The sequence below is a fragment of the Gopherus evgoodei genome, chromosome 5, assembly GCF_007399415.2.
Source record: "Gopherus evgoodei ecotype Sinaloan lineage chromosome 5, rGopEvg1_v1.p, whole genome shotgun sequence".
In the NCBI taxonomy this organism is placed as follows: domain Eukaryota; kingdom Metazoa; phylum Chordata; order Testudines; family Testudinidae; genus Gopherus; species Gopherus evgoodei.
The window spans coordinates 45,483,477-45,627,655 of record NC_044326.1 but is presented as its reverse complement, the minus strand read 5'-3'; the positions used below and the strand labels follow the sequence as shown (position 1 = coordinate 45,627,655).

Genomic DNA, 144,179 nt, shown 5'->3' with positions numbered 1-144,179 from the left:
ATTCCTAGGGAACAACTTTTCAAATGAATAGCACATTCTACTAGATAAGCACAATAACTGGTTGTGGCTGTTGAAATTACAAGCAGGGAACTAAACTAAATTTAAATTTAAATTTTCATTATAAGCTGTTCAAGTTACAATCCTACTGAGATGAATGAAGGCAGTTCACACTTCTTAGAGTTTTTGTTTCAATTGGTCAGTAATCTACCTCTAATTACACTTCAAAGGTATTTTTTGCAACATTCCACACTAGAAACCTAACTCTTATGAAGAACTCTGTGACAGATCAGCATTAATGTATGAAGTCTGTTTTTAATATAGAGTAAAATAAAATTGAGGAAATTATAAGATAAATATATAGCAATATAAGAAATAAGTTATCAGATGATATTATTATATATCCTGTCACTTTCTGCAAACGGTGTCTGGATTCAGATTGATATCTCTGGTGAAATAACATGCAAAAGGTGGTCATGAGGCAAGGAAAAAAAAGCAGGGCATTTGAAGTGAGGGTGCTTATTTAAGAAATAAGATATTGATAAGATTAGATGGGCTAAGAGACAACTATTATGTGAGGCACTTTTAAAGAGACTTTAGTTGACATGCACAAAAAGAAATAACAGGAATCACGAACAGTTTGTCCAAAGCAGTGAATAAAATTATGCATGGATTTGGGACACATAAAATGGATATTTCATAACAGACTGTCATAGCATTCTCAGAGTGTATATCTGTATAAATATTTTTGTGGATGAGGATATAGGGGTGCAGATCAAGTAACCTGAGGTGTAAAACTGTCCCACAGGAGAACAAGAGGAGGAAGAAAGGAATGACTTGAGAGACACCTGAAACTAAGTTGTACCAGTTTAATTTAAGGTGTGATTTTAAACTGATTTAGTGAGGGATTGTCTACACAAGTAGTTATTGTGATATAGCTATTCCTCTCTAAATTCACACCTTATTTTATTCTGATTTAACTTTCATACGTAGACAAGCTCTTAAACTGCTGCAACTCCTGTATGGATGCTGATTTCATGTAAACGTGTCTTAATTTGGTTTAAAGTCAATAACTGATTTTAGTTAAACTGGTGCAATGTCTATTTCTAGACAAGACCTAAATCCTCTCTCTAGACTGGCGATTTCAGCCAATATAGCTCCAATAAAGGACGTCTCTAGTATGGAATATAAACCCAATTGCTATAAACCATGACTGCACCTATGTATCTTAACTCAGTTCAAAATCAGAATAAATAGCAACTCCAAGTATATGGTAACCAGTGCAAGCCACAGTTGATATCTTCAAAAGGAATAAGGCGTGTTTTTTAACCGGTGGTACATGTTAAATTACATATGTTAAAATCTTAGTGTAGACAAGGCGAGCTGTGTGGTTGAATTAAAACCTCCAAACAAGTGTTAAAACTACAATTGGCCTTATCTAGACTGGGATTTTAATGCGTTAGTTGACAAATGTTAAAAACTCACCTTTTTCCTAGTTTAGACATGGTCTAAGAAGCTTAAGTATTAAAACAATTCAAATTAAACATTTCAATACATTGCAATGATTTAGGAACTTAAAATGTACAGCAAATTTGCTGGAGATTACTTATTAGGTCACAGAGTATACTTCATATACAGTAAATATGGCAATCTCTCTGTCAGAGAATGGAAATTATTAATCTATACACAATCCTAATGAGCTGTTGCGTGGAAATTCAGAACTGTTCTGACTCATATACTCTGCAAACAACTTCATGAGACTGCAGTTTCACTTTTTCATGTGGCTTCATTATAAAGGTTGGAGCTGATTGACTTACTATGGTGAAATAATATTCCTTCCACTTGGCTAAATGCTTTCTAATTTTACTACAGCTCATGGAGGGTAGAAAGACCAAACTGCTAAATTGGTTTTTGCACCCACACTTCAAGGAAGAACTCAGTCCTTAGCATGAACAGGAAGGAAACAAATATCTCAGTGCTCTTCACTATTTTTGAAGGGGGAGCCAGTTGGGCAAAAAATCTTCAGTGTGAGAGCCACATCAACTACTAAATTAACACACTGCTTACTACGCCTTAATGAGGTAATGTTACAGAGCCACTCGTGTAACTAAAACAAAGTTTACCTGTACAATAAAACAATATTCCTTTTATAAAATAATAACCAGGAAAACATATGGAATTAAAAAAAGCACCTATGCAAGTAAACTTTCTAAGAGCAGAATAATGCAAACCTTACTTTAAAAACTGGATGAGTGAAAGTGTGCCTGTTCCTCCTTGACTTTGTTCATGCAGTATTTGTAATCTGTCATTGCAATCCTAGTAAGGCAGTCCAAATGTTGATTGGTCAATTTGTTCCTCTGTTTTCTCTTCATCCCTCTTGGGTGGAGCCGGGGATGTGTGTGGCCTCACAGCTTAGAGGGAACTTAGTGAGCCACACGTAGGGTCGATGGGAGCCACCACTGGCTCGCGGGCCTTGCATTGAAGAACACTGAAATATCTGCTTATCACCTAAGAGAGAAGGAAATAATTTTATCTTGGCTTTGAGATGCATATACAAGAGGGATGACATCAGTGATGCTCAGACTGAGGCACTGGAGCTGCAAATGGCTCTTTAATGCATCTCCTGCAGCTCTTTACAGCGTTTTATATTAAAACACTATGTGATTTAATTATTAACCAATATAACTTATTAACCAATCAGAATGCTTTTACTATGTTATTAACCAATTAAGTTATCAACTTGCACTAAGTTTTTCTCTTATTTGGCTCTTTGGGGTAATGCTGATCGCTAATTTGGCTCTTGAACCAATGAGGTCTGAGTATCACCGGATTAGGTAACTGAATGAAATTGTGGTGGGATAAGAACATAAGAACGACCAAACTGCATCAGACCAAAGGATATGGGAACCTTTTGCCTCTAGGTTCAACTCCAGCCCATTGCTATTTGGTGGCCTGTACTATGACAAATGCCTTTGATAAGAAAGTGATGGTTACTATAAAAATGCTTGTAATAATAAATAGAGTTAGTGGTCTCAGTTTCCAGTAAACAGATGTCCAGATGGCAAAAAAACAAACAAACAAACAAAAAAACCCCACAACACATTACAACACATTACAAATGATGCTAATTGGCATCCCTATGTAGCATTCTCATTGGAGGTGTCAAAGATTGAATAGTCATGGCAACTGAACTTCTCCAAAGGGCAGCATGGAAAAGTATGCACTACCCATGCTCTTCCTGATCTTTGGGTAAATATGGTACCACAGTGTCCAGGGCTATCAGTGTAGCAGACAGCATAACCTCACACAAACATAAGAAAACTATTTCTTCCTTTTCTGCAGTCCTCAGACTTTACTAGGGAGTTATTTAGGCTTGGTCTACACTACAAAGCTTGGTCAATGTAAACTGCCTTGCATCAACCTAGTTGTTCATGTATGCACACTTAAATTTGTCTTCCACTGACATAAGTGTCCAGTTACGCTGACATAGTAACACGACCTCCCCGAGTGGCATTGTCAAAGTCAATGTATGGAGGTCAACAAAGTGCACATGTAGACACTGTGTTACCTAGGCGTACCCTAACAGTCCTCCAGTAGCTGTCCCACAATGACCACTCTGGTGACCATTATGAACTCCACAATGCCCCGCCCTAGGAATGAGATAGACTCCCTTTAATGACTCACAAATTTTTGAAATTCCTTTTCCTGATTGGCTGGCTTGACGAGCATACCTAGCAGCACTCCATTGTTGAATGCAATGCCCAGCTGACCATGCTGGTTGCATGCTTCAGACGTGCTCAGGCCTGAAGTAGACAAGAGTTATTGGTAAAAGCAGCAAAGAATCCTGTTGCACCTTATAGACTAACAGACGTTTTGGAGCATGAGCTTTCGTGGGTGAATACCCACTTCATCAGATGCATGTAGTGGAAATTTCCAGGGGCAGGTATATATATGCAAGCAAGCTAGAGATAATGAGGTTAGTTCAATCAGGGAGGATGAGGAGGAGGAACTGGTTTTGTAGTTGGCAAGCCATTCACAGTCTTTGTTTAATCCTGAGCTGATGATGTCAAATTTGCAGATGAACTGAAGCTCAGCCGTTTCTCTTTGAAGTCTGGTCCTGAAGTTTTTTTGCTGGAGGATGGCCACCTTAAGGTCTGCTATAGTGTGGCCAGGGAGGTTGAAGTGTTCTCCTATAGGTTTTTGTATATTGCCATTCCTAATATCTGATTTGTGTCCATTTATCCTTTTCCGTAGAGACTGTCCAGTTTGGCTGATGTACATAGCAGAGGGTCATTGCTGGCATATGATGGCGTATATTACGTTGGTGGACATGCAGGTGAATGAACCGGTGATGGTGTGGCTGATCTGGTTAGGTCGCTGTGATGGTGTCGCTGGTGTAGATATGTGGGCAGAATTGGCATCAAGGTTTGTTGCATGGATTGGTTCCTGAGCTAGAGTTACTATGGTGCGGTGTGCAGTTACTGGTGAGAATATGTTTCAGGTTGGCAGGTTGTCTGTGAGCAAGGACTGGCCTGCCACCCAAGGCCTGTGAAACTGTGGGATCATTGTCCAGGATGGGTTGTAGATCCCTGATGATGCGCTGGAGGGGTTTTAGCTGGGGACTGTATGTGATGGCCAGTGGAGTCCTGTTGGTTTCTTTCTTGGGTTTGTCTTGCAGTAGGAGGCTTCTGGGTACACATCTGGCTCTGTTGATCTGTTTCCTTATTTCCTCGTGCGGGTATTGTAGTTTTGAGAATGCTTGGTGGAGATTTTGTAGGTGTTGGTCTCTGTCTGAGGGGTTAGAGCAGATGCAGTTGTACCTCAGTGCTTGGCTGTAGACAATGGATCGTGTGATGTGCCCAGGATGGAAGCTGGAGGCATGAAGGTAGGCATAGTGGTCGGTAGGTTTTCGGTATAGGGTGGTGTTAATGTGACCATCACTTATTTGCACCGTGGTGTCTAGGAAGTGGACCTCCTGTGTAGATTGGTCCAGGCTGAGATTGATGGTGGGGTGGAAGCTGTTGAAATCGTGGTGGAATTTTTCCAAAGTCTCCTTCCCATGGGTCCAGATGATGAAGATGTCATCAATGTAGCGTAGGTAGAGAAGGGGCGTGAGTGGACAGGAGCTGACAAAGCGTTGTTCCAGGTCAGCCATGAAAATATTGGCATATCGTGGGGCCATGCGGGTGCCCATAGCGGTGCCACTGATCTGGAGATATATATTGTCATCAAATTTGAAATAGTTGTGTGTAAGGATAAAGGCACAGAGCTCAGCAGCCAGTTGTGCTGTGGCATCATCAGGGATACAGTTCCTGACAGCTTGTATTCCATCTGTGTGTGGGATGTTCTTGTAGAGAGCCTCTACATCCATGGTAGCTAGGATGGTGTTTTCTGGAAGGTCACCAATGCATTGTAGTTTCCTCCAGGAAATCAGTGGTGGAGTTATTGGATCTTCTGGGCCTGTGGAGTGCAGAGGTTGTGCAGGCACAGCTCCAAACCAGCCATAGAAGCGTTGACATCCACAAGTAGATTGTTTGGGGAATGCAGGAGAAGGGCTTTGTCAAGGACGAGCAGCAATGCCATATGAAAGCCCATTCTCAGTCAATTCCCCCAGGCCAGGAGCATAATGCCTGTGAAAGTTGTAAGAACCCTACATTGCCAGAATGATGTAAAGGAGCCTTATTAAGGGCTTGGCTACACTCGAAAGTGCAAAGCGCTGCCGTGGGAGTGCTGCAGCGGCAGTGCTTTGAAGTGCGAGTGTGGTAGTGGCGCTAGCGCTGGGAGAGAGCTCTCCCAGCGCTGCACGTACTCCACCTCCTCATGGGGATTAGCTTGCAGCACTGGGAGCCGCGCTCTCAGAGCTGGGGCACTGTTTACACTGGCACTTTGCAGCGCTGTAACTTGCTTCGCTCAGGGGTGTGTTTTTTCACACCCCTGAGCGAGAAAGTTGCAGCGCTGTAAAGCGCCAGCGTAGCCAAGGCCTAAAAGGGAATCCTCAGCTTGGAAGATCTATGTGCTTTCTCACTTTTTTTCATGTGCCAAGATGGCACAATGGGGTTAGATTGCAGCTCAGGATTTATTTTACTTACCCATTAAAAAAAAAAAAGACTGAGGGCAAATAAAACATTTACCAAGCAGTCAATAAAATGTTAGGACAATCAGAACCAAGCACTTCCCAAAGTACCCAGCCAAACGCAGGACAACAATTAGCAAAACTGTATGATTTTCATGTGTGAAAGTCTGAGCAATTTAAAATGACACTCTTTTTTGTTTGTTTGTTTCCCTTTTCTTATATTTTCTTCCCTGTTTGGTTTTCTGTAACGTAATTTAAATGAAAATCTAGGATTAGCACTCGAATGCAGGGAATTAGTTACCAAGTGTTTGTAACTTAACTTTCATGTGTTTAGGAAATGCTGAATTGTGACTTTTTTCTGTATTGTAGTTTAAATAAATTATCAAAACACTTGAAGTTGATGTGATTATATTGCATTATTTTGACAAATAAAGTATGCGGAATTGTGAATTTTTTGGCATTGAATCCCCCGAGAAGTAAAACACAGATGCAGGTGTGAAAGTTATGGGATACAGATAACGTTAAGGGATGGAGACAGTTTCACACTGGGAAGTTGATCCCATGCTCCCAATAAACCCTGTGCAATTTGTTTCAGCCCCATCATGCATTGCCAAAATTTCCCAAAAAACAGGGCAGTGGATGGTAAGAGGTTGGACACTGGGATACCTACCCATGGTGCACCACACTGTGCATCAGTACAAGCACTCCTTGTGAGTATGGGCACGGCCAACACAAGGAGCCAAGCGACCACATGCACAAGCAATATACTAACTATGGCAGCTTTATGCTGACATATCTTGCATCAACATAAATTTGTAGTGTAGACGTGGCCTTAGTCCTTACCCAGGCAAAACTCTCATTTACTTCATCAGGAATTTTCCTTGAATGAAGGCTTTAGGGACTAGTCCAATTACTTTATTAATTATAGGTGGTCCCTCTGGGACTCTTGATAGTGTACAGTTGGTATTAGTTTAGCTATGCTTGCTATTCAATTTCCATAATAACCAACATTGTTCACACCCTCTGAAAACTGCAGATAAAGGCCCATGGGACTGGAAATTGGTAAGGTGCCATTCAGGTCAAGCTAACATTTTCTACCAAAGTTACACACAAACGGAACACAGGTTCTGAACAGATGACCTTTCTTCCCTCCACCATATCCACCCCCCCCCCGCCAAAAAAAATTCACTGTTTGCATTGTGTGCATCTTCACAATCTCAGAGGACTGTCAAAAGTTGACTCACTGCTCAGACGATACAAATGTCTATACTAGAGTTTAATTACTCTTGATTCAATCAATAGCCAGTTAACATGAGATGATTATCACATTTTCAGAGTCTAGTCTGGATAGTCCCCAAATGTTCAGTATAAACAAGTTTGTGGTTTTCCTTAGGGCTCAAAGATCTATAGTGTAGGCAAATTCAAGCTCAGAGTCCAACTGAACTCCTGTGGTCCTTGTCTGCAGAGGGTTTGTGTCTCCAGCAAAGGGTGTTGCGAGGTGGAGTATTAATGAAGGGGCACCACTGATAGGGCATGATGGGCATGTTAGTAGGAATGGATGGCTTTTGAACCCAGGGTGAGCTGCACTAATAAAGATCATGGTTTACACCAATGCAGTGTGTATCTGTATTAGGGGGTTGCACCAGTGCATCTATTTGTAGTGGACAAGGCCTAATAGTAGGATGTCCTTGGGAGTGGGAATGGAAGCTCTGAAGTGTGCTATGCTTGAGCAATGGAGTATAATCTCTCCAAATTCTGCAGATCTCTGAACTAAGCATTTGAATTGTTCGGCTGTTTTTAATGCATATATGGAAAGACTGGACCTTACTGATAATCTTTCAGCAGCAAGGAAGCTTGTCCAAAAATATGTTTCACAGCATGCTACTTTAGGAAATGTCTGGTAAGAAGCTGAGAATTTGTATAACACCACTGAACATTTGCTGAATTTTTTTGCACTATTACTGCTTTGCATAAGTACTGTATCAATATAATGTATTGAAGTGCCAGCCTCAATGATTAGCTACACTGAAAATAAATGACATTATAATTTGCATTTGTTTTACAAACAATCAGCTCCACGTACACTTTGTAGACCTATACAGTCAAAGGTTTATCATTGATGTGCCAGACAATCACACTGGCAAACACACACAGAGTCAAATTTAAATACACATTCCCTGTTGGCTTGCTCAGATTGTTTTCTAAATCCCAAAAGATGGACCATTTAGTCCAATATCAGGCATAATGAAGGAACTGTTAGGTAATAAAGCAAGTCCTCACTTACCTCTCCAGCACCCGAGTTCGTGCGGAGTTGGTATGGGCACACAATTCTGTCAGAGACCAGACACAAATGCATTGATCAACGGGCTCACACTATCCCAAAAGCTTTAGAATAAGTGTGGCGCCTTTATTAGGGGTGAGCATCAATATTTATACACAGAAGTAAACAAAGTGATTAACAAAAGATAATGGTCATGCATAATCAATCAAGATTTTACAGGAAAAGCAAGTTTAACAAGTAAATGCATAGAGATAAAGGCTAATGGCTACTTGAGAAAGGGGGTGTCATGAGTAGTTTGCAGGTCAGTGCTTTGTTCGATAAAGGGTTCAGAAAGGATTATGCAGAGACGGCCAGTCTGGGTGTGTTTTGGCTCCCTAAAGTTCACCAAAAGTTTAGACCCAACAGAACTGAGCAGTTTTTAGAATGTCAACCTTTTTTTTTCTTTTTGCAGACAGTTTGAGGAGACTATTTTAACTACAGCTGAATACTTCTAGAAGTTCCCTCTACAAGTATTCATTAGAAGGAATCACAGCCATCTCTCTCTAGGATGAGGAGAGACAGAGGTGTTTCTCAGGGTTCTGATGACTCCCCTTGCTTCACCCAGTAATAGAAAAAATATATATATATATTTACCTTATATCTTTATATCTTTCATTGGGTAACAAAACAGCTCACTGATATTTCTACCCTGGTTGGGTCTTTATTAGAAAAATATACACAGCTGTATCTAAATCATAATGTTTTCTAAAATAGATTTGTCTACCCATGCTAGTTACCTCACTTTAAAAATGCATCTTTTTCAGAAGGGAAATGATTCTCTAAGATATCTCTATACTTTGCCTAGTGTAATTAACCAATTATTGCATTGATATTATGAGCTGGTCTGCCTAATTGATCATAAGTGTCAATCCCTTTGCCTGTGGGTGAAATGTGATCCAGCCCCCAAACCAGATCAAGATTCTGAATTTAAAAGTCAGTTCCTAGCTTTTATGGGAAGGAAGAAAGAAAGGAAAGAATGTTCTCTAAAGTGACTAGACACTGTGCTGAAATAGGGTTCAATGACAGTGTTGCTTTAAGCAGGATGGAAAATTGCCTCTACAAAGAGAAAATCACTCTGAGCCAATACCCACTGAGGTGAATAGAAAGAGTCTCATTGACTTTAAAGGATATTTGATCAGGCTCTAAGTGAGGTGTAAACTGCTCCATTCATCTCAATGGGTGTGAATTGTAAAACCTAATTATGACAATTTAGGCTGAAATTTTCAAAGGGGCCTAAGGAAGTTAAGTCCCCAGAGGCCTTTGCCTTACAATGGGACTTGTGTTTTTAGCTCCTTTAGGCCCCTTTGAAAATCTAAGGGCTTGTCTACATCAGAAAGTTGCAGCGCTGGTGAGGGAGTTACAGCGCTGCAACTTTGAAGGTGTACACATCTGCAGGGCACCACCAGCGCTGCAACTCCCTGTTTGCAGCGCTGGCCGTACTCCCGTTTTGTCTCGGGTGTAGAGGATCCAGCGCTGGTGATCCAGCGCTGGTAATCCAATGTAGACAGTTACCAGCGCTTTTCTTGACCTCCGTGGAAGGAGGAAGCCTCTGGTAATCAAGCTGGTTTCCTTTCCCGGTTTGCTCTCTCGGTCCCGGAGCCACCCAGCAAACCGCAGGGAAGGAGACCTGCTTGCTCGGGGTTCCGGGACCGAGAGAGCAAACCGGGAACGCCGCGGTTTGCTCTCTCGGTCCCGGAGCCACCCAGCAAACCGCAGGGAAGGAGACCTGCTTGCTCGGGGTTCCGGGACCGAGAGAGCAAACCGGGAACGCCGCGGTTTGCTCTCTCGGTCCCGGAGCCACCCAGCAAACCGCAGGGAAGGAGACCTGCTTGCTCGGGGTTCCGGGACCGAGAGAGCAAACCGGGAAAGGAAACCAGCTTCGCCGCGGTTTGCTCTCTCGGTCCCGGAACCCCGAGCAAGCAGGTCTCCTTCCCTGCGGTTTGCTGGGTGGCTCCGGGACCGAGAGAGCAAACCGCGGCGTTCCCGGTTTGCTCTCTCGGTCCCGGAACCCCGAGCAAGCAGGTCTCCTTCCCTGCGGTTTGCTGGCTGGCTCCGGGACCGAGAGAGCAAACCGCGGCGTTCCCGGTTTGCTCTCTCGGTCCCGGAACCCCGAGCAAGCAGGTCTCCTTCCCTGCGGTTTGCTGGCTGGCTCCGGGACCGAGAGAGCAAACCGCGGCGTTCCCGGTTTGCTCTCTCGGTCCCGGAACCCCGAGCAAGCAGGTCTCCTTCCCTGCGGTTTGCTGGCTGGCTCCGGGACCGAGAGAGCAAACCGCGGCGTTCCCGGTTTGCTCTCTCGGTCCTGGAACCCCGAGCAAGCAGGTCTCCTTCCCTGCGGTTTGCTGGCTGGCTCCGGGACCGAGAGAGCAAACCGCGGGGAAGCTGGTTTCCTTTCCCGGTTTGCTCTCTCCTCCCGGAACCCCCCTTGAAGCCGCCCAACAGCGCTGCAGTGTGGCCACATCTAACACCACTTGCAGCGCTGGTTGCTGTAAGTGTGGCCACTCTGCAGCGCTGGCCCTATACAGCTGTACTAATACAGCTGTAACAACCAGCGCTGCAAAATTTTAGATGTAGACATGGCCTTAGTCTTAACTATCAAAATTATGCTAACAGCTAATATTAACAGAAACAGCCAGTTGAGTCTCTTTCTACTCACACTAAAGGTCATTCCACTGAAGTCAAAATCCTTTGCATCTATCTTCACTACAGAGGATGTCAGATAGATTCACACACCTGAGCCATTCTTTTTAGGTGACAAGTCTGACGAAGTGTCCAAGACTGAGATGTCGGTAGAAGAGGTTTGGGAACAAATTGATAAATTAAACAGTGAAAGTGGATGAAGTGGGCTGTAGCCCATGAAAGTTTATCCTCAAATAAATTTGTTAGTCTCTAAGGTGCCACAAGTACTCCTGTTCTTTTTTCAGGACAAGATGGTATTAACCAAGAGTTCTGTAGGAACTCAACCATGAAACTGCAGAATTACTAACTGTGGTATGTTATGCATCACTTAAATCAGCTTCTGTATCAGATGAATGGAGGATCGCTAATGTAATGCTGATTTTTTTTAAAAGACTCCAGAGCCAATCCAGGCAATTACAGGCTGGTAAGCCTAACTTCAGGCTTAGGAAAAGTGGTTGAAACTATAGTAAATCACAGAATTATCAGACACATAGGTGAACATAAGATGTTGGGGATTAGTCAATACAGCTTTTGTAAAGGGAAATCATGCCTCAATAATCTATTTGAATTCTTTGAGGATGTGAACAAACATATGGATAAGGGTGATCCTGTGGACATAGTGTACTTGGACTTTCAGAAAGCCTTTGACAGGGTCACAGAATCATAGAATATCAGGGCTGGAAGGGACCTTAGGAGGTCATCTAGTCCAACCCCCTGCTCAAAGCAGGACTAATCCCCAAACAGATTTTTGCCCCAGATCCCTAAATGGCCCCCTCAAGGATTGAACCCTATGTTTAACATGCTAATACTCAAACCACTGAGCTATCCCTCCCCCCATCACCAAAGGCTCTTAAGTAAAGTAAGCAGTCATGGGATAAGAGGGAAAGTCTTCTCATAGATCAGTAACTGGTTAAAACACAGGAAACAAAGGGTAGGAATAAATATTCTGTTTTCACAATAGTATCAGAGGGGTAGCCGTGTTAGTCTGGATCTGTAAAAGCAGCAAATACGCTATCATATGCCAGCAATGCCCCTCTGCTATGTACATCAGCCAAACTGGACAGTCTCTACGGAAAAGGATAAATGGACACAAATCAGACATTAGGAATGGCAATATACAAAAACCTGTAGGAGAGCACTTCAACCTCCCTGGCCACACTATAGCAGACTTTAAGGTGGCCATCCTGCAGCAAAAAAACTTCAGGACCAGACTTCAAAGAGAAACTGCTGAGCTTCAGTTCATCTGCAAATTTGACACCATCAGCTCAGGATTGAACAAAGACTGTGAATGGCTTGCCAACTACAGAACCAGTTTCTCCTCTCTTGGTTTTCACACCTCAACTGCTAGAACAGGGCCTCATCCTCCCTGATTGAACTGACCTCGTTATCTCTAGCTTGCTTGCTAGCATATATATACCTGCCCCTGGAAATTTCCACTACATGCATCTGAGGAAGTGGGTATTCACTCACGAAAGCTCATGCTCCAAAATGTCTGTTAGTCTATAAAGTGCCACAGGATTCTTTGCTGCTGTTTTCACAATGGAGAGAGATAAAAAGCAGGGGCCCCAAGGGGTCTGTACTGGGACCAGTGCTGTTCAACATGTTCATAAATGATCTGAAAAAAGAGGTAAATACTGAGGTGATATGACAGGAGATGAAACACTCTATAAATTGCCCTGTTCTGTTCATTCCCTCTGACTAACCAGCTACTGTCGGAAAACAGGGTACTGGCCTAGATTGACCACTGGTCTGACCCTATATGACCATTCTTATGTTATGTTCTTTCTCTATATGTTGAAGTCAATGGAACTACGTTGTCTAAAACCACATAGAAGTAGAATCAGGCCATAAGTGTTGATCAGCTTTGTTGTGTGCAGCGGCAAATATAGCTTAGCGGTCAGGGAACTTGCTTCTCCACCACCTTAAAAAAAATGCACTACTATAAGTCTCCAGAAGTTAGAAACCCCTTTATGGTAGAGGCCCATTTGTGGATCTGGGTCAGGAAGCATTTTTTGAAGGGGAGAAAGAAATAGAGAGGCATGGATGAGTGGGGGGAGTTGGAGGGAGCAGAGCTAGTGGAACAGCCATAGGGAGAAATTGTAGGGAGAAGAATTTGAAGGGGAGGGAGAGAATAAATGTTTCCACTCCCTACCCCATGCTCAATATGTCATTGCAGGGAAAAGTGCACAACTTTCACCCTTTGTGCTTCTGGTCTCCCAGATCCCCCAGAGTGGAGCTCTCAGCCGCCCCTTTGATGACAAGCCTTTATTTCTCAAAGGATTCTAGGAAATCTGTATTTCTGGAAACCCAGCTCTTCTCAAAGATTTAGTCAATAAACTGGGTTTTCAAATGTTTGATGATCTGTGAGGATGTGACCTGCTCCAATCATTTCAATAGGCGTTCTAAAGCAGAACTCCCCATACTTGTTCTTAGTTCCACAACCCTGGTCTCGGCACTGTGTGCCTGTGCCAGGCACCAAACATGCCTAAACCCAGCCATTGTGCCTTGTGCTGCACAGCCTGAGTTCACTGAGCCTATTCCAGCAGTGAACTGATTCAAACCAGCTGGGACTCTTGCACTGATCTATCTTTGCAATTTTCAATGTGGCAACTAGTCCCTCCCATACAATCCCAGATCCATTCCACCATGCAGGATTCATACCCCCAACACAGTACTATCCATCACACTGTCCTAGGGTGGAACTCCTGTAGATGGTTGGATATAATGGGGAGGGCCAGGGCCAGTGCAAGGATGTTTCGCACCCTAGATGAAACTTCCACCTTGCGTCCCCTCCCCCACCCACACCCTGAGGCAGCTCCCCCCCTCTACCCTGAGGTGCCCCCCCTTGCAGCAGCTCCACCCTGAGGCACCCCCCCCACCCCAGCTCACCCCTGCTCTGCGCATGAGTACCCCGAGCACGCCATCGCTGCTTCACTTCTCCCACCTCCCAGGCTTGTGGTGCCTAAGCTGATTGGCACTGCAAGCCTGGGAGGCAGGAGAAGTGAAGCAGCTCACCCCTGCCCCCAGCATGCTCGGGGAGGAGGCGGGACAGGGGTGAGCTGGGGTGCGGGGTTCCCCTGCGTGCCACCCCCTCCTTACTTGCTGCAGGTGGCCCACCCCGCACTCCCCTGCCCCAGCCCCCTCCACCTAAATGCCGGCGGTGACTGGAGTGGCGGAAGATCCGATCACCACGGTCGCTGCCAAAGAAAATGACGCCTCCCATATCCCAGCGCCCTAGGCAACCGCCTAGGTCACCTAAATGATTGCACCAGCCCTGGGGAGGGCATTGTTTGTGGGGTTCTGAACTACCTCAAAAGTGAACAAAAGCAGCAGACCCTGGGCAGAAAGGCAGGTTGAGAATACTAATGTGCACAGTACACAAATCACCTGAATAGAGGACCGGAACTCCTTAGGGTCAAGAGATAGCACTTGTTCTCTTAAGCCACCCAGTGAACAAACTGCTCAGTGTGTGCCTCTCACAAAAGAGTTTCTGATGAAGCAATACCTTTTCTACAGTCTCACTCTATGTAAGCAGAGGTTCTAAAGTGTGTGTAATGGAATAACTTTTTAAGTATTTCTAATCTGGTACCATTCAATAGCTGAATTCAGGGACAGCCTACATTTAAGGAGAGTCAAGGCTCCAGTTGTTTTCCCTAGCTCTGCACCAAAAAAAAGTTATAAGAATCTGCAAATGATAATAAAAAGCCTATTTTCAGGTGGAAGGGGCTACATCTCATGAACACTTGACCAAACGATTCCACATATGCACCATAACGTCTACTGTATACTCTGTTGCAACATACAAGATTTTAAAGCAATCATCATGAGCATATGGATTTTAGTGCACTTTGAAAATTGTAAGCAGCATATTTTAGAGAGGGCTGTATCTCTGGAACTCCTAACCAAATGACTCTCAATTTCCACTACAAATTTGCACTACGCCAGTTCCTTTAGTGGTACACTACTTTTAAATATAATCTCCCTATGTATGTGAATTTTAGAGCACACTGATTATTAAGATCAGATCCTTATTGTGGGGGCTGTATCTGAGAACCCCTTACCAAATGACCTCAGCTTGTACCAATAACTCTGACCCTGATATTAATGGGCAGTAGCATTACAACAATTTAATTTTACATTCTAACTGGGGTGAAAAAGGATTACAAACATTGTCTTCTAGGTTAGATTTATCATTTTAAAATTTTCATTGTGGTTTGTGCACCACTTTTTTTTTGGTCTATAGCAGTACAAGGGATGACTCTTTGAGGTTTGCAATGACTGTTTTAGAAAACGCTATGTGATTACAATTTTTTCTAGTGTCTGACATTTCTTTGGAACCCCTTTGTCACAAAAAAACAGCACTTTGAGGTACAGTTATAACTGACTGTAATTGACCTGCTTGTAGTTGCAGCAGCAGAATCCAGCTGTTGTTACTTGATCAGTAGACTGTGCCTGTCATTTGGATTAAGGCTGAACATGAAAACATGGAATAGTTTTCTGGCTTAATATTCATTATTGAGCACTGACAGTCTGTTTGATGCTGTCCAAAACTTGAAGTTACAGATCTGTAATACCTAGACACTCTGCAAGAGGGTTAACTCCCTTCTAGGCTGAATAAATGATCATTCATTTTTAAGGCCTTATCTATACTGGAATCTCAGCCACACAATGTAAGCTGCACCAGTGCAAACCCCTAGCACAGATACACTTTACATATCTCAAAGCATCTGTGTAAGTTATGTCTGTGCAAGGGGTTTGCACTGGTGCAGCTACACCAGTAGCTGAAATCCCAGTGTAGACAAGGCATGTGATGGATTAATTAGTTCATTTTACTGTCTGGGGATCTGTAGATGAGACTGTAAAGGATCTATAACTCTTCTGATCATTTTTAATCACTTCAGTTATATCTACATAACTGTCACCACCAACCAGGATTTTTTAAACAACATTACCTGTTTATTTTTCAGATTGCAAATCAGGAAAAACAGTCTCCATCCATACTTTCTGATTTGAGGCAGGGGCTATGAGCACTGTGCTGATGATATCTGGGGCAGAACTCATCAGAGCAACATTAGAGAGCGTATGAGCAGGATCCCAACCAATGGGCTGAGACTCAATTTATGGTTAGACAGAACATTCCCATCCACTGCTTTCTCCCCTATGGAGCCAGAGGTGGGAGAGCAGGGGGACCACCATGTGTGTCAATCACAAGAGGGAGACATGAACTCATAGGTTACTGGAAAGCAATATGACATTCCACAGCTGGGTTGGCTGGCAAAGGCTAACATTGGTGACAGTTGCAGTTACTTGATTTTCTTTTGTCATACTCAATCCCATTGTTCAGGAAAAGGCTGAGGAGAATGGGGCATGTTTACATTATCCTAAAGATACTGCTTACTAGACCAGAGTTCTTACAACATTTTTGGTGGCCTCACCAACTCTTGCTGGTGGCCGCTCTGACAAATTTAAAAATAAAAATAAATAATAATTATAATAATAATTAACATTAGGGAAAACAAATAAATATGCACATATACATTTCAAAATTGTAATTTATGTAAGGGACTTTTGGAAGCCTCAATAATACAAATAATGTACAGTTGTTTTGGTGCTCCTGGCCCCCGCTGCCTCCCCCAACCCCTCACCAATTGCCTCTGGTCCCCGCTGCCTCCCCCTGAGCCCCCAGTAGATCTCTCTGTGTCCTGCATTGGCCCCTGGAACCCCATAACCCCCCTGGCTTCCGCCCAATTGCCTTGAGCTTCCTTCCTTGGCCTCGCACCCCAGGATCGCCCCGCTCCTTGCCTCTTAGCCATGGCATCTGGCAAGGCTGGCACTGCTGAAGCCATACTGTCCTGGGCTGAAGCACAGATCCAGAGCCTCTGGCTGAACCAGAGGGGGGCTAAAGCCCATCCCCAGAGCCTCACAGATGAAGCTGGGGAGAGGGGGCTGAAGCACAGAGTCACTGCTTTGCCCCCTCCCCCATCTCTGCCCAGGAGGCAGTTGTGGCCACAGGAAAAACCCCTGGTGGCCACATGCAGCCATGGTGGCCAGATATGAGATATGCTGTACTAGACCTAGTTCATCTCCCCTCTATTTAACTAATGCTGTTTTTCTGACAATACTTCTGAAGTAAAATCTGAGCCTGCATGTGGACTTTTTAAATCACTTGGAACTATCAATTCTTAAACCAGAATTTTTGTTCTCAGGGAAAAATTTCAAAGGGAATCCCTGTGGGAAAAAAACCAGAAAGCTGCCAAGTGCAAGACTCAAACTCATAGTACAGTTCAGTTCAACAGCATCAGCAAGTCAACTTGACTAGGGAAGTTGTGGAATCTCCGTCAATGGAGATTTTTAAGAGCCGGTTAGACAAATACTTGTCAGGGATGGTCTCTACTTAGTCCTGCCATGAGTGCAGGGGTCTGGACTAGATGACATCTCAAGGTACCTTCCAGTCCTATGAGTCTATGTTGATCTGTCCAGTTATTCTCGTGTCCGGCTGCCTGTAAATACAAGTTTACAACTGAGCACCAGTCCTGCTGCTCATTCACCAGTGACTCTCTGTGTCTCATCATCTTGAATTGAGCCACACTGTAGAGCCAAATTTTACCCTGAATAACTTTTAAAATATTTCTTCCCCAAAGGAGCAGTGAGTGCAGGACACTAGCTGAAATCAAGCCCAAGTGTGCGATAGCAGTTTAGAGGAGGACCTGAACCATAGTTGGAGTTCCAAGTGTATGGGGGAGGAAGAGGAAAGGAGGGAGAAGCAGCATACAAAATACAAAAATTTTGATGTCGTGATTTTTTTTAAGGGGGGGGATCTATGGCTCCATCTCAAGAACACTACCCTGCATCACCATAAGGTACATTACCTATTAAGACAGTCCAAGTAAGGTCTATTCCTGCCTCCAGTCGACCCATTATGCCAGCTTCCATCACCCACTTGTTACATTTTCAAACAAGCAGTTTTGTGCTGCTCCCCATGCCTGGGAGGAGATCCCTGTAAACAGAGTCAGCTCATTATCCACCTTCAGGTCCCTCCTCAAAACTCTCCTTTGCCATGATGCCTACAAAAATCTGAACAATGGTAAGGCTGTTGGCCTGCTGAGATCTATGCCTGTCACGCTGACTAATACTATCTTACTTAGGGTGACGGGATGTCCCGATTTTATAGGGACATTCCCGATTTTTGGGTCTTTTTCTTATATAGGCTCCTATTACCCCCCACCTCCATTCCGATTTTTCACACTTGCTGTCTGGTCACCCTAGTCTTACTGTTTACTTGTACTCACTCCTCAGATTCTCTTTATCCATTTGTTGTCTTTTGTCTTAGGCCATGTCTACACTTACAAGCTTACAGTGGCACAGCTGTACCAATACAGGTTGCTGCTGTAAGAGCACTTGTGTAGCTGCATTATGCTGATGGGACCGAGCTCTCCCTTCAACATAATAAAACCAGATCAACGAGTGGCGATAGCTATTGGGGACTGTCTCCTGCTGACATAGCACGGTGCACACGAGCGTTTATCTGGCAAAATTTATCTCGCTCGGGGGTTTTTGTTTGTTTGTTTTTTCCACATCCATGAGTGAGAAAAGTTTTGCTGATGTAAGTGCTTGTGTAGACAGGGCCTCAGGGTATGTCTACACTTAAAACACTACAGCAGCACAGTTTAGGTAAACCACCTCCCCAAGAGGTGGTAGCTAGGTCATTAGAAGAATTATTTCATCAACCTAGCATGATCTATACCAGGGGCAGGTCGGCATAGCTACGTCTCTTAGGGGCATGGATTTTTCACACCCCTGATAGAGATAGCTGTGCCAATGTAAATTCCCAGCGTAGACCAGCTTTTATACTTAGGTTGTAATTTGTTTGGGATAGGGACTAACTTTTTGTTCTGTTTGTACAGTGCCTAGTGAAGTGGTATCCTGGCCCATGACTGGGGCTCCTAGGTGCTATAGCAACACAAAGAAAGAAAGAAAGTCAATTTTAGAGCACTTAGAAAAATCCTATGTTAAAAAATAAATTAGTCTCAAATTTAAATCTAGTGGTGATACCACCCCACTATAACTGAAACAGAGGTATCCAAATCCTTTCCTCTTTCACCACAACTTTTTCTTTACCTCCACTTTCTGTAAAGGCTCTGGGGTGGGTGGGTGAGGGGTTCTGGAAAGTCACTGAAATAATAGCTTGATTGTTGTGGCATGAGCTTGAATCCATGCTACAAAAGAGCGGAGTAAGAGGGAAGCTCCCCTGAGGTGTGCCCTATAAACCCCCTAGCCCAACATACCTGTCAACTCATGTTATTGCCATCACCACGAATTAGTGACAGGTTTGTGTGTGCAGAAACGAATTAAGTTAACTGGAGCCCTTGAGACATAACTCGTGTTAACTCACTAGCGAAGACAAGACCTCAGACGGCCTTTTGGTTTTGGTCAAATAATCTGTTTCTAATTTGGTAGGAGACAAGGTGGGTGAGGTAATATTTACGGAACCAACTTTTGCTAGTGAAAGAAACAAGCCACACACAGCTGTTCTTCAGATGATGTGATTACTGCTCTGAGAACTGTGGGAGGTATCAGAATAAACTGTAACACCTTTAAAATGATTGCTTTCTCTCCCTCCATCTCTCTTGCTAAAAACCACAGAGAGCTTAACATCCTTAAAAACCAAGTACAATAAGCTCAACAGAAGTCTCTTCAGTCATATTGTTTCTTCTATATCTGTTTTCTCCAATTCTCAGTCTTTCTCCCTTGTTCAGGTCTCAGCCATTTCCTTTCAGCCAGCCTATTTTTCTGTCCACCCACCACTGTGTCCTTCTATAGAACAAACCACATCCTTTTCAGCTCACCGTTAGAGCCTCTGTTGCGCTTTGGTCTAGTGGTCTAGCATTGTTCTAAATCTTGCCAGCCTTTCAAACATTCATGCCTGTAGATGCTCAGAATATCCTCCTAAGGTATAGTGTACACAATTGTGTGGGACACGCAAATTGCACTTTACCTATGCTTGTATACACCTAATTTGGTTATAATGAATATGAAAGAGAGATTTCAGAGTAGCAGCCATGTTAGTCTGTATCCGCAAAAAGAACAAGAGTACTTGTGGCACCTTAGAGACTAACACATTTATTTCAGCATGAGCTTTCGTGAGCTACAGCTCACTTCTTCATATGCACAGAGCTGTAGCTCACGAAAGCTCATGCTGAAATAAATGTGTTAGGGTATGTCTACATCTAAAATTTTGCAGCGCTGGTTGTTACAGCTGTATTAGTACAGCTGTATAGGGCCAGCGCTGCAGAGTGGTCACACTTACAGCAACCAGCGCTGCAAGTGGTGTTAGATGTGGCCACACTGCAGCGCTGTTGGGCGGCTTCAAGGGGGGTTAGGGGAACGCGAGAGCAAACCGCGGAGAAGCAGGTCTCCTTCCCCGCGGTTTGCTCCAGTGTTCCCCGAACACCCCCCCCCAAGCAGGTCTCCTTCCCCGCGGTTTGTTCTCGCGTTCCCCGAACCCCCATGCAAGCAGATCTCCTTCCCCGCGGTGTGCTGTCGCGTTCCCCCAACCCCCGTGCAAGCAGGTCTCCTTCCCAGCGGTTTGCTCCGGTGTTTTTTGAACCCCTGTGCAAGCAGATCTCCTTCCCCATGGTGTGCTGTCGCATTCCCCAAACCCCCCTGCAAACCGCGGGGAAGGAGATCTGCTTGCACGGGGGTTAGGGGAACGCGAGAGCAAACCGCGGGGAAGGAGACCTGCTTCCCCGCGGTTTGCTCTCGCGTTCCCCGAACCCCCCTGCAAACCGCGAGGAAGGAGACCTGCTTGATTACCAGAGAGGCTTCCTCTGGTATGCTGGGATACCTGTTTATTCCACGGAGGTCAAGAAAAATGCTGGTGAGTGTTTACACCTGATGACCAGCGCTGGATCACCAGCGCTGGATCCTCTACACCCGAGTTTCAACGGGTGTACGGCCAGCGCTGCAAACAGGGAGTTGCAGCGCTGGTGATGCCCTGCAGATGTGTACACCTCCTAAGTTGCAGCGCTATAACTCCCTCACCAGCGCTGCAACTTTGTGGTGTAGACAAGGCCTTAGTCTCTAAGGTGCCACAAGTACTCTTGTTCTTTTTATGAAAGAGAGAAGTTATCTTGATGTTTGAATCCCAGGGTAAGCTGGTGATACTACAGAAAAAAATATTGTGCCAAACTAATGTGATATAGAAACTTCTAAGAGATGATAAAGAAGAGATCTGCATTATGCAATTTTTAAAGAATTCCTTTTCAGAGTTCCACCAGACTTTAAAGCTCAGATTACCCAGCTTTCTATATGTAGGGTTACTAGAGAAATAATTCCCAGCTAGAGCAGTTGAAAAACAGATTTATATTAGGAAACTTAATTATTTCTACCTATTTATTAATATTTCTTAAGTGTTATTTGTGTGCATGGCACCGTACATAGCAGAGAAAGGTATGGGCCCACTGCCAAAAGAGTTTACCATTACAAGGCTTGTATTCACTAGACTTTTTACCTAGTATTAATTGATTGCCAATTAACTCAAGTGTCTTAACACCATGTACTAGTATGGACATTCCCCACATGTGATCCAAATGTTTAATCTTTAACCTAGGCTAATTCTGAAGGTTTTTGGTGTGTTTTTTTTTTTTTAAGTTCAGTGTTGTATGATCCTACCTACTAACAGTTAAGTCTGCATATATCTTTATTCCTTCACATGGTTTCACCATAATTTAATTACTTTAATACATTTACACTCAGTATAAAAATCCATGCAGCAGTGACTCTTAGCAGGACCCTGCCCTGAATTAGTCAGAAGAGCTTTTCAGAGACATCTGAATGTGCATTTTCCTCCTGATATGTACTTCAGAATCATCTGACATCTCCCCGGAACATGATAATAGCCTAATGCTTCTGCCACAGTCATACATGTTTGGTATCCTGTCTTCTATATTTTATTAAAAAAAATAGCTTGTATAACCACAGTTTTTATTTTAATTATTTTTGGACATAGATTTCTGTTCATTTTGAGTTGAAACACATTATTTTAAAGGTAAGTGGTAAAGGCAGAAGGCTTGCTCTGTATGTGTGTTATGTAAAGGAATGATAAGTTCTGAATTTCACATCATTTGCTCACTGAAAGCTCGTGTAACATAAACACTAACATCCGGGATGTTCAACACTAAGAATTATGATCTTTGACATGTAGGGCTTACACATAACTCACATGCCATACAGAAAACACTAGAAATGGAGGGCACTTCTGTGAAAATCCTATATTTATTTAAAAAACAGGCAGTGTTACTCTCTGTCTTTCCTACACCACTTCCTTTCTACTATATTGTTTGCCCCTCATTACATCATATGTGATGTTACCCAGCTACTACAGTGATGAGGCAACATAAGAATTTATATAGAGTAAACTAGACTAGAATTGTGGAAGCTGGATCTTAATTTGTAAACTCCATAGGACAGGGATAATTTCTTATTTCTATTTTGGGAGGTGCCTAGCACCTGTTTAGGTGCCAGCAGAAGTAGTATAATTATTCATTTCCTTAATTGCTGTATTTAAGAGATGCAGAATCTTTCCTCAGCACACCCTACCCTCCACTAAAAAGATGGATATTAAAAAAAGTTTTAGACATTAACTAGAATAAAAATGAAATTTAAAAATGCCAATAATTAAAAAAAGTCCATCCCACTGAGTGTTATACCCTAAGGGGAATTACTGTTCTGTTCTATAAAAGCATGCTGTTTAAATATATATTTCTCTTAAAAAAGTGGAGGGAAAATAGGTGGGGAAAGGATGAATTACTATCCCTGCCCCTCTCCAACTTTTGAAAGGGTCAATAAAAACCAAAACTTACTGCATTAGAGCCCATTAGGCTCCAGATCCATGCATAGGTCTCCCCTAGTCTGTGCAGAAAGGTAGGTAGTTTGCACAGTTGTAGCCATGTCAGTCCCAGGATATCAGAGAGACAAGATAGGTGAAGTAATATCTTTTATTGGACCAACTTCTGTTGGTGAAAGAGACAAGCTTTTGAGGTACACAGAGCTGAAGAAGAGCTCTCATCAAACAGAAGTTGATCCAATAAAAGCTATTACTTCATCCACTTTGTCTCTCAGAAAGGAAGGGTAAGTCAGCCACCTCTTAGAATCATATAAATGTGAGACTGGAAGGGACCTTGATGGGTCTTCTAGTCTATGGTGGCAGGACTAAGAATTAGCAAGACCATTCTTGGCAGATATTTGTTTAACCTGTTCTTTAAAAACCTCCAGTAATGGAGATTCCACAGTCTCCCTAAGTAATTTGTTTCAGTGCTTAACTACCCATTAGGAACTTTTTCCAAACGTCTAGCCCAGGGGTGGCCAAACTGTGGCTTGTGAGCCACATGCGGCTCTTTTACACTTAAAGTGCAGGTTGTGGAGCCCCACACACTCACCCTGCATTCTCCAACTACCGGACTTGGGGGAAGGGGGAGCTCAGGACCTCTGCTTTGCAATGGAGTGGACGGGTAGGAGCTTCTGCCTAGTGGGGAGGGGGGCTCAGGGCTTCAGCTCCATGGAGCATGCCTGCCAGGGCTCAGAGCTTCAGCAGGAGCAAGGCTGAAGCCCTGAGCCCTAGCAGGTACCTCTCATGGGCAGAAGCCCCAGCAAGTGTGCTCCAGCTCTTGAACTTTGGAAGATTGTCATATGTGGCTCAGAGAATCAATAAGTTTGGCTACCCCTGATCTAACCTAAATCTTCCTTGCTGCAATTTAAGCCAGGGGCCGAGGTCTCCAATTTGTTCACATCTTTCCTGAAGTGTGGTGCCCAGAAGTGGCCACAATGTTCTAGTTGAAGTGTTATCAGTCCTGAGTAGAGTGGAAGAATTACTTCTCATATCTTGCTTACAACACTTCTGCTAATACATCCAAAAGACTTGTTGACTCATATTTAGTTTGTGATCTGCCAAAATCTCCCAATATTTTTCTGCAGTACTCCTTCCTAGGCAGTCACATCCCATTTTGTATTTGATTAGATTATTCCTTCCTAAATATAGTATTTTGTCTTTGTCCTTAATTAATTTCACCCTGTTTAATTCAGATCATTTCTCCAGTTTGTCAAGATCATTTTGAATTGTAATCCTATCCTCTAAAGCACTTGCCACCCCTCCTGGGTTGGTATCATCCACAAACTTCATACGTGTACTCTCTCTGCCATTATCTAAATTGTTTATGAAGATATTGAATAGAACCTGACACAGAAAAGATCACTTCAGGACCTCACTTCATAAACCCTTCCAGTTTGACTGTGAACCATTGATAACTACTGAATATGGATTTTCCAGCCAGTTTTGCACACACCATATAATATGTTTGTTTAGACCAGTGTTTTTCAACATTGTAGATACCAGAGACTGGCTTGCTACCTTCCTAAACTGTGTCAGGGAAATCAGGGACCAGCAAGGAGGCTGCCTTGGACCAGGACTGGTCCACAGACTAGTCATTGAGAAACACAGGTGTAGACTATATTTCTCTAGTTTATTTATGAGAAAGACATGTAAGAAAGTATCAAAAGCCTTACTACAGCCAAGAGGTATATCATCTACTGCTTCCTCCCTATCCACATGACTATTTTACAGACTATTCCTCCTTTAGCTTGGGAGCCTGCAGGCTAGATTCAAGATTGGCAGATGGAGAGGAGTCAGATGGGTCTGAGCAAGAAGCAGTAGGGCCAAATTTTAGTCATTCCAGGGCCACAGGCACATTCCTAAATGGAAGCTCCCTGTGGACCTGCCTCATGCCATAGCCCTGCCTCTGTTAGGAATGGCAATGACAATGAGCATCCACAAGCGCTCTTTGCTGAGTTAGTGAGGGCCCCCCCATCACTCCTCTTTAAGCAGGCTAGGACCTCTCAATTCCCCAGATGGCCTGTTTAAGCCTGTAAGCAGCAATGATCCACCCTGGAGGAGGGAGGAGTCAGCCCCCATGCATTTGAGTAGAGGACTGTGCATAATAGCTCTTGCCACCAACTGCTGCCAGGATGAGGTTGCAGTAGCAAGGCCACCTCCACCTCCAGTCCCTGCACAGTCTCTTCTTTCAGTCTTCTAACCTGTTAATATGAATGGCCAGTTCACACTGCTGCCTTGGATTCTTTGGCGCCATTGGAGAGCTGTGGAAGATGCAGAGGCTCAGGAACTGCTACATAAAAGTATTCCATAGCTCTGAGCATATCCATGGAGTTTGAGAGCAACTGCCCTGCTTCGTTCCCACTGGGCATAAACCCTATGCATCTGAATGGAACATTGGGAAAACCATGAGAAGAGAACCTCAGACCCAGAACTAAGAACCCTCTTCATAATTAAACCACAACTTTCCCTGAGGATTTGTCTTTTAATTGATTCCAAGGGAGGACAGACCACATTTCATCTACTTACAGCTATTCTCCCCTAGTCTGATAGTTTTTCAAGGGAGTCAACTTTAACTGAACCCTTTAAACTGGGTTTTAGGTCCTTTACCTGAAATTGATTTAGCCTGTTACCTACAATTTTTGTTTTACCTGTGTTTTGTATGATTAAAGTGTATTGTACATGTGCTGACTGACAAATGATAAACATGTTATGATGCTAGCAGACCAAGTACTAGCTCATGCCAAGGTTTCCATATCAGAATTGAACACAGACAAATATATAGCTCGAATAAATAACCTGTGTGTTACTATTGTTAATAGGTATTATGATAAGAATGTATTTAGATTTTATTGAATGTTGTGCAATTGCTGCATGCATTAATCTCACTTATAACATCGGTGTCCCTTATTTGTAAGGTAATATTTGAACATTCACATTGTAGGCCTCTGCAACCGTGGCCATATCTACACTAGCGAGCTTACAGCAGTACCGCTGTACCATTCTGCTGTGCTGCTATAAGATCTGCACCACTGGGAGAGCACTCTTGTTAACCTCATAAAACCACCTCCACTAGTGTAGCCATGGCTTGTGTAAATCACCAGACAGGAGGAAGAAATTAACTAGTGTGAAATGTTGATCTCCCACAGAAGGTATTCCTGAGGTACAAGGAAGGCCCACTGACACCAGACAGACTAGAGTAGAACATTAAAGATGACAAAATACTTTGTTGTTTACTACTCCTCCTCCCCCGAAGATGGGTCTTGCAAGTGAATTCCTCCCATCAGCTGAGTTTGCAATTCTAAGCAGAATGGGGGAAAAGAATGAAAAAAATCACTAACAAGAAGGAACTGCATCTTTGTGCTGCTTGGACTTTGGTGGGGCAAGTTTTTTAAGCACAAGCAAGGGATTCCTAGCTGTTTAACCTGGGTGAGTCCTAAAGAGCTTGCTTATTACAGAACTTTCTATTACCTTTTCAACCTTAAAGTTGTAACTCATTTGTACCCTGGTTCATAGCAGTTTGCCCTGAGGTTGGTACTCACTGCAGAACAGTTTGGCACATTGTATATTTTAATACATAAATAAAGTATAAATTCCTTCCTCTCTGCTTCAGTTGATCTTATTCAGATGGGAGATGAGGCTGTAGTTGACCCCACCTTCATCCCTACACTTTCTGAACCATTGGAATGGGGTAAGGAACCCCATTTCTGTAGAGTCACATGGCACCTTTTAAAAGCAAACACACTGGGCCTAATTCATCACCAGAATAACTCCATGAAAGCCAGTGGTGTTAAGCCAGGAATAAACAGGGCCCCTCTTATTTATATTAATATAAATAAAATATAAAATCATGAGTGGTGTGGAGAAAGTGAATAAGGAAAATTATTTACTTCTTCCCATAATATAAGAACTAGGGGCCACCAAATTAAGTTAATGGGTAGCAGGTTTAAAACAAATAAAAGGAAGTTCTTCATACAGTGCACAGTCAACCTGTGGAACTCCTTGCCTGAGGAGGTTGTGAAGGCTAGGACTATAAGAGTTTAAAAGAGAACTAGATAAATTCATGGAGGTTAAGCTCATTAATGGCTATTAGCCAGGATGGGTAAGGAATGGTGTCCCAAGCCTCTGTTTGTCAGAGGGTGGAGATGGATGGCAGGAGAGAGATCATTTGATCATTACCTGTTAGGTTAACTCCCTCTGGGGCACCTGACATTGGTCACTATCAGTATATAGGATACTGGGCTGGATGGACCTTTTGTCTGACCCAGTATGGCCGTTCTTATAAATGCATCTTTAGTCTGTCTCTGCCCTTACATTGCTTTAGAAATGCACACTTTAATGTATTTATTTAATTCGTTCATATTAAGGCAGGGCATATAATGTCTAGCTCCCGCATGGCTATTTTCATCAGTAGGTGTCAAAAGCATGTCAGTATCATTATCCTCATTTTTACAGTGGCAAAACTGAAGTACAGAAAGGAAACATGACCTGCCAAAGTCGCCGAGGAGGCCAGTGGCAGAGCAAGGGAAGAATCCAGGTCCCCTGAGTCCCAGTCCAATGCTCCATCCCATAGTGCCTCACATCTTCAGAGCATAGTACAATCATTAAGTAGTGAACCACAACACAGTTACAGGGCAAGTATGGTTACCTCCTTTTTGCAGGTGAGGAAGAATAACTAATCTGGGCCAAATTAATCCATGGTGTAACCCCACTGACTTCATTGGAATGACACCAGCAACATTTGCTCACAGTCACTCAAGGCCTGATCATAAGCCTATTGAAGTCAATGGAAAAAACTTCCATTGACTTCAATGGGCTTTGCGTGGGACCAAGAGCAAATCAGTGGCAGAAATGGAATCAGATCTCAGGAGTTCCTAATCTCAGTCCCATGCCCAGTTCACTAGACCATGCTAGTTCTGCTTGTGAGATTAACAAAGTTAACAGTTCAGCTACCTGGCAAAATCCTGACAGTACAGAATAATTTTAAATATTAAATATTTAAAAAGTTCCCATGCAATTTATTGGAAGCGTCTAGTTGAAAGAGCAGCACCCAGCTTCCTACTAGATTCCTGGGTGGAGTTGGAAAATACAGGGACCTGACTCAAAGGCATGCTGTGTTCATCACTGTGTCATTCATAGTGGGATGGGCTCTGATGTTAGGATGTGGGAGTACAAGCTGGTGTCATCATGTCAAAAGAACTAGTGTAGTTAGATGAAGCTGAGGCATTAACCCAAAATTCACCCAGATTTTCTAAAGAAAAACAAAGCGTTCTGAGAATGAGGAACTTAATAATAGCTCATTCATTGATGGAGGTTTGTGACTAAAACACTTAAATCTGCTTTCAATTACTTCCATCTGATTTATTCATATGAGAATTCAGAATCCATCTGTAAATAATGGGCTTGATTTTCTTTTACTTAGGTCAGTTTTACACCAGCCTAATTCCACTGACTGCAATAGAGTGACTCCCAATTACACTGGGGTAAGCGAGGCCAGAATCAAATCCAATATATTTACCAAATGCACATTGTTTTAAACTCACCAATACATTGTAAAAGATAATCTGTGAACTCCTTACCTGTCTCAGGCCAAATCCTTAGCCCAATGTGAACACACGTAATGGCCAATGGTGGGAAGGAGTTCCCCATTCAGATTGCGGAACAGCAACAGAATTGCCCCACAGCCAGTACTGCAACCACTAGGTTGCTGCAAACTCTTCTGCTGTTGTGTCTTCCTTCCACGGAGATAAATGGCTGGTGGGCATGCTGGGCTAGGTTTACTAGTGCTCAGCACCCACATTTGGAGCCAGATTTTCAAAAGTCTCCAACACCCACCATGCTCTTTTGAAAAATCTCACCATTTATTTTGGTGCCTAAATGGAGTGAAGTTCTTTTTAAAGCCAGCTGTGATTGCAAGTGGAATCTGGCCCTCAGCATCACAAATCCACTGGGTCCTTCTACACAATCACCCTTCATGGGAGCACATCCTCTCCATAATATTGTGCTACACAATGCTCAGGATGTGCAAGCCTGCAGATGGTCAACCCCCCCCCCCTGCTTACTGAATACACTGCAGCCAGGGCCTTCTGGAGCTGTGGAAGAGAGAGCAGGACTCACTGTCTGGGCTGCTCTTCCAGCATTTATGACTGGCAACTTGGAAATGCTGCAAGCCTGCACACCAGAGCAGCTCCTCACTGTAGACTTTTTTTGTGCAAAGATTTCATCCCTATTTCCTTCCCTCTTCCAAAATCAGAAACATCTACTGGCAAGAGTGTCCCCTTATGAATTACACTACTCCAGTGAGAAAAGTAAACAACTCATTTATCCCTAATATGGCTTATTAGTCATTAAAAGGAGTTTAGGTCTCATTCAGCAAATGTTTCTTAACTATAGATAGATAGCAACTATCAATAGCTGATTGAGAATAAGCAACCTGCAGCTCCTTAAACTGACTCAAACGAGCCAACAAATAAGACTAAGCTAATTTTCACAGAGAATAGTGTTTCACAGGGATTAAATGAGGTCAGAATTTGGCCCAATAGTTTGGGATGTTAGAGCAAGGGTTAACTATTTGCTATTATCCCAGCTGCTCCCCTCATGCTTTCCACGCCACATAGTCAGGCTATTCAGTAAAGGAAGTTAAACAAATGTTAAACAGATGCATCCTGAGTACCCCTAGAGAGAAATTCAAAAAATGCAGAGGCTAGCAGAATTTATGCACATTAAGCTGTTTGTCACCGGGTATAAAAAGGTTGCTCTGCGCTTGTACGGTGTGCTTCTCTCTCTGGCGTGAGCCGAGAAGAGCACCCGCTCAGCTGACTGACAAAATAAAGAACTTGGTAACCGTCTTATAGTCTTCCGTGTCCAGGGGGAAACGAGCCCATTTGGCTAACAGGGAAACCAACAGAAATGTAATATATGGAAATTATGATTAATCACAGACAAAACCAAGACTGACTCATCAGCAGATAGCTACCAGCGCTACAGTTTTCCCAGAAACCATGCTTGATTAGTTAATACCTAGTACCTGTATCAGTTTCTATATATTGTTCCAAATTACAGGTAACATTTTAAAAAGTGACTTGAGTAACATTGGAGTCTAGGGCGTGGCCTACACCTAAAATTTAGGTCTGACCTAGAAACATTGCTCAGGGCTATGAAAAAACTTCATACCCTGAGCATTTTAGTTAGGTCATCTTAACCCCTTGTGTAGACACAGCTAGGTTGATGGAAGGATTCTTCTGTCGACCTAGCTACCCTCTCCTGGAGAGGTGGATTGCCTATGCTGATGTAACAACCCCTTCTCTTGATGTAAGAAACATCTACACTACCCCCGTATAGCCCTGCCGTTGCTGTAACAGCTACTCTGGCTAAGGACTGGTCTACACAAGAAAGTGTCTCTACTTTGTATTATATTGGTATAGTTATACCTGCCTAACACCCCAGGTAGACAGTAGTCTGACTCTGGTGTAAGTGTGGCTTTCCCCTCAAGTTCATCTTAAACACTTCCCAATATAATAAGAAACTAGAATAAGAGTGGCCACATGGTGGGCTATACTAATATAATAATATTGGTTTAAATTTACATCTTGGCTTATCCTGAAAAATTTTCCTTTGTAGACAAGGCCCAAGTCTCATTGACTTTAGTTCAGGTCAGTCCTGCTTTGAGCAGGGAGTTGGACTAGATGACCAGTCCTAGTCTTCTATAATTCTATGACTTTTACCACAATTTAGGCCTGGTTTACACTTAAAAATTAGATTGACCTAGCTAAAATTTCACACCCTGGGCACAGTAGTTAGATTGACCTAATGCCCAAGGTAGATGCAGCTACGTCGATGGAAGAATTCTTCCATCAACCAAGCTACTGCTTCTCAAAGATGTGGAATAACTACATGTTTATCTGCACTTAAAATGCTGCAGCAGCACAATGAGGAGGGCTCCTCCTGTTGGCACAGGTAATCCACCTCCCTGAGAGGTGGTAGTTAGGTAAACAGAAGAAGAATTCTTCCATCAACCTAGTGCTGGTCTATAACAAGGATTAAGTCAACATAGGTATGTCTCCCAGGGGTGTGGATTTTTCATACCACGAAGAGACATAGCTATACTGAAATAAATTCCTATCATAGATGAGACCTACCTCAGAAATATCCCTTCTGAAGTTGTAGGAAGCATCTTGTCAGCTGACAGGGATGAGAGCAGTCTAGCCTAGTGGTCAGAGCAGGCATCAGGCCTAGTGGCTAGGGTCAGTGTCAGAGTCAGTAGTCGGGAACCAAAGTCAAAGATCAAACCGGAAGGCAGGAGCTGGATACCAGAGCTGAGGGCTGAGCTGGAGTCTGTAGCCAGGAGCCAGAGCCAAGGGTCAAACCATAGGGCAGGAACTGGAGCAACTTATGGGCTGTGAGTTCTATGTCCCTATGGTGCCTGGGCACCAGGAATATTCCTGGCCCAGGGCCAGCTCCAGCAATGTTTGAGGCCAGGTCTCTTCCTCCCCCCACATGCCCCTTGGGTGATTTAAAACTGTCTGGGGCTCACTCCCACCCTCATTGACAGTGCAGGAGAGCTGAGTGGCTTCCCACTGCTCACTCCACATGGCTGCCAGCCTGTCCCTGCAGCCCCTGGGTGTGGTAGGTGGTCGGTGTCTATGTGTGCTGCTCACACCCCAAGCACTTCTACAGCCAATAGGAAGCTGCGCAGGCAGTGCCTTGGGGTAGCAGCACACAAGCAGGGCAGGCCGGAGTTCTCTAGGAGCCCCAGGTAAGCACTGCATTCCCACATCCCCTTCCAGAGTCTGCACCCCAACCCCTTTCACACACACACCCTCCCACCCTCAAATTCCCCCCCAGAGCCTGCACCCCTGCCCCAGCCCTACCCCAGCCACTCCCTCCCTCCCAGAGCCTACACCCCCTCCCCAAGCTTGCACCCCTCACCCCTCCTGCACCCCACCTCATGCCTCAGCCCAGAACCTGTACCCATATCCCAAAGCCTGCACCCTTCAATCCCCTTCCCACACCCCTACTCCTTTCCCACACACTCCCTCCGAGGGACTGCACCCCAACCTTCATCCCAGAGCCTGCACTTCCACCCACCCCCAAACTCCCTCCCAGACCCTGCACCCCAATCCCCTGCCACAGCCCTGGGCTTGCATCCCAGACCATCCTCTTCTACCCAAACTCCCTCCCAGAGCCTTAGGCAGGTGGGGCAGGACAGAGTTTGGGGATGGGTGGGCTCTGGGCACCACCAAAATTTCTACAAACCTGCCACCCCTGGGAGCAATCAGAGCATCAGACAAGGAGGGGTGGAAGGTTGGAGCAGCAGGAACAAGGTAATACAGGAGTAAGCACACTGGTGGGCATAAGCATTGAGAAGCCTGTGAGCTGGTGCTGCTGCTGTTGACTTAAGAGCCAGCTGCTGCTGGCCTCTGCAGCCAGTCAGGTGTTGTGGCTAATCAGGCAGCTGCTTGCTGCAGGCCAGCTGTACTAATGAGGCTGCCTGCAGACTAGCTCTGCTGCAGGACTGGATTCCTGACACATCCACCATGCTATAGCAGCACAGCTATGCTGCTGCAGTGGCTGCTGTATAGAAATAGCCTTAGGCATTGTCTACTTGAGACGTTATACGGGTATAAGCTAAAGTGTGAATTTATACTGCTATAGTTATACTAACATAACCTCCCTGTGGTCACTCTTATTCCAGTATAAGGGAGATTTTTTGGTTTAATTTATGTTATTTGGAAATGGTTATAAACTGGAAAAAGGCATTCTTATTCAGGAATAGGACCTGGTCTACATTTAGGGTATGTCTACACTTGCAGAGGTTTTGCGCTGTAAGTTTCACCAGTGATAGGGAAAGTAAAGTGCTGGTCTGTGTACTCACTTTTCCTCAGGCATCAGAGAGTGTTTACACAAGCAGCACTTCCATCCCCGATGAGAGCAGCGCTGTAGGGCAGCTATCCCACAGTGCAGCTCTCTTGATAGGTCCTGTGGGAAGGGTGGTGGTGAGTGGAAGCCATTCTGGGTCCCTGCTCAGTGTCCTGTGCTGCACTGCTTCATGTCCGAGCAGCCCCATCCCTTCCTTGTTTCTTTCGCAGCACTTTTTAACACTCCTTGCTGTCTGGCTGCTTTCCCCGCCACATCTACAAGCAGGAATGGATCCTGCTCTGCTATCCATTACTCTGATAGCTTTCACTTACATATCTTGCGTGGTAGTGCAGCTGTTCTTAAACTTGTAAAGAGAACTGAAGTCAGAGCTGCCTGATGAGCTGCCGGAAATGGAAACAAGTAACATTCAATTGCTTTTGGCATTAACTGAGGAGCTGAGCACTGTGGAATGGCGTTTTTGGGCCAGGGAAACTAATCCAGAGTGGCGGGATTGTATCGTCATCCCAGACATGCATAATGACCAGTGGCTTCAAAACTTTCAGCTGCGGAGAGCCACCTTCATGGAACTGTGTGCTGAGCTTTCCGCAGACCTGCATCACAAGGACACCAGACTGAGAGCTGCACTCACTGTAGAGAAGTGTGTGGCAATCACATTGTGGAAGCTGGCAACTCCAGACAGCTACTGGTCAGTTGCAAACCACTTTGGAGTAGGGTGATCGACCTTTGGTGCTGTGGTAACTCAAGTGTACAAGGCCATTAATCGCATCCTGCTGCGCAAGACCGTGACTGTGACTCCTGGTAATGTGCATGACATTTTGAATGGCTTCGCAGAAATGGGCTTTCCTACCTGTGGTGTAGTGATAGCTGGAACACACATCCTGATTGTTGCCCCAGCCCACCTTGGCAGAGTACCAAGTACATAAATCATAAGGGGTACTTCTCCATGGTTTTTCAGGTGCTAGTGGATCACTGATATTAACTCTGGCTGGTCTGGAAAGGTGCATGACGCATGTATCTTTAAAAACACTGGCCTGTACAGAAAGCTGCCAACGGGAACTTTCTTTCCAGAGCAGCGGATCACCGTCAGAGAACTGGAAATGTCCATTGTGATCCTGGGAGACCCAGCTTACCTACTGATGCCATGGCTCATGAAGCCATACACTGGAAACCTAGATGTCAGTGAGGAATGTTTCAACAATAGGCTGAGTAGGTGCAGAATAGCTGTCGAATGTGCATTTGGCTGTTTGAAAGCGTGCTGGAGATGTTTGTACAGTGGACTGGAAATGAGTGAGGAAAATATTCCCATGGTTATTGTGGCATGCTGTACTTTACATAACATTTGTGAGGGGAAGAGTGAAAGGTTTACTCATATGTGCAGTGTGGAGACCAAACACCTGGCTGATGAGTTTTAAATGAAAATTTAAACTTTGCTGCTGTGCTTGGGAAAGGAAGTGTTAACAGCATGTGCTGTGCTTGTGAAACTTCTGAGTTTCACCACAAAAAGTCATTCACAGGTGTAGACACTCCACGGTTTTTGCGCAAAAAAGGAACATTTTGCGTTTTAAGTGGCAAGTGTAGACATGCCCTTACAAATTAGATTGACCTAGTTATGTCTCTCAACCCTACAGTGGTGCATCTGCAATGTTTCAAGTGTAGACAAGCCCATAGCATAACATAATTAATAAGCACATCATATCAATTTTTCAAAAGCATCTAAGTGACTAATTTTCAGAAGTACCTTAGGACCCTAAATCCTATTTCAATTGTCTAAGTGAGGTGGGCTCTTTTGACCCTTAGTCAATATGGCCCTGTTCAGGAAAGCACTTGAGCATGTGCTTAAACATCCTTCCCTGAATCAGGACCTCTATTTGAACATGTACCTATGATTTATTTTAAAATTCTATTTGTATGGCTTTTGTGTACGTTGCCTACAAACCAAATTGCTGAGGGACATGATACATGACCATGAAATAATTTTGACAATATTATTTTCCTTTCCTCTGTGTTACAGTTTAAAGACAGCCACAAAAACACAATATAACAAAATACACAAAACAATGAAAGAACAAGGTGAGCTCACAAATAGTTAACAACTGTTAGTTAACATATAGGTCAGATAGAACAAAGCAAATCATATCTGTGAGTCCTGGGTTACTGGAATGCTCCTTATCCATTTCTGGTCCACTACGAATATTTATTCAGATAACAAATAATTATTTATATGCTTATTTTCATAGAAACACCCAGATTTATATATTAGAGTTCAAGCAAGTACTGCTGAATCTTTATATAAAAATGATCTTCTGTTATCATCACATTTTGCAAAACAAGTGAGTAAAAATAAAATCTTTATATTGCTAAAAGGCAGATTAGGGGTTTAGAGCAATTTGAATATTAAAGTCAGTTCTGTATGAAGGTGGCTGTATCTGAGGAATCCCTTAACCAAGTAACTCCTGCAAGAGGGGCACTCAATTAAATTAAAAGGTTGCAAATTCAAAGATGATCAAAGGACATACTTTTTCACACACCATGTAATTAGATGCAGAATGTTGTTGAGGCCATGAACTTAGCAAAGAACTGGACATATGTGTGAATAACAAGAATAGACGGAGCTATCATAATCAGTGATAAAAAATAAAATTTGGAAGGCATATTAAATCTCATGGTTCAGGGTTTAAGTAATCTCTGACTTTTAGATTATGTTTACACAGCAGGCTGGGAGTGTGCTTCCCAGCCTGGGTAGAGAGACATGCACTACCTCTGCTCAAACTAGTATGTTAAAACTATCAGAGTGACTGTGGCAGCACAGGTGGCAGCTCTGGCTTGTCACCCGAGTACCAGCCTGCTCAGGGGTTGCGTAATTGGGTGGCTAAGCCATACCATTGCTGCAGTTACACTGGTATTTTTAGCATGCTAGCCTGAGCAGGGCTAGTGCATGTCTGTCTACATGGGCTGCAAAGCACTCTCCCAGCTGCTGTGTAGACATATCCTTAGAGATAAGGATGAGACCTAGTCTATCAGGGAGCAGATTATCCCACATTTGCTTGATGTAAGGTTTTTACACCCTCTGAAACATCTGCTGTTGGGCATTGGACTAGATGGACCTCAGATCTGATCCATATGGCAGTTCCAAGGTTCCTATGTTTAAGCATGTTGGAAACTACTTTACAGTCTCTGGGTGAAATCCTGGCTCTCAATGAAGTCAATAGGTGTTTCACCGGTGATTACAATGGGGCCAGGATTTCACCCTCTGTATTTGGGGTCTCACACTGGGAGATCACTATTTCTAGCACTAGGCTTGAGAAAGAGACATACCCGGTAATTACAAATACATAAATAGCCTTTCACAGTTTATTCATGGTGACAAATGCTTCTTAGCTTTGACATTCTGTAAACTGTCGGGCTGAGAAAAAGTGGCTCAGTTTCCCTCTAAGTATCTAGACAAAATGCCTCTGCCTTCATCATGCCTCTTGACTTGATTTTAAACATCAATATACTCTTACTCATTTGGGTAGTTTTTATGATGAACTGGATGGGATTAGAGGAGGTAGTTAAGGAATCTTTTGAGGGGGAAAAATGAATGTCCAAATCCTCTTGCCCAAGTGCACAGCCTGGATACTATGCTTTGTGTTAGTGAGGCCTATAAGGTTGGGAAGGAAATAGCATCCCTTCCAAGTCATTAAGGGTATGTCTACATTGCAATTAGACATCCGTGGCTGGCTCATGCCAGCTGACTCGGGCTGCAGGGCTGCTTAACTGCAGTATAGACGTTCCACCTTGGGCTGCAGCTTGAACTCAGGGACCCTCCCACCTCTAAGGATCCTAGACCCTGAGTTCCAGTCTGAGCCCGGATGTCTAAACAGCCCCTTAGCTTTAACCCTGCAAGCCCAAGTCAGCTGGCACAGGACAGCCACGGATTTTTAATTTCAGTGTAGACATCCCCTAGGTGGCAGCAGCACGACCTCACAGATATGTTGGGATTCACTACACTTCACTCTTATCAAGCCAATCTTAATCCCACTGTGTGATCTAGGCACAGCACCCATCCACAAACATGCGGTACAAAGCCAGGATGTGGTGTCCTTTGAATACTGCCTCTTGCTCAGCTGAACTGCACGCAAGGCCTTCCGAGGCCTTTCCAGAGTGTAAATAAAAGTCCACTGGGTGACTCATTTACATTAATACTATATTCCTCTAATGGCGTATTTCTGACGCACATTTTCCTTTTACTTTGTTCAATATAAAGATAATTTGAGGGGGGCATCTTCATAGCCAGTAATCACAGTAGCATGTAGCCGATAATCACTGCAAGAGGTCTTGGCATAACACTTATTATTCTGCAATACATAAAAGCAGCACTTTTACTCAAACTGAACCCAAGAAGAGAAGATAATCTGTTAGAGCCTTTTAAAAAAAATATATCCAGAAAAAAATGATTGGCTAAATCAGGTTAGACATCAGTTACTCTGGTAATAATCACTATAGAAATGTCTATAAATAAAGTGAGAAGATTTATAATGACTCATACTTTTTGCACCCATTTTTTAATGTTCATGACATTAACAATCGTTAATCTTTAGTTAGGCTTACAGAAAACAGAGTTTTCAGTAATGAAGGAATATAAGATTTGATAAGGAAAAAAAGCCATGGTGGTTGCCAAGGCTAAAGGGTTTTCATTGAGGACCTCATCTGTGCATCTGAATGATGTTACTCATGTGAGGAGTCCCACTGAGTTCAAATTCATTTACTAATAAGCTAGTTTTTAGTGTTTCTCTAGGGAATGAGCTTGCACTTTGTGCCTAAAATTTTGCAGACAGAGGTGGCAGAACTTAAGAGAGGAATACAGATAAGCTGAGAAATGACTGGAGCCCCTCTGCTGTGATCCGGATGCAGGAGTTTGAAAGGATTTAAAACAAGTATAAATGACCCGTACGAACCCAGTACTTGTTTGTAATGAAAGGGTCTCCCCTGAGACCACACTGGAAAGTTTAAAGTAGAAGTAATGTTTACCAGCCTGAGACTCGATGGTATAACAAACACTTCAAGTGCTTTGTGCCCACTTGCGGTTCAAGGGCATACCCTGGAAACATTTGCTCACATTAGTAATTTTATTCATAGGAATTGTCCCACTGAACTCAGTGTTTAAACCACAGTGTATGACTCTGCCCATTGCTCCTACTTAGCTCCAATTCCAAGAGGTAGGTAATATACAAGCAATTGGCTGATACCAAAACTAAGTAACCATGGGATCTCATTATGGAATTCTTCCTCTTTCAACCCTCAATTCCCGCTGTATTATTTGCTACTCACACTCACTGAGTCATGTCTTAAATTGTTCTAGAGGGCACCTAGTATGCTTCTGAGCACCATATAAATAATAACTATCATTATTTTGTCTCATGCTAGTTCATGTCTGCAATTGCTGGGAAGAGCAGGACTTAATTTGCTAAGTTCTCTTTAGAGAAACTCTGATAGCCTATCAGCACCCTGAGGGTACCCTGTTCATTCCCCAGGGGGGAACCATAGCTATATTTTAACTATGATTTGCCTGCTAAGGAAGACAGACCCACCCAGCACTGGAGGTGTCTAAAAACAGTAAGTCAAAGTCCTGAGGTTCTTACTCAGTTTTGAATCAGACAAGTTATTACACCCACACTCCCATCCAAATGCTAGCAGGAGTTTGCCCAAATAAGGACTCAGTGAGAACAGGGACAGATCTTTCTCCCAGGATCCATGTGTAAAGAAGATCCTTACTCATATAGAATGGGGAAGTGTTGCTTTCTATGGCACCATCTCCTCAGACCCTACAGAGAGCAGAAAGGGACGGGTTGAGCTAGAGGTGGAAAGGAGAGGGCTGGGTACACTGCATACATGACTAATCTATCTCCCCCCACACATCTATCCTGGCAACCACAGGACATCCTTTGTAAAGCCCCCACAACCTAAGGTTGTGTTAACTTTTGTGCAGTGCCCTACTGGAAGGCTGCTGTGGGCATGGAAAGCCCTATGCCTGGGGCCATAGGTGCTGGAACTAGGGCTGTTGAGGGTGCTGCTGCACCCCCTGGCTTGAAGTGGTTTTCACTATATACAGGGTTTACAGTTTGGTTCAATGGCTCTCAGCACCTCCACTATACAAATTGTTCCAGAACCCCCGTATGGGGCAAGAGTAGCAAGGGTGTGGCGGCACAAAAGGCCCTGATTCCCAGTTAGACCAGTGCATATATCACGGAATCCACAGGTTGCGTGTGTTGAATGACTGCCATCCTGAAAGGGGGGCAAAGCCCACCCTCGCCCCCAATAGATTTATCCCATGCAAACCCATATGCAGGTTTTCTCTGCAGGGGAATAATCTAGCCCCAAGGATTTGACCCTAAATATTGTTAGTCTCCTCTGGTAAGTAAAGGATATTGAATTATATCTTGCAGAAATCCAAAGTAATTACACTTGGCTTCCCAGTTCCAGAGATTGTTTGTTGCTGATTCAATTTATATCAATTCAATGTCACTATGTATTTGATTACCTTTAATATGTGAGATTATTGGTTTCAACAAAACCTCTGTTCAGAAAAATGTTCATTAAAAAAAATGTGAGCGAGAATTTTAGTGCTCATGAAAAATGTCTGTCATCCCTGGAGACTGAAATCTTCTGCCAGCAGATCAGGGGGAGGCACATTGCATGAAGATGTGAGCATCCCTGCACTGTCCCATCCAGGAGCCTAGAAGTTCTATCTGGGAGCCAGCACCTCTTGGGATGAGAGAGCACGTCAGTTTCCTCTGGCCCATTCAGTCTTTGACCTCTTTGCTGAGACAGTCACCAAATGCCAAGTATGGCAGGTTTTCCGATTTAGTCATCAGTCTGCTGGGAACTGGGCTGAGGCCATAAAATAAATATTATGTAAGACACAGATCAACTATCAATAATTTTTGGTCACTTCCAGACTGAGTAAGTTGGATTTAAACCAGCAAAGGTGACAGATTCTGTTCCATTACTGATCCCCAGTATTCCAGCCCTCACTCCCATTGCTAACATACTCTACTGGGGGCTTTACCTCAATAAGAACTGCAAAAGTTTGGCCCTAGGAGACTGTTTCACAGATATGACAGTTTGCATTTGTGGTTAGCTAGAGAAAACAAACTATATTAGAGGAGTTTAAAACAAAATGTACCACTGTCTTTTTAAATTAAATATACAATGATCAGATTATATATACAAAGTTCTTAGAGTCAAAAACTCAGCATGGTAAGTTATGTCAGCAGGGATTTCAGGCAAAGCAGAGGCCTTCTATCATTAAATAAGTGCAGACAAATAAACCAACAATAGAAATGAAAAATTAAAGAACATAGATATTATCCGTAAGTCTCCAGTTCAGGCTCACTCCAGTCCTCTGTGACCAGGCAGCCTAGAGTAAATTAGCTCATTTACAGTTTTGTGGAGAAAGGAGAGCTGCACTTTTCATGTTCAAAGGCATTATTCATGGAAAGGGAAAAGTCAAGTCAGGTAGCAAGTACATCTCGCCCATCAGGAATACTAGCATGGTGATCCTACCAGAGGTCCTGCCTTGGCTCGCCTTCCATTTTCTATGCTGATGTATTCAAGGGAAAAAGTAACGTGGCTAATAGAGTAATAAATGGACTTCAAAAGATCCTGCACTCATTAACAGAGAAGAGTTTCCTTCTCTTCTGTTTTCGGGCTTGATTGACTGCAGTCCGGACTGCATACTCAAACACCTGCTGCACTCCCCTGTTGCTGAGAGCAGAGCACTCCACGTAGCCTTTAGCTCGGACCTCCCGGGCCAATCGCTTCCCATCAACTGAGCTGATGCAGGACAAGTGATGGGGTCCTGTTTCCCGCTGGTCAGTTTGAGTGGCCACCACTAAAACAGGGATTCGAGGCAAATGGCTTCTGATCTCACCAATCCATTTATTCCTCAGGTTTAAAAAAGAGTTGTGATTGGCCACTGAATAGCACATTAACACCACGTCAGCCTGTTGGTATGAGATGGGGCGGATGCCTTTGAAGGCATCACTGCCTGCTGTGTCCCAAAGGCCTAGGCTAATCTGGACACCATCCATGAAGACATCCACCCCTGTGTTTTCATACACTGTGGGCTTGTAGGTATCGGGAAAAGTCTCAGAGGTGAAACGTACCAAGAGTGATGTTTTCCCCACAGCGGTATCTCCCACCAGCACGCACTTGATTGAATCCAGCATTTTCTCAAATTCCACCTCAAAACACAACGTTTCAACTCAGCAAGAGCAGGAACCGTAGAGAGAAAAAAAGTTCTCAGGGACCTTTTGAAATAATCTCCATTCAGTAGGAATTCATCCAGATTCTTTAATTTCTCAAGACCCGAGAGTTTCACATGAGTACAAAATCCCCTTCTCTCCCACACAACTGGGTGATGCTATCAGTTGAATGCTTCAGTAAGTAAAACAAGCTTCCTGAAAGAGAAAAAATAAAATATAACATTTATATGCCATCTTTGTTCTAATCCAGTGAAAATGCATCATTTATTGTAAATTTCTCTGGACACCAATTTGGGCAGCTCCAAACAGTGTTCTAATGCAAGTATTAATGTCATTCCCTCAAGCCACACAGATAGCACCAATTAATGTAAAAAAAATCTTTCTAGGGCAATAATCATCTTTCTCTAGTCCAACCATTTGTTATATTAGACACCACTCAGGTTTCTCACTCAGCAAATGGGGTAAGATTTTTAAAAATGCCTAAGTAATTTAGGAACCTAAGTCCCACTGACTTTCAATGAGACTAAGGCTCCTAAGCTTCTAAGTCACTTTTGAACATGCAAGGGTACGTCTACACTACAGGATTATTCCAATTTTACATAAACCGGTTTTGTAAAACAGATTGTATAAAGTCGAGTGCACGCGGCCACACAAAGCACAGTAATTAGGTGGTGTGCGTCCATGTACCGAGGCTAGCGTTGATTTCTGGAGCGTTGCACTGTGGGTAGCTATCCCGTAGCTATCCCATAGTTCCCGCAGTCTCCCTCACCCATTGGAATTCTGGGTTGAGTTCCCAATGCATGATGGTGCAAAAACAGTGTCACGGGTGATTCTGGGTAAATGTCATCACTCATTCCTTCCTCCATGAAAGCAACGGCAGACAATCATTTCGTGCCCTTTTTCCCTGGATTGCCTTGGCAGACCCATAGCATGGCAACCATGGAGCCCATTTTGCCTTTTGTCACTGTCACCGTACATGTACTGGATGCCGCTGACGGAGACGGTACTGCAGCGCTACACAGCAGCATTCATTTGGCTTTGCAAGGTAGCAGAGATGGTTACCAGTCGTTCTGTACCGTCTGCTGTGCCATTGTAAATTGGCAATGAGATGACAGTTATCAGTCGTTCTGTACCGTCTGCTGCTGTCATGGGTGCTCCTGGTTGGCCTTTGCTGAGGTCGGCCGGGGGCGCAAAGACAAAAATGGGAATGACCCCCCCGGTCATTCCCTCCTTTATGTTGTATCTAAAAATAGAGTCAGTCCTGCCTAGAATATGGGGCAAGTGTACTAGAGAGCCAGTGTACCAGAAAGCACAGCCGCTCCATGTCAGATCCCGCAGAAATGATGAGCTGCATGCCATTCTAGGGGGTGCCCCTGCAACAACCCCACCCATTGCTTCCCTCCTCCCCCCATTTGTGTGATGAAGTAGTAAAGAATGCAGGAATAAGAAACACTGACTTTTTAGTGAGATAAAATGAGGGGGAGGCAGCCTCCAGCTGCTATGATAGCCCAGGCAGTACAGAATCTTTTCTTTAGACATGAAAGTGGGGGGTGGGGGGGCTGATGAGCTCAGCCCCCCGTTGCTATGATGAGGACGGTTACCAGCCATTATGTACCATCTGCTGGGAATAATCAGGAGTCATTCCTATTTTTACCCAGGCGGCCCCAGCCGACCTCACCTGAGGCCAGCCAGGAGCACTCACGGGAGGATGACAAGGACGGCTACCAGTCCTTCTGCACTGTACCGTCTGCCACCGGGGAAGGAAGGGGAGAGGATGCTGTCGTTCAGTTCCGCGGCACCGCGTCTACCAGCAGCATGCAGTAGACATACGGTAACATTGAAAAAAGTCAAGAAATGATTTTTTTCCCTTTTCTTTCACAGGGGGGCGGGAGGGGGGGTAAATTGACGAGATATACTCTGAAACACCCTGGACAATGTTTGACCCTACAGGCATTGGGAGCCTAGCCAAGAATGCAAATACTTTTCGGAGACTGTGGGGACTGTGGGATAGCTGGAGTCTTCAGTCCCCCCTCCGTTCCTCCATGAGCGTCCATTTGATTCTTTGGCTTTCTGTTATGCTTGTCACACAGCACTGTGCTGTGGACTCTGTATCATAGCCTGAGATTTCTTTCAAATGCTTTGGTATTTCGTCTTCTGTAAGGGAGCTCTGATAGAACAGATATGTCTCCCCATACAGTGATCAGATCCAGTATCTCCCGTACGGTCCATGCTGGAGCTCTTTTTGGATTTGGGACTGCTTGGCCACTCGTGCTGATCAGAGCTCCACGCTGGGCAAACAGGAAATGCAATTCAAAAGTTCGCGGGGCTTTTCCTGTCTACTCGGCCAGTGCATCCGAGTTCAGATTGCTGTCCAGAGCCGTCACAGTGGTGCACTGTGAGACACTGCCCGGAGGCCAATACCATTGATTTGCAGCCACACTAACCCTAATCCGATATGGTAATACCGATTTCAGCACTACTCCTCTCGTCGGGGAGGAGTACAGAAACCGGTTTAAAGAGCCCTTTATATCGATATAAAGGGCCTCGTTGTGTGGACGGGTGCAGGGTTAAATTGGTTTAATGCTACTGAAATCGGTTTAAACATGTAGTGTAGACCAGGCCCGAGTTAGGCTTTTTAGGTACTTTTGAAAATTTACGCACCCTCTCCAGCAATGCTCTTCAAATGCAGCACATGAAAAAAAATACACACTAACTGATTTGATTATTTAAATAATTCAACAATCAAAACCAACATGCAACCTCTCAGATAACAATGAAGTGGGGAGGGTGGGGGGAGTCTTTAGATATAAATCTTGTGTGACGGGAACACTTTTAGTTTTACAAATGGTGCAGTAGCTACTGGCGGGGGAAAAAATGCTTAAAATCTCTTTGTTGCAAATCTCTTTAAAAAAAACAGGCCAGAAGAGCAAACCAAATAAATACATTCCCCTTCCCAACAGTCACATTTTGTTAACCGTACGCAATCAATTCAAAATATAGATTGTTTTAAAAACTGAGTTAAAGTAGTTCCAAGTGTCACACCTGGTCTTGAGACCGTGGCCAGTATTGAAGGTTTTGCAATCACATTTTCCTATTTTTGTAAATGTTTCTCTCTTCCCCAGTTGCTCTGCGAAAGATTCACACAAACAATAGGGGGAAACTAACTGTCTGATTGTACAGGGGAAACAGTGAAACTGACTATATACTAAATGTTGTCAAATTCAGTAACTGCAAAACTAAAGAAAAATAACTTTCCCTTCTTCTCCTTCTAGTCTTCGATGTTCTGAATAACAATAGTAGCTTAAAAATATGAGTTTAATTGCTAAATTGAGAATGTCCCTCTAATGTGTATTTGATTTCCATTCCATCCCCTTCTTTTGTTAAGAGGGGAGACAGTTCTGGAGTTTATTTGTACAGACAAAAATTATCACCTCACCATGAAATGCAGAAGAATGCTCTGTAGTTTACAACAGCCAACTCTAGTTTCACCTATCCCAGCATTCTGCTCTCCTAGTTATACATTTCTAGTATATTTAGTGCTTCTGCTGATTTCACAAAGAAAAAAAACCAAAGCATCAGTTGGACTTGCAATGCATTTAACTAGCATTGACAGTGCAATTCACTGCTTCCATTTTATAATCAGGCAGTGTCCAACCTCCTGTGAGATTGCCTACAGCATGGGCATGTCTTCTGCCACGTGAGCCAACCGAAAGAAGATAAACATACAAGCAATCTGACTTATACTCAAGGGAGTATTTTATTTTATAAATGCTGCTTCAAACCCTCAATTTTCATACTGATTTCTTGTTACTGGTATTTAGAAGAGAGTCACTGCAATAGGCGGTATTTCCTGGTTTGCAAACACAATGTCCGTTTCCAACCCTTACACGATGGATTCTGACAATTCAGATAAAGATTGAATCACATCCAGGTGCCCTCCTGTGTGTCAGGAAATGAACAAGAGCATGAATGAAGAAATCCTCTCACGTTTGCTTGATACCACAGAGTATCTGGTGTATAATTTACTTTTAAAACTGAGAGTAGTAACTGTAAAAGTTTAAACCCCTCATGGAATAGATTTCACTCAGAGAAGAGAATTCCAAGTAAATCAAACTAGATTTTTAAAAAATAGAAATACAATACTTGAAAAGCACACACTGGATGTGCTGTTCAATTATTTAAGCATGTTTATTGGAGCGCTGCTATACTTGAAAATTGTATTAATGTTACCATGATAAAGCCCTGTATTCTATTGGCTTATGACTCAGACATAACCATTTGCTCCCCTATTAAAATTCAGCATAAAAGAACTACTCTCCACAGCACAAATTTCTTTAATTCATTTTCAATCCTATTAGTCTGGTTATTTTTAATGTAATTGAGAGGGAAAAAATAGAAGTTAGCAGTTCAATATGCTTTTTGGTTTTCTCTAAACTGAAAAATGAGACCGAAAGACACATAGCGGTGGCATACAATTTGCCCTTAATCTGATTCTATTGCTTTGGATATTTTGAAAATAAAATAGAATGAAGGCTAATATAATAAAATCAGACTAATAAGCCTGCTATTACATGTGCTATTACTGATACACACTGACTAGTACTGACACATACTTACCAGTACTGACAGGTCCCATCACAAAAGCATATGGCTGTTTTTAAAGTAAAGGGGGTCAAACTACAATCCATGGATAAATGAAACTAAAAGGCACACAGTAAGGGCCATTTTCTGATTCCTTTTGAGTGGGTATGTACAAGGGCTGAGGGACCTCTACCCTGATCTAGATCTGGCTTTATTTTTGCTATCAGCTGCAGTTTTCATTCTACCATATGTTATATACACTAAATAAATGCATATTAGATTTAGGATTTTAATTACACAAAAGCCAAAAATGTCAGATGTAAAATTCTCACACAACTTTCGCTGTAATTGACAACTATCTGTGCAAAACAGTAGGGTCTTAAATGACATGATCACACAACATATGTGCAGTATTGCAAAATTCCACCTACATCCATGAAAGTTTACAAGAATAGATGCAATTTACGCATACATCAAGCATGCACAATTCATCTCACTGACAAAGTCTTACTGTAAAAAGAGTACTAAAATTCAGTGTAAACAGTAAAGAAAACACTGAACAAGTAAAGCTAAAGCTATACAAGTCAGTTGAAACCTAAATGAAGAATACATACTTGATGTCCTTTAAAAAGTCCTGTTGGAGGGGCAGTACTATACCTCGGTTTAAGAGCAAAAGTGGCAAAACAACACACTGCATAAGCACCCGCAAGGCTAGAAAAACATATTGCAGTTCCATTCGACTGCATTGTATTATAGAATGTGCCAAATAATATATCACATTGCCCAGTTCTGTGCGATCACCAAATAAAGACCATATTAGAAATGCCTGCTGATAGGGGTAGAGTAAAGGTTGATGCAAGTAAAGGCACAAGATTTGTTTGTGTGGTTGCAGAATTGGGCCCTCTAATGATTAATTTTACCACATATACCAAACAGTTTATAATCTGTAAAGGTTACACAAAAAAATAAGTAGAAAAACTAATGCGTAAGTGACTTCTTGGAAGAATACTTAAACACTGCAAAGCCTGATGTGGTTTGTGAGTAGTACAGGAAAGTAACCAGGGCCCTGATCCTGCAGTGGACTCCACATGGGAGCAGTGGGCTGATGACATACTGATTGCAGGATCAGGGCCTGAGTGAGTATATATCACATGAAGAACTAGCTTTACTTGTGAGGAAACAATTCCAGGCACAAATTAATTCAGGAACATTTATAGCTTAATGAGGCAGGTTTATCTGCTGAACTAAATGAGACTGTTTTTCAATTTCACTAGAAAAAATACTGGCTTCTAGTTTAAAGTATAGAATGTCATCAAGTGTGGTCAAACATCTACATGAAAACACATCCCTGAGCTCAGAAAGAGGTATCAGCAACTCCTACATTCTAATCCTATCTTTGATACTCCTGGGGGGAATTCTGTACCATTGCAAATGTGCAGAATTTATGTCCGCTGTGGACTTCTTTGCTTCCCCACAGAAAAATGACTTTTTGACAGGGAAGCAAAGGGAAGCCACAAGAGTGGTCATGTGACCCTCTCCACCAGTATGTTTCAGGTGCCCATGGCAGCCAGTAGAGAGGTAAATCACTGTGAGGCAGAGGGTGGAACTGGGAAAGACCCATCTGGTGGCTCCTATCCTGTAGCGGGCTCAGCTGTTAGTCCTGGCTGGGCTGGGGAGGGCAGGACTTTCTCTTTCCCTCCACGGCATCCAGGGCCGGGTCAGACCCACACCCTTATTTCTTCCCCAACTGCAAATCCGCCCTCTCCCTGCTTCCTGCACCCATCCTTCCTCAGCTGCAGGGGAGGGATCCCTGCACAGGGAGCTGCTCCCCCATCCACCCAACCACTGTGAATCCAGAGACCCTCACACCCAGACCCTCCCACTGAGCCTCACTCCCCTGCACTCCTTGCACCGTGTCAGGTCCTTGTGCTGTGTTAGGGCTGGGTGTAGCCTCACCGCTGAGTCCATTTCCTGGTGGGGGATCTGCACAGTGATCTCCCACTTCTGTGCAGCCAGTGGCCTGTGCTCCCTAACGACATGCTGGAGCCTCCACATTTATTTGACAAATAAAATTTGCAGAATTTTCAAATACTGTGTACAGAATTTTTAATTTTTTGGTGCAGAATTTTTCATATTTTGGTGCAGAATGTCTTCTGGGTACTTTGAAAATGATTCCAGCCTTCTCTAAACTAGGATTTGGATTAGTTAACATGTGTACAAAGAATAGTGTAGACAAGGCCTTTAACACATGCTAGTCTAGTTGGCCAGCCAAAGATTAAATACAATGCATATGCTAAGTAGTATCATCATTATCCAGTGACTGCAGCCAAACATCCTGGAGTTAAACTTCCCTAAAAATATTCACGTTTGAGATGAGACAAAGCATGAGCATTTTGAACTCTAAAATGCTTTTTCAGACATTATAAAGCTTGAAACTAAAAACAAGGGATAAAGGCCAAATTTTCAGACATTTGTAACTATGTTATTATTAAATAGGCTATCACATGCCCTCAGTTTTGGGACTGAAATCTCCATTGCTGAGAATGGGAATTTCTACTTTAATGTGGGTAGCATGATATGGCCCAGCAGTATTAGTGAAGAAAAGTAAGATATGAAACCCTATATTGTGATTATTTGTGTCTGATCACACTTTTGACACAACCACATCATGAAAATTTAACATGCACACCCATGAATTAGAACAACCTTAAAAGGTCAAAAAAGTCTGAGTAAAGGGCTGATATTTAGAGTTCCTGAACTACTGAAGACAATGGGAACTATGAGTGCTGAGTACCTCTGATAATCAAGGCCTGGATCAGGTGGATCCTTAAACCACCTCATTCTCATTGTGCTTAGGTAGGGAGTATAGTACGAAATGTCCGATAACTCAATATTTGGGTGCCCAAGACTGATTTTCTACACTAACCCCTGTGTCCTGCCCAAATTCATATGAGGTTAATTCCTGGAGGTGAAAATCCAGTACAAGTTCCTGATCCAACACCCTTTGAAGTCAATGGAAAGGGACCATCGGGTCATGCCCTAAGAGAGCGATGCACAGGCCTTTTACTGGTTACCTGAATAGGGGTGAACTTCCTCCATTGTGCCATGTAAAATTGTTCTGGTACACTGTATATTGGATAAAATAGCCTTTGTTTCCCATCGCCAGCTGTAACACCTTTTTGTTCTATGCTGTTAAATAATTCAAAATTTTTACATCAGATGTGGCTACATTTCAGTGGTGGATATGCATATACATATTGAGGGGTAGTATTCTACACACATACACCCATATTTATCTATCTAAGATACTTAATGGCCCCCATTAGGGTATGTGTATCCACCAATGAAATACAGCTACTTCTGTGTGTGCATCTAGGTATAGATATACACACACACACACACACACAACATACTTAAACATATAAACACACTCACATTATAGTCCTATTACATGTACATATTATGAAGAGACATCTTTCCATAATTAAAAATTACCTAGGTTTCAGTCCTAAGGCCGTGCCTAACTTCAGTATAATCAAACCAAAGGTCCAATCTTGTAACCATTTAGGCATGGAAATAGTCTCATTGCCTTCAATTGCACTGCTTGTGTGTGAAGTTATTCACATGTATAAAGGTTTGCAGCACTGGGCCCCAAACCACATCAAATTTCTCATGACGACACGTCCTACTTTAAACACAGAACTTTTTTCTTGAAGTATGAGGTAAATCAGAAAAGACATATCTATGGTAACATATATATTATATAACTATTTATATAATATTTGGTAAAAACATTTTTAGCGGTTTAACTCTTTAAAATCCTTCTATTGTTTTTTGTTTTACTGAAGTTCAGATATTGATTTCGCTACAGATAGGACTTATCACAAAGTCTGGTGTCTTTCACTGTTTTTGTTTGAATTTTTAATAATTTATTGGATAGCTAAAGCACGATTAACACCCATTAGGAAGTAAAATGTACACAGAGTGCCCATCCCTCATGCACACACAATGGATACAAATCTGTGTATAAAATTAATATATATCTTTATTCAGAATATGGCACTATTTGCCAGCCTGGATAGGTATGTAGTTATATGCACAAATCAATCAGCATATATTTAAAAAACATGAAACATTCAATAACTAATCTATACATTCATGTTTACTAAAACACAGATACACACACATATCTATATAAATACCTCATACACATGCAAATATATATATATATAGATGAAGAGATAATAGATGTTTATATTTGCAAATGAATGGAGACAAACGGACATAAATAAATTACACAGTCACTTACATGTAATTACATTTCTATTCTATGTGTACATACTAATATTTATATTCAAATAATTACAATTTTTCTATCCTCTATTGTATGTGTCTATGCATGCATTTTTATGTAAATCCTATAACTATATAATCTAAAATAAAATACAAAAACTTAAAAATCTGGAAATCCTCACACTAAAATCTTTAGTTAAAGATAGTTGAGGTTAAAAGGACGTTAGTATCTTTGCACATTGTCCAAAGCTCATTGCAGTCCATGGGAGTCTTTCCATTGATTTCAGTGAGCTTTGATTAGGCCCTTGGGGAGGGACTATCTTCTTGTTACTTGTTTATACAGTAACTATCAAAATGAGGCCTTTGTCCTTGACTGAGGGGGTGGGAGGTGTGGGGGGAGGGGCTTAGACACTACTATAATAAAAATAATAAAAAATATAGATTTGTATACCTCCATGTCACATACATATAAAAACCTCCAAATGTTAAAAAGTCTGGAAATGCATCTGTAAGCTGTCCAGCCACTTCCCCCCGCGGGGTAGTAAAAACTGGCCATCCACTCGTACTGCAACCACTTTCCTTTATCCACTCAAGCTTTAGCTTTGCCCCCATTATTTCATTGTTTAATTGAACAAAGGTATTGGTTGGTAAATTAGGGGCGTGTATGTTCCTTACAAAGTGCACATTATAGGTTTTTAAAATGCCCAGCCCTACTTCTCAAAGCCCTCAAAGCCCAGCCCTACTTCTTCTGACTTCAGCAGGAGTAGGAGCAGACTCTCTGTGTTTAGTATGTTATGTAGTATTTGTATGTGCTTTATTACAGGGGGATGTGCTCAGGGAGAGGAAAATTAATAATGCAACACAGAATTGGAATGTTTCATGGAGGTGTTTGGTGTGGGGGAGGGATTTGGTGCTGTTGTTCCAAGTATGGGGATGTGCGTACAAGATATTCTATGTTGAATTTGTAACTGTTTTGTGTAACAAATAACGTATGTTGTATTTCATAGTGAACAATTCAGGATACATTGATACATTATGGTGAACATTTATATTTTCCTGTATTTCATGTCTGAAGTTATGTGTTGATTTTTAATGGGGCAAAGGTAAAATTGAGTGAGCTGTAGAAATTTGGTGAGGTGGCGAATCATGAATGATTAATTATGTCAAGGTAGTAAGGAACTGACTACATACTTTAACCTTGTATTTCCAGAATTGCCAAAGTCCACAGTTTCTGTCCTGTGTGTATGGTATGCAGGTATAAAATCTTTAGTTAGATGTTAACTGTAGCAAGTGGTATCCTCCTTTCGAACCTAACTATCAATTACAGTTTTTGTGTGGCAATATGTCTGTACCTAGTTAGCAAATCATTTTATAAAGCACTTTGTGGATGGAAGGTTATTATTCCTGCATTTGGTGGTTTAACCTATTTAACCCTTTAATTTGTTTTACACTTTTTTGTATTTAATTTATATGTGGCTACCTTGCAAGGTCTATTCCATTATCCAGTCTTCATGTACTTTATACCATGCAGTTGTAAAATTGGTATAAAAGCATATTTATGGAATACACTGGAAAGGCTCCTTTCCTACATTCATAGCTTCCCTAGGAATGCTTTATTTTAACAAAAGAAACTGAATACAAAAGTGCATATAAATGGCACTGAAGTCCCCTTTCCTGCTCACACGAGTCACAATGAAGTTCTCCAGCTGGGTACAGAAGCCTGTGAGCATGGATCTTATTTCAGGGTCAGGGCTGCAGTTATAACAAAAAAGAAAGGGAGTGCCCCAGCCTTAGCAAGCTGTCATGCTTGTATTCATTTAATTTATTTTTGAAGTAACACATGTTGTATATAGAGGGTCAGATTTACATTGATGTATATTCTGTGCAATCCGTGATGTAAGTCTTTGCGGAATTTGGCCTGAGAACGCCTGCTTTATTAGCTTTCTCTGATTTCTGTGCAACCTTAACATTCTACCACTTTTCTATCAAATGTGTAATATTACAAGCAGCATTGGACCATATGGAGTAGTTTCAGAAGAAGAAAAAACCCTCAAGAGTGGATTATCCAACTTCTCTCCACTACCAAAAATAGATACTTTATATAGACCCCTTCTTTTCTCATCCCCCAGTACAGTTTTTTTTGGTCAGACTTCATTTTAGATTCTTATAACTGAAACGTTGTTTTTCATCTAGTGACTGGATAATACATAGTACATGCCGGGGTACACAGCAAACTATTTCTGTTCTCTCAGAGTGGTCGGGAACTTTTTAAAGTTTTTCTTTATTAGCAAGGAAGTGTTAGCACATTTTGCATGAAATCAGCCATTTATATGAAAAAGAGACATTTTTATTGGCAATATGGCAGAATGTCACATTTTGGACTTGTATACTAACATTTGCAAAATTTGGTTTATTTGACTCAGGGGGCTTGGTCCAAGCCCATCTGGAAGTTTTATAAAAACCTCCCATTCAGTATTAAAGCCTTATTGAAACATAAGTGAATTTTCAAATCTGGTTTTAGTTTGATAATAATGAAACATCCCATCTTGAAAAGCTTTTGTTTAATTTATTTTATAACACGCCTTTGTAAAGAGAGGAAATCAAAAATACAAATGTGTTTAAAAGAAGACGCTATAAATTATTCAGTTTACCATACACTGTTGGAAGTAATTTGATATAATGGCCACACTTAAAACTTTCTAGTTTTTGACAAGTTTTTAAGCATAACCATTGTAAATGGAAAAATACAAAGTGCAATTTATCTATATTTCTGCTTATCCCCAAACTGACTTTCATCAGAAGGGAAAATATTTGCCTTTCCTATTAAAATGAAAGATTTCAGGACTTTTCAAAGCCCTTGGATATGAAAGACAAGAAAAAAAAATCTTCATCTAACTACAGCCCTGGTTGCATGAAGATATTCAGCCTTATTTTAAGTAAACAAGGGTAACCTTCAAAATCAAATCAATATCACTTGTGAGGAGTAAAGAAATCAACAAATGTTATCACTAGCTCATATTGGGTGAATTTCACATATTTTAGATTAATTTTCAACCTTGCAAACATGTGTGCACTGAAAACAGTATTGTGCATTACCATTAACCACAATATTCGTTCTGGCCTCTGCTGGAAGAGTAGTGTTCTTTCCCTTCCCATGTATGTCGGGTCTTTCCCACATGGTGTGTCATCAGTGGTGCCCCTTTGGGAAACCCCCAAAACCAACAACAGCATCATTTTTTGGTTTTTAACATTTTTAAATGTTTGATCTGCCTATTTTACTGACCCACGTGGATAAAAATATGTATCTTGAGTTCAATTACATTCACATCACACATGAATTTACAATTGCCATTGACTCCTGTGGGAGTTGGACAGAAGAATTGGAGAGCAAAATAGGGTCCCTTGTGCAAAAGATATGTTTGTCCATATATCTGAAGACATAGGTAAGTTGGAAAGGTAACTTAATCTGTGATAATTTATACCCCTGCTTATCTCTTTTTTCTTTTGGACGTACAAACAGATAAAATCTTTGGTGAAATTCTGCTCTTAGTTCCATTGGTGCAGTCACATTAACATCAATAGGGATATTCTGATATAACTGAGAGCAGAATCTCTCAGTTGCCTTTCCTTTCTCTGGTGAGAGATACATTTTAGACCTGATCATGCAGCCGCTTTGTACAAGTGATTCCCATTGTTCATACTTAGCAGCTGCATAAGCAGAGCCTTTGGCTCCATATTATTTTCCTCTCAACACAGATCAGAGCTCATCTGTATGTTGGAGAGTCTTTTGGTTTTTCAATGAACATTAGAAATTAAGCACAAATAAATTATGCTAAATATATAGGAAAATATGTTTAATTTTATGTGGAAGGGGTGATGGCAAGTCCTGGGCATCAAATTTGTTGTATGTTTCCAATACATAGCGGTATCGGCACAATGTTTTAAAATATGTTCTCAATGGTGAGTTTGACAAGATAACAGCCACACTCCCTTTCTTTATGGCTAGGTCATGGCATGGTGATGTTTGAAAAATCACTGTTTTAAAAGATCCAGCTGGAGCTAGTCAAAAAATTAAAAACTTACTTTTGCGAAAAACTGAAATGTCCAAGTTGTTTTCATCCTTAAGTGTTTGAAACAGACTCATTTTTAGTGTTTTAGAAATTGTTCATGATTTTCATTCTTTTTTTCCACAAATTCTTTTTAATGAAAAACATTACTGAAAAGGTAATTGAAGGTTTTAATTTAATGGTAAACAAAAAATTGCAACAAACTTTAAGTAAAAGTTTTCATTATTTTTAACTATAAAAAAATTACCTTTTTGCAACAAAATAAATATTTCATTTTCAAAGGCCATTTTTCAGTTAACCACGTTGTCAATGAAAAATTACAACCAGCTCTAGATCCATGAAATGAGAGATAGGCTAGTGTCTTGGTCTCACATGCCTTTGTGACCTTTAGATTGGTTGCCATATTTCACACTATACATGAGAGTACCAGGAAAGACCAGTCAGAAGGTTCCACAAGTGCAGATACAGCAGATCTCTTGCTTTGCAAAATTGGCCACAGGGAGCTCATTACATCTCTAGTTCTATTGGTTTCCGGTTTGCTTCTGGGTGTAATGCAAAATGTTCATTTAGGCCTTTAAAGGTCTATGGTTTAGTCCTATCTACCCAAGAGATTGACTCTCTGCTGTCCACCACTGTGGTAGCTGAGATCAGTTGATGCTCTCTTGAGGTTTGCGTGACTGCGGGCTGCTTCAAGGTTTTCATTGGAGAGTATTTTCCTCCAGAACTCACTTTCCACAATGGTCAGACAGAGCCAGAAATTTGTTGAACTTCAGCACGTGGTGTAAAACTCATCTCTCTACTCATGATATTCCTGAGAAGGTTGGTCAGACCCTTAAGAATTTCTCTGGGAAGATCATGTCTACACTATAGCTGCTATAGCAGCACAGCCAAACACTGCAATGCTGCTGCTGTAGCGTAGATGCTTCCTACATCGATGGAAGGGGGTTTTCCATTGATGTAGTTCAGCCATCTCTATGAGAGGTGATAGCTAGATCTGTGAAAGAACTTGTTAGTTGACCTAGCCATGTCCACACTGGGGGCTAAATCGATCTAACCATGGTCAATCTAATTTTTAAATGTAGACTAGGTCCAGTGGTAACTGGCTGGGGACGTAGACTTAAATTTATGCTCTTACTCTGGCATGTGGGACATGTCCTCTGATGCAGCTAATCATTGGCAGAAAAAAGGTAAATGTTTGAGGCCTGATTCTCATTTATACTATGGCCACTTTACAGTGTACAAGCAATTTAAGGCAACTTGGCATAACAGACCAGTGTAAATGAAACTCAGGCCCATATACTACAATTTAATGGTTAATGAGCTCAGAGGCTTAGACAAGGGGTGGAGGTCATTTATAAATACATAAAAGATATAAACACATAAATGTCTAATTTTCCCATTGTAGAGCTTCTAGTCTAGTGATTAGAACCTTAAGTAAATTCAGCCAGTTCCTCCTTCCAAAGGTATTTCTTGCTGTAGGAAGTAAATTCACGTAAGCCTTCCTATAACTTTAATTCTGCCCAACATCTAAACAGTACATGTATGCCAAGTGCCTGCCTTTTTAATGAAATTGGATTTAATTATGTGATACATATTTAAGTCATTCTTTGATGGATGAGATTAAACCACATTTTTAAATCACTTTCACATTTATGGTAACTTCAAAAGTTAAATTAATTTATTTCTATGAAAATTCTGAGTTTTTATAAATGTAAACTACTACACAATCTAATGCAAAGTTCCACCTTATCTCTATAACAGTAGAAGACAGGCATACACTAGGTACAGCAAAAAGCAAGCAGATCAGTCCTGCAAGGATCAGCTAGCCTTTTTTATCCTACCTTTCCACTCTGAAAATATTTTCCTTAGGACAAATTTGTGTTAAAGACGTCCTCTTCCAGATGGTCACAGTCTCACTCCTATGCCATGTACTAATGGAAACAGCACTGAAAGAGGAGGATAGGAAAATTAAGAATTACATTCAGATTTTTACGGGTACCTGAGAGAAATCTAGATCTGGCTGTGTCTAATGGATATTATGTGATCCAGCACCCTTAGACTCCGTCCTTATCCACTTCTTACATTAGGTACCTTTTCATTGGCAAGGTGACGATTATCGAATAGCTTATATGTTTGGAGGAGCAGCCTCTGAAAACAGAATCTTGAAATGCATGAGTATATCTGAGTTTACATGTATATACACACCACTGCATATGTAACCAGACCATGTGTCATGAAAATAAGGTACTTGTTCTATAGAAGAGAAGAGTAGCATTGAGAAGGAAGAAGAGAATTGTGTTTGTGGCCATTTAGAAGGCAAGTTAAAGACTTCATTCTCAAAATGAAGAGGTGAAAAATCATTAGGATCCTAGCTGGACCAGGCTTCAACTGAAACTAGGAATGGAGCTGAAGAAATCAGTAAATTAAAAACCTTTTAATACTAACTTCAGTTAATAAAACATTACCATTTAACCTCTTTGAAAAAATTATTACAAAACAATTCTCATTCTAAATGTATATTGTGAAAATAAAACAATAAATTTTCCCCTCAGTGACAGTTTACTTAACAAACAAGGGATGGGATCCTCCTTTCATTTGCATCAGGTTTACGCATGTATAACTCTATTGACTTCGGTAGAGTTATTCATGATCTACACTACTGTCAATTAGATCAAAATCAGACCCAGGATTTTTAGATATGTTTGTTTTCTATCTTTTTTATCTGCATCAATTAACATATAAAGTTACTGGCATGTTCAACCTCACTTATGTCCTCCCTTTATAATGGGTCATTTTAGGCTGAAGTTCCAAAAAGAACCCCTTAAAACACAATAAAAAATCCAGGGACAGCAGCATGTTCTTTTTGTGCTGAAGTAGAAAATAAGCATAAAATATAATAACAAATCCAGGGGAAGTGAACAAGGGGGACTAGGTTGTCTTTTAATATGATGTCACAATAAGGAATGTTCTATTTTGTATAAAATTTGACAGTGTAGTTTTCAAATCAAGTTTTGTAAGATGAGACAATGAGGAAAGCTAAAAACACTAATCTTGATTTAAAATATATATATTTACATTAAGACATTGGAGGGAGGGGGCAAAAATTCACCAGATACAGGATGTTGAACATGGCTCTTGAAAATAAATGTTACGGAAGTCAAGTACTCTTAGTGCAAGTGGAGGATAAAGAAGCAAACTGGAGCTCTATGGTTTTTGTTTTTCCAATAGAATTTTCATTGCTGGATTAACAGTAAATTTTCTTTTTTCTTAAAAGAAGGTGGGGAGAGGAGGGGAAAAGAAGAAAAGAGAATTACATACCTTCCAAATAAGCCCGGTGTAAGAGACTGAGTTTAGTTCATCTGGTGATGGGGCAGCAGAGCCAGACGTAATGTGATGAAAAATAAGCGAGTGGTTTAGTTCAAGTCAGCTTCCTGAAGAGTTTTCAGCTCTGCCTGTGTGGGTTTTGCTGTGGGTTTGTGTGTCCTATTCTCTCTGTGATGACTCCAGAACGTTCATGTAAAACCTACTCAGAGAAGGAGAGGGGGAGGGACAGAGCAAGGCCCTGATGCATAAAGATTTCTCTGTCTTGCATAGTGACAGGTTTCAGAGTAGCAGCCGTGTTAGTCTGTATCTGCAAAAAAGGTGCCACAAGTACTTCTGTTCTTTTTAAAGATTTCTCTCTGCAGCTTGCTGTTTCCATTCTGTTGTTGCTGCTACTAAGGTAGGGGCACCACAGCCCACTCACCAGCAACCAGTTAAAGGAAGAGCAGTTGAACAACTGCCCACGAGTCTGGTCTATAATTCAAACTTCCATCAGTTTGACAAAGAATGTATTTACTCACAAACTTGGGTTGAAATAACTACACTGATTTTAATTCACACCATTGAACATTTTGGTTCCAGTCTGTGAGTAGACTAGCCCTAAAAAGTGCGATTTTAAATTGAACAGGTGCAAAACAGTATGGACACTCTTAAATTGATTTAAACCTTGTTTATAGAGATTTGGCTTAATACATTTAGGAAATGAATTAAGCTACACTGCCACCAGCGTCTCTGATCGAATCTGGGTGGGGGAAGGGGAGTGCTGAAGCCCAACCCGGGAATCTCACGGCTGAAGCCAGGCCGGGGAGGGAGAGGAGGACTGAAACCCTACCCTGGAGCTGCTGCTTTCCCCTTCCCCCATCTCTGCACAGGAGGCTGTCATGGCCACAGAAAAAAACCCTGAGTGAGGTAGCTATGCCAATCCAACTTCCCATGTAGACACAGCTAAGTCGATAGAAGAATGGTTCAGTCAACATATCTACTGCCACTTAGAGAGGTAGAATACCTACATTGATGGAAAAAATCCCTTCTGTCACTGTAGGAAGCACCTACGCTATGTCACTACAGTGGCATGGCTACAGGGCTGTAACTCAATCTGTAGCTTGTAGTGCAGACAAGCCCTTATTCTGATATAATTGGGCCTTTTCAGTTTAGCTTATTTTGCTTGGGAAGCGATTTAAGCTAAAACAATAAAACCCAATTCATATCAGAATCAGTGTGTCTACAAAGTGGGGTACCCCATACAACCGCATTGGATAAATAGTAAAAACTTTCTGTTATATCCATAGTGTAAAGGCCAGGGCTGGCTCCAGGGTTTTTGCCGCCCCAAGCAGAAGAAAAAAAAAAAGCCACGATCACGATCTGCAGGAGCTTTACTGCCACCACTTCAGTCTTCAGCGACAATTCAGCAGCAGGTCCTTCACTCTGAGAGGGAGTGAGGGACCCGTCGCTGAATTGTCACCAAGAGCCAGACGTGCTGCCCCTTCCCCATGGCCGCCCCAAACACCTGTTTGCTGGGCTAGTGCCTGGAGCCAGCCCTGGTAAATGCCAACAGACCCCCAGCAGCAGTGGGCGGGAATACAAACCTGGGAACCTCTGGAGCTAAATGCATGAGCCTCTACTGCATGAGCTAAAAGCTACATGGATGTTAGCTTAGGCTGTAGAGCAGACTCATTAATCTCTCTCTCTCTAAGAGGTGTCAGTGCCACTAGATGGGACAGAACCCCACACCCAGGAGGTATATAGGTTACAATAGCATACAAATAAAGTTAGATAAAACATAAAATGCTCCTTCTGGAAGGTTGAAATGCAACATTACTTTATTTCTTAAAATCTAGAACCTTAACATACAAGTAACAAAAACAGAGAGAAAGAAAGCAGGCTACTCTTTAAGGGAAAGGGTTACAGCTCAGCCCAACTTCCTTTAGAGTGGCTGCTGAAAGACCCAGGTCACACACTTCCCTACAGAGCCTCTCGTCTGCAAGCAAGACCAAGAAAACCCATGAGAATTTAAAGTGATAGTTTATCATTTTAACAGAACATTCAATACACCACTCTTTCTCATGTGGACAAAGCCTCAGGTTAATTATATTTGAACCCATGTTAGCTGGTTGGCTGTGTTTTTGCCTCACGTCAGCTTCCTTTTAGGCTACGACATGACCAGACAAAATGGCTTGAAATATATTCACCTACATCTTAGACATGGTCTATGCATTTGTTTGTTTGTTTTACTGATTTAACTAAGGGTGTGATTTTCTACCTAAATAATTACATCAGTACAACCCTTTGTGTGTACACAGTTATATTGGTGTAAAGGTGCCTTCCAGTATAGCTGTGTTCATACTGAAGGGAGGTTGTTGTACTGCTTTATCTATATTGGTTTAATTGAAGCAATACAATTTTTGTGTGCAGAAAAGCCCTTAATTAGAATTAAGAGGGCATCTCAATTGTGTTAATCTAGTATGAGTTAACATGAGTTAAAAACACACCCTTCTTGTATGGAGTCTAGATGGAGTCTCAGGCCTTGACCACACAGGAAAAATTTTTCAGCATAGCTGTTTTGCTATAATTATACAGGTATAACTAAACAAAAAGAAAAAACAATGAGGAGTCCCTGTGGTACCTTAGACTCCTCATTGTTTTTGCTGATATAGACTTTCACAGCTACTCTTCTAAACCAAGAGTGTGTCCACTATACTTTGTCTAAAATAGCTTAAACTACTTTCCTTTTGACTCACATAGCACTGCACCTTTAAAAATAAGTGTACAGTTATCCCCGGGGACAATGTTTTGCTGCTAGGCTCTATGCATTATGAGTTGTTGTTCATGGTGGATTGTGGGATACCTAGCAGAATCTACTGAAATTCTAGGACTTAGTGTCAAATTCCCAAGATTCCTTCTCCAGCAACTATAATTTCTCTAGTATTTGTTTTCCCCTGAAGGCAAGGAATTCCTGGGTCTCTGACAAGACCAAGCAGAAGAACAGGGCATGGTGGTGTACCCTGATGGTTCTTATCATCAGATGAGGACCAATAGTCAGCCACGCCCAGATTAGTTTCTGTCACTTTCTTCAGGGCTCTGTTTATTATCTTTGCAAACAAACAAAGAAAAATGTTCAAAAAGTGACAGAAACAACAATCTGGTTTAAGGTTTTCAGACTGGGCCCTCTGGCAGCTACTGGGCAGGGCCTTCTCCAACTCTAGGGGGAGCCACAGAAGCCTCCTGGATGCTGCCTCTTGCTCTGGTTACAGGAGAGTACATGCCTTACTGTCTCCTGATTCACCTCCCCCCATGGAACTGAGTCCTCCTTTATACCTTCAACTGAGAGAATGGGCCAGTTATGAAATGCTGTTCAGCATGGGTCAGCTGATTCCCAGCACCTGCCTCTGGGCTTCTCTCTGGAATATAGGTCAGCTGCTCCCTGTTCCCCACCCCCAATCATGAAAGGAGCAGATCACCTTGTTACACATGGCTGTACTAGACTTAGGGACTGTGAACTTGCCCTGAGCTGGAGTTGCAAACAGAGATGCTTGAGCATATGCCTTCATTTAAACAGAAGATGCTCCCAGGGCAAGGGAAAACATGCATATAACCAGACAAGGCAATCCAGATATGCTATTACCTACTGCATTGCATCAATGGGATGACTGCATGAAGCAATATAGTTAATAATTCAAAATTGGGATTCTGCCAGGGCCCACTCACTCCTGCCTCTGCTCAAATCCTAAGCTCAGAGACATTTATACTGGTAAAACACACCATGCAATTTATTTACATGTTAGTTCCCACCACCCTTGTACACTTTACAGCCTTATTCCTACAGTCTTAGGGGATCCTCAGCTCCTGAGGCAATCACAATCTCACTATTGCCTTTCTCCCTCTGCCCAAGCTCCTTCCTGTGCCTTTCTGTATCCTCTGTCTAATGGCTTAATTAGCCTCCCAGCTCTTCTCCACTCACCAATTAGCCATAGCTCTTCTTAACAAGGTATGTTCTGCAGTGTTTAATTGGAGCTGCAGTGATCAAAGTGCTGGCTCAGTGGTTGTTGCTCAGTACTCTGTCACAGGGATGCATCCACACAAACCTTGTAGTGGTGTAACTCATTCTAAAATAGTTATGTCATTTCCAAAGAGGATTCATTATTGCAGAATAAGATGCAAGATAAAGTGAAAAAAACAAAAGGTCATTTGTGTGTGGACACAAAGCAATTTATGCCAACACTATCTAAAGATATATTGAAAAAAAACTTTACTGTGTAGATAAGTTTTAAGCCTGCTGAGATAATCACACAAAAGCACTACATGTTCTTTCAGAGTCTAGGCATGAAGGACTTGGGAATCTATTTATTTGTTTTCCCATTTAAATTAAAATCCATTCTGATAATCATGTTTAAGAAAGAAGGGAACATTATTTGACAAACAAAGGTCATTTGCTGGAATACTCTGTTTTGAAAAGTATAGAGTCAGCAAATTGCAGTTTAGGACAGTACATTGTTGTATAATCTGAAAAGAGAGTGAGGGTGACGACTGTGTAGTGGGCCCAGAAATATCCTCACCAGGAAATTTGTAGGACACACCTGACATTTGGTGCAACCTAGTCTATTTCAATGGAAACAAACTGATCTTCAAAAGAACTTTTGAGGGCTTTCAGGATGGCACCTCTGGAAGGGATGATTTAGAATCTAGAAAGGATGTCACCCTGGAAGACAGGAAAATCACCCTGATCTTCCTATCAATTTTTTTGACAAGGGGTTTCAGCACATCATTGATTTAGATAAGAGTGCTTGAGTCACTTGATTACAAATAAACTATCTTAGTTCTTAATTCTTATATCCACTTAATCAGGTTCATATTTCCCAAAACTAGTTTGTGCATTCAGGCTAAAAGTTTCCATAAATACTATTAGTACTTTATCATAAAGAGAAAATCAGTCTCTTTCTATTATAATTCACTAATATATCTTGGGATGTTTCCCCTGGAACTCAGTGTTTTGTCTGAATTAGGGATAGCAAATACAGCACTCAACTTCTATTGATTTAAACATCTGAGATGATCACTATCCATTTTCAGGAGTTACAGACAAAACAGTTGCCTAGAAATGCAAATTTGTTTCTTGTTTTTTTATTACTGATTAACCCAGATGTGAAGACCATCTGGTAAACCGTTTGCATTTTGGTTGAAATAACACAGCCATCTGCTAAATATTTCATAAACAACTTTCAACTAAACTGAATTTTGTGAAAAAGCAGGCCTGGGAGTAAGAAATTGGTTTTAATTTATCTTGATTTCCATCCATTCCCTCTACTTTTAGATTGCAAAATTCACTGTTCTTCCTGGAACCCGCTTCAACCTAGAGGTTTCTAGGAAGATTTGGGTAGAAGATATTTTTCTTCTTTTACTTTTTTCAATAAAAATTGGAGACCTTTCTTAGGGAAGCATGCTGTAGGCAACAATTGCTCCATGGCTCTTTCTACTTATGGCTAACCAGTTTAAATTACAAGAGAACCCACAAGCTCAGGAGCAAGAGTAGAATCACACAGCATAGCTGTCACTTCTCCCATGCTTGAGTCTCAGGACTTGCCTGTTTGTCTTTCTTGACGTTTTTCTGCTCCTTTTTTTCCCTTCCGTGCCGTGCAGTGGCGGGGAACATCTGGCCGTGAAAGAGTTTTGTTAACACTAGCACACAACAAAATATATTGGTTCTCCTTTTTTTGAAATTCGGTATGAGTCACAATGCCGGGGCTTTGCAGAAACCACCTATTACTTGCGGAAGATTGGTGGGGGAGGTGCAGAGGACTGCATTTTGGTTTTGCATTGAAAATCAGTTAACAATGGTTTAGAAACTAAAGAGAAACATTCAAGTGAACTCAGTTTATATCAAGTTACATAATATAACATTACCCAAATTTTTTGGTCACTAATGTATGACACAACCTGATTTACATACAAGTTTGTGTTGGTCTTTTAACAGTTCCTATGATAAAGTCTTTGGGCTTGATCATGCAATCTTTACTCATTCAAATAGCGTGCATACTACAACACTGAGAAGCACAATGCTGCTACTTGCATAAGGACTACTCATGTCAATATGGATTGTGAGATCAAACCCAGAATTTTCTTTCATATAACCACTGTCTGATTTCCTTTTCGTTTTCAGCTTCTCTTATTTATGCTTTGGACAGCTCTAAGAGATAGAACACACTGCTGTTTCCTCCTCAGTAGTATACACACATGCTCAGAAAGTAAAGTGAATTACTTTTAAATGATTTGGGGAAGGAATCTCCATTAAGGTATCCGTTTACATCAATGCCTGCAAGCCCGCCTTGTAGCCTAGGATGTCTTAACATTGTACAAACTAATTTTATTAAGTTGTTTATATAACACTCATGACTAACTGTCTGGACACTGTGTAAAAACTTTAATCAATAATAAAACTAGAGGTGCTCAATTTTACATATAATTGATTTACACACTATGTTCTCAACATTAACAAGGAAGGAAGGAAGGAAGGATGACTCTGTGGTTAGGTTGCTAGTATAGGATATGGTAGACTATAGTTCAGTTCTGTGCTGTACTACAGGGTTTTGGTGGGACCTTGGACAAGTCACTTGGGGTACATGGGACCCAAGACCCTCTTATCCTAGCTGGCAAGGGGGTTGCAAAACCTCTGGATTCTGGTGTTTAAGTTTTGAAGCAACAAAGAATGTCATGTGAGAGCAGCTGACACACTGGTCATTAATATAATTGTGAAATGTATGTACAGCTGCTGTGTAAGGAGTTATGTATATATCCTGAAAAATACGTTCTTAAAGTAAGTGTCTACCGGCTGGTCACCAGCAAAGGAGAAAAAGAGGTTCTATTTCAGACAAGAGATGTTTACTCATCTATCTGTTTTCTTGTAAATGGAGTATTGTCTCATTTACAATGGGTCTCCTACCACAAGTCTAAACCAAATGCAAATGAAGGACTGTAAGAATGAACTTCAAAAAAGGGTTTAATAGTAAGAAAAACACAACGGGGAAGGGGAAGAACCTTATCTTGGGGTGCACTTTGAATGTTTGCTCCACTATATTTGGGAGACAAAGAAGACACCCTGGCATCTTTGCAGAGGAAGCAAAAGGACAATGATTTTGCTTCAGGAAAAAGGGGACTCAGCCAGGCTTGATTGAAAATGCTGAAGAGAACATTGGGTGAGATAAAACTTCTTTAGACAAGAGAGTAACTTGTTAGTTAAGTTTAGTCTCTAGCCAGCATGTTATGATTTTATTTTACCTAAGAAAGTGGTGAGCCTCAGAGCCTGAGCTGCAACTTCAAAACACTGTCTGCCCAGCTATTTTTGGTGAGGTTGCACAAGCTCCATGAGCCCAAGTCTGTTGACCCAGGCTGGGAGGCTCGATTCCCTGAGCTGTGCAAACTTACTCTCGTGTCTCTGTGTTCCAGTTCTCCATCTGTAAAATGGGGATAACAACACTTCCCTACCTCACAGGGGTGTTGTAAGGATAAACATATTAGAGATTGTGAGATATTCAGATACTGCAGTAATGGACACCATGTATTTACCTAAGATATATAGAACAAGCACGATGACTTCAATGGGATTACTCATGGTAAAAGAACTACACCCGGGGTGACGGGGAGCAGGAGGAGGCATTTTCATGAGCAAGTCGTACTACATTAAAACTACTCGGGACAGTGTCAATACTATGCCTGGTAGTATATTGTTGCTTGGTGCCTAAGGGCTTGTCTACACTAGCATTTTACAGCGCTACAGCTTTCTTGCTCAAAAACAGCCCCCTGATTGCAGCAAGTTTCAGTGCTGTAAAGTGCCATTGTAGACAATGCACCAGTTCTGGGAGTAGCGCTCCTAACGCTGGTAGCTATACTCCTCGTGGAGGTGGGTTTTTTAGAGCACTGGGAGAGCTCTCTTCTAGTGCTGGTGCCACGACTACACAAACCATGTTAAAGTGCTGCCACGGCAGCGCTTTAACAGTGCCAGTGAAGATGAGCCCTAAGTGAATCAAAAGAGTTATATAACACTCTGTAAGCTAAACTGCTGCACATTACAGGTGGAGCTGGTAGTGCTCCCTATCATTTAGGTTTCATGACAATTCCCATTACAAGATCATGTTTTTAGTTGCTTCGTACTTTGCCAGGCTTTATCCATTCAGCCTGAAATTTCTCATGCCAGATGTCTGCCTTGGTCTGATTTTTTTCTGGAAAAATTCAGACAAAACAGTTTAGCCATTTTGAAAAATGAGGCAAGGGAAAAATACATTGATTTTCAACGTTAAAAAAAAATTTTATAACCTTTTATTCGGAAAGCTCTAGCAGCCTCATGAGTATGAGCAGGGACCTGAAATTTGAGATGGGGTGGGCTTTTTGCCAGGGATATGCCTTTTGCTGTTCCTGTGAAAATCCACCTAAATTTGGCTAAGTTATAAGCCTTTGCAATATCACAATTTACACATGCTCAGTAAATACTTGCTAAGTCTTAACAGCTAAAATCTAAAAAGATTCAATCCTCACTAAGCATGCTCCAGCCCCTCGTCGCTCTTAGTACTCACAGACTGCACATGTACCTTCCCCACAGAGCAACTGAGAATGCTCCCTCCAGCCCAGGGCTACTGGAGTGAAACCAGCTTTTTCCTGCAATTGCTGCTTCCAGGTGCTCTGGGCCAGAGTGGGGATGGGCACTGGAACTGAGAACAGGGAGCCTGTTTCTCCTGTGCTCTCAATGACCGCCCCCGCCTCCCCTTGGCACGAAGGCAATGTGGAGAAGGATGCCATCTGATTCAAATGCACAGGGGACAAGAACCAAACCTAGGATGCTAGCGGGGAGGGCTTGGGCAGGAGACTGGGACAAAGAGCCTGGAGGTGGAAACTGGAACTGAAAACTGGCAATGACATGAGGAAGGAGACTGGGACTGGGAGACAGGGATAGGGACTGGGATTGCCCATGCAAGGAGACTAGGTCTGGGAGCTTGAAAGGGAAATGGGGGAGTCAGTGGTTAAGGGGAGTAAACTGACATTGGCTGAGGAGCTGGAGGAAACTGACAGGAGAAGGAGATTGTGACTGGGAAACTGTGTGGTGGGAGAAAGGTGGGGGGAGGGGAGACATCTTTGACAAGAAGCTGTGTGCAGGGGGAGAACTGGGACTGGCCGGGTAAAGAGATTGGGCAAGGAGTTGGGGTGGAGGAGGCACTGAGATTGGACAAAGAACCTGGGGAAGGAGACTAGGACTATGTCTGCACTTAAACCAAGACAGTGGCACAGCTACAGTTGAGCTGCTATAGCACTCAGTGTAGACGCTACCTATACCAATAGGAGAGGTTCTTCAGTCAACATAGGTAATCCATCTCCCCAAGAACCAGCTATGTCAACAGGAGAATTCTTTCACCAACCTAGCGCTGTCTACAGCAGCATGTAGGTCAGTATAGCTATGTCTCTCAGGGGGATTGATTTTTCACACCCTGTAGTTATACCACTGTACGTTCCCAGTGTAGACAACAATGTGGGGGAGTAGGGGTTGGCAACTGGAAGGGAGAGAGACAGTTGGTTTAATTTGGTTTTTGTTTTTAATATGGGAAATTACACACAAAAAAACTATGCTAAAAGAACATTATTAAGGTTGCAAAGTTAAGCACTCAAAAGTTAGGAAATACCAGAATTAAGGTTGTCCATGCAATCTTAATACATCCCCGTGTGTATGCATTATGATACAATCTTTAATACATGATCACATTCCACCCTGCCCCCGCCCCTCCAGCACAAACACACAAGACCCCTGTCTCCTTCAGTGCACAGGCTGGGCCTGCTCTACAGACTGTAGTGACCTCAAGCTCCTTTGTTGTGGAAGTTGGAAAGTGTATAGTGTCTGAGGCAGAGAAAGGCAGAAAAAGAAAGGATGGTTGCACCGTTAAATCTGCTGCCCTGGAGAATTAGATTCTATTTGTGACTGTACCACAGAACTCTTGTGTGATGCTGGGTAAGTCATTTAAACTAAACTTTTCACACATGGTCACTGTGTTCCTCATTTTCTGGATCACTGATTGCTGAGCACTAAGAGTTGCAACTGAGGTCAACAGGAACTGTGCCTTAAACATATAAAGTGCCACGTAATAAGTAATCAGTTCCGAGGTCACAAATTGGGCATCCAATATAAGTGTATTTTTTTTAACCTTAATATATCCGTGCCTCAGTTTGCCAGTTGTAAAGTGGGGATAACATCACCTCCTCATGAAGGTTTTGCAAAAATAAATTCATTAACATTTGTGAAGCACTAAGATACTATAGTGATGAACGCCAAAGAGAGAACCATAAGGAAATTAATTCTGTCTTCATAGCAGGGTGTGAACAGTGTGCAATAAATAAAGCATGGGGTTACACACTGAACAATGAGGAGAAAACAAAATTTTGGACAGCTGCTCCTTAAGTGAGTATAACTGATACTGCAAACACATGCAGTATCTTTGGAAGCCCATATTGTTTTCTCACTGTGGACCAGTGATTGCGTGTAAGATTGTGTTCTACTCAGTGGTGGAGGGTTACCACAGCTCCACCAGGAACCAAAAACAGTGGGGGTGTATAAGCAGAGGGGAGGGGCACAGCCCTCTGCCTGGTTAGTAGAGTTAAGGTGGTGGTAATCCCTTCTACTAGTTACAGTCTTCAAGATGGTGACACAGTCCAGACAGCAGCCATCCCACATCATGGCTACATTGCAGGTGGGATATTGGAACCAGGGTCCTCCCACTCCACTGGGTTCCGACCCAATCCTTAGCCCATCCAGCCAATGCCCATCTCTGGGGAACATCACCTTCTGGGCTTCCAGGTCTCATCCTAGCTGCTTGATGCTGTGGCTCCTCTGCTCACCTGCAGACTCAGCTCCGGTCCTCCCTTACTGCTCTCAGGGCATGTCCTCCTCCCTGGCTTGCCAGTCCCTGACTGAGCTGCATGGCTGGCTTTTAAACCCTGTCTCCAACCCAAGCATCCTTAATCCCCACCTGTCTGGTGAGGGGTTTAGACACCCTGTCACAGGGTGATTAAAGGCAAATCACTTAGATTTTAAAGACACCTCCAGAGAGGAACAAGTCCTGAAGAGGCTTGCATGTACTGGTTCAGACTGTATTTTCCATACAGCAACAGACAAAGAGAGGGGTTTGGGGATGAAAAGACTGCAGTTAAACTGACTCAGTCAGAGTCTTTTTCTGATCAGGATGAATAAACAGGACCTTCTGTACAAAGGCCTCAAACATTGCAGAAGGATTGGAAAGACTTTGGTCTAATAGGCCCTCACAAGACTGATGGGTGACCTCCGATAAGCTTTTAGCATGTGTATAGAAACATTTATTGTTTTCTACGTGTTTTCTCTGTCATGCTTTCACCTTCAGAATAAAAGGTACTTGCTTAGAAAGAACTCTGTTGTAACTTGTTAGTGCTGGCAATACACTGTTCATAGCCACTGAAGTGAAAGCAAAGCACAAGTGCTGAACTTTAGGCAGTCTGGATGGTTGGGGATCTCACAGTGTAAGGCAGGGGACTGTGCAGCCTTAAAATTCCGTTCAAGAGAGAGAGACAGAGGTCTCTGCCCAACAGAGGTGATGGCTGGGAACCAGAAACCTTACAGGGGTGGCCTAGAGGGATGACAGAGAGGAAACACAGGTGCAGTTACCCTGTAACAGTGACCACTGTCCATCCTGTGCACTGAATGAGGTAGGGATGCTGTGGGGGAAAAGTATGATTATGTAACTGGACTAGATCACAATGCGCACACACAAGGGGGTCAAATTAAGATTGTACAGGCAACTTTAATTCTGGCATTTCCTAATTTCTGAGTGCTTGACAGTGCAGTGTTCTTAGCAATTGATCTTTTAATGTAGCTTTTGCATGTAATTTGTACTATAGATAACCTCAAAAAGGTGGATGTTTCCCTACCTTTTGAACCCTCCATTATCTGCTTTTTAATAGAAGTGGCTAAAAGTGTCGAATTGTTTCTTTACCACTTTTAAAGAGTTTATCCTACTTATTGGTTACTAATAACAGATCATTATCCTTTGGGAACAGATACCAAGGACTGTTTGTATGTGTTCTATGCTGTGTGCCCAGTCTAATATTTACACCTTTTATTTTTGATGTTTGGTGGGTAGAAAAAAATGTGATATCTTTTTAATGGAATTCCCATTATGATAACAATGAAGAAGTAGTGGTATTTGCAGCTTGGAGGAAGCTATTTTCTATAAGCCTTCCTCTATGGTACTGTGAAATTCTACTTCTCATTTCTTTTAAATGGTTTCAACTTGAAATTTTGTTTAGCTGTTACATTTACAGGTACTTAATTCCTCCCCCCCCACTTTAAATATTATTTCCACTGATGTTCTACCATAAAAACATAAAACAGCTGAAAACGAGTTGAATTCCCCTCTTCAAAGATAAAACACTGTGTGTAAAGATGTACTAATTCCCACATATGCATACACGTGTTACTGTGCATGTGTGTGAGACTTCATCTCTTTGTGACTGTGTAAAATGGTGAAAGCATTTGATTTCTCCCACCTTTTATCAGTCTATTTAGAGCTATTTACAGCCCCACATAGGCATTCCAGCAACATGAGATCACCAGAGAACAACAGGTGCCCATAGTCATGTCATCTGTCCTGCCTAGTTGGAAAAGAAATAGGTGGCATAAAAGCTGCAGGGCCCTACACCATCTGAAGATAGCCTTGCACTGGGGACATCCTCTACACCTGGATCAGCCAGACTTAAAGCAGCACAAATCTGTCCAAATGCAGGGCAGATCTGGCTCCGCACATTATGCTTTGTTTATTTATTTCAAAGCATATACTGACATTTCTGTTTCATAACCAAAAGGAAAGTGATATTTTTCCTCTTCAATTTAGGCAAGTCGTAACCTCTCTGTATGTCTGTTCCCTATTCTTCCTATCTCACATTCTTAGCACTAGAATTCTTGGGCTGGCAGAGATGCTTGTGCAGCATTTCCCCTTCTCATTGCTGCAGGTTGGGCGGGAGGGGAAATAAGAAAAATGCTGAAGAAGAATTGAGAAGAAGTTGACCCCAACCTTTATTTTTGTAGGGAGAAGAGACAGCATAACTTTGGGGTTTGGCTCCAAGGGTTTTATTAGGGGAGAAGGGTTGTGGAGAATGAAGATTTTTCTTTTTGGACGTGTGACATAACGAGGGAGTCTACCAGCTTTTTGCCCACAATTCAAGCACAGATGACTGTGAAATTTAACTCACAGTGGTATGTACTTCAGCAGCAGATTAAAATGCAGGCTGCTGTTGGTTGCATTAGCAGGTGGTGTGGCTGCTTTGTAGCTTCAAAACACTGTTTCTGATCCACCCTGCTCAGGAGTTGGGGTAACTGAAGCGCAGGTCCCATTTCCTTTGAGGCACCATCATCCTTTCGTCTAGGAAAATACTTTCTCTTTTACAGGCTGTCATGAACAGAACACACATACAATCCACTGACCCCAAGAGCCTCCAATAACCCACCCCCCTGCCTTTCCTGTTTCCTCCAGTGACTAATACAAATACAAAAACTGCACTACTGTGCTCAAGAAAACCAGACCCTTTCATAATGGGCAGCTCAACTCCCGCCCCTCCCGCACACTCACATACACTAGGCAAGATATATAGTAAGTGAAGAATATCAGTGTAAAATCAATGAGCATAAGGGGCAAAAGTACCTTGTATTTCCCATAAACACAAGACAGAGTGTGTACTGCTTGTAATCTTATTCTGGAATGTGAGTTGAAGACTTAAAAAAAAATCCTAGTAGAATACTAAATTTACAGAGAGCGAGAGATTTGTATATTAAAAATACACTCACCGCAGAGCAGGTCTTCGGCTCTGACAAAGCCCAAAGTCACAAGAGCCCCTGATTTAGGGGAACCAGATATGTAAAGATGACACTCGGTTTTTGTTTAAACATCTTTTCTTGCCCTTTTCCTTGTGAAAAAAGCCTTGTAAACAAAAGCTATATCTGCACTAAAAAGCCTGTGCTGGCACAGCCCCCTAGTGTAGACAAAGCCTACACACCAACAGAAGGAGTTTTGGAGGGGTTTTGGACTGGAACACCGCCTCAAATGACATTAGCTGTGTTGACAGAAGCAGTCTTCTATCAGCATAGCCGTGACTATACTGGGGATTTTGTCACTGCACTCCTGTCTGACATAGCAATGAAGATATAACTTGTAAATGCAGATGTAGGATTGGTCTACTCTGAAAACTTACATCAGCATAGCTAAGTCCACACCCCAAGAGAGGTAGCGATGCTGACTTCCCCCCCCCCCGTGTAGACAGTGCTAGGTGTAGACAGTGCTTCTGTCCATCTAGCTATGGCCTCAGGAGGTGGATTGACTACAAGAGAGAACCCATTCCATCACTGTAGTACATGTCTACACTGAATATCTACAGCAGCGCAGCTGCACTGCTGCAGCTGTGCCACAATAGCGTTTTTAAAGTAGCCATATCCCAAGCACAACTGATCACTAGGGATAAAAAGTACAAGCAGCCAGACTCCACTATCCTAGTAGGAAGTAATGGGCTAGAGGCAGGTGAAGATAAAAATTCTCCCTCTACTATATATACACACTTAATATTATTCTTATTCAATAGAACCTACAGGCCATTGCCAATAATGGGGCCTCATTGTTGCAAGTGCTACACAAATGCATAGTGGAAGATGATAAACACAGAGGAGCAGAGCATATTCGAAAAGACCAGACAGACAAAGGTTGAGAAGAAGTATTATTATCCTCATTTTACAGATGGGGAATTAAGGCACAGAGTGTGTCTTGCCCCAAGACATACACACATTTTGTGGCAGAGTGAGCATTAGAATCTGGATCTCCCAGCTGCCATTAGACCATTGTTCTTTCATAAATGTAAATGAACCACTTAAGTTTGGGATGTATCCAAAAGATTCATTTTGCTCATACTCCCAAATTCTTTAGGCCAGTGCTGTGTGTATAAGTGCAACAATGGTGGAATTGTTTCTTGGGCCTGTGTAAAAATGCTACGGCTGACTCCAAAAGGCGACATCAATCTGCTGATTTTAATGTGATGGGTGATATTGTAAAAGTGTTTAATATATTATACAGTTTTTCTAGTATTTTCCTATGCCCAAAAGCGTGCCAGGCAGCTTGGACTATAAATAAGCAAACACAGTCCCTGCCCCAAAAGAGTTTGCAATCTAATTTTAGACCTAACATAATGCAAGAGGTAACAAAACAGCCTGGGAGGAGCCACAGGGTACAGATCAATATGGTGGATCTTTTTTCTCTCTTTTAACAGTATAAATAACAAGAACAACTTTTAACAAAAAAAATCCTGAAGGCCAGACCCTTGTGTTATATCAACTGTGACCTCTAGTGGTGGCAAAGACACACTGCTGTTTTGCCAAATTCTTTGTTATAAGCAATGTTCTGCATTTGCTGTGATTTCAAAGCCAAAGAATGTGCCTGCTACATAACTGGTACTGAAGCTCCTATTTTTCCTGAAAAATCTGCCAAAACTTCCAATCCCCCTTTCAGCTTCTACATAACCTGGATGTAGTATAAAAATAAGTAACAAAAAATGCTGACCCATTTGTATTATTCATGTTTAATTCAATAAATCCTCAGGTTTTCAAAGTTGCTCATCTAGGTGGGGGAGTCTGGTTTGAGGGCACAGTCTATGTCCTAGGAAAGACAGTATCCCATTTCTGATTTGGAGATGAGCAGAATTTCTTACCTCCTCCCCTATTTATACATGGCAGGATCAGGTTAATCAGATCTATGGTAGGGTGGAAAAGTCAAGGTGTCTCGGAGACCAACTTTTTAGTTTATAGAGTCCTGAGGGCAGTAGCACTCTAGTGACCAACATTTCTTGCCATTTTTCTCTGTTCATCTACCTTTTGAGCCAGGATTCTGGTTCTGCCACAGACTTTCTTTTGGTATGACAGACTTTTGTCAGTGCAACGATTACTGATAGCGGTAGAAAGATCCAGAGGAAAAAGCTTGTTAAGATTGTAAAACAGTTGCTGCATTAAATTATTTCAATTAAAGAAGCAGTTTTAAATTAATTTATAAAGCTTCCAACATGGAATATAAGACTCTCCTCTTCATATAGAGTAGTGTATATAGAACTTCAAGAGCCAAAACCCTTTAAAAAGGAATGGACTGAGAGTTGCGTGTGTGTGTAGTACACATAGCCATCACAATAAAATGACAATTGAAAACGAATGAACCCTTTAAAATATTTTCCTATGAAAATACAAATTTCAATAATTTAACTGCAAATTGAGAATTTTAATAATAATGCCCATTTTCTTCTTTTCATTAGTAGATCTCATGACATCCCTGTGTATTATCCCCATTTTACAGATGGGGAACTGAAGCACGGAGAGGCTTAGTGACTTGCCCATTGTGGTGCAGAGAACTGAACCAGGGCTCCCATGTCCTAAGCCAGTGCCCTAATTGCTGACCCACCCCTTCCCCACCATTTCAATGATGTACTGTGGCAGATGTCAACTCCTTCCTGCCTCACAACACAATCAAAACCTAGCAATGTACTGTCAGCTTGCCCAGAACCCAAGGGACACCCCTATTATTATTATTTGTAATATCATGGGCCCTAGGAGCCCCAGCCATGGATCAGGACTCCATTTTACTAAGGGCTGCAGAAAAACACAGAACAAAGAGACAGTTAATATGTACATGTACTGCTATCCTTCACTGCAGATTAATCATCTGTGCAGGTCCAAGATGGGGGAACAAACTCACACAAGAACTAAGGACATCACAAACCTCACAATCTTCCTTTCCAAGTGCAAGATGTACTTCTTTGACGTGCCTTCTCCAACATAAACACGAAGCAGCATGTACATATTAAAAACAACCTCCCTCTTGAAAAACAAATCACGATACTGCACACTATACTGCACTGCCCTACCAAATCACTATACTGCACACATTTTCCCCCCTGGGGAGAGGACAAGAGCTAATGAACCACAGGTGATACATTAGTAACACTGCTTAATGCACCCTTGGAAGGCACTGAGAAACCAGTGGTGAGGGTAGTGCAAGAACTTGTATTATAGGCAGGGCCTAACCATTGTCATGTTTTTGTAGGCATCATGGAAGGGGGGAGTTTTAAAGGATTTGAAGGAGGTACCTTTGTAGATGTTCACAGGGAGTTCCTCCCAAGCATCAAGGGCAGCATGGGAGAAAGTATGAATGTGATTGTTTGAAAATGTAACATGGAGGCAATGGAGGCTGGGCTTCTGGGCTTATTGGAGGCAGGAGTTGACATTATGATAGTGAATTATAGTAGGATGGGGATAGGCCATGAAGGACCTTGAAAGGGAAACAACTTAATGTTTGATGTGACAGAGAAGGGGGCACCAGCAGAGGGATTCAGAGAGGGGAGACATGGTCAAAGTGACAGATTAGAAAAAATATCTTTGCAGCAGCATACTGAAGGGCTGGGAGAAGATTGAATTTGTCAAGGCCAGAGAGAAGGATGCTGCAGTAACTGAGATGATGAGAGACTGGACACAAGTTTTAGCTATGTGAATGGATAGGGGAAGCCGTATCTTAAGAGTTATGTGGAAAAAATATCTGCATGAAATTTTAAATATAGCCTGGATGTGAGGACCTAGACAGAGGTCTCTGATCAAATGATGCCCAGGTTATGGGACTGAGTGTCAGGCAGAATGGCAGTGTTTTACACAGTAATTGAGAAAGGAGGTGAGAGGAGGACGTGTGGGGAAAAGATTAGGAGCTCTGGTTCAGACAAGTTGTGCATGAGCTGATGGCTAGATACCCATGAGGAGACAGGGATGGTTAAGGTAGGTGAATGCTTCCCCAGAGAACTGGATTCTATCCCTGTGCTTCTACTATATGATGCTAGACAAGTCACTTAAAACAAACTTATTACAGGTAGTGACTACTTGTGCGTTCATTTTCTGTGTGCCAGACATGGAGACCCTTGTGTCTGATTTGCAGAAGTGCTAAGTGCTCACAGTTAGAACTGAAGTCACTGGGAGCTGTGCTTCAAACACATTTAATACTGTATAATGCTAAGGACTCTGAAAAATCATGTCAGGCATCTCAAACTGGGCATCCAAAATTAGTGAATACTTTTGACCTTCATCTCTTTGTGCCTCAGTTCCCCATCTGTAAAATGGGAATTACCACTCCATCTCACACAGGTAGTGTGAAAATGCCTTCGTTAACACTTGCAGAGCACTCATACTATAGTGACAAGAGACGCAGAAAAGCCCATGAGGAAATTAATTCTGTTTTCAGATCAGGGTTTGACAAGTGTGCTCTAAATAAGAGCTGGGGCAACACATTGAACAATGAGAAAACTAAATATTGAATAGCTGCTCATTCACTGAGGACCATCCATCTTGTGCACTGAATGAGGCAGGGGTCCTGTGGAAAAAACAGTATGTGACCATGTAATTAAAGACTATCAGAATGCACACACAGAAGGAAGATGAATTAAGGTTACACTGGCAATCTTAATTCTGGCATTTCCTAACATCTGAGTGCTTGACTTTGCAACCTTCATTATGTTCTCTTAGTGTTGGGGAGGGGTTGTGTGGGTGTTTACACATAGGTACACTAGAAGTAAGAAACTCCTTGCACAGCAATGAAAATAAACATTTCATTAGCTTTGCTCTCACTTTTTCAGCCACAGGAAGAGAGTGGCTCTGCGCTGTAATTTAGGATTCCAAACTTGATAGGCTGCCTCCTTACCTGTTGAAGTCCCTTGATCAATGAAGACTTAGGGTCAGGTCTTGTAGGTTGCTGAGTGACCTTCAGCCGACTACAGGTGAAGATGAATCAATAAAACCTCTGAGGATTACTCAGGCTCTTGATACTCTTCTTTCTCCTCCGGGCGATAAGGACTAATTCTTTTCCTCAACAGCTGGAGCTAAATATGTGTAAGGATGAAGCATAGCCTGCCACCTGTTAGTTACCAGAGCCAACCTGCCTGTACAGAACAGCATGGCTCAGGCCAAGGGAACAATGCCAACCCTCAGCATGTACTCCACCCTAGCACTAGTATGCACACATGCCACCAGCTGCATCTCCTTGCCCCCTAAAGTTTGTAGAGTGGCTGTAAGTATGGCAACTCGGCTTTGCTCCTAGCACTCTCTTGACACAAGGTTGGAATCTATCTTACCCTGTAGCTGCAGACGTGCACTGGGAGTGGATGAGAAATGGCTCCTTCTACCTTTCTCTCTCTCTCCAGTACACCTGTGCAAAGAACAGAAGGATCTAGTCTTATTTGGCTTCTTTTCAGCTACTGAAAAAACACAAAGGAATACTGAACCAATTACCTGATTTTCAGAGATGCTGAGCACTCACTTTCCATTCACATCACTGAAAATTAGACCATGACTCTCTTACTTTGTATCCCAGAAGATAACTTCAAGAAAGAAACAAAGACAAGCTTTCTTACAAAACTCCACAACTACATTTTATTTTATTTCAAACACTGACAATGTTAGTCTTTGAAGGAAAGACTGAAGATCTTGTTTGTGGTAAAATTCCTTTATTAATCTAGATTTCATTTGTAAATTCATTTTGACATAAGAAACCCTAAATGCAAATTACAAAACTGTATTCCAGTAAAAATGAGCATGATAGTTAACAGTAAATGTACAACTTTATACAAATAAAATTCTTGTTTTCATATTCTAATTTTAAAAATAGAAGTATGTATCATCTATTATACAGGTGCTAATAACTTTTACAACTGATAGCTGCAAACCTGTACTTTTATTATGTGCACTTTCATAGGTATCAGTCATTTAATCCTCATCAGAGCTTGCCCATTAGTTGAGATAGCAAGATCATTTTTTTTCTTTTTAAAGAAAAATAACCTTGCTGCTACAGAACTGTGAAAAGTCAAAGTACTCTTCTTTTTCAGTGTGTTCTACTCCATCCTCTCTTCAATTCTGTGAAGAGGGCTAATTACCATTCTAGAAATGTGAATTACATTTAAAGATATAAGCACTGGTAATGTAAATTCTGTGTCTAATACATCTCAGCACATTTACAACGACATTGGTTTAATAATACCAACACTGGGATTAACCTCTTATCCACACATGTTCTGCCCATGATTGATGAACACATTGGATGTCAATGTGGTTAAATTCCACCTCTTCACAGTAAAACTTAATTAGAATACAAGTTCTGTAGGGCATGCAATGAATATCGCTTATATACAATGTATGATTATTAAAATGGTCTCCTTACAAGGTAATATGGGGCATCTATAAAACTGTAAGAATGAGGACTCCTGAATTACAAAGGTTTCCAACAACTTAACCTCAAAAATGCACCGCTATGACTATGTTTAAGATGACCTAGGCCTAGAAAAATATTTAAAGTTTAAAAGAACTTGAATCACAAACTATAAAAAAAAAACCAAAAGCATTAATAAAAAGGACCAAAGTATTTTAAAAAGTATTTTAAAAATCAGTTTTGCCTTACTATTTTTATAATCCCTGGAACTCTGAAATATGATCTTTATTTTTTTTTTTAAACAAATCTGTTCCTTTACAGAATCATGTTTTCTTTCACTGCCTGTGCATGTATAGGTCTGTTATTGAGAATTGCTCATGAATGCTAAGCTGCTGACATTAACTTTTCTTTAGGAAAATGTTTTCAAGCATTTTTTTAATTTAATAAACTGAGTGAACTTTAAGAACAAGTATTTTTAAAAGAAAGGAGTCATATTTTTGGCCTACTAACCTCCACAGTGTCCTGTTAAATAAAAGGAAAAGAAGAAACTGGGGCATACCTATTTTAACAGTCTATGTTCTTTCAGAGTGATGGTGGTAATACTTTAAAGTTTGAAATTTTCATAGTAAAAATTATGTCACTGATTTCTTCTTAAAAGGACACCGCAAAGGCTGGAAGTCCCAAAAAATGTTACCTACTTCAAAATATTTTAAAATACAGCTATTTAAAACAGTTCTTCCCATTATAAAATAAATTACTGGGCTCCCAAAACAAAGGCTATAAAAATGAAAAAAAAAAGTTTCAATGTTTCTTCTGGAAAACTAGGCAAATAATCCAAGATAGAGAGGAGGTTTTTTGTATATCCACCACACCTCTTCCACTCTGGTTTTCTCCTCCTTTTTAGGTCCCAATTCAGCAAAGCATAATACTTTAGTCCCATTGCTTTAATGAGACTTAAGCACATGTTTAAAATGCATTGCTTAATTGGTACCTTAGAATTTGATTATACACCACTGAAATCAATGGAAGTTTGGCCATTGATTTCCCCAGAGAATGATCTATTTATCTTATGTTATGACACTGCTGCCCGTTACCATATTCAGGCCCCTTGTGCACAGTGCAGAAGCATAAAAAGAACTCTGCTCTTAAGGACTTGAACAGCAGGATTCTTTTATATTTGAACATTTTGCCTACAGGAACAGGGCAGAGAGCTAAAGTGGAGAGACAAATCGCGTACATAACTAACCACAAACCAAAACACAGTTATTAGAGGGTATGTCTACACTGCAGCTGGGAGGTGTGATTCCTAGCATGGGTAGACAGACTCATGCTAGCTCAGTTCAAGCTAGCATGCTAAACATAACAGCCTGGACACTGCAGCGCTGGAGGCATGCCAGACTAGCTGAGTCCAAGGCTGCCTGACCCCCGAGGCCTCAACGGCACATACAAATGGGATGGTGCATGTAAATTCTGTTATTTGTGTGCATACAACTCTGTGTAAGTACAAACAAAGGGTACTGTTTTGAAAATCCCCTCCCTCCATTTACTGACATACTAACTTAAGAATATGAAAAACACCTCACATTCAGCTATTAACATTATTTCCAGTACATAACTCAATTGTTATGAAAACAAAGTTTCACAGCAAAGCTTTAAAAACTATTATATTAAAGGAAATTTATGCCTCTCAATTTTCAAGGCTGTTACATACTATAATAAAAGCATATTTTAAGACGTTCCATTTTGTTCTTAAAATAAATGCTCTGATTGTTTACTGAAAAATATCTTCTAAGTATGGGGGAGCAGAGGCATTATAAGCACATTTTCTGGATCCTGAAGTACTGCTAATGTCAAAGAAATTCTTCCTCTAATCTGATCTTTCCAGTTAAGCAATTACCACTATACTACTATAATCTGTTCTGCTGCTTGAAAATGTGCTTGAAATGCCATGCAGTTAAACAAAATATTTACTACTGGAGATGTGCCAATTTATCTATTTATTTATTTATTTTATTATACACAGATAAAATGTAGGTAGAGATGAGACTACAAGGTTATGTTTTTCTCCTTAAAGAATTTAGGTGCATTAATAAAATTTCATAACAGACTTTAGGTCCCAATCCAGAGTCCTTATAACACACAACTCCTATTGACTTCAAGAAGAATTCTGTATGGATAAGGACAGCAGAATTGGCCCGTATTTTCAAGAAAGCACCACTTAAAGATCATGGCTCAGATTTTCAAAAAGAGCCTTTGAGTGTTAGGCATCCACCTGCCTTGGGTTTCAAATTTCCATGGGGGTTGGATACCTTGTTCCTTTAGGCTCCTTTGAAAATCTCAACTCAAAATTCTAAAACACACAATAACTATCTATAAACAATTTAACTTTTACTGTGTATATTTTAAGTTACAAAATCCACAACTATTAAAATGTATTCGGCCAGAGATAATCTTAGGCTCTGTCTCAATGAGAAGGAAGCAGTGTTTGAAAATGGGACCTTAATTTCTCTTTAACACTGCATCTATTGTTCAGCAGTATTGCAGGTCTGTACTTCTCATATTACAATCTCTGTAAGAGGATCTTCCCTTTGGAGTTACGAAAAAATACACTTCACTCTTACCATTTTATTGGAAACACATGCTGACAAAACTAATTGCTATAAAATAAGTTGAAAAAATTTCTATTAAAATATTGTTTTTAAAGTATATTAAGTTGTAATTACTGATACTGTTTAAAGTTTCTAGTTTCACACTCCCCTTCTTTACATCCTTTTACTTCAGCATGACTTTCAGGCAGCCTGGTTTTATTTCTGTGAACCTGTTAAACAAGAGAAGATTAAGATTCAAAGTTTATATTATGCCCAGCACCATATCTTCTAGTCCTAGAAAGTGAATAAGGTTGTCATCCAGCAGTAGGGTGACAAGATTTCCAAAGTGAAGAAATCACAACATCCTCTATTTATAGAGTGGAAGGTTTTACATGGAATGGTTTTGGTACGGTCAGAGAGCGGTGAACAGTAGGGTTTTGGCAACTGGAACGAGAGAGAGAGAAAAAATTGCCCAATCCTCCTCCTAATATCTATGCTTTTATCTTTCCCATTCTTCCCTATTCTTCTGAAGAAAAGCAAACGTGGTACTCATCTTCAGAAAGAGAAAGAAGAGGATTCCAGTAACTGCCATCCTGTAAATCTAAGTTCAACTCCTAATAGGATAACGAAACAAACATTAAGAGTGGGAAAAAGAAAGATCACACAATATTGATGTTACGACTTTCAGAAATGTGCAGTGTTGACCAAACTCCACGGCATGAATTTATAAAGTACAAATTTTGGCAGACAAACTTGGATTGATTTTAGACATTGTCATTTATCAGAGAGAGGTGTCTAGGGTAGCACTGCAGTGTTGATGTTAAACAGATTGTACTTCATCTTTTTTTAGAGATCATCCTTAATGAAGGTGTTTAACAAACTTTACAGATTATACAGAATTGAAGGATTAGTTAGGACAAAGAAATAAAAAGGGACCTAAAGAGATCAGAAACACGGTCATAAAATAAAAAATTAGATTAATTCTTATAAAAAGCAAAGTAGTACATCTAAGACAAACAGATTTTCAGTGAGAGGGAAAAATTTGAAAAGAAGTACTAAGAAGAGAGATTTTGGAGTGATAATAGAAGAGGAATCAGACATGCATTTCTAGTGCAATATGGCAACAAAACAGGCCAATACAATTTTGGGGCAGGATATGTAGATGAATCACTTCATAGAGCAAGGAGACAATTATCCCTCTTTAGATAGCTTGAATATTACACTGGTATGGGTACCTCATAACTAGAAACAGTAACAAACTGGAGGGAGTTCAGAGGTTTGCAGGGATTGATTTATGAGGAATATATTTGAAGATATAACAGAAGGGAGAGGAATTTATTTATAGCTCAATGAAATTAAGAAATGGAAAACTGTAGGCTGAATATCAAGAAAAAAATGTTCATAGGCTGCAGCATTATTTGAAATGCCACATGCTTCATTGCTTGGGACATGTACAGGTAAGTCTTGTCTACATTGTGCATTCTCAGATCTTCTCCAATTGGCGATCTGGCACTGGTGTAATTCTCCATTGGGAGCTACCAATAGTAAGAGCACTAGAGCAGGGGTTCTCAAACTGGGGGTTGGGACCCCTCAGGGGGTCACAAGGTTATTACATGGGGGGTCGTGAGCTGTCAGCCTCCACCCCAAACCCCACTTTGCCACCAGCATTTATAATAGTGTTAAATATATTAAAACATGTTTTAAATTTATAAGGGGGGGTCACACTCAGAGGCTTGCTGTGTGAAAGGAGTCACCAGTACAAAAGTTTGAGAACCCCTACTCTACAGGATTGGTTGCAGGCTTTTCACCACCTTGCAAACAAATTACAAAGTTAAAGACAAGATGGTAAAAATCCTGCACCCTCTCAACATGAGTGCTCCTCTATCACCTCAGTGCAGACATCTCTAATGACCGGTCAAAGAACTAAAAAAAGTACAACAGGGAATAATACTGCACTGTGAATTTGTTGGATGAACTAATAGGTATTTTCTCTATCTTATTTCTCTGATTCAATGATAGTTTAAGAGTATTCTGGGGAAAAAAAACTATAGATTTTTAAAAGTATAGGTAAGCAAAGCATATGAAATGTTTGGCATGCGTGTATACACTCTTAATAAAAATGTTAATTTTAATATGTTTCTAAGAATTTGTTTCCCTTCATGGACTGGTAATACTGTTTGGAAATGGATAATAATGACAAACTGGGAAATATCTGTATTTTTTACGAATACGTGCAGGCTTCTGTGTGGTTAATTATGATGGGTTACTTGCTATCAAAGAAAACGATATCAAAGATAAAACCGCTTCAGGAACACACCTTCAAAGCAGCCAAGATAGCAATGGCTGGGCCATTAATAGAGAAGAAACTACCAGTCTGACTCCATCCAGGTTAGAATGGTTTACTCTTCAGAAACCTAAACCTTGGATCAGAGGAGATCGAAAACCTCAAGATCCTAGAAAAAAGGAGGAGGAGTTGGGTGATCTGAGAAAGGCTCCCAGTGTGTGTCAGTGAAAAGCTGACAGGCAAGCAAACTCACACAGAGGAAGGGAGGCAAAACTCCAGGAGTGCTGTCTGCTTCTCCCAACTCAGAGACAGAATCAGCTGGGCTGAAGGAAAAAGTTTAAAAGGTCTAAGGGCATGTCTACACTATGAAATTAGGTCGAATTTATGACGGTTTTTTAGAAATCGTTTTTAAACAGTCAATTGTGTGTGTCCCCACACAAAATGCTCTAAGTGTATTAACTCGGCAGACTGCGTCCACAGTACCGAGGCTAGCGTCGACTTCCAGAGCATTAAACTGTGGGTAGCTGTGAACAGCTATCCCACAGTTCCCGCAGTCTCCGCTGCCCATTGGAATTCTGGGGCAAAAACAGTGTCACGGGTGATTGTGGGTACACGTCGTCAGGCCCCTCTCTCTCTCCCTCCCTCCCTCCATGAAAGCAATGGCAGATAATCATTTCGCGCCTTTTTTCCTGGGTTACTTGAGCAGACACCACACCACGGCAAGCATGGAGCCCGCTCAGCTCACCATCACCGTATGTCTCCTGGGTGCTGGCAGATGTGGACTGCACTGCTACACAGCAGCAGCTCATTGCCTTTTTGCAGCAGACGGTGCATTACGATTGGCAGCCATCATCGTCATACTCCTGGGTGCTTTTTTAGTCGACCTCAGTGAGGTTGGTCAGGGGCGCCTGGGCAGACATGGGAGTGACTCAGCCAGGTCATTCCCATCTTCTGCCGAGCACCCAGGAGATGACGATGGCTAGCAATCGTACTGCAGCATCTTCTGCCGAGCATCCAGGAGATAACGATGGCTAGCAGTTGTACTGCACCATCTGCTGCCAGTCTAAGATGTAAAAGATAGATGGATTGGAGCAAAACAAGAAATTGACCCGGCAATGTGCACATCATGCTGATGAGCTCTGCATGGTCACCTGTCAGCTCGCCACACTGGCCAAACAGGAAATGAAATTCAAAAGTTTGTGGGCCTTTTCCTGTCTATCTGCCCAGTGCATCTGAGTTGAGAGCGCTGTCCAGAGCGGTCACAATGGAGCACTCTGGGATAGCTCCTGGAGGCCAATACTGTCGAATTGCATCCACATTACTCCAAATTCGACCCGGCAAGGCCGATTTCAGCGCTAATCCCCTCGTCAGAGGTGGAGTAAAGAAATCGATTTAAAGAGCTCTTTAAGTCTAAAAAAAGGCCTTCGTCGTGTGGATGGGTCCAGGCTTAAATTGAGGTAATACTGCTAAATTTGACCTAAAGGTGTAGTGTAGACCAGGCCTAAGTAATATCCACATGTGTAGGCCTCATTATTTTTACACTGTGCACCATATGCTTCGTATCATTTGGGAATGAATACATAATACTTGGTTTTGAAGATGCTGGTTCTGTACCACTGCAAATGCAAACGTGAGCTGTCACAGGCTCCAGAAGGGAAACTCTTACAGGCGCCAGTTGAACTTGTGTTGTTAACCTGGCTGGGGACCAGGGCTGCAGCCCAGAGATCCAGCCTAAGAGTGGATGGACTATAGGGTTCCCCCCAGGGTAAGGTGCAGGAAGCAAGGCTTGTCACCTGAAGGATGTACTTACGAGGGACTAAAATGGGTCTTTGGCATAATTTGCTCCAGTAACCTCGACAGTAACTCAATTATGTACACAAAAATAAACTCATCTAATATTTTCATCTACCTTCCAAAGTAAACGTGGACAGAAGAAAACTGTATCGAACTTCCCTTATGGGACAGTTTTATGTCATGAAATTTTATCTCCACTGGAACTACAGGGTTGCCAACTTTCTGACTGCAGAAAACCAAACACCCTTGTCCTGCCACCTGCCCTGCCCAAGGCCCTGCCCCCATTCACTCCATCCTCCCTCCCCCCATCGCTCACGCTCTTCCACACTTGCTCATTCACTCATTTTCGCTGGGCTGGGCCAGGGAGGGGGTGAGGGCTCCTGCTGGGGGCATGGACTCTGGGGTGGGGCCCGGAAGGAGGGGTTTGGGCTGCAGGAACCTCCATGTTGGGAAGTGGGGCCAAGGGGTTCAGAGTGTGGGTGGGGGTCCGGCTGAGGCAGTGGGTTGGAGTCTGGGAGGAGATATGGGCTCTGGGCTGGGGGTGCAGGCTCTGAGGTGAGGCCAGAAATGAGAGGTTCAAGGTACAGGAGGGGGCTCCAGGCTGAGGCAGGGGATTGGGGTGCAGGGGTCAGGGCTACAGCTTGGGGTGGAGCTAGGGACGAGGGGTTTGGGATGCAGGAGGGGGCTCAGGGCTGGGGCAGGAGGTTGGGGTGTGGGAGGGAGTACGGGCTCTGGGAAAGAGTTTGGGAGAGGAAGGGGGCTCAGGGTTGGGGTGCAGAGGGAGTTTGACATGCAGGCTTTGGGAGGTGCTTATCACAGGAAAGCAGCAGCCAGGGGGCTCTGCGCGCTGCCCCCACCCACAGGTGCTGACTCTGTAGCTCCCATCGGCCGTGATTCCCAGCCAATGGGAAGGCCAGCACTCGGGCGGGTGCAGTGTGCAGAGCCCCCGGGCTGCTCCTGCGCCTAGGGGCCAGAGGGACACACTAGCCACTTCCGGAAACCACATACAGCTTGCTGCTGCAGCCAGCCAGACTTTTAGCGGCCTAGTCAGCAGTGCTGATCACAGCTGCCAGGGTCTCTTTTTGACTGGGCGTTCCGGTCAAAAAAATGGATGCCTGGCAATCTTGAACTATTAGGATAGTAGATCTGCCTTAATTATTTTACAAATTGTATAGTTTTCTCAAACACATTTCAGTGTTTAGTTAGCTGAATGTAGGTTCAAAATATCAGTAACAGAAATCTAAGCTCACCTGAAGTTGTGGCTTGTGAGGTATTTAATGGCTGCTGGTTTGATGCGAGCAACTCCTCCCTGGCTATGGTTTCCTCTTCCCGTGATCACACACAGATATGGTTTACCACCAGTCTGCTTGTATTCTGTTACAGGAGGAATTGTAACGGTTACAATGTTCTCTCTGCACAGACTCAGCATTTAGCAGAACTTCCTTATCCATACATCTGAAAATTTTCACCGCAGTGATTTACAATTCTGTTTTCCTACATTAGCTTTAACCGTTATGTATGCATCACCATCCATTTTTCCTCTGGCATAAAAAGTAAATTAAATTTGCCATTAGAGTTTAAGAAATATGTCTGAATGAACTGTTCAAATCTGGACTATATCTTGAAACCTATACATTGTGCTCTGTCACAGAAACCTCATGATTTTATAGCAATATCATTCATTATTCATGACAGACCTGTATTTGGAATTTACAGTCAGTTAGAACATAAGATAGTTAAAAGAGCACAATAAAAAAACCCAGCACTTTTAGTACAGAATATGTTTACAAGAACAAACTCATCATGAACATGAAGCAAAATTCTTAAATCTAAACAAATTGTATCAGTTTTGCACGAAGAAATTTTAACTGAAATAATTTTCACAAGACACACAAAGATAGGATGAGGAAGAAACATGAAAATGTACATTAATTTTTAACCTCTGAATCAAAGTCAGACTAGCAGGGCAGTAATTTCTCAAACACTGGAGCAGGTTCTTGGGAACATCCTAAGGATCAATACAGCGTTTCAATACATCAGCATGGGCTCTACTAGGGCTTTTCTCTAGGTCTTCGCTAAAAGTCACAAACCTTCTGCCGCTAGAAAAGGTTGCAGTAATCGTCTGGAAGGGGAATACTGGGGAGGGGAAGGAAGGATTAAATTAATCTCAATTTTATAACTAAATAATCAGAGATGCTAACTTTTTCTTTCTTTCTTTTTTTTTAAACCGAAGGGACCACTTACAGATTGGCACTTTGTGTAGGATCTATCCTAATCTTGCTCTCTTCCCTTTATCTACTTCTTTTTTGTATTATCTGTGATCTTTGATAACTTTCAAAGTACCTAGAGCCTGGGATGCATCTCTTTTTATGTAAACTGAAACAAATAAACAAATATTTCAGAGTCAGGAGGCTACTAAGCAAGGAGGACTCTGCCAGCATTCCAGAGCTGCTGACAATAAGTATTGAGCTGTAGGAAATTAAAACTCTATGGATTAACAGGAAAATATGTAATACGTTAGTAAGCAGAGATTCAGGTTTATAGCAGTGGTCACCAACTGGTAGATCGTGATTGACTGGTTGATCCTGGAGCCTCTGACAGTCAATCGCAATCTTTGGCTGCTAAAAGTCCGGCAGCGTAGTGGGGCTAAGGCAGGCTCCCTGCCTGCCCTGGCCCCATGCCACTCCCGGAAGTGGCCAGCATGCCTCTGCAGCTCCTGGGGTTGAGGAGGGGTGCACCACGGGTCTCCACGCACTGTTCCTGCCTGCAAGCACCATCCCTGCAGCTCCCATTGGCCAGGAATGGGGAACTGTGGCCAATGGGAGCTGTGGGGGCAGTGCCTGCAGGGAGGGGCAGCGCCCAGAGCCATGTGTCCCGCTGGCCACTTCTGGGAGTGGCATGGGGCAGGGGCAGGCAGGGAGCCTGCCTTAGCCCCACTGCACCACTGCCTGGGAACTATCCAGTGGGAGTCTGCAGCCCTCTCACACCCCAACCTTGAGCCCCCTCCTGGAACCATCACCCTGCACCCAAACCCCCTGCCCCAGCCTGGAGCCCCCTCCTGAACCAAAACTCTCTCCCAAAGCTTGCACCCCTCACCCCCTCCTGCACCCCAACCCTCTGCCCCAGTCTCAGCCCGGAGCCCCCCTCCACATGCTGAAACCCCTTTGACCCAGCATCCCTCCACACGCTGAACCCTTTGGCCCCAGCCCCCTTCCGCACCCCCCTGACCCAGCCTGAAAGTGAGTGAGGGTGGGGGAGAGAAAGCGACTGAGTGAGCAGGGCAGGGCCTCGGGGAAGGGGCAGCATAGATCCTGGGTTGCACTTAAATTCAAAAAGTGATCTTGTGCATAGAAAGGTTGGAGACCACTGGCTTATAGGAGTCTCATTTTATGACTAGTATGGATAAGATGAGCAAATTCTGAGTTAATTAGTTCTGGCACTCATATTGCAAGTGAAAGGCCCTATTTAACACTTCAGTTTCCCCTGTGTTATGAAACTGTTTTTAAAGAGATTATTTAGAAGTGTTTTCTATTCACATGGTTGTGCCTTACATGGTACGTATTTCTTATAAAACACTCCAGGTGTGTAAAGTTGTAAAGTTAGTAAAGTTAGTATTTTCTGCATTTATTTTTATTACATTTTTTTCTAAGAAAAGAACATTCCTGCAATACTTGAATGCTTCACTGGGAGGAAAATTAAAAAAAACTCTTCATGCACAACTGCACAGAATGACACTTAGGAAAGTTACGGTGCTCCTGAAACTTGAGAGAATCCAATACGCAAGTGATAATTTTATCCTAAAGGCCATTAAAAGATCATTCAGAAATCTGAACACTTTTGTATAAAACATGTGTTAGGACATTGTTGGATTATGCTGGCCTGCAAGCATAACATTTTTTCTTAAGATTAAAAAAAAACAACCAACAACAAAATATTGAAAGAGAAGAATGAAAAGATGACTCGAAAAAGGAGGGAAGGGGATGTGATTAACTTTGATGAAAAAAAGTCAGGATGAAAAATCCATAAAGGAGAAATTCACTGATCTCCTTGATAAAGGAGGAGAAGAAGAAAAGAAAAAATGAGAATAAAGCGTAGTAAAACGGGAAAGACAAAATAATAGAGAAATAGAGGTGGGAAAGGGAAAAGAGAAGCACATTTTATTTGCATTTGCATGACACAAAATATCACTGTTCACTGGGGATCGTTAAAGTTACAATAAAACCAAGTTGTCTTCAGGTGTTGCTAAGTTGCCTTTATTATTAATACTCATACCCCTTATATTTCCCTGTTTATAAAATGTATTCTTTCTACTTTGGCCTCCGGAGCATAGTGTCAAAGAGATAACTGTGTGCGTGGATTGATTATTAGTTTATTCCTACCGTGGCTTTTCTCCTGTAGTACTCTGGACAAGTGATTAATGGCTTCATCTACATGAAGACCATGCAGATCCAAAACATTCTCAGGCAGCAGGGATGCATTTACTTTCTCAAAGATTTGCACAGCAGCAGCATGGTTTGCTTCTTTCATCTTCTGCTCATGAAGGCGACCCTTTATTCATAAACACATCAACTGTTAAATTCTATGACTTAATCTAAGCTCCATACTGGTTATCAGGATTCAAGATGACAGCACAAGCAGGGTGCTTTTAAATTTCATTGCATCAAACTGTGAACTATAATCACAACTGAAATTCTGCAAGTGTGTCACTAAAACCTATTTAGAGAGAGTCACATGCTGATTTAATCAAACTCGCTCACAGGACACTGGTCAAAGCTTGCACAGAGAAGAGATCAGAATGGAAGACACAAGAAAATGAAGGAAAGTCAGAGAGAAAGAAATAAACAGTATAAGATGCCTACATAAACACACAAACCCCGTTCGGTGTTGAATTTTAACTTGTTAGTTAATATTCTATCCTAACAATGGTATTGCACTTTTTGAAAATATTAGCTGTACATTTATTAAATCAGAAGTCTCAAACAATTAGCCCACAGGCCAGAACATGCCTCTCAAATACTTTAAATCTAGTCTGAGTCTACAGAATGTATTCATTCAGATCAGATTAGCCATGCAGTTGTGAACATTTCCTCCATAGCTGCCAAATCTCTTGGTTTTCTTTATGGAAAATCTTCCATGATGGAGGCAGTACCTCTATCAGGGGAATAGCGCAGCCTGCTAAGGAGAAGAGGATGAAGAGACAAAGAAAAAGCACTGGAACTGTCAATACAGCAGGGAGCAGGTAAACAAAAACAATCTTTAAAAAAAATGAGAAAGATGTTTTAAATAAAAAGAGGTTTGCAGAGGAGATATTAAATTGCAGACCCCGGTGCAGTCTTACAAACATGTATTACCTATGCAGGGATTACTACAATGAGTAGCCTGAGTTGAGAGTTTATCATGGACCAGGAATCTGGAACAACTCCAAACTAAGAGCCCAATCCCATAGACACTTGCTACTCACTAAGCAATAACGCTGGTATTGTGTCTGCAAGATTGGGCTCTTTGTTTACAGTTGCCCTGAATTTCTGATCCATGATACATTGAGTATTTTCTGTAATGGCTATAAATGTACTTCTGTTTTGTAGCGCAATCACTTCATCTAAAACCCTCAGATACCACCACTATAGGGAGTGTAGCAGCAAACAGTGACCTTGGAGGTCAGTAGACACAGTTTTAGGAACTGTGGAAATACTCTTCGGATATTGGCTTAATGGTGCAATAAGCAGAAGAGATTGCAGGTGATATTTTGTCTTGAAGTTTCTCTAGTGACTGCCCAGTGGCAGATTCAGAGATACCAGCCAGCAATCCTCACTTGTAGGGAGCTGAAAGCACAGCCAAACACCATAAACATTCAAGTCTCAAACTCAGGCTCACAAACAAAATCTAGTTTTTACAATTTTTGCCTCAAATTGAAAGTACAAAGAAAAAATTAAACACAAGAGGCAAGTATTTCACAAGAGTGAAGGTAACAGTTAGCTCTTCTCTAAAAGCCCTAGAATAAATTCTTTATTTTGCAAATTTCCACTTATAACTTGTGTCCATGAAGAAGAGGCAGGATAGTGGTTGAAATTATATTTCTGTTCAACAGTCATGCAGACATTACTATTTAGAATCTTCCTGAACAAGCCATAACAATATCTAGGTTAGAAATATAACAAAGCTACTTTAAAAAAAAAAAGAATCAGATACTAAATATTTTAATAAAATTTCTCAACTCACCAATATGAGTAATAGGTAATAAAATTGCACACAATATGTACAAAATATTAAATATTCTGTTGAAAAAATGTAGCTCTATCAATTAAAAAAAGAATCGCGATTGTATGATAAAAAATAATTGTACAATTTAAAAAATTGTGATTAATTGTGCTGTTAAACAATAGAATACCATTTATTTAAATATTTTTGAATGTTTTCTACACTTTCAAATATATTAATTTGAATTACAACACAGAATACAAAGTGTATAGTGCTCACTTTACGTTTGTTTATTAAAATATTTACACTGTAAAATGATAAATAAAAGAAATAGTATTTTTCAATTCACCTCATACAACTACTGTAGTGCAATCTCTTTATCATGGAAGTGCACCTTACAAATGTAGGGGTTTTTTTTGTTACATAACTGCACTCAAAAACAAAACAAAACAATGTAAAACTTTACAGCCTACAAGTCCACTCAGTCCTACTTCTTGTTCAGCCAATTAAGAGAAACAAGTTTGTTAAAATTTATGGGAGATAATGCTGCCCAATTCTCAATGACAATGTCACCTGAAAGTGAGAACAGGTGTTTGCATGGCACCACTGTAGCCAGCGTCGCAAGAAATTTACGTGTCAGATGCGCTAAAGATTCATATAGCCAAAATAATATAAAGTGAGCACTGTACACTTGGTATTCTGTGTTGTAACTGAAATCAATATATTTGAAAATGTAGAATAATATCCAAAAATATTTAATTAATTTCAATTGGTATTCTATTGTGTAACAGTGAAATTAATTGCAATTCATTTTTTAATCACAATTAATTTTTTTAGTTAATCGTGTGAGTTAACTGCGAAAAAACTTGACTGCCCTAGAAAAATGATTTAATAGTAACATTTCTATATCACTGTATAGCAAAAATGTGATGAGTATTTCATAGTTTTAAAACTTTCAATAGAAATTTGCACTATAAAAATATTATTTTTACACAAGCTTTCAGATCAGTGTAAAACTGCAATTTACTTTCTAACCAATGAATGCATTTGTGATAGGTAGGGGACTTCCCAAGATTTGCATATTTTGGGAGGTTTAATAATAAAGCAAATCCAAACAAGTGCAGTAGGTGAATTCATGTTCAAATCACATTCAGTTGGGTATTTAGTACATCCTCAAATCAAAACACAATGCACTTTTCTCTTTTTACCTGTTGTGCATAAAATGCTGCCACAGGCTTCATACCCATGCGATAGGCCTCCTCTGCTTTTTTTAAGCATTCCTGTTTCTTTTCCTGGTGAAGGAAAGCCTCTGCTCTAAAGTCATTGTACCCAGGGTACTCAATGTCTTGGAACACCATCTCATTCAGAACATCTTCAGCCTCTTTGGATTTTTTTGCCTGCGACAGGTAACATTTGCAATAAGGCCTGATCCAAATTCCATTGAAGTCCACTGCAAAACTCCCACTGATCTCACTAGAGCTGTATCGACCTCTAAGTGAGATTACTTGTGTTTGAAACATGGGCTATGTGATATTTATTCATTGCAGTATAGAAAATATAAACCTACTGCAGGAAAACAAGCTTGAGAGAAAAATATTAACACATTACAAGTAAAACTGTAATGTTTTACTGGCAGATATGTGACAAATGAAAATACCCCCCCATGTTTGAGTCTCTGTTTCTCAGGCTAATTCATACATACAGGAGTTTAATTTATTACTAAGAAATTGTACAAGCACAAGTAAGCATATTCAATAAGGACAAAGGCAAAGTACTCCATTTAGGAAGGAACAAATCAGTTGCACACATACAAAATGGGAAATGACTGACTAGGAAGGAGTACTGCAAAAGGGATCTGGGGGTCATAGTGGATCACAAGCTAAATGAGTCAACAGTGTAACACTTTCATAAAAAACGAACATCATTCTGGGATGTATTAGCAGGAGTGTTGTAAGCAAGACATGAGAAGTAATTCTTCTGCTCTACTCCACTCTGATTAGGCCTCAGCTGAAGTATTGTGTCCAATTCTGGGCGCCACATTTCAGGAAGGATGTGGACAAATTGGAGAGAGTCCAGTGAACAGCAACAAAAATGATTAAAGGTCTAGAAAACATGACCTACGTTTAGTCTGGAAAAGAGAAGACTAAGGCCTGGGCTACACTAGTGGGGGTGAGGGGAAGTCAAACTAAGATACGCAACTTCAGTTACGCTATTCGCGTAGCTGAATTCGAAGTATCTTAGTTCAACTTACCTGGCCGTTCTCAAGGAGGAGAGTCAACTGCCGCGGCTCCCCCATTGACTCCGCTTACTCCTCCTGCTGAGGTGGAGTATGGGTGTCAATTAGCGGATCAATTTATCACGTTCAGATGAGACGCAATAAATTGATCCCCGATACTTCAAACACTACCTGCTGATCCGGCAGGCAGTATAGAGGTACCCTGAAAGGGGACGTGATAACAGTTTTCAAGTATGTAAAAGGTTGCTACAAGGAGGAGGAAGAAAAATGTTTTTGCTTAACCTCTGAGGATAGGACAAGAAGCAATGGGCTTAAACTGCAGCAAGGGAGATTTAACTTGGACATTAGCAAAGAATTCCAAACTGTCAAGGTAGTTCAGCACTGGAATAAATTGCCTAGGGAGGTTGTACAATCTCCATCATTGGAGATTTTTAAGAGCAGGTTAGACAAACACCTGTCAGGGGACCTCCAGTTCTATGATTCTATCTCTAAAAGGATGATGGAGCCAATGACATTAGTTGAGGAAATAGCAGTCCCTGCTTTCAATTAAACTGAAGGATGCTGCCTTGGTAATTCCAAAAAGGCCTTTTAAATATTTCACTGTAGAGCTTTAAAATAAATACCCATTAGAAAGGGGGAGGAGGGCGGCTCATCAAGTGCAAACTTTCCAATTCTAGACCGGATTTTTCGGATCGATTTTTCTGATGGATTGGAATATTCTAAGCGCCCTTTTCCCTGCCCAATCTCAGTATTCATTCCGTGAAGGAAGGGAGTGTGCATATGTGACTGAGAAAATTGGGCAAAACATCAAAACCGCTAAACTTCAGAAGAATAAAGCTTTATGGTTCAAGCTTGTTAAATAGTAAAGACAGGTTAGTAGCGCCATTCTAAAAATCTCAGTACTCAGTGCTTCACATTCTAGGAAGAAGCTAATGTCAAAAATATCCACATTCACTGTGACAAAAATTCAAAATACAAATGTTGCAGCAAAATGTGTACTATAACACTGATACAGGACTTCAGTATACATATATTTGTAATTATGAAAAAAGTTGGCTTGTACCTTTTTCTCTCGGTTCTTTATAGCACTACAGGAAGGGAGAGTGTCACTTTGCTGAGCAATCTCTTGAGCTACAACTGTTTTTACAGGGTCTGCCTCCAGGACACAGTTCAGAAATTGCTCGGTCTGTTCTAAGGAGTAGCTGTAGAGAGTCAATAAAATATCAGTAACTTTGCATATATATTGTCCCAATGCATATTAACAGCAGCTGCATTTGTTAAAATATATACAGTAGACCTTCATACAGCTACGGGAGTAAATACTATCATAACAGTACTGGAGTTGAATCAAAACAGAAATTTATTATTTCTGTTTTCAAAGGTAATGGTATTCTTTGTGTGCATTTTAAACAGAAGTAAGTGCTCATTAAGAAAAAAGAAATCACAGACAATAGTCCAGCATTCAGAACCCACACTACAACAACAATCATGTGCGTCAGTGTGGCTGAGAAAATAATTGTGAGAAGAAAACAGATTTCATTTTCAAGCTTCTGGGAATTTATAACCAATAGTAAGAAAAACTTTAAAAAATCATGAAAAATATATTGACATTGTACCTTTGAGCATTAAGCAAACCATGTAATACTGAGTCTTATTTTCAATCAGCCTTTGCTATACAGATTTATTGAATAAATTTTCTATCACAACTTTGGTAGTCCTCTATTTTTCATATTGTCCAATAGTCTGATAAGGGGAAGACAGTTTTAAATCAATGAGGTGTTGTGAAGAAGCCACGAAGGCAAGGATACCGAGGAAGGAGTTAGGAGGGCAACTTGTGAGGAAAGAAAGAAACGAAAACAAAGATGCTACAAAAGTGGATTTGTGTGGGCTTGAAAGGGAGAACAGGCTCCTTAAACTTAATGTAAAACATTAAGGGAAACCGATGGATGGATCCAGGGAGGCCTGTGAAATGGCCTGAGCAGTGGATGAGGATGACTATTTTAGCAGCAGAACTTTAGATGAATTAAAGGAAGTTACAGAGAGGTGAGAGAGGAGGTGGGTGCAACAGCAAAAGTGAATGATGACCAAGATATGGACAAGTATTTGAGCTGATGAGATGGAGAAAAGAACAAATTTTAGAGATGCTGTAGAGAAATAACCTACAAGATTTGATGACAGCCTAGATGTATAGGGAGAACATGCAGGAAGCAAGAAACCTGTGCAAAGAGGAAGACAGTGGGAATGGTCAAGGGTTATACAAGAGAAGGAGAAGTGAAGTTTTAGGAAGAATGATGGACCTCAGTTTGCACAGTCTTGAGTTTCAAGTGGTAGCTGGACATCAAGGATAAGAAGCTGAAAAGAATCAGATGCAAGAATGAATGGAAGGAGAGATAATACTGCCACAGCCTGCTTCATAGCTGCGGTGGTGAGGAGTAGAGAATTAACAGCAGATGTTAGGCCACAGTAGATTTTCCCCCTGGCTGAGTGCCATTCTCACTGATCACACTGTTCCCATTACTTGCCAATCTCTCCAAGTCAATTCTTAGGATGGCTACTCCTTGAGTTAGCAGAACCATTGATAGAAAGTGGCTCTAGTCACTCAACATCATCCAAGGAATATAGTAGTAGACGGAAAGTGAGGGAATGAGAGAAGAGTCTTCTCAAAGTAGTAAGACAAGATTAAAACAAGTGAAAACCATGTATAAATATTAAAAAAAAAAATTTGCTGTTAAGGACCACAAAGTTTGGCCTTTAATTAAAGCTAAACTTATTTTTGTTATATTGGCTAGAACAGGAATTCTCAAACTGGGGGTCGGGACCCCTGAGGGAGTCGTGAGGTTACTACATAGGGGTGGTTGTGAGCTGTCAGCCTCCACCCTAAACCCTGCTTTGCCTCCAGCATTTATAATGGTGTTAAATATATATAAAAAAGTGTTTTTAATTTATAAGAGGGGGCTCGCACTCAGAGGCTTGCTATGTGAAAGGGGTCACCAGTACAAAAGTTTGAGAACCACTGGGATAGAACCATTCTTTAACAAAGTATTAACTTTTTGGGCACTTAATTGTGACAGAATAACCATGCACTGTATGTTATTACTATGCAGCATTTTACAAAGGAAATATTTAAAGATCTCTCACTTGTTATCCTTGAAGATGTCCATTAAGAAGTTTTGGTTTATGGTTGGGAACATCTCAAACAGTTGCTTCTCTTTCAAACTGGCAGCACAGTCCTTTCTAGCCATGGAAGGAACATGTTTCTAATCCAGAAAGTAAAGTAAGTGAAAAGGTAAAATCATCATTAGAGGAATCAACATTAATAAAACTGATCCAATAATGTAACTAATTTGTTATTACCAAAAAAATGTATTCACTACCTTGGCACCTATCATGCTAAAGATTTTAATTACATATAAACATCAGCCACACACACACTTCTGGTGCACAGAAAGCTGGGACGGGCATATCATGCTCTGTGATACTGTACTGCCACAGTCTGCAATCATTGGAAGTGACTAAGCTAGCGTTCTCTCAATTTAAACTGAGAGAAGGCAGATGGCGAGGTATTTTTCAAGGGGGCCTTAAATTTTGGAATTTGCTACTCTGCTGGTCTATAAATGTCCAGATTCCTGAACATTCCAGGCATGCTGCAAAGCCCATCTTTTTTCCCCCAGGCAATTGGGCAAGGAGCATACTGAGTGTTTGGGGTTGAGTTATGGTTGTTTTATTGTTGATGGGAAATATTGGTTTTGTTTTGAGGCAGGTATGGGTTGTTTCGATGTATTGTGCATTCAAATTTCAGAAGTCACCTAAAGCAGTGTCTCTCAGTGATTGGTCCATGGACCAGCTCCAGTCCCTCAGATCTCCCTGCCATTGTTTGGGAAGGCAGCAACTCAGTCCCTGGTATCAAAAAGGTTGAGAAACACTGACCTAGAGGACATGATATGACAGGTCCTTAATTATAAAACTGAAATAAATAAAGCTGACAATTCCAGTACTCATATAAAAAAAGTGATCAAAACAAAATTGAGCCAGATTACACCAAGTTTAAATCAATCTGTGGACACAATAATTATCAGTAAACCATATATAAGCATAAGGGAAAGAACCCACAATACTCTGCTTCTGAAATACAGGCTTATACTGTTTGAACTTCAGTGTCAACAGAACTAGGGACATTCTATTTTTAGGACAACTACATACAGGGCAACAGAATAACAAAGAAAGACGTAACTGCACTAATCTGTCATTGCATCCATTGAAGGAGAGTAGCGCAGTTAGCTAGATCATTACAAGCTTCAAATTGAAAACAAGGGAAAACTAAATGGAAACTAAGAAAATGTAAAAGAAAAAAAACTTTAGGGAATAATAAGTGTGTGCCAAATTGAGAGAGAATTACATCTTCAATACCCTTTAAATGTGTCAGCTCTCTGGAATGTTGTGGGTTCTTTTAAAAAGTATCACAAGCAATTAAGTCTCTTTTTGAACAAGCATGGCATGATGCGAATTACAAATTTTTGCATGGCTGTTTTACAAAGAATGCATGAAGCCAATATGATAAATACATTTTTAAAAGTAAACAACCAAAAATGCAGCTCAACCAAATGCAAATGCTAACCTGTACACCGAGATATAGCATGATCTGTTTGTGAAACAATTAAGATATTAAACTTTCAAATGACAGATTTATTTTAAACAGAAACATCAACTGACTTATCTAGCACCTTAAGTAAACTCTAGCTATCAAAAAACAATTAATAAAATTAGTTAACATCTATCTCAGAAACTCAGCACTAGTCAGCCTGTACAAAGATAGGCAACTATAGAAGCAAAATATGGCTTCTAACCATACCAAACTGTGCAGGGGGGAGGAAAAAATCAGTGTGATACAACTTAGACATCATAAAAAGTGGCAATATTCATACCAGGTCCTGTTTCTCCTGTAAGGCTATTTCTTCAGACATTATTTCTCTGAGTGATACTCTTTGAGTCTGTGCATTCCAGTGATCCATAAAAGGGAAAATTTCTGATGTTGCTAGATTTTCACTGTGTGTGTCTGTTGATGATCGAGAGGAACAGGCCATTTTCTTTCTCTGCAGTTGATTGTCTGTGCTCTGAGATAAGATTGTATTCGAGTCATCCAGATCTAATTGGTCAAACAGTACAAAAGCAACAAAAATCTCAAGGTGACAAAGTGAAAAAGTCAATGTATTTAATTAAAGCAAAGCCCGAAGTAATTAAAATACATTTCACCTTACTACATTTTCATTAATTTATGAATAATCTAATTTTATTTAAGCAACTTATATTTTTAGCAAAAATAACATTACATTGCCTAGATTTTCCTCCTCACCCTCTCCCCACCAAACTCTATTAAGCTTCATTTTTCTTCTAACTAGTAAAAAAGGAACAATCCAGATGGAATTTTTAAATGCTGGAACCTAACTTACACCTGCAAATAGATAACTGCATATGACCATGTGTGGGATTTTTTATACTCACAGTTACCTTTTTGTGTGTATATATATTTTGCATCCACAACTTATGAACAGATATTTAACTATTTGGACATGTATTTCTCTTGCGATGTTAATGGCACAGTTTAGCTATTAGGCAAAACCTTTAAGTCTAAGGACCAGATTGTGGCTTGAAGTCACAGTCCAGGTCGTAGGTGAGTGGAGAGGGTGTTTGCTGCAGAGGAAGGATTCCTCCTGGGGAGCTGAGGGACTGAATGCTTGATTAGCAGATCCATCACCATTTGAAAAAGGGTCACATGCATTACCCCCATACTGGGCCAGTTCTGGTGACCAAGGTGAAAGGATGGGATGCTCACTAAGGCCATGGCCCCTCCCCCTTTCTTTTTGGAGAAGGGTAGCCCCACTTGTAGCACTAGCCTGGTTCGGTGTCTCTTTTACCCATGGAGATTGTATCAGGCCTTTGAACATCGATACAGACTCAGTCATAATCTCACCCTATGCATTTTGATCCCAGGTAAACATGAGAAAAGCCAATCCTCATAGAGTGCTTTAATGCTATTGTTAAAGTCAGTGGTTTGTTTATTTTTACTACTACTGCTACAGTTGTAAGATAATGGCGAGTACCATATTATATCCACTAAATGCAAGCTGAACTTAACAAAAGAAGCAGTCGATTTTCAACAATTCACAATTTTTTAACCTTACTAATTTTAGTTTTCTAGAACTGAGCATTATTACAGTAATTTAAGGGAACAGTATACTGTACCTTGCATAAGCAGCTTATAATATTCATCTTCCATCCTTTGTCTCTTCTAAATACGAATATTAAAAAAAAAAATCACATCAGTGAACCATAGATAAAGCTTTCCCTCTCATATTAACTTAACAAATGTTACTTTTCAGGTAAACAGGTTTCAAATTAAATTAAATTTTTAAACTTTTTATCTGAAAAAAATGTGTATATATCTAAGATAAGAAATACATTAGGAAGTAAAGTTTTGAAAATAACACTATTTTTCAAGTGACAGATCAAAGTACTGCTAAGATATCAAATCAGAACTCATAATTAAATTAAAGATTAGACAAACCAAGAGAAGACTGTACCAAAAAATCAGATGCAGTTTCAAGCACTGTTTCTTCTTACTCTAGTTGAATTTATGATGACATGAGACTCTAAGAGAACCTTTCTCAATTAGTTAATATAAATATATTTGTTTTCTGTACATAAGTAATGTGCACTGAGACGTCCTCTTAAAGAATAAAATCAAGGCTTTTTAAGGTCGAATGTCATTGTTGGTGGATGGTTTTAAAATTCTTGTTTAAACAATGGGCAATACATAACAACAGATTGGACATTAACTGATCTTTTTGTGAAAATTTGTATGTTATGATCTTTTTCCCCCATAATGAATCTAAATTTTTGCTATGGTATGCCTTACGGTGTGAAATTTATTCTTCCCTGAAATCCTCTTCATCTTATCCCTCCCAAAATCTGAAAAATGTCAATGATTTCCTCTTTCTCCCCTTCCCTCCAAAAATGTATTTTAGAAGCATGAGAGTGGGGCACTGATGCCCATTTTGAAATTATACTCCATAGTTTGTTTTTTACATTTGTATTTTAAGAGATTGGTATTATACTGCCTTTGGGTTTTATTTGTTGCAGGGGCAGGCAACACTATATAACTAAAATAATGATTTCCGCTATGCTACATGTCCACTTACCCTATGTATTTTACACAGTATAGCTAATATTCTCACTGCTATAGTAAATATATAAAATACCTTATATAAATATTTAGACAAATGCAGAAAGAGAAACAAATAGTTTGACAAAGCCCAAGTGTAACTTCTTATAAGAAAGAAGCCTACTAACCATAATAGATTCTTTCCATTTCTCATGAATCACTTTGGCCAGATTCAGATCTATATGAACCACATAATCCTCAACAGTTAGAGATCCTTATGGAAGAAAGAAAATATACTCATTAAAGCACTGTACAAAAATTAGTCCTATCAAGTATAGCACTGTGGCTTACCACTAATTATTTTGCATTTAGGGAATTTTACATAAAAATGTTCTGCCTGAAAACTGCAGTGACTTCCAAATTAAATAAAGACACTGAGTTCTGAGCCCTCACTCAACAGGATTCATAAACCAACACAATCTGGAAGGGGCAGGAGAGAGCAAGTTAATATTAATTGCATCTTGTTTAAACCTGACTATTGGAATGACCGGCTTTTTTATGCCCTTATAATTTTTAATGCGTATTCTTCTTTTACATGTCCATCCTTGCATTTAACGTCTTTGCAATTAACTCTGAATCTTGTGACGAATTGTGATGCTGCATTTTTCCCTAATTTAATCTCTCTCCATGGATAATCATCCCTGAAGAATACATCAGGCATTAATGTCCTCATTGTTCCCTGCATCATACCCAGTTTAGAGAAGCATCCTCCCTAGGAAGCCTAAAAGCCAAGAATCCTTTTCTACACTAGTCAGACAGCAAGAGTGACCATGGTAGCAGCATAATGTAATCTTTCCCCGGCACACCTAACTGATACTATTACACCTGTCAGTTTCTCAAAAAGAAAAGGAGAGTGATTTAGAGCATGCGAAGAAAGGGGAACAGCTCTGAGAAATAGTAACACCCCGCTCCCCCTTCTTACCCCAACCCAAGAACAGGTCTCTCTTTTTTTTTTTGCTCAAAGCCAAACCCATCAATAAATTATAGATTCAACATGTTATATCAAGTAAACATTATGAAAAATAATTTCAAAGATTACTAAACCTCCTTTTGTTTTTTCAAACAAAGTTCAAGATCAATCAAACCTGTGTATTACCTGTATTACTATATGGGTCAGAAACCTGGACTCTCTTACAGGCAGACTTGGAGCGGCTACAGGCATTCCATATGCACAGTCAGCACCAAACCCTGAGCATAAAAAATGGTTTGATATTGTGCCAGATGCCACAATCTCATAAAGATCTGGCCTTTCTTCAGTCCCTCACTACATTCAAAAGTGGTGCTCCATGCTCTTCAGCCATGTTGCCAGGATGGATACATGTTCTCAAACTCTGCATCCCATGAAGGCCCTAACCCCACCTGGAACTGCCTGTGGGGCCACCCTACAGATTTGTGATTTTCAGGACTGAGCCAGATTCTGGCAACTTCATCAAACAATGCCTGGCTGGCACAACAGTCCCCAGTGGACTTTGTGTGTTTGATGATTATTTTGTTTTTTCTTTCCATTTTCTCTTGATCTCTCTCCTTTTAATTCTATATCTTGATGTGTTTTCAGGTGGTTTTCAATGCGTTTTCTCTCAGACTAATTTTTCATTTTAAAAAATGTTTCATATTAGTCTCTCTCTCTCTCAAACTTTCTTTCATTTCTGATTTGGCATCTCCCTTACCCATTTACTTGTTCCATCAAAGGTTCTCTCTCTCTCTCTCTTCCTTCTCCCAACCAATCAAAATTTTTCCTCATCATTATCTACCTCTCCACCCTTGGGAGACGGAAGGTAGGTTCCGCTCCAAGCCAGACAAGTGGAAATATTTTCTTGCAATACTCTTCAAATGTATATGTGGGCAGAGACAAAAAATTGAAAAGAAATTATAGCTATCTTTTCTGCTATATTTTATGTAACATTCTGGTTCAGTTCAGTTTTTAAATGAACAAGAGCCTTTGAATAGCACCACAATACCATGAGGAATTCAAAGTAAGCATAATAAATAAATTAAAATGGCTTTTTTTTAAAAAAAAAGAACTACATTACATATATATTTGTATTAATTATTTTTCATGTCCTTACCTGAGTCAATGCCAACTGGCCCAAATATTTCTTTCAGTTGAAGGGCTAGTTCAGGAGGTAATGCCAATTCTAGGCAATTTATATTCATGGATCCTGAGGATAATGAAGCAGGGTTCAATATCTTGGTTCTATCTTCATCCATATTAGAAGGTTTGCTTTCTTCTCTATCACCTCCAGTTGCTATCATATCATTCCCCTGAGTTTCTTTATAGGTTTCCAGTTCTTCTACATCACTTGCACAGTTCTTCAAAGGTGCTTGATCCATTTGCAGTAACGGAAGAATCATATTATTTACTTTGGAACTCTCTAGATATGTTTCTGAACATTTATTGTCTATCTCCTTATTTAATTTGGATTTCAAAATGTTTGGAGCAGTGTTAAACACCTTATGGAAAGTCTCAGGAAAACATAAGCCCACATCAAGCTGTGGCATCACTGGTTTTTCTTCTGTTTCATTAATAAGGCTCATGGCCCTTAAGTTTATTTTCTGTGTCTCTGAAACAGACTGCTCGATGATATCTGTTCCTGAACCTTCTGCCTGAGTTCTGGGAGCAATGTCCTTGGTATTTTTGAGTTTTACTGAAGCACTCGGTGGAAGTCTTGTTAGTGAGTCAGATATTTTAGCATCTGTTTCAAGTATGTCTGCAGTTTCACTCTCTGCATAACACACTGATAAATTGTTTTCTGAAAGCTGAGTGATACCATCAGTCCCAATTATTTGGCTGGTTTGTTCAGAATTTTTAAGATTCTCTCCATAGTTTGTATTTGCCTTGAATTCAAGGTCTGCGGTAGCTGGCTCAGTTCCTGCCTCCTGCAAGCATTCAATGTCTTCGCCTTTACACAACTTTTCATCAGAATCCAAGAGCAGGCCTGTGGTCCAGACAATATCCTTGTTACATCTTTCATACAAGTCTTTCAATGCATCGAATGAAAAGGACCCAAACAGCTTACAAAGAACATTCAGATTTTCAGATTCATCAATACTGATAAGTTCACTTTCTTCCACATGTGTGCTTTTATCATACATAACTCTATAGGGTATTTTTTCTTGAGAACTTGAAGCAGCATCCATATCTTTTGGTCTGAATGCTTCTAATCTGCCATGTAATACTTTGGTATTCTCGGAAATAATATTCTCAGAAATAATAATTTTCTTTTCTAATCTCCATAAAAGCGCGAAATCCTGTGGCTCAGTCTGTGAATACCTGCTTGGTTGTTTACAGATGTGTTTCTCAGGTTCCTTTTCCAGCTGTTCTTCCGGTTTGGAGAGGGCTACACTGCTGTTGGTAAACGTGAGGGCTAATTTATGATGCTTCCGTGTTCTTTTATTTTGTTGGGGCTTTTTCTCACTGATATTTTCACTAGCTACTCTTTCAGGTTCTTGAAAATGTGATGTCGCTGTGTCCTGTAGCTCTTCAGTGCTCACAGACGTTCCATGAAGCATATTCACTGTGTCAAGAACATTTTTGTGTATATCACATTTATTATTTCCAGCTTCATCAGATTCACTTAGACTTCTCTTTGATATTCTCCTTGATCTATGTTGCCTCTGCTGTAAAGAGCTCATAGCAGGCCAGTCTCCCATCATTTGCAATTCTGGGGTAATTTTATCTGCGCCAAGAACACAGAAAGAGTCAGAGACTAAATTTTCCTCCCCCTGTCTTTTTTCACCAGGTAGTACTTCCTGCTGAACATCTGCCAGGTCCACTTGTGACTTGTGGGAATCAAGAAGATGCTGGCTCATTGCTTTATCCTCTTTATCACGCTTCATAGGAAATTTTTCTATTCTTCTAGTCCTTTTGGTTCTCTGCCTGATTGTTTGTTCTACAGGCCAGTCACCCAGAAAGTTTAATAATTCTGGCCTCACTGATACCTCCAAAGATGAACCATTTTGTTTCATAATGTTATTTTCATGTGTTACTACTGGTTCTACTTCAATTTCATTGTACTGATCTTTTTCAGTTTGAACTTCCAGAATCTTGTCACTATGTTCTTGAATATGTTCAAAAGAACAGATATGCAAGTGTGTGGTTTCTACAGATTTCACCTCATTAGTTTTAGAAGTTTCTGTTTCAGTAATTCTATGTATTTCTTCTCTTTTTACAGTTTTTTGCCCCAAAGGCACTTCTTTTTCTTCATAATCTGATAAACTGATTTCCACACCACTTTGAATAATGCTATTCTCAGAAACTTGTTGTCTTAAATTATTTTCAATTTCCTCCTCTTCTTTTTGAAAACATTTATCTGCTAAGTTATTTTCTACTGCTGAAGATGTAGCAGATGCATGTTTCTCCTCTTCAGCTAATTGGGGAGGCTTTGAAGCCGAAGCAAAAAGTCTCTCTTCTTTCACATACGCATGTACCTCTTTTTGCCTGTAAGACAAACAATTAAACAGAAGAAGTTTTCTTTAAACTTAAAAGAAAAAAAAACTAACAAGCCAACCCCACTTCCCCACAAACTTCTCTTCTGGCTTGGCTACTAAATAAATTTAAATTAAAGCTCATAAGCTCTTTAAACCAGGGTCCCATATTTTAGTTTAGGATATTATACAATCATTGAACTGAGACATACATAAAATGTTCACACACGCCCAATCCATGACATCTAGGGAGAGGAAAACAGGTTAAAAAAGAATTAGCTCAAATCTGAACACTCCCCACTAATAAAACAAAACATCACAGATATTTACTTGATAAGAGCCCTTCCTTGATTCCAAATAGACTAATGTAAAGAGAAAAATGTAATCCCTATCTCCCTTTACCCCAACCTGCAATTTCGAACAGGAAGACTAGCCTGCATGATATTCCCACCTTTGCATCAGATATGGTGACTATGTTCAAATGTCATGAGTTTCATAGCTTCCCCAAACTCAGATATTCAATAAAAACTCTAGAAATTAACAGGCAAGGGTTTTAACCAGGTCCGCATTGCCATATGATGTTTTACAATCCATTGTAATTCCATTTAATTTTCACAGCCCACTCGACTTTAACAGTACCCCCTAATGCATACAAAAATTTATGCAAAATGTCAAAATAATAAATAACTAGATTAAAATGAAATCCCGTTTATTATCACTCAATACAATTAATGTTAACGAAGTGGAAGGAATGCAAGTCAAAACAGGGAAAGAACAGGCTAAATGTATTCAGGTTGGCAATGCCTGATGAAACTTATATTGAGCATTTAAGGATCTTAAGGAACTAGCTGAAGCGATCTCTGAACAGTTATCTTCAAGAACTCTTGGAGGACATGTGAGGTCGCAGGCGACCGGAGAAGGGCGAACATAGTACTGTACCTATCTTTAAAAAGGGGAACAAACAAGACCCAAGGAATTATAGATAAGGTCACGTTTTAGTCACAGGTATTTTTAGTAAAAGTCATATATAGGTCACAAGCAGTAAAAAATTCATGGCCAGTGACCTGTCCACGACTTGTATTATATATCCCTGACTAAATCTTGGGTGCTGGGGGAAGGAGCGGGGGAAGGCAGCAGCGGCATGCAGCCCAAGACCCCCGCGGGTACTGGAGGGGCAGGGAAATCATGCAGTAACAGGCGGCCTGGGACCCCTGCAGGTGCTAGGGAGAGGGAGCCGGGCAGCAGCAGGCAGCTGGGACCCCACTGATGCTGGGGAGGGGTGGCCAGATGGAGGCACGTGGTCTGGGACCCCTGCCAGTGCTGTGGGGCCCAGAACCCCCACTGCTACTTCTGCGGGGCAGGGGGTGCGCAGCGGCCCGAGACTGTCCCAGCAGTGGCTGGTGCAGCAGGCTCAGCCACATCGGCTGCTGTAGAAGTCATGGAGGTCCCAGAAACTCACGGAATCCATGACTTCTGTGCAGGGCCGCCCCAAGCAGCCAAAAAAAAAAAAAAAAAAAAAAAAGCCACAATCGCGATCTACAGCAATTTGGCGGGAGGTCCTTCGATCCGAGCAGGAGCAAAGGATCCTCTGCCGAATTACCACCAAATACCTGGACGTGCGGCCCCTCTCCGGAGTGGCCGCCCCAAGCACCTGCTTGCTTAGCTGGTGCCTGGAGCCGGCCCTGCTTCTGTGACAGACTTGTAGCCTTAATTATAGACCAGTCAGCCTAACTTCAACACCCGGAAAGATACTGAAACAAATTATTCAACAATCAATTTGATAAGCACCCAGAGGATAATAGGGTTATAAGAAAATGCCAGTATGGATTTGTCAAAAACAAATCATGCCAAACACTACCTAATTTCCTTCCTTGACAGGGTTACTGGCCTACTGAATAGGAGGAAGTAGTAGACATGATGTCTCTTATTTTAGTAAGGCTTTTGACACAGTCCCTCATGACATTCTCATAAGCAGGGATCTTTGTTTTCTGTGATAAATACAACAAAATTCCCTGATAAAAGAAAACATAAAAATCCAAGTTTTTCTGTGATTAAAATGAAATGCTGAACTTTAGTTTCCCTCTTCACAATATACTGTACATAGGTATCAGTTGAACACAGTATTTTATTAATATACAGTGGAACCCCATTTAGCCATTCAAATTGGGACTGGGGCTAGACTGGATAATCAAAAATTCAGATAATCCGGAGAGAGGCAGGGCTGATAGACAGGGCTCTCATGGCCTGGGGCTTGGGCTGTCAATACTGGTTTGGTTACTACGGAGGGACAGATAATGGAGGCTCGGATAAACAGAGTTCTATAGTATATGTTTTTAGTTTTTACATTTTGTGAAAAAAAAAAAAAGATTCTGTATAAAAATGCAAATTCTGCATTTTTCCATCACAAACTGATTTCTGGGATCCCTGATCATAAGCAAACTAGAGAAATGCAGTCTATATGGAATTACTATAAGGTGGGTGCATAATTGGGTGAAATCCTGTACTCAAAGAGTAGATACCAATGGTTTGTTGTTAAAATGGGAGGACAGATGTAGTGGGATCCTGCAGAGGTCAAATCTGAGTCCAGTACTATTCCACATTTTCATTAAATGATTTGGATGACAGAATGGAGAATAATGCTTATAAAATTAGCTGATGATACTAAGCTGGGAGGGGATGCAAGTACTTTGGAGGACAGAACTACGATTCACAATGACCTTGACAAATTAAGAATTGTTCTGAATTCAACACGATGAAATTCAATAAAGGTAAGTACAAAGTAGTACATTTAAGGAGGAAAAATCAACTGCAAAACTATAAATTGGGGAATAACTGCCTAGATAGTAGTACTGCTGAAAAGGATCTGGGGGTTATAGAGGACAGAAACTGAATATGAATCAGAGATGTAAAGAAGTTTCAAAAAAGGCTAATATCATTTTGGGGTTTATTAACAGGGGCATTGTATGTAAGACACAGGGGGTAACTGTCCTGCTCTATTAGGAACTCATGAGGCCTCAGCTGAGTACTGTGTTCAGTTATAGGCACCACGCTTTAAGGAAAGATGTGGACAAATTAGAGAGAGTCTAGAAGACAACAACAAAAATGATAAAAAGTTTAGAAAACTTGACCTATGAGGAAAGGTTAAAAAAACTGGGCATGTTTAGTCTTGACAAAAGATTACTGAGGGTGACCAGATAACAGTCTTCCAATGTGTTACGGTCTGTTACAAAGAGAACAATGATCAATTGTTCTCTATGTCCACTGAAGGTAGGACAGGAAGTAATAGACTTAATCTGCAGCAAGGCAGATTCAAGTTAAATATTAGGGAAAATGTTCTAACTAGAAGGGTAGTTAAGATCTGGAATAGGTTTCCAAGGGAGGTTGTGGATTTCCCATCATTGGAGGTTTTTAAGAAGTTGGACTAACACTTGTCAGGGATGGTCTATGTTTACTTTGTCCTACCTCAGCATAGGGAGCTGGAGTAGATGATCTGTCAAAGACCCTTTCAACACTACAGTTCTATTATTCTATTTAAGGGATCCATTTCCAAGATACTATAAACACATTCTACATTATCCACTACAGAAGATCACAGACGTTAGCTGCTTACAAAATATGGTTGGAAATGTACTCTCAGTCTACATATACTCACATAAGCCTCTATATAATAAATATATTCCATAATACCAAATAAATCAATCACTCCAATCCTAGTCATAAAAATAATCTAAACCTCCAAACACCCCATTCTATAAGTACAAAATGAAGACCTAGGGTATTTACATATATAGAGAGAACTATACTCCTTTTAAAAACTTTATTACACATTTAATAGTTAGTATATAAAAATCTATACTGTACACCCAGTAGCATATTTCCAGGACAGAAGAAAACAAGAGGAAAAAGTTAAGGTTGGTGGACAGCTATAATCTAGTGGACTAATAGTGTAGAAGCCCAGAAATGGAGAAATGGCTTATTCCCTTAACTTTTCACTTCTAAAATTCTTAACCTTGTGTAAATAAAAAATGCTGAATTTTTGTTAATTTTTTTGGGGGGAGTGAAGGGGGAGTTTGAACAGTTCTGGATTAGGAGGAGTTAGCCAGCCTCCACTGTTTTGGCTTTTTTTTCAAAAGTTAAAATTGGAATTGTGTAACAAAGTTTTTTATTTAGGAATATAGAGAAAGTAAGTCTTACCCATAGCCTTCCCCCTGACAAGGAACTTCATTCCAATCAGCATTTTCTGATTTGTTTGGGACAGTAGAATTCAAGACTGAGTTAACAGTAAGGCAACGTTCATAACGCTCCAACATTCTTTGGATCTTTTCTTTAGATACACCATGAATGTTTCGCCTAGAGATTAAAACATGAAAAAAGTAACATTCCAGATTTTAAATAATCAAACAAAACAGACTGAAAGATGGAATGATTTCTCTTTATGCTGTTATATTTCTAGTTTTGCTTAATATTAAACCTAAGAATTAGGCTAAAATATGTTTTTCTTAAATGGCTTTCTGGGATGTTGTAAACCAGATGCTTGCTGTTTCACCTTCTGTTATGAGGCAGGGAGCCAAACTGCATAAATGAGATTCTGCCTACAGGAGTCGTCCTCCTGTAGGCTATACTCAGTTGAGAACTTCTCAGGCCACGTCCAGACTAGGAATTAAAATCGATTTTAGATACGCAACTTCAGCTACGAGAATAACGTAGCTGAAGTCGAATTTCTAAAATCGAGGTACTCACCAGTCTGGACGGCGCTCCATCGATGTCCGCGGCTCTCCGTGTCGATTCCGGAACTCCGTTCGGATTGATGGAGTTCCGGAATCGATGTAAGCGCGCTCGGGGATCGATACACCGCGTCCAGACTAGACGCGATATATCGATCCCGAGCAATCGATTTTAACCCGCCGATGCCGCGGGTTAGTCTGGACGAGGGCTCAGAGTGGGAAGAAAACATATTTGCCAACTCTGATCTCCCTGCTTCTAGCCATTTGTCAGTATATCTTATCCCTCTAAGGAGGATTTGCACTGACTTTGTTAGGTCTCAGAAAGCAATTTGCTTGGCAGCGGCCTGATCTAGAATATGTAAATCCTGGCCAGAGTGGCAAGCAGAGGGGAACTGGTGTTGAGGGGAGAAGAGAAAACCCAAAGTAAGCCCTAGCAGCAAGAAATGATGGTACCCACCACTCCATGGAAGGAAAGTAACTCACAGCTGCTCTAGAAGGATCCCAATAAGCACCCACCATCTGAGAGCTGCATCAGCTATGGGTTCAACCCAGATGGTAATGCCTAGGAAAAGGTATAACCAAGCTTCCACTGGTGGTTCAGCAGAGCTTGTCCCCAGGAGCTTGTTCTGCTCACATCAGGACATGACTGCTACTCTAGTGCATAAGGTAGGAGGGACATTTGAAATCAGGAAGGCTAACAGTGGAATAGATCACCTCAATGCAAGGACAAACTCAGAGGTCCTATTGGATCTATCATTGTGCCTGGATTTCCAAAGGATATTTTAGGGATGAATATACATTTGCACAGCTTTCTGAAGATTTAAAATGTCATATAAATGACAAAGGTGCCTTTCTGGCTGCTAGCTAATTTCTTTTGAAACTGGATATAAAAACAAAACAAAATGATGAAAGGAATTTCTCAGGCTCTACACAGACATCATAAAGTTGTAAGCAGAACAGTTAAAATAAAAAGTTAGTCAGGTGTTTGTTCAATTGTTAACAAGGGGCTTACTGATGTTTTGGAGCCTCAATGGCCATTGTCAAGGTAAAAAAAAAAAAAAGTTAGTTATTTTAAAGAGGATAAATGAAAGGTGAAGCAGCTTACTTCAATGTCTTCTACAGTATTTTTACCTTTCAAGCTCTTTTGGTTTAAACTTCCACCAAGTATCAGGCTCTCGGAACATTACTTTGTATTTGTACTGCTGAGACTGAATAAAAATACAAATAGAATACAAAATACATCAGCGATGTCATATTTCCATGAAAGAGCACACAATGTACAAAACAGACACATATCAGGTTCCCATCTTACAAAACAAGCTAAACATTCCAAAAATACACTAACCATGTACCAGGCTTCATTTATGGTTACACAGATGGGAATTTTTCAAAGCAGTCTAGGTTACTTAGATACAGTATCTTCCCTTAAAATTAATGAAATGTATCTCACATCTCAACCACAGTGTCTACATGACAGAGCTAATTTAGTTTTGTCCAAGCAACATTCTGAAAAATCTTACTATTTTAAGAAACATTTCTTTCCTTTTTTTCAACTTTTTGTTATTTCAGTTAGCTGCAAGCATGGAGCTCTCTCTCTTTCTAGTATACTATGTGGTATTTTCTCTAGGCAAAAGCAAATCTGCTTTAAATCTAGCCAAGAGAAATCACTTGGGAGGTGACTGTCACCCATTCCTATCTTCACGACCATTCCTATTGTCCTGGAGATATATCAAAGCACTTTCCTGGAAACAGAACTTGAAGTCTTTTCCTTGTACTTTCATGCAGTATGCAACACTACCAAGAAGATAGCCATGAACCAATGGCACTCAAAAGTATCTTTTTAAAACCTTCCACAAATTAACATTGTAGCTATGACCAGGTATAAAATTAGACCCCATTCATAAAAAGAATCTAAAACAAGTCCCACCTTTCACCTGTCCATCACGTATGCTGAGGGCTGGACTTGATGACCTCTCGAGGTCCCTTCCATCTCTACATTTCTATAATTCTATGCAGCAAAGGTAGAATATTTTTTACTAACCACTTCAATCCTGTGTTCATCTCATTTGAGCAAAGAAGTGCTTTTATATCTACAAGGGCATTTATGTATAGAGAAATCCCGAGAAGAACTATTTTTTATTCTTTAAGTTAATTTACTGTGCTGAAAAGTACCAACCTGACAGTTAAGTTAAGACTTGGTTAAGTCCTCTATCAACAAAACCAGTTATAATACAGAAAATGGCAGCAGAAGGTTCTAACACTTTCCCACTGATGTGCCTAAACCCAGACTAGGATGAAAACCTCTAGGAATAAGAAAGTAGATCAATCCTCATCCCAATTCAACTCTCAGTCTCTTGGCTGAGGCTGCCAACAAAGTTGACAATTAGTTCTAATTTGAGGGTCTGGTTTGGTTTGTCCGCAATACTGACATGGATGACTTTTAAAACTAGGCTTCAATGCCATATCACAAGTGGGAGTTCCAAACAAAGAGACAATTTCCTTGGTATTCTTTTTAACAAGCATAAGCGAGCTTTCTTAATATAAGGATTTGAAAGTACCTTTTAAATATAAAGTATCTTACAAACATTGTGATGAATGGAACAATGGAAAATAAGAAAGTTTTAATCAGAATATCTACCCTGGATCTGAGAAACCTCCCCAGAAAATGTTCGGTTGGAAAATTCCTGATCAGCTCTAGTACTGGATCCTGTAAAATAGTTCACTAAGTTAAGTTACTTTAAAAACTTGATAAAATCTAAGTAATAAAATGTGCGTGTGACGTTACTGACATAAACTGACTGTATAGATCATTGTTGCAACAAAGGTCCTATAGTTGCATCAAATCTTGTACAAAGGAGGTCAAGTAAGGTGTCTATAGAAAGGTTGTAATTTGCTGGTTATGATTATGCTGTCTGTATGTGTGTATCATTTTTGTATTTGAAGTTGTGCATATAGACTATGTACTTCTATCTCAATGTGTTTGATTCTAAGTAGCATCAGTGAAGCATTTGGTCAGCTTCTCAAGAAAGGACTATTCTGAGTAAGTGCCCAGTCAAGAAACACTTAACTGACAATTGACTTTGGGAGACGCAAATCCACATCTGAGCTTTCCTGGGAAAGTTCAAACTAACATGTAAACAATGGCATTGGACATTCATGGACATGTGACTTGCCCAGGTGGCTAAAAACTCCATCTTGTTGCTGTGATTTTGCACAGAAAAACAAAGGGGTTTCTGCCCACAAGAGAGAATATAAAAGGCCCTGGAAGCCTCTGCATTTGGTCTTCAGCTGGCTCAAGAGATGGCCTCTCCATCCCAAAGAGATGCCTGAAAGAAACTGCCTGAAAGAAACTGGAACAAAGGATTATAACTACGGGGGTGTGAGTGATGGCTGGACCCAGGCCATAAGTGACAATGTTGGTCTGAAAAGGATTGGGCCCAGACTAGGAAGGAGTCTAATCTGTGAGAAGCTCACTGGAACATATCTGAGGGTGAGATTTACCTATATTCAGTTTCCTACTGTATTAGGCTTAGACTTGCATGTTTTGTTTTATTTTATTTTACATGGTGATTTACTTTGGTCTGTCTGTTATAACTTGGAACCACTTAAATCCTACTTTTTATACTCATACACTTAATAAAATCACTTTTGCTTATTAATTAACCCAGAGTAAGTAATTAATACCTGGGGGAGCAAACAGTTGTGCATCTCTCTCTATCAGTGTTATAGAGGGCAGACAATTTATGAGTTTACCCTGTATAAGCTTTATACAGAGTAAAACGGATTATTCAGAGTTTAGGCTCCCAGAAAGACTGAATACTGGAGCTGGGAAAGTCCCTACTAACTAAGAAGCTGATTGAAGTGTCTAACTCAGCAAGACAGGAGTGGAGGGAAGCCTGTTCTGGCAGGCGGGGGTTGTTCTCAGTGGTATCCCAACACATCTACTGTCTTGAGGGAGTCTCTGTGACCCAACCCATCACAGCATGTTCCCATGCATAGCACCATTAAAAAAAAAAAAAAAAAAAGACCACTTTTTGTTAAAAGCCTAAAAATGCATACCAGTTTGAAATTATTGACCTAAGTATTCAGAATTGGGCTCCAAATATAGAAGGACCAGAAGAGTACTGTGAATTTCTGCCATTCCTAAGGCCTGGTCTACACTAGCAAATTAGGTCAGCATAATTACGCAGCTCAGGAAAAATCCACAGTAAAATAAGCAGATAAAACACTCAGGCCTACACAAAGCAGAATATTTAATTATATGGTACCGTTTTTACACTTTTTTTTATTGTGAGTTTGATCCAACTCTTGTTGAATGCAAACAGAAGCTGGACTGAGCCCTGTAACCACACTTTAAAATAGACTCAGGTTAGTTACCAATCTCTTTTCACATTTTTGCTCAAATTATACTAACCAAAGCAACGTAAGGCTTCATCTCCCATGCCTGTATGTTTGTGTTGTCTATTATTATAGGAGAGATTCTCTTTTCAAATGCTTCTTTGGCTGAAAGACAAACAAGTATAAAAGAACAAGGTATGGTTAATTTCTTGATAATAAAAATCGACATCTAATGTTAATTTTAATTTTTTTAAAATACACCATGTTTAACCAGTTGACAAAATAACTATTTTTGGAGTCTGATCTCTCTGCCACCCAAGCACATTTTTTTATTTAAATTCACCACCTTCCAAACATAAAAACTACAATTACATTGTATTACACATTGAAATTATATATGTATGATAATAAAGGAATGGAAATGCAGATGTATAACACACCAATATGACTACTCAGTAAATTATACTAAAAACTACATGATCACCTTCAAGTGGACTTCTTTGTTGCATAGAAAATTCTTGGCTTTATAACAGTCTTAAGATAAGTCCACTCTGTAAACTGTATAAAATATGAAAAATAAAAAAGTGTAGTTTTTTTACACACAATAATAAAATGTTTATCAGTTGCTTTAAAAAAATAACAAAAGGCAGTATTAAAGTAGCCTGCACAACCAGAGTTGCTGATAAGTGTGTACTTTTCCTATAAACCCATTTTTTGAATAGGTTTAGAACATACCTGCAAAAATGTCACCATATGTAAAATTTAGCATATAAAAGCTTGAAAATAATTGCTTAGTGAAGAGTTTCAGGAGGAGAAACAGAAAAAAATCTTTTATTGGCAAAAATCGCCATTTACTGGTTTCCTCTATTTTTGGTTGTTTCCTAACTTTTGTCAATAATGTAGCGCTCTGTAAGGAACATTAGTTCAAAGGCAGGGAAAAGATCTGGATAGGTGCCATATGTGTATCACATCCAATGTCATGGATAGCATCTGAGTGCAAATAATTATTATTGATCTTAATCTTGGAAGGAATCCTCCTGAGAGCTAGCACAGATTACCACTTGATAAGTAGAACTAATGCAACATATATACCCTGATATAATTCCAGGCGAAAATAATCCTTCAAGGCTGAATTTGACATTTGTTAGCAAACAGCACATTAGATAGGCCATTCTGGAGTCTAGGATCCTATTTTTGTCAATATTATTTAAAATTTATACCTCTAAAAGGTGATTAAAGCTCATCCCATGGTGCAATTAAAGGAAAGCCTGCTTTTATAAGAGCTTTCAGCAATCTGCAAAGCAGCTGAGCTAATCCCCTATATAGTTCTTACCTTGTTTCCTGTTCCACTCATGTGCTTCTCCTAAGCAATTTGCATCATATTGATATTGTCCGTTTTTGTAAAAGTAATCATCAGTACTAAGAATGATTCCACTTGGGTTATCCTCAAGCAAAGTCCTGTGAAATATCACAAAGATAAAACAATACATTTTTCCAATTTCTGTCCCTTTTTATCAACAATATCTGTGAACCAAATATTAACTCCTTTAGGGTTTACATAAGGCATACAACAGAGCTCTAAGTGATCTAAGCCTCAAGTTTTAAAAAGCAGTTTTCATTCCTATCAAGGCTGCCTCAACCCTACTTTCTTCCACTGCAGAAAAATTAAGTTTCATGTAGTGTACTGTGTGCAGATTTTTTGAACAAGATCTTTCAAACTGAAGTCTTCTGTTCTCTTAATGGATATCAAAGATCCTGTAGCACTTTCTGTGAAAAAGGGAGAGTGCTTTAGGCGCTTTCAAAATTTCTTCTTGTGCCATGCGCAGAGTGCTATACATGGTTTATCCACTGGTGGACACCCACTAACCTGGCAGACACCCTCCAAACCAGTAGCAGATGCATCTCAATGAGAGGTTTACTGACTCCTGAACACACATCTTGATTCATTCCCAGGGACACAGGGAGCAAATGCATCTGAGGGAAGGTTCAGCCCCAGGGAGAGGGTAGGTGACAATATAACTGTCACCCTCTAATGGGGAGGTTATAGGCATTTAGTCCCTATGAAAGCAGCTGCTGGGAAATGCCCTAGGTATGTGGTTCCTCCAGATCCTTCTGCTGAGGAGCAGAGGGGAGGTTTTGGAGGGAAGAATAGGAGGGGGTAGAGAAGGACAAAGCTTCCACGCTGATGGTCTTATACCTCTGCAAACCCTGGGAATTCACAGATTTTGGAAGCAGAATGCCCCTATTTCTTCTAGGCAGCAGTGGAGTGGCGGAACCCATGCCCTGCTGGAAGAATGAGCATATAACTCATATCCCAAGTATTCTGTGCAGGAGAATATTGTGCTGGGGATGACAGGACCCTCAAATATTTTTAATGGAAGGGGACAGTTAAAGTAATTGAAAAAAATTGATAATAGTTTGGAGTAAAAACATATCTAAGAATTCATACTATAGGGTAAGAGAAAAGAAATTAAAGACTAACTTGACAGAAAAAATGCAAGGGGAAAAAATATAATTTTAAAAAATACCTAATAATAATAGAAAAATAATGATATGCTTCTGCATCAATAGTCCCAACAAAGTTTTATTTGCATAACTGGCAGTATGACATTTCTACAGAAGTCTGAAATTGATTACTAGATGTATATTAAAAGTCTAACTATCAAAAAGCTTTCTGGGAGTTGCCCAGAAAACAAAGGGCTGGATTCTCCAGTTCACTATGCACTACTTATTTGGTTTAAAGTGAATTTAAAACAGGCCAGAGATTACGCAGAATTCTGCCAGGAGGAATGTCAGCAGTTGTAAACCTGTCAGACCTGACATATTCTCAGCTAAACCCATCCCTGACGCCATGTGGAGGTGGGGGCATGTCACAACTGGCCCAGGGACAGGAGGGGCATGGTGGAGCTGAGCTCTATTTACCAGATCTTCTGCTGGCATAAGCTCCATTATGGAGCTTGTACCAGTGACAGATATTAAGAGTAGGCCCCCAATTGCTCTAACCTCCACCAGCAACAGCTGGCCAAGGATCAGGAAGATGCAACTGGCTCAGCTCCCTGCAATTATCGATGTCCACTATGTCTCAGTACAGCTTGGACATGATGATGAATTGGGGCTTAAATTAGGCCATTTGCAAACACCAGAAAACTATTTTTTGTTGTTGCTTTCTCTTGTTAATAAATCCTACAATAAAACTGTTAAGTCAGTAGTCCCCAAACTTTTTTGTCCATGACACTTTGGGAGCTATGGTCAGGAGATCGGGCCAGGCCACAGTCAAAGCTGGGGGCCATGGTCGGGAGCGGTACCGGTGCTGCAGCTGTGGCCTCAGCTGGGGAGCAGGGCCCCAGCTAGGGTGCAGGGCCCCGTCGAGGCTGCAAGCCAGGGACTGCAACTGAGAGCAGGTCAGTAGTTGGGAGCTACAGCTGATGACCAAGGCCGGACCTGCAGGCTGGGGCCAGAGTGGACCTGAGTGGCGCTCCCTCCCCATCCCCTGTGAGGGCTGGGCTAGGCCCCACCAAGCTTCCACCAAACATTCCTCCACACATCTCAGTTTGGGGACCACTGTGTTAAGTGATTTCTCTTATAAACACATAATATAAACAAACATTCTACCTTGCCAAAAAAGATTTTCCTGATCCTGGAACCCCTCTGAGAAGAACAAGAACTTGACCTACAAGATGTGTCTTTTTTCTCATTACCGGACAAACAGGTGGTTGGTGTACTTGAGAGAGGTTCAATTTTTGGATTCCATCTTGATTTCCCCATACCTTCGGAGATGCGTTGCTATCCCAGACATGTGAAACCACTGGAGGAGGAAAAGGCATTCCTTTGCCATGCGTCCTGTAGTCTGAAACAGGCCTCCATTGTCCCGGACTGATAGCTACTGGAATTACAAAGCTGTGATTTCCACCTGATGGATAAAACACAGGAGCCATTGGATTCCAAGGACGCTGTGGAGGGTGCTGTGGTGGTGGAAAAATATGTAAATTCCATCCCTGCTGAACATCTGCAAGTTGTGGCGATTTGAAACTGGATCCTTCAGGAGATTCAAACACTTCAGGGAGAGAAATGCTTTTTTGGCTACTACACACAGCCATTACACCTTCCTGTGGTTCAAGGCATTTTGAGCTGGAATTTCCGCTAGCTGTTGTACCAGCTTCTCCAAGTCCCTGGAAGAAATGACCAGAAGCATTCAAACTTCCATGGTCTAAAACAATATTCTGTGATTGATTAAGATTTCTACAAGCCACTTCCGAGTTTGTTGGTTTAATGACTTCTGGAGCATTGTCAGTATTAATTTCTGGCAGACTAGATCTTACTGATACTTGTGCAAAAATGTCCATGTCAGCTGATGAACTATTCTTTGTTTGAATGCTAGATTTACTTACAGCCGGCTGAGAAGATTTGTGACCCTCTGAGATTAACACAGAGGAGTTGTTTTCTAACTTCTCATTCTCTGTCTCTGCTTGCTGCAGAGAAAGCAAGACATTAAACCCTAAACAGGATTTTTCACTCTCAGGAAATTCATTAATGCCATTAGAATTACTCTGGTCCAATGTCACAGGCTGCTTTCCTGTGATTTTGTCATTTGTGGAATCATACAATTTGTCTCTCAGACTGTATTTCTCAAAAGCAGTTTGTATCAAGGAATCTAGCTCTTCAGTCAGCTGAATATCAGGTGATGGGATCTTTTCTGATTCTTCTTTATAGTTCACAATATCTTCTTTTGCACAACTTTCACCCACTATTTCATTTGCAACAGAGCTTTGCTGGTTAACAAGAGATAGAGATGATGCTATTGAATCAAAACCTGAGACTTTTGAAGATATTACTCCCTTAGCAGCTGTGGAAAGTTCTAGCAGACAATCCATAGCATTTTCAACTGTTAAATAAGATAAAGAAAATAAATCAAAGAAAATGATCATGGTAAGGAATAAAGCCTAATTTTAATTCAATTTAAATAACTTTTTACAATGTATAATTCAAGAAATATTATTTATATCAAACCCTGAATTTCAGAGATAGTAAACAGAAACTTTACCAAATAATTTGCTAACATACTTTCCTCCGACCTTTACAACAAATGTTGCTCACTGGGGACAAGACCAAACTGAATCTGCACACACTTCAATACAAAAGCATAATATGCAAAAAAGTAAATAAACTGGGAAGCTAAATTTAACTCTGGGTAGGAAGAAAAAGATTACACAGACTGATTAAATGAATACTTGTTTCTAGTCTATACAACACAGGAGAAATAGGATTAAATAAATTGAAATAGTCACTAAAAGGAGAATTGTAGAGGTACAAGTTAAAAAAAGATAGGCATAGAAACTTTTTTTTATTATAGTCAGGGCTAGTTAAAAGCGTTAATGACAAAAAAAATTGGGGGAAAGGGGATGTGGGAGTCTTAAGAGGAGTCAAATCAGCTGGAACTTTTCTGTTTATTCCAGAAAGCTACATAGAAAGAAATTGCACACTAAAAAAACAAGCAAAAAAAAGGTATTTTCTAAAGTCCAGCTCTTTCAACACAGCTGGGTAGATCTTCCCTTTAATTTAGAGAATCTTGCTAGCCTTTCCTCCTTTTTTATTACAGCAACTACCAGTCCATTAAAAACTGATAGTGATAAGTTTCCCTTTTTGAATCTGTTCACAGGAGGAAGATGATAAAATAACCAAAAACCAACCCTCCATGCCAAAGACGACAAAATGAATCAATCTACTGAGAAGAGAAACAGACTTTTTCTCTCTCTCTTCCATCTTATTTGCTCCCTCAGAGTACTTGGCCAGGCCTATCTGAAAACACATCCAGACAAAACGTGTATAGAGAAACACAACAAGGAATATATTGAAGGACAGGAAAGACACTGGAGGTGTTTAAAAAAAAACCCACACATGCACACACGTACAAACAGCGCACACTTAAAGACAAGCAAAGGGAAATCTTTAATACTTCAATCATTGGTCTAAAATCCATTTTTTTTTGCTAACATATTGTTTATGAAGCATGCTTCCTTCAGTAAGTCACACAAGTGACCTGCGTGGGTGGGTGTTGTTGGTTTTTATTTTTAAAGGGTTATCTTTGTCAATAGATTCTTTTGAATAAAACATGCAACTGTTACACTTGACATATCTACCAAAATTATTGCAAATGACAATTCTCTTAGTGGGTATATTAATAACCCAATGTATTCTCAGTCAACCTCAAGATAAATCTATTATTTTACCACGCATTTTTTAAAAAACAAAATTTTTAAAGAACATTTTTAATTGGTGAAGATATCAACTTGAATTTAGGAAGGGGTAAGAATCATATAGCTAAATGGCATGAAAAGTCTGTTAAATTATAAACTTTGTAAATGTTTGCACTTAACATTAAAAATAGTATTTAGGTTAGGTAACAATACAGTAACTCCTCACTTAACGTTGTAGTTATGTTCCTGAAAAATGCGACTTTAAGCAAAATGATGTTAACCGAATTCAATTTCCCCATAGGAATGAATGTAAATGGGGGGAGGGGAATAACTAGCTGTCAAATATTTCAGACGACATTTCATTCTTTCCCTTTCTTGGCAATATGCCTGGTAAAATCCCACTTTGTGTGTAATTCATTATGTATAGCTAAAATACTTCTATATTTGACATCCCCACCCCAAAATAACTCCTCCTGGACTTGCACTCTGCATTTTCCTCCATTACCTATGTGTCAAGTGCCAGTGAACTTGTATTTAGAACAGGGGTAGGCAATCTATGGCACATGTGCTGAAGGCGGCACACAAACTGATTTTCAGTGGCCTGGCCATCAGTCTGGGGCTCTGCAGTTTAATTTAATTTTAAATGAAGCTTCTTAAACATTTTGAAAACCTTATTTACTTTACATACAACAATAGTTTAGTTATATATTATAGACTTATAGAAAGAGACCTTCTAAAAACGTTAAAATGTATTACTGGCACGCGAAACCTTAAATTACAGTGAATAAATAAAGACTCGGCACATCACTTTTTAAAGGTTGCGACCCCGGATTTAGGATAATAATGGAAATAGATAAGTGACACACAAAAATAGAAGAGATCTACCAAAAAGAGTGAAAGAGGCTAAGGAATTTGAGATAATGGAAACCCCAAAGGAATATGAGAGAAGGAAATCAGTCCAAGGAAGCCTGCTGAAGATTCCAGTGCAAATCACAGATAAAATGCATCCTGCATGAGCTGGGCCGCAGGGAAGTGATCAGTGATGCTGGCACAAAATGGGAGTTTAAAAACAAAACCCAAAACACAGAGCTGCAGGTACAATATACTCAGGTTAGTAAAATCACAAGAGATTGATATGTAGCATACACCCATACAGAATTTGGGACAGTCTTGTGCAGTGGTTAAAGCTCAGATATGTCAGTCAGGAAAGAAGGGTTCTCTTCTCAATCATTGTCTTGCTGTATGGCTTACGGCAAGCCACCTAACTTCATTAAGTAAAACATATTACTACTTACCATCATCACAAAAACGTTATGAATCTGAGAATCCTACATGGGAAGTGGGGGACCAGATGTTCCAATTTTATAGGGACAATCCCAATATTCCAGGCGTTGTCTTATATAGGCGTCTATTACTCACAACCCCTGTCCTAATTTTTTACACTTGCTATCTGGTCACTCTAATGCAGGGGTCAGCAACCTTTTAGAAGTGGCGTGCCAAGTCTTCATTTATTCACTCTGATTTAAGGTTTTGCATGCCAATAATACATTTTAACATTTTTAGAAGGTTTCTTTCTATAAATCTATAATAAATAACTAAACTATTGTTGTATGTAAAGTAAATAAGGTTTTTAAAATGTTTAAGAAGCTTCATTTAAAATTAAATTAAAATGCAGAGTCCCCTGGACCGGTGGCCAGGCCCTGGGCAGTGTGAGTGCTACTGAAAATCAGCTCGAGTGCCGCCTTTGGCACACGTGCCATAGGTTGCCTATTCCTGCTCTAATGGGAAGTGCTATAAAATTCCTAAGTATTATGACTCATTGTAATGGGGTGTTTGCTACTCGTTGCTCGATGGCGTCTCCTTGTGGCTCATCTAGGGAATTAGCTTACCACCATCCATGCCCCATCCAGCAATTGCTCAGCCTATTGCCACAGTCACTCGTTCTGTGGCCCCTCTCTCACTGGTCAGGAGCTGCAGTTCATCTCCTTCATTGCTTAGCCCTCCAGCCAAGTCACAATTATCCTCCCCTTCCAGGGTCTCACCAGTCTCTCTTCACACCGTCTCAGGCAGTCCTCATAGCCACTGCACCAACTGCACCACTCCCGCAGTGGCTTATAGGGGAATCCGGGCCCGCCCTCTGCACTGGGTTTCAATCAAAGGGCCCTTGAACCAGCAGTTCAGGTCTATTCTCTCAGCCCTTACTGCTCCTTCCCTGTACTGTTTCCCATGCTTCTAGTACAGGTTCTTACTCTGCTCCCCTGTAGCATGACTGTAGGCTTCCTCACTGCAATCTGTTGCCAGCTTCCTGGCTTTACAGAAGCCCCACCTGCTTCTGTCCAGGAGAGCTTCATCCCCAGATAAGCCTCATCGCTCCTCTTTGGGAGCAGCCAATGGTTAATTGACCTCTCTTGCCTGTATTAACCCCTCCAGGGCTAATGTGTGGTGAACACCCCCATCACACACATGTATTCATTAAAAGTTAAATTCTGACCTCTAAAAACAGTGAAGTCCATCAGAGCTGCACTGCCTATCTGAGAGCAGAATTTGCCTATGAAATCCAACTGTTAACATAACAAATGTTTTATTTACCTTTAAAATCACATTCAGACAGCACCATATAAACCACACTAGCATCCAGGTCAGAAAACATTTCTGACATGTTGTTTAAGAGCTCTTCCTGATTGACACTGTAAATTGCTCGTGACACTGCCACATCTGAAGGTGGTACCAGTCCTTCACCAGAAGCAGCCATTCTCTCCGAATCCACGACTTTCCTGGAGGGACTCACACCCAGATTTTTCCTTTTCTTTGGCATTCTGTTATTCAGAACAAGTTTCCTTTCTGTTTTATTTTGCCCATATGATGTTGATTTTGTCAAGTTCAGACCAAACAAGGCAAGATACCTTTCATCTCTCTGATGGCCACATTACCAATAGCAGACCTAGAAAGAGAATGGAGAAATGTTTAAAAATAGGCAACTGAATTTCCACTGCATTAACTCTTAACTATTGAAAGGTCTGAAAAGTTTTTTATTTTATATTTTTGAGAGGGGGGTTGCTTTTCTTTTTTTTCCAGGGGATGGGAAGAAAGAGCTTCTATTTTTATTTTAAAAATTTTTTACACTAAATATTCAGATCCTGTCTAGACAGAAGAACTAGTGAAATGGTATTACAAGATCCAAGAAAGTGAAAGTTAAGTAAGTGAAAGGGGAAGGACTATTTAATCAGTTTTAAAACCTTTTTTGTTAACACATTTAATTTCCACGACCAATCATCATTTTGGGGAAATGTGCCCTTTGTTAAAGATGTAGCACCTTCACTTCCTCTATTAAGGTGTTAGAGATCACAATAAACATCTCCAAGATCTTCCAAAGGTCTTCCAGCAAAATCAGGAAAGATTAAACTTAACATTCCTGATATTTCTAAAGATAAAAACAAGCAGAAAGAAGTCTTATTAAAAGCCTTTCAGGTGCTTATACATCATGAAGTGAAAAAGTGCAGAAGCCCTTTTAAAAAAAATTCTTTGACTTTCAGGTGGCAAAATGAACTAGCACTTTGTGTCACACTAATTATTACACCAAGCCAATATGGAAAGCAATTAGTTATCTATATATAGCCAGTATATGTATACAGTGAGGCTGCTTTTTCTTTATAATGCAGAACTTCAAAGTTTTATTGTTGTGCGTTCAAACTGATAGCAGCAGAAAACACTATAAACTCAGTTTAACAACTTTACAAAGAACTATGTACAGGCAGTTACTAAATTTTCTATTTGATATGGTTTAGTTAACCTGATATTTAGATTAATTTTATATTACCCCACTTTATTCTAATCTGATTTGTTTACACTTTTGCTTATTTATTTAGTTTAGTTAATACAATTGGAAACCTGTCTGGTTTACATATTTTTCCCTAGATGTCAAGATTATGGACCTGAGAAACCCTGAGGTAGATGGAAGAGGCAACTCTGTGAAGGATCTAACAGTGGCTCACAGAAGTATCCCACAGTTAGTTCTCCTATAGCTAGTGCCCAAACCAGAACACAGTTGTCAAACCTTAGTCCCAGATTTGGACCTTAGCGTCAAAAATATGGGGGTTAGCATGAAAACCTCCAAGCTTAGTTACCAGCTTGGACCTGGTACTTGCTGCCACCACCCAAAAAATTAGAGTGTTTTGGGGCACTCTGGTCCCCCCGAAACCCTTCCCCGGGGACCCCAAGACCCAAACCCTTGAGTCTCACAACAAAGGGAAATAAATCTTTTCCCTTCCCCCCTCCAGGTGCTCCTGGAGAGATACACAGACACAAGCTCTGTGAATCTAAACAGAGGGAGTCCACGCTCTGTAATTCCAATCCTGGAAACAACAGGACTTTCCTCTTCACCCAGAGGGAATGCAAAATCAGACTAGTAAATTTAACCCACACAGATCTCCCTCTGACTTCTTCCTCCCACCAATTCCTTGGTGAGTACAGACTCAATTTCCCTGAAGTTTTCCAGTAAAGAAAAAACTCCAACAGGTCTCAAAAAGAAAGCTTTATATAAAAAAGAAAGAAAAATACATACAAATGGTCTCTCTGCATTAAGGTGACAAATACAGGGTCAATTGCTTAAAAGAATATTGAATAAACAGCCTTATTCAAAAAGAATACAATTCAAAGCACTCCAGCAACTATAGACATGTAAATACATGATCTCTGTACTCACAACTTGGAAACAGAAGATTAGAGAGCAGGAAATAGAAATCACTCCTCATAGCTGAGAGAGCATCAGGCAGAAGAAAAAGAACACAGACACAAAACTCCCTCCACCCAGAGTTGAAAAAATCCTGTTTTCTGATTGGTCCTCTGGTCAGGTGTTCAGATTACTTCTTTCCAGGTGAAAGAGATGTTAACCCGTAGCTATCTGTTTATGACAACAGTCAGTCACCTTTTGAAGGAAAGTTCACTTACATATTAAGCATTTCTTCCAATACGCATAGTATTTTTTTAATAAATGGAAGCTATCTTTTCAAATGATTTCACATCTCCCATGTTGGCTATAACATTGAATCAGAATGCAGTATCACCAATGAAAAATAAACATTTGAAAGTAAACTACAGTAACTCCTCGCTTAACGTTCTAGTTATGTTCCTGAAAAATGCAACTTTAAGCAAAACAATGTTAAGCGAATCCAATTTCCCCATAAGAATGTAAATGTAAATGGAGTGGGGAGGGATGGGGGGTTAGGTTCCAGTATACACATTATAAATTTTAAACAATTTAATCCTGTACACAGCAATGATGATTGTGAAGCTTGGTTGAGGCGGTGAAGTCGGAGGGTGGCAGAAGGTGGAATATTTCCCAGGGAATGCCTTACTGCTAAATGATGAACTAGTACTCAGCTGAGCCCTCAAAGGTTAACACATTGTTGTTAATGTAGCTTCACACTCTACAAGGCAGCACAATGGAGGGAAGGAAGACACCATGACGCCACTCTAAGTACATTGCCTTTTAAAGTAGATCAGCAAGTTGATACAGCAGCTGCTGCCAGCAAGCTCCCTCCGACAGTCAGTCGTGCCCCCCCTGCTCTGTGAAGAAGTGGAGGAGAGGGGACACCCTGACATTAGCAGCCCTCTTCTCCCCCCTTCCCCCACACAGCAAGCAGGAGGCTCCCAAGAGCAACTCCAAGGCAGAGGGCAGGAGCAGCACAAGGTAGTGGGGGGACGGACAGCTGAACTGCCAGGCAACTGATAGCCTGCTGGGCGGCTGCTGCACAGAGAACTTAGGGGAATGGGGAGCTGATGGGGGGCTGCCGGTCCACCCTGGTTCAGAGCCCCCATCAGCTAGCTCCAACGGACTACTCTTTCTGCAAGCAGTAGACAAAGCAGGCAGCTGCCAAACAACGTTATAAGGGAGCATTACACAACTTTAAGCAAGCATGTTCCCTGATTGATCAGCAATGAAACAACATTAACTGGGACCACTTTAAGTGAGGAGTTACAGATGCGCCCCAGGTTACGCAAACCTGACTTACGCAAATCTACACTTACAGAAAAAGTTCCGTAAGCTAGAAATAGAAAGGTTGGTTTGTTTGTTTTGGGTTTTTTGGGGGGACAGGAGGGGGCGAGGCGCAAAATTGTCGGGTATACATTTCCAACTCACGCAAAATTCGAGTTATGCAAGCGGTTCCAGAATGGAATGCTTGTGTAAGTCGGGGAGCATCTGTACTGTACTTCTACTAAGGAAAGAAACCTTTGAAATGAGCTAAGCTGATTATATCAAGATTATACATACAACCCACAACCCCCCCACCAACATTAGAGGCAATATTTTAAAACTAAATCCAGTATTACTCATTAATGATATTCAGAAGTCTATGCGGAGCATACAACTGCCTAGCATCAAATTCTTAGAGGTTCTTCACAAATACTTTAGAAGTGGTATCTCTAATGTCTAATCATTGTGAGTTTAGCTGTGCCTGATAAGCAAAACCCTGCCTTGGTGGTGGGATGCAGCCAGGGCTGTCCCTAGACATTGTGGTGCCCTACGCAGCCCCCCAGCGGGGGTGTTGGCCCCAGGCCTCCGCGGGAGGGGGGTTGGGGGGGAGAATGCTGCACCCAGGGTTTGTGGGGGGCAGGAGCAGGCTTGGGGGGCAAGTGGGAAACTGCCCCCCCCAGCACAAGCCAGCGGAGCGCAGCAGGTTGGAGCCGGGTTGCTCCATTTTCTGCCACTCGGTGATTGCATGGTGGGCCCAACTATATACTCACAGGGTGGCGGGAAGTGGAGTGACACAGCCCCAGCCCACTCTGCTCTGCTCCCCTGGCTCCCAGCCTTGGGACTTGGAAGGCAGGGGGGAACCGCTCCCCAGCACAAGCCGGCGGTGCGGTTGGGAGCTGGCAGAGTGGAGCGGGCTGGGGCCGGGACACTCCACTTCCTGCCTCCCCGTGAGTGCATGGGCACGCCCAACCCCTGCTGAATCCCCCGGGACGTAGCTCAGTGGAAGGGGTGGAGTAGAGGTGGGGCTAGGGCGGAGCAGGGGTGGGAAGAGGTGGGGCAAAGCAGGGGCTTTGGAGAACGGGGTGGGGGCGGAGGCAGCTTTCCTGGCTGACTCAGCTGGCCAGGAAATCAGGCTGGCCCCTGGAGCAGTACACAGCTGCGTAGGGCACCAGGAAATTTGGGGCAATTTGGTGCCCCAAATTTCCTGGTGCCCTATGCAGCTGCGTAGTTTGCGTATGAGTAAGAATGGCCCTGGGTGCAGCACTGCCTGTGAAGCTCCCGGAGGGATTGTGCCCATAACTCCCTGGCATCCAGGGACAGTGCATTCTGTACATTAATCCTTAGGATGGTGGAGTGTGCTTCCCTCTGGCCAGCTCTGCTGATCAGCTGTGGAGAAGTATTGCCATGGCAGAAGCTCCTCTCTGCCCCTTTTGGTATGATTTCAACCTCTGTGCAGAAAGCAGTCCCTGTACACAGGAGAGCACAATTTCATCTGGAGAGAAGGTGATCTCTCTTTTCCACTCTACCAAGTGCCCTGGCATGATCCAGTCACCAATAGTTCCTATATATAAGAAGTAGTGCTCTGAAAGCATTTTATTTATGTTGAATATAGTGGTAATTCAAAAAAGTGAAGTCAGCCTAGGCAAATAGTAATGAGTGTTTCAATCATCAAAACAAGAGGAAACTGAAAAAAATCAGACTTGCGCACAAAGGTTGGCATGTCACTGAAAATGGAGTATTTAAAGAAGGAACAACAAATGTAGGCCCTGCTACCACAAAGCCAGGAATAGAGTTAATGAAACAATGCATAAATTCAGCTTAAATGCAGTTCCATCTTAGAAAAGCGTGCACTCTTAGCATGGTGCATTGTGCTAAGAATACAGTTTCTAGTAGCACAAATTGAGAATATTATCTGCTGCATTTTTAAGCCACCCTCTGCTTATACTAACCCAATTTATTACTCTGAAACACACCTCTGCTTTTTTTGCAGTTCCTATTTTGCTATATCTAGGAGCTCTTTTATATTCTAAGAATAACCCAAAAAGCTGCAAGTTGCAAAGAGTGGTAGGGTTGGCATCTCTAGTCTGCTAAGAGTGCTGCGTGCTGCTTGAACAGCCAGGAATAGCTATCGGAGAATTTCCCTTCTGTAGGGGATCCTCTGCCAGTGGAAACAGTTCCACCACCTCCTGTGCCAGCAGCTCCTCCGCCACCAGTGTAAGAGAATGGAGGGGTGTTCTGGGGGGAGAGACATGATGGATCACAGCTCCCCTACGACTCATCTTCAATTGATGTAATGTCTATGACTTTACATCAGCCCTGCTGTTCTAACTTGCTCTGTGATTTCACTGCCGTCCACTCCAGAGCTGCACCTGGCTCCCGGCAGCTGCCTCTCTTTACTCTCATCCAGGCTAAGGATAACTGCTTAGATATTGTGATTTGAAAAGCCATCTTACTTTTCAGAAAATGCCCATTTCTTAATGAGCTGATTTTATGAATAGAAGAGTTATTAAGAAAGCAATTTCCAGAAAAGTGGACTCTGCACACCCACTCACGTGTGTACGTGAATCATCGTGTGGGGGAATATTTAATTCCAAGAAATGTGTGTTCATGAAGCAGTTATCAGGGAAGAGGTATGTGTGAAAACAGTGAAGTTGAGACTGTGCCAGAGGAGCACAGTTCTTTATCAATGCTGAAATGAAACAGCTGCTTACTCTAACTGGATATGTGTACAATAATTGCTAGAATTAAACCTTGAGCAGAGTATATTACAGCCTCTGGCTAACTAGTTAGAAATCAATTTCTGTATGTTCACCATAGTCCTAGCCTTCACTACATCTACATCAGCATGCTGTTACTGCCCCATCTTACTCTAGGTGAAAGAACTCCCATCCAGAGCTCAGTACAGGGCCTTAAATACAGATTGATTCATGTTATGTTACCTGGAACCTAAAATTGAGGCTGTCCCTCGGGTCTCTATACTGAAGTGCAATTGGAAATGTTATTTGTCCACTACATGATACTGGCAGACCAGGTTCCACCTCATGCCAAAGCCCTCATGCCTCAGCTGAATACTGATAATTACACAGCTGATCAGTTTGGCTCACCTCTATGTTAGTATTGTTAAAATAGGTATTAGAATGATAAGAATGTGGCTAGTGTTAGACTTTACTGAATGCTTGTGAGTTGTTGCATGCATTAATCTCACTTATAATATTTGTATTCCTTATTGTAATGTAGTATTTGAGTGCTTGCATTGTAAGCCTCAACAACTGTAAAAATCACCAGACAGGAGAGAGACATTAACTCATGTGAAATGCTGATCACCAACAGAAGGTGTTCCTGCCTTACAAGGACGGCTCATCAACACCTGATGGACTACAGTGGAACATTAAAGAGGACAAAAGATTTATTGTTTACTTGCCTTCCTCCATGAAGATGGGTCTTGTAAGTTAATTCCTCCCATCAGCTGAGTTTTCAGCAAGAAGCAGAAGAGGGGAAGAGAATAAATACACTAACTCCTCACTTAATGTTGTAGTTATGTTCCTGAAAAATGCGACTTTAAGTGAAACGATGTTAAGCGAATCCAATTTCCCCATAAGAACGAATGTAAAAGAGAGGGTTAGGATCCAAGGAAATTTTTTTCACCAGAGAAAAGACTATATTATATACATAGAAACATACACACACAGTATAAGTTTTAAACAAACAATTTAATACTGGTACACAGCAATGATGATTGTGAAGCTTGGTAGAGGTGGAAGAGTCAGAGTGAATATTTCCCAAGGAATACCTTACTGCTAAATGAACTAGCAATTGACTGAGCCCTCAAGGGTTAACTCTCACACTCTACAAGGCAGCAGGAATGGAGGGAGGGGAGACAGCATCCAGGGGCGGCTCTAGGGATTTTGCCGCCTCAAGCACGGCAGACAGGCTGCCTCCCGTGATTTGCCAGCGGACGGTCCGCCGAAGCTGCAGGACCAGCGGACCGTCCACAGGCACGCCTGCGGGAGGTCCACCAAAGCCGCGGGACCAGTGGCACCGGCAGAGTGTCCCCCGCGGCTTGGCATGCTGAGGCCTGGAGCTGCCCCTGACAGCATCCCAGACAAAGAGAGACACCCTGTGAGAGAGACAGAGAGATGCGCATTTCCCCTTTAAGTACATTGACCCTACTCTTAAGTACACTGCCTTGTTAATTAAATCAGCTTGCTGAGACTGCAGCTGCTGCCAGCAAGCTTCCTCCCTCCTGAGCCCTGTTATGTGTCCCCCCTGCTCTACGGAAGATGGAGTAAGTGGGGTGCAGAAGCATGGGGACACCCTCTTCCTTCCCTCCTCCTCCCCCCCTCCCCCCCGCACAGCAAGCAGGAGTTTCATAGAGCAGCTCTAAGACAGAGGGCAGGAGCAGCACGTGGTGGGGGGAGGGAAAGCTGAACTGCCAGCAATTGATAGCCTGCTGGGCAGCTGCTGCACAGGGAACTTAGGGGAGCAGTGAGCTGATGGGGGGCTGCCAGTCCACTCTGGTTCCAAACCCCCACCAGCTAGCTGCAATGGGCTGCTCTTCCTCCAAGCAGTGGACAAAGCAGGCAGCTACCAAACGAGGATAGAAGGGAGCATTGCACAACTTCAAATGAGCATGTTCCCTAATTGATCAGCAACATAACAATTGAACAATGTTAACCGGATGACTTTAAGTGAGGAGTTACTGTATCCCTAAGAAGGAACTGCATCTCTGTGCTGCTTGGAGTGATGGGGGAAGAGGGGTAAAGTTTTCTAAGCATAAGCAAGCGATACCTAGCTCAGTGGTTCTCAAACTTTTGTACTGGTGACCCCTTTCACATAGCTAGCCTCTCAGTGTGACCCCCCCCCCGATGAATTAAAAACACTTTTAAATATATTTAACACCATTATAAATGCTGGAGGCAAAGCAGGGTTTGGGGTAGAGGCTGACAGCTCACGACCTCCCATGTAATAACCTCATGACCCCCTGAGGGGTCCTGACCCCCAGTTTGAGAACCCCTGACCTAGCTGTTTAGCCTGGGTTAGCCCTAAAGGACATATAGAGCTTGCTTATTATAGAACTTTCTTTACCTTTTTAATCCTTAAGATTGCAACTCATTTGTGTATATACGTTTACCTGCTTTAACTTTTAAATTACTCGTTTCCTTTTTAGTAAATCTTTATATAGTTTATTACAGGATTGGCTACAAGCATTGTCTTTGGTGTGAGATCTAAAGTGCAACTGACTTGGGTAGGTAATTGGCCCTGAGAGTAACCTGAATATTACTGTGCTTTTTGGTGTAAGGGACCATCTATCACATAGGTAGACTTAACTGTGTGGGAAGACAGATCAAACCACCCCAGGGAACTGTCTGTGACTCCATGTTAAGGCTATTATAGTGCCTTAACATGGAGTCACAGCCAATTTGGGGTTTGTGCCCTGGTTCCTAAGTGTCTGCCCTAAGGTTGGTACTCACGTTCATGAGTCACTGCAAGACAGTGACACACACTAATTCATCAAAAAGAGATTTGAATTACTCAGAAAATGAGTATCTGGTGAATGTTTCTTTACAAAGGTTCAAGACATGCACCTGAAGTGAGTAACCCCTTTGTCTTATCAGTAGTATGCATTTGCCTCTTAATTTTAGCCTCATGATTTATGCAGAGTCTGAATGATTTTGTGCTTAATAACAAAAGTGTAGTATGCTGTAGACATGTGCAGGGCTAATATTTTCTGAGTACATGTTTGATACTTGGCAATATCCTTCACTCTGATATTTCTAGAAATTTCTGCAGGAGACATCTATCCCAAGAATGATACTGAAAAATTGGTAGTATTGTGTGAGTGGATAAAAGTATGTGTATCAAAATAACTGCCTTACTCAGGGTATTGCTGGGCACCCTGATGATAGAAGGTACCTGAATGTTCTCAAAGTTTGATGAGTGACATGTCTTTTGCATCTGAAGAAGTGGGTTTTTTACCCACGAAAGCTTATGCTCAAATAAACAGGGGTCGGTAACCTACGGCACACGTGCCAAAGGTGGCACGCGAACCAATTTTTGATGGCACACGGGGCGGGCTGAGCGGCTCAGACCGCCGCCACTCTGGGGTTCTGGGGTCCCGCCGCTGGTCCCACTCAGCACCTGCTGCTGTCCTGGGGGAAGGAACCCCAGACTGGCAGCGGGCTGTGACCCCAGCTGGCAGGAGCCGGCAGCCAAAACCCCAGAGCGGTGGCAAGCTCCACTCACCTCAGCTGCTGATCTGAGGTTCCAGCTGGTTAACAACTGATCACTCAGAAGCCTGTGTGCAGCTTAAAGTATCCAAATACGTGCCACCAGACACTGGAAAACTCAGCAAGGAAAAGCAAAGGCAAGGATCACACTAAACTAATAAGATCTGCATTTTAATTTAATTTTAAATAAAGCTTCTGAAACATTTTGAAAACCTTGTTTACTTTACATATAACAGTAGTTTGGTTATATACTATAGACTTATAGAGAGACCTTCTAAAAAACATTAAAATGTATTACCGACACGCAAAGTCTTAAATTAGAGTGCACACATGAAGACTCGACACACCACTGCTGAAAAGTTGCCGACCCCTGGTCTTTAAGGTGCCACCAGACTCCTCGTTGTTTTTGTGGATACAGACTAACATGACTAACCCTCTGATACATGTCTTTTTCTAATTTCTTGATGGACTGAATGTAAGTGTCTCCCATCCATCAAGAAACTGGAGGATGAGAAACAGGACACAGATTCAGTCCAGCTTTCTGACTTATCACATGTAAATGATCATCAGTCAAGGTCTCAGCAAATTGTATTACAAGTTAGGATGCAGCCAATACCTCTCCCTTCCACAGGCATACCACATACCCTGAAACTTACTAAATTGTTTTATGTTGGCTACGATGTGTTATATAAATTACTTCCTAAAGAAACTGGAATCTTTCAAATTCAGATCAAAATGCTTCTAGACTGCAATGAAATTGTTCAAAAGAAATCCACAAAATTATCCGAACAATGGATGAAAAGCCATTAAAGACATTTCTTTAATTTAATGCTGCCCTAAAAAAAGGGACAGTTGAATTTTCAGTTGTGGGAAATTGGCATGCGTGGGGGTGGGGGAATAATTATTTAATGAAAACAGATGTGGATATTTTAAAAGTTAAAGCTTTATAGCCATTAAAACAAATTGTCAACATCATGTGTTAAAATATACAAAGTAAATTGCCTTAAATCAAACTCTAATAAATTCTCAAGACGTTTCTTATTTTGCTGATCTGTAAATTTCAACTATCATCAGTAGAAATATTTTTTCAAAGGTTTATGAGTGTACGGTAATATCAGTATGTATCAATAAAAATCTAATCCTTCCAAGCCTAACTATGAATCACAATGATAACTGGCATATTTATATTCTGGCCAAACTGCTGATACAGGGATGGTCAAAACCTTCTGAGAATGAAGCTAAGCAAGACTACGGATCTGATGCCAATTAAGGCCACCTACCCAAATTATTGGTGGTTAGGGAATAGTCCGTTTCTCTCCCTTCTTTCCCTCATAAAATGAAATTAACATGACCTCTCAGGATTAAATTTACAACTCCTAACTCATTATATTTATGAATGTGAGTTTTTAGACAGAAAAGCTGTTTAGGAAATGTTGTATAAGTGCCATTCTCAAATAAATGTTGTGGTTCTATGTACCCCACCCCATTCCCCATCATCAGCTGGAATTTCCTTGATCGTAGATGTTGACATTGCACTCTACTGGCCTCCTACCTCAGTATCCAGCTGGGAAAATGGAGGAAGTACAGACCTCTTTGTCAGACATGGAAGCAACATATGGCCAGAGGTGAGCAGCCAGTGCAAGCAAGCAAGCCAATGAAGTAAAAGGTCAACAAGCTATTAGCCAAAAGCTAAGGATTGTTCATTTCCTTCACTTTTTTAGGACAGTGGCTTGCCTGATTTCTCCCCCTTTTAAGTTCTTGGATGAATCAGAATGAGATACTCCTCCTCTAAAGTCCCCGACATCACCCAAAGGGGTATGATTAGATAAACAAAACACAACAAAAAAACCCAACTCCCCATTCCAGCAATTCTGGGCTCCGAAATCTCACAGATCCAAAAATATATCTAGTCAACGGGTCTATACATATTTTGACGCACTTCAGGTCATGGGTCAGTTTACAGACATTATCTCAACAAAACCTACAAAAGCCAAAGGTCAACAATAATGTTTTTTAAATGCAAGGCTAATAAAAAATTGAAAATAAAACAATACAAAAATACCAATCATACATTCACTCATCCATGCAGGTAGAATAGTTCCTGTTCTATAGACAGATGCTTATAACTTCCTCTTTCATATTTTGGTACTCAATAGTTTGACTTGCACACACAAAATCTGGCTGAAACGTTAGATTAACTTGATCAGAACAAAAGTCTTTTCCTTCTAAAAATCACAACTGTGTTGTTCAATTTTTATACACAGGCCTATCTGGCTCAGAATCAGAAAGGGGTGGTGAGAGCTGCAGTGCAGTGGCTATTATAGCAACACCAGGGGGAGTATGGGGAGGTAGCTGTGTTAGTCTGTATCCACAAAAACAACAAGGAGTGAAAATTAATGGTATCTGTAAATTTCACTCCATGCATCTGCAGGGAGGAGACTTTGGAAAAGGGGAGATTGAGAAGCTGGCTGCAACTGACTGAATCACAATCTGCTTCCTGGCCTTCTCCAGGAACAGCATAACAACGTGCTGTCTCTTGTTTGGAGCTTTGTAAGGCTATGATTCAGCTCTCTAGTAATAATGACAATAATGTCAAAAGGAAATAAAAGAGGCAGAAGAAAATATTTGCCACTCGCACTATTTATGGCACGTTTTTTAATAGAGGTGTATACAAACACACATGGATACCGCCATTGAATATTTCAGGTTCTGCTTTGTTCCAAACCACTGCTGTCACAGATCTAAATTATCTGTATACAAATACATTTTTTTATATGTTAAGTGTGCTAATATAAAAAAGTTCTTTCCCTCTCATCTCAATTACTGCTATTTCTTTGTTGAAGTAGTATATAGAACTGAGGTTAAAACTGTTAAATCCATACTGATATGCCCTATATAAAAGAATAAAAATGAAAGAGGACTACTACTCTTCTTTTCTCTTCACACCCAATATTAAGTTACTTAACAGCTATTTTGGGAAAAAAAAAATATATATATACACACACACACACACACACACACACACACTGATTTTGAAAATTTTACTATGAAATATTTAGGAAGCATTGCTACCAAGACAGCTCCACCACCTTGCTCCTCAGAACATCAGATGCAGTCTAAAAAACTATTTATTTAACCAATTTCATTTTGCAAGTGATGTATTCTTTACAAATCTAGGTGGATGCATGCTTTGTAGGCCAAGCTTATTGCACACACCAGGGGCTCCTTGCAATCATCCATTTCACTCTACAAGCTCTCTGTGTGCCAGCCTCCCATCCATCTCTATTTCAGGGACTCTCTGCAACTCTCCTTAATTTCCTGACAGGGATTGTATGTGCACTCCATGCCCCAGCAGGGTCCCTCATTCTCCCCACTATACCAGCAGCTCTATTCCTTTCCCTTTCCCCTCGCGCCCCAAATCAGGGTCCCCCATTCTTCTCACCATGCCAAGGGTTCTGTTGGTCTCTCCTCCCTTCCAACCTCCAACGTACCTTTCCTTCCCCCAGACTGGGAGAGTGGTGAACGATTGGCAACCTCTCTACCTCACCTGGAGCAGACTTTGAGGAAGCAGGTGTGACATTCCCCCGGGTACAATCTGGACCATTGAACTGCTGTGTCCTCTCAGTTCTCCAACCTAGGGTGCTTTTTACAGTGCTCCACTGTGGGAACAACCACTCCTGGTCTACTCATACACAGGTACAGCATCACATGATGCAGGTTTCTCAATCCCATTGCCAGCTACTTTTCAACTGAAGTGCGGAGGGGAATGTGTGTGATAGGGAGCCTGTGTATTGGGGGGTAGGGGGAGAGTAGACAGACAGTGTGTGTTGGGGGAGAATGTGTGGGCATGCTCTCTTGTAAATTCAGACAGCCGCAGGAAGCAACCAGTCCTGAGATGGGGGAGGCGGAAACCCTGACCTCAGCTCCTGCCTCCCCCATGGCTTGTCAGTGTGGACACCTCTGCTGTTTCATCACCAAAAGCCGACTTTCAGTAAAAAAATATTTGCCAGTGCACACCAAGCCTAAAAGTAATGAGATTACAAAGGAAATAAAAGGTAAAACACAGCTAACATCTAAGGGTATGTCTTTACTAGCAACGTTAAAATGCTGCCGCTGTTGTGGCATCAGTGCTAGGAGACAGCTCTCCCAGCACTACAAAAAACCCACCTCCATGAGGGAAGTGGCCCCCAGTGCTGGGTGCACTGCCTACGCTGCCACTTGACAATGCTGAAACTTGCAGCACTCAGGGGAGGGCAGGGTTTCACACTCCTGAGCGAGAAAGTTGCAGCATTGTAAAGTGGCACTTTTGTAGACAAGGCCTAACTTAACAAGCTAAGTGAATTAAAAGCAAAGGTTTTTTTCACCACGTTTTTTTTCAGTCTTTTACTGGCTGAACACCTCTTCAGGATTCCCCCTCTCCTATACTTCAGGAGTTGCTGACACCATGAACAGAGAGAAAAGGAGGAGTGCCCTAAGGCATTGTCCTCTCTTATAATCTAATCTCTTGTGCTAGAAGCATCTCCAGCTGTTTCACAAAACCTGTTTCCAGCTGAGTCATGAGTGAAAGTCTGTTTGGAGGGAACCTTCAACTGTTTCTCTGTTCAAGATATAGGTTCTCTCTCACACACCCTGTCTCCTGCTAAAGAATGGTCATTTAACCAGCTGATCTCGCTGAAACCCGGGTCGGGTGTTGGTTAGCCTGTCTGTCTCTGAGGAATTGGTCTGTGGGCACTCCCCAAAATTACAACATACTTCAGTAACATTATGCAATAAAATCTTATAACATCACACACAGTGTTGCCACACATATTTTAACAGGACAATAACATTCAGCAGATTATGAGTTTTCAAATGATACCTCACAAGGCATACTTTGTACAAAACTTATTATAATCCTGTAAAAGAATAAACATAGGGGTACAGACTGCCACAGCAGGACATTAGGAAAGAGGAAGGAAAGAAGCAAAGAATGAAGCCCTCTCTTGCCTATCCCTCTGGCTACACCCTGATGGCTGAGTATTCTACCCACAGCTCCCAGAAGGGAGACCAATTATTTCTCGTTTGACATTCAGGTGTCAGCATATTAAACTCCACTGGGAGGATGGGCAGGAGTGTTGTTATGCTGCCAGATGTTAATTGGTGGCATTAACAGAGGACAATGGCTCAATGTGACTCCTTTTTCTCCTCTTTCAATGTTCCAATTGTCCCCAAAATCAGTGAAGTTCGGGCTACTGATAGTTAGAGCCTCCCCAGCTTGGTGAAAATGAGCGAATAAATGAGGGTGGGAGAGGGGGAGAGGAGATGGAGTGAAGGGGTCGGGAAGGAATTTTCCTCCAGGGCAAATTGGCAGTGGCCCTGGAGGTTTTTCGCCTTCCCCTGCAGCGTGGGGCACGGGTCACTTGCTGGTGGTTTCTCTGCAGCTTGAGGTCTTCAAACCAATTTTGAAGATTTCAATAACTCTATCCTGGGATAGGGGTTGTTATAAAATTGGATGGGTGGGGTTCTGTGGCCTGCCTTGTGCAGGAGGTCAGACTAGATGATCAGATTGGTCCCTTCTGACCTATGAGTCTATGAGTCTATGAGTGAGGTGGGCCTCGGAACCTGACAATCACGTAAACATCAATGAGGAAGTGAAAAGATAAAGGCTTGCAATTTTACATGTTATACCATATAAGGATAATATTAATTGTGCTTCTGCAATGTATGCCATATGATAGCCAAATAAGGTTGTGATTTATGTATAAGCAAGATATGATAATTTGCGGTTTTAAGCTTTATAAGCACTGGCGAAAATCAGTTCGGGAGAGCAGCTTAACCCTTGCTAGGGAATACGCTGTCTCTTCGTGTGTGCACACATGTATCAATGATATATCAATAAAAGGAGCCTCAGGCTGTCTGATCAATTGACAAGGTGGTGGTCTCCCCCCCCCCCCCCCGACATTATGCTGCCAGATGTTAATTGGTGGCATTAACAGAGGACAATGGCTCAATGTGACTCCTTTTTCTCCTCTTTCAATGTTCCAATTGTCCCCAAAATCAGTGAAGTTCTGGCTACTGATAGTTAGAGCCTCCCCAGCTTGGTGAAAATGAGCGAGTAAATGAGGGTGGGGGAGGGGGAGAGGAGATGGAGTGAGTGAGGTGGGCCTCGGATGCTCAGTTTTGTGCCATTAGAAAGTTGCAGTCTTTAATTCACAGAGGGCACTGCATCAAGGGAGGAATGTAAGTACAGATAATTTTTCAAAGCCATTAGTTGTCTTAGTACTTAGTCATGTCAGGTAAATTTTTGAGCTCTGCATGAGATTAATGACTAGAAGCGGTCTTAAATTTGGTTTTACGTTTTATACAAAAATGTGGACCAACAGTTGTCAATAAGCCCACCCAAAACAAGCAGGATTGATCAAAAAAAAAAAAACAAAGAAAAAAAAACCCCAAGAAATAATCAGCGGCAGACATTTGCATCTAAACATCATGATGCTGGGCAGGGCTTGAGCAAAGTCTGTAGAGCACAGAACAGTCCTAGGGGGGAAAAAAAAGAAAAAGCAGACCTAGAGACTAGTGGAAAAAAACACGTTTTTACTGTGGAGGCCTCCAGTTCATATATAGAAATGGCCTTAAACAGCATAGCTTTTAACATACAATCTCAGGTGGTATGACTGCTATGGTAATTTTAAATCACTCAGAGAAATTTGAAAGAGGATATTTAAGTAACTAGAAATATTAATTATTTTCAGTCTATTTCACATTCTATTTTTCGAACTGCATAACACTCAAAACATTTCACTGTTACTTTTTTTGTTTTGAAAGACTATAGATCTCTACAGACTGGAAAAAAAACCATTTATAGTTCAAGTAAAATAATAATTCTAAAGGAACTTACATTTTGAGCTTTGTTGACTACACTGTACTAGGTTCCCTAGTGGTGAGTCCCTTCACATCTTGTAGAAACCAGCACCAATGTTTACATTCACTGAAGAGTTTGTAGCTATCTGATATCCTGCTTTCTTCTTGTCAGGAAACCATATTGTTGAACATACGAATCAGGAATCAGTTGGTGCAGGTGCACTTTTTTTTATAAAGAGAAATAATCAAAATACAAAATAAACTACCGTATATATTTTTCCAACAATCTAATAACATTGAGCAAATTTAAAGACCAGATAATATAAAAGCAGCAAAGAATCCTGTGGCACCTTATAGACTAACAGACGTTTTGGAGCATGAGCTTTCGTGGGTGAATACCCGCTTCCTCAGATGCATGTGGTGGAAATATCCAGGGGCACCTCATTATCTCTAGCTTGCTTGCTAGCATATATATACCTGCCCCTGGATATTTCCACCACATGCATCTGAGGAAGCGGGTATTCACCCACGAAAGCTCATGCTCCAAAACGTCTGTTAGTCTATAATGTGCCACAGGACTCTTTGCTGCTTTTACAGATCCAGACTAACACGGCTACCCCTCTGATACAGATAATATAAGTTCTTTTACAGTCAGGTATTCTAACATTTACTGACAATTACCCTGGCACCTGTGCAATAAGCTCAGTCTGATTTAACTCACTTTTCTAAAGGACAAAGATAACTTTGGATTCAGCTAAGGATCTCTAGTTACTAATTTAGAAAAATCTGAATTGCATTAGACATAGGCATAACTCACCAATGACCCTTTTGAAATTAACATGTCAGTGAGATGAAATATATGGAGAAGGAACCAACTGACTTCTTTGCTGATGTTATTCTGTTTAGCTGGAGGCTAACTTCCAGCAGGATTTGTATTTAGCTTTTTGTTTTATATTTAGTAGGGTTGCCACCCGTGACTTCAAGTTGGGTACAAGTCAACCACAAGTTGTAATGAGCATGCTGAAAAATATATCACAGAGGAGGAACTGTAAATGTCTAAAAACTTAGCACTAAAGTTGTTTACATTAGTTAGAACAAGTTTAAAGTAAGGGTAGGAAGGGGTTAAGGGAAAAATATGAAGATTATTGAAAACAAGAGTGCAATATTCCCATCCAGTACTTTAAATCACATCTCTACCAAAATCAGCCATGTTGCAGCACATGATTACACTCTGATTATTCCTGTAATGAAAGTCTAAAGCATATATTAAAATCATATTTAAAATGGACAAAACATAAAAATCACATTGTAAATAAACATGAGATTATTAAAAACAAAACAAAAATATCTATAAATACAATTTGCTTTAAAATAAATTAGTATCATTTTGTGCATTGTTAGTTTCGCTTTAAGGTTATCAAGCATTCACTTTTTGAATTGAGAACACGATAAACAGCTATTCCTTATACTTTGCAAGGTTTTAAAAACAAATTAGTGAAACATTCCACAAGTTATACATGTTCAGAATCTTTTCCACAAAAAAAACAAACAAAAAAAAATCTATATTTTGGGGTGAATTTGAGTAAATCTGAATCTTGCTATAGCCAAACTAAATGTTTGGAGACAAGCTGTAATAGACTATCCTGACATGGCTGCTGTTATGGTGTGAGGTAATTTAGGGTATGGAAGTTTGGAGGAAAGATAGCATCTACACATATTTCTAGATTCGCAAGAAGAGAGTGAATCTTGTCAGGAATTTTGGTATTGCAAGTGGCTTTCATACTTGTGCGCCTTTCCAATCACTTTGATGTGTGGTCATGAGGTACATTACAAGTACTGCCAGCACCATTGTAATACCTAGATTTGCTTGAAGGCTCACAAATGGAATCCTATCACTTGCCAGTGTTGTTTGATTTCTGGTTTGCGTAACCCCAAAGGAACTAAATGTAGAAAGGTAAACAAGAAGGCCATTTTTGCCATGAAAGGTACAGAGTAGGCCTTCTTGCACTGGTTTCATTACATTAGAAATGGAATGCATATGTCCATACTGTCCCTAAATCAATTTAAACTCCCAGGGATACAGTTACAGTTTTGAGCTAGAGTAACTTTTACTGATTTAAAAGAGCCTTTGATGGGCAATCATTTGCGTGTGGCAAAAAGGCAGTTACTAACTAGTTAAGAAGGTCCTATTCCTAGTGCAACTTTGTGTACAGCCAAGAACTTGTATACTGCACAGGGTCCTTCTGCACCACTGCAGTGCTAGTTTCAACTAAAAGTGCAGGTGGTGCAGTTGCTCTGTTACAAGTTCTTTTATTCCAGAATAATCACTCTGCTTTGGAAATGCACTAGCTCATGAAAGCTTTTATGCCCAAATAAATGTGTTAGTCTCTAAGGTGCCAAAAGGACTCCTCCTTGTTTTTCACTAATAATTCCAGGACGTCCAGTCAATTTCCCAGTGTAGTCAAGCCCCTAGTCAATTAGTCTGCAAAGTCCTACCAGCGGAGCCCCACCAGGCTGCTCAGTGTTTCCCATACTGGTACTAAAAGATGGGAAACCTCCCACCGCACAGGAAGCGCTGCCTAGGCGATACTCCGCGCCGCAGGCAGCTCATCTCCAGCGCATTTGGGACTGGGATTCTTGCTCTGTTTTGTCATTAATTCTGACTGACTATGCTCGGTTGCTGCTGCACAGCCCCCAACGCAGCGGCAGCCCCGGGCAGGCTGGTGAGTCCAGCGGGCTGATGTGCAGGGGCCAGAGGAGAACCCCCGGGCAGCCCCGTGTGCGAAGGCAGGCGACACAGGACGGGACGAGGGCAGCTCCCGGTGCCCCTTTGGCCAGGGGATGAGGCGGGGCGGCCGGCAGAGGTGGGACGGGACGAGGGCCGCGACGCACCTGCCTGTGCGAGTAGGACAAGGCCTCGCTCTGCATAAGAGCCCGGATCGGCCGGCCCCGGAAACCGGGCAGCTCGCCCCTGTTGGGAGGCGGAACAACCACCCCCAGGCTCCTCCCCGGCAGCCGCGGCCCCTCACCCAACCCGCGCCGCGCTCCCTATAGCGACCCCGGGGCCGCCCTTAACTCACACAGCTCCGACGTGGCGCAGCCCTGAGCAGCCTCAGCTGCTCCCTGCCCGGGAAAAGGAGGCTGCTCGGCGGCGGTGGCAGGAGCGGGGGCGGGTCAGGCGCAGCGTGCGCCGCGCCGCGGGGACACAGTGCCGCTCTCCGGCCGGCCGGGGAAGAACAGCCCAGGAGGAGGCTCCGCGTTACCCCCCGGGGCCTGGCCCAGCAGCGCCGCCCGCCGCGAAGCCCCGCCCCAGCCTGGCACTGGCAGCAGAGCCCGTGCCCAGCTTGTCTGCCGAGAGGAAGCCAGAGAGTCGCCAACTTTCTGACTGAACAAAACGGAGCGCGTTTGCCCCGCCCCTTCTCGGAGACCCTGACTGGCTCACTCCATCTTCTCCCCTACCTCAGTCGCTTGCTTTCCCCCTCCCTTACTCCCTCGCTCATTTTCACGGGCTGGAGGGGCTCCTTTTTTCCACTGGGTGTTGGGTTGAAAACTGAACACCTGACCAGACAGAAAGTGTGAAAAATCAGGACAGGGAGTGGGGGGTAATAAGAGCCTATATAAGAGAAAGTCCCAAATATCGGGGTTGTCCATATAAAATCAGGACATCAGGTCATCCTACTACCGCAGGGTGAACCCAGGCACAGGCAGGCAGGATCCAGGCTGGAGCCTCTGAATGTGGAGAGGTGGGAGTACTGGCACGATGGATGAGCGAGCACCTTTCCAGCCTGGGTCTGACTCTGAGCCTCACTGTCATTCGCTTGGTTTCCCCCTGCCAGCCCCGCAGAGTCCAGATCCCAGTGCAGTGGAGCTTTGCAGTTGTCTGGCCTTTTCCTGGTAGTGGTGAGATTGGAGAGAAGTGTCGTGACTCATAATCCCCTTCTGCAACATGAAACAGAATGAGGGGGAAGGAAACACTGTGATCGTAGGCCTGGGGGGGGTCGCACACTTGGGCTTCAGAATCATGAGTCTGTGGGTATGTCTACGCTACGGGATTATACCGATTTTACATAAACCATTTTTTAAAAACATTGTATAAAGTCGAGTGCATGCGGCCACACTAAGCACATTAGTTCGGCGGTGTGTGTCCATGTACTGAGGCTGGTGTCTATCTCCAGAGCGTTGCACTGTGGGTTGCTATCCTGTAGCTATCCCATAGTTCCCTCAGTCTCCCCAACCCTTGGAATTCTGTGTTGAGATCCCAGTGCCTGATGGGGCAAAAAACATTGTCACGGGTGGTTCTGGGTACAGCCTCACCCCTCCCTCTGTGAAAGCAGCAGACAACCATTTCGCACCTTTTTTCCTGGGTGAACGGTGCAAACGCCATAGCATAGCAAGCATGGACCCTGCTGAGCTCAAGACAGCAACCATGGACATTGTAAACACCTTGTGCATTGTCGTGCAGTCTGTGCTGAACCAGGACCTGCAAAACCAGGCAAGGAGGAGGCGGCTACGGCAGCGCGGCGATGCGAGTGATGAGGACAGGGACACAATTCTCTCAAACTGCGGTCCCCTGCTCTTTGGAGATCCTGCTGATAATGGGGCAGGTTCTAGCCATTGAACTCCAATATTGGGCCCGGGAAACAAGCACAGACTGGTGGGACCGCATAGTTTTGCAGGATTGGGACGATTCCCAGTGGCTGCGAAACTTTCGCATGCGTAAGGGCACTTTCATGGAACTTTGTGATCTGCTTTCCCCTGCCCTGAAATGCCAGCATACCAAGATGAGAGCAGCCCTCACAGTTGAGAAGCGAGTGGCAATAGCCCCCTGGAAGCTTGCAACGCCAGAGAGCTAACGGTCAGTTGGGAATCAATTTGGAGTGGGAAAATCTACTGTGGGGGCTGCTGTGATGCAAGTAGCGAAAGCAGTCATTAAGCTGCTGCTACAAAAGGTTGTGACTCTGGGAAATGTGCAGGTCATAGTGGATGGCTTTGCTGCAATGGGATTCCCTAACTGTGGTGGGGTGATTAATGGAACCCATATCCCTGTCTTGGCACCGGAGCACCAGGGCACCCAGTACGTAAACTGCAAGGGGTACTTTTCAATGGTGCTGCAAGCACTGGTGGATCACAAGGGACGTTTCACCAACATCCATGTGGGATGGCCAGGAAGAATTCATAACACTCGCGTCTTCAGGAACACTACTCTGTTTAAACGGCTGCAGCAAGGGAATTATTTCCCAGACCAAAAAATAACAGTTGGGAATGTTGAAATGCCTGTAGTTATCCTGGGGGACCCAGCCTACCCCTTGATGCCATGGCTCATGAAGCCATACACAGGCAGCATGGACAGTAGTCAGGAGTTGTTCAACTACGGCTGGGCAAGTGCAGAATGGTGGTAGAATGTGCATTTGGCCTTTTAAAGGCACGCTGGTGCACATTACCGACTCGATCAGACCTCAGCCAAACCAATGTCCCCATTGTTATTGCTGCTTTCTGTGTGCTCCACAATCTCTGTGATAGTAAAGGGGAGACTTTTATGGCGG

General features: G+C 41.5%; 2 protein-coding genes across 8 annotated transcripts; both read right to left on the bottom strand.

The window, feature by feature from the left end:
- Nucleotides 1–37,178: 37,178 nt before the first annotated feature.
- RHOH (ras homolog family member H) lies at nucleotides 37,179–71,213 on the bottom strand. Of its 2 annotated transcripts, XM_030564799.1 has the most exons (4): nucleotides 71,178–71,213; nucleotides 57,335–57,539; nucleotides 55,858–55,962; nucleotides 37,179–41,270 (listed from the first exon to the last, which is right to left on the bottom strand). In XM_030564799.1, exon 4 carries the CDS (start codon nucleotides 41,037–41,039, stop codon nucleotides 40,464–40,466), a length of 576 nt encoding a protein of 191 aa, XP_030420659.1. In that variant the 5' UTR covers nucleotides 41,040–41,270; nucleotides 55,858–55,962; nucleotides 57,335–57,539; nucleotides 71,178–71,213; the 3' UTR covers nucleotides 37,179–40,463. The 2 variants fall into 2 exon arrangements, with proteins under 2 accessions (XP_030420659.1, XP_030420658.1); XM_030564798.1 differs by lacking the exon at nucleotides 71,178–71,213 and having other exon boundaries at nucleotides 57,335–57,614.
- A 6,670-nt stretch (nucleotides 71,214–77,883) lies between these two features.
- On the bottom strand, nucleotides 77,884–141,822 carry N4BP2 (NEDD4 binding protein 2). Of its 6 annotated transcripts, XM_030565528.1 has the most exons (21): nucleotides 141,717–141,822; nucleotides 139,454–139,656; nucleotides 138,674–138,858; nucleotides 122,185–122,536; nucleotides 117,014–118,283; nucleotides 114,735–114,859; nucleotides 113,478–113,566; nucleotides 110,195–110,271; nucleotides 108,534–108,689; nucleotides 101,981–104,352; nucleotides 100,043–100,128; nucleotides 98,936–98,981; nucleotides 98,313–98,450; nucleotides 97,618–97,838; nucleotides 97,311–97,334; nucleotides 95,834–95,952; nucleotides 93,759–93,897; nucleotides 91,668–91,856; nucleotides 88,641–88,809; nucleotides 85,512–85,635; nucleotides 77,884–80,413 (listed from the first exon to the last, which is right to left on the bottom strand). In XM_030565528.1, the coding sequence occupies exons 4-21, from the start codon at nucleotides 122,408–122,410 to the stop codon at nucleotides 80,368–80,370; spliced, it is 5,616 nt and encodes a 1,871-aa protein (XP_030421388.1). In that variant the 5' UTR covers nucleotides 122,411–122,536; nucleotides 138,674–138,858; nucleotides 139,454–139,656; nucleotides 141,717–141,822; the 3' UTR covers nucleotides 77,884–80,367. The 6 variants fall into 6 exon arrangements, with proteins under 6 accessions (XP_030421388.1, XP_030421389.1, XP_030421390.1 ...); XM_030565529.1 differs by lacking the exon at nucleotides 97,311–97,334; XM_030565530.1 differs by lacking the exon at nucleotides 98,313–98,450.
- Nucleotides 141,823–144,179: the final 2,357 nt, after the last annotated feature.

What these genes read in the sequence shown, in the direction of transcription:
- RHOH (XM_030564799.1), bottom strand. Translation starts at nt 41,039, where the DNA reads ATGCTGGATTCAATCAAGTGCGTGCTGGTGGGAGATACCGCTGTGGGG.
- N4BP2 (XM_030565528.1), bottom strand. Translation starts at nt 122,410, where the DNA reads ATGCCAAAGAAAAGGAAAAATCTGGGTGTGAGTCCCTCCAGGAAAGTC. An exon ending in GGAAAATCTTTTTTGGCAAG is followed by an intron (nt 114,860 to 117,013) that starts GTAGAATGTTTG and finishes GATATTTCACAG; the next exon opens with GACTTTGCTTGAGGATAACC. An exon ending in TGCTATATCTCGGTGTACAG is followed by an intron (nt 95,953 to 97,310) that starts GTTAGCATTTGC and finishes TTTCTGGATTAG; the next exon opens with AAACATGTTCCTTCCATGGC.